At 44.2% G+C, this 144,179-nt stretch overlaps 1 protein-coding gene and 1 non-coding gene across 3 annotated transcripts; both read right to left on the minus strand.

Annotated features, from left to right (window-relative positions):
• Positions 1–2,339: 2,339 nt before the first annotated feature.
• TRNAV-UAC (transfer RNA valine (anticodon UAC)) lies at positions 2,340–2,412 on the minus strand. The gene has a single exon. It is a non-coding gene; the product is annotated as a tRNA-Val (tRNA).
• Positions 2,413–47,612: 45,200 nt separating this feature from the next.
• On the minus strand, positions 47,613–102,637 carry LOC142467253 (endothelin receptor type B-like). Of its 2 annotated transcripts, none has more exons than XM_075572709.1 (8): positions 102,315–102,637; positions 69,470–69,989; positions 66,907–67,019; positions 64,146–64,350; positions 61,820–61,969; positions 51,974–52,107; positions 51,308–51,416; positions 47,613–49,777 (listed from the first exon to the last, which is right to left on the minus strand). In XM_075572709.1, exons 2-8 carry the CDS (start codon positions 69,905–69,907, stop codon positions 49,628–49,630), a joined length of 1,299 nt encoding a protein of 432 aa, XP_075428824.1. In that variant the 5' UTR covers positions 69,908–69,989; positions 102,315–102,637; the 3' UTR covers positions 47,613–49,627. The 2 variants fall into 2 exon arrangements, with proteins under 2 accessions (XP_075428824.1, XP_075428825.1); XM_075572710.1 differs by lacking the exon at positions 102,315–102,637 and adding an exon at positions 87,412–87,516.
• Between the last annotated feature and the right edge of the window lie 41,542 nt (positions 102,638–144,179).

Consider the following 144,179-nt stretch of genomic DNA (forward strand, 5'->3'; position numbering starts at 1 on the left):
TTTCCAGGATTGTATCTTCACTGACGAGTCTAATGTGTCGCTGGAGAGATTTGCAACCTTTGCATTCCACAAAAAAGGTCGCATATCTATGAATCCTCGGCCAAAACACACCGTGAAGCTGCATGTGTGGGGTGCCATCTCTATGCGTGGACCAGGATACATTGTCATCTTTGAAGGTAAAATATATAATGTAGCCTTATGTACTGTACTAGTGTAGCCTTATGCACTGTACTGTACTATTGTGCATTTTTTTGAGCACTTTTCTTTTCTTGTTATAGGAATCATGAATAAAGCTTTCTTCCAAGACAAAATTGTGCCTGAGATAGGGGAATACATGACACGCGAGTTCCTGGATGGTCAGCGTTTCTACCAGGACAATGATCCGAAGCACACCGCGTCAACAGTGCATATCCTTGAGCGCGGTATCAACTGGGTGAAGACGCCAGCGGAGTAAGTGCGGTAACCATGTCTCATTTTTTTCCCACTGTTTTTACTGTGTACTGTATCTCTTAAACTAATTGTCCTTTTTTTCCAATGACAGATCGCCAGACTTCAATCTGATCGAAATGGTCTGGCATCAGCTGAAGGACCATATCCAAAAAGTGGTGAAACCCTCCAAAAAGGATGAGTTGGCAAAAGGCATACTGAGTTTTTTGAACGATGTACTCACCATGGAACGCTGCAATAAATATATAGACCATATTGCGACTGTGTTGCCCATTGTGATCGCGTATAATGGGCAAGCATCAGGAGAGTATTGAAAGTACAGTATGATACAGGTAAGTATGGCACAGGTTTTTACTTTCCTAATAGTCAGAGTATACAGTAGTTCCAGTATAGACTAGTTTTAAAGTACTAATTGCTCAATTTTTTTCTTTCCAGAGAAAGCAGCACCAGCCATCTACAGTAGTACTACACATCACACAATGCCATAATACAGTACGCACTAATTTTTGTTTTCTTGTCTTTTCAGAAAAAAAGGATGGCCTGGGGGGAGGGGGGTGTTTTGTGCAGTCTAATCTGTTTGTACAGTCAAGTGTACAGTATATAAACAGCAGTAATGATGTACACAAAACCTCTCCTCTCTCAATGAACTACTTTACTGTACACAGAAAAGGGAAGAAGATAAAGACGGAAAAAAATATATTACTATATATATTATATATATATTTAATATATATTAAAGCTGTGTTTAAAACAGCATGCATTGGCTTGAGGATTGGCTTGTGTAATACGAGCTTGAGACAAAAGGTGGCACTGAGTGCTCATTTGCATGTCATTTCCCAGAATCCCTTGCTGCAGTGGAAGTGCTGTATGCTGGGTGACAATGGGGAAAGACAGGGTTGCAGACCTGTCTAAGACATGCAAATGAACATACAGTAATATTTACAGTTGATATATATATATATATATATATATATAATTATACATTATTAAATAATATCATTAGAAATGTGCATTATTCATGTTTAACAAATGTTTATCCAATTTCATAGTTACATAGTAGATGAGGTTGAAAAAAGACGTACGTCCATCAAGTTCAACCTATGCTAAATTTAAACAACAGATACTTTATTCTATATCTATACTTACTAATTGATCCAGAGGAAGGCAAACAAAAAACCCCAATAAGGGGGAAAATAAATTCCTTCCTGACTCCAAGAATTGGCAATCGGATTAATCCCTGGATCAACATCCTTCCCATGTATACTTATTTGGTATATCCCTGTATACCTTTCCCATCTAAAAAGATGTCCAACCTTTTTTTTTAACAAATCTATTGTATCTGCCATCACAGTTTCCATGGGTAATGAATTCCACATTTTAACTGCCCTTACTGTAAAGAACCCTTTCCGTTCTTGCTGGTGAAATTTCCTTTCCTCCAACCTTAAGGGATGGCCCCGAGTCCTTTGTACTGCCCGTGGGATGAATAGTTCTTTTGAAAGCTCCTTGTATTGTCCCTGAATATATTTGTATATAGTTATCATATCCCCTCTTAGACGCCTCTTTTCTAATGTAAATAAATCTAATTTAGCTAGCCTCTCCTCATAAGTTCGAATGTCCATCCCCTTTATTAATTTGGTGGCTCTTCTCTGCACTCTCTCTAGTTCCATAATGTCTTTTCTTAGGATTGGTGCCAAAATTGTACTCCATATTCAAGGTGTGGTCTTACTAATGCTTTGTAAAGGGGCATAATTATGTTTACTTCCCTTCCATCCATTGCCCGTTTGATGCAAGATAAGATCTTGTTTGCCTTTGCAGTTACTGCATGACATTGGGCACTATTGCTAAGCCTGCTGTCTACAAGCACTCCTAAATCCTTCTCCATCAAAAAATCATGGTTCCACTGGGGCTCGAAACCAGGACCTTCTGCGTGTAAAGCAGACGTGGTAACCACTACACTATGGAACCATCTATGGGGGTTGGGTGAGGATTACATGCAGGTGCATTGAGGTGATTGACGCTCGGCTAGGGACGGATTAAAAACACAATGACTAACTTCAGAAAATTAATGACTCTGTGGAGGTGTCTGTCGATAAGAGTTTCAAAACCTTGAGCGAGCCTTGTGTGTGTGCGTGGGGGAGGGGGCTGCATGAAGGATTAGCTGTGTATCAGTTCAAAGAAATTACATAGAGTAGAGTACAGTAATTTCAAAAGGCAGTTCATCATAATAATTTGATCCCTACACCCCCAAATACAGTACATAAAAAGCACACAAATCAACCATGTGCAGTCAAACGCACAGGGTCGCAGTCAAAACCTACAGCACAGATTGAATATCGTAATAGCAAGATTGTTTTTGCAGGCTTGTGGATAAAATAACAGTTTAAAAATTATAATAATTTTTTTTTTGGGCACTCACTTAAGCAAGCAGTGGTGGGTGAAGTTACAGGCGCATGCGCAGTAATCAACTAGTTCCCATCCGAAAGAGGATTACACACAGGCGCATAGAGAGGTGATGCTCTGCTTGGGACTGATTAAAAACACAATGGCAAGTGTTTTATATTTATTTTTTTTGTTCCTGGTAAATTAAATATTTATTTACATTCCTGCTAATCATAATCATTGACAACCCCCCCCCCCCCCCAACACCTACAGTACACTAAAGAAAAAGAATGAATGACAAAACATGAATCAGTTAATGGTTTTTTTAACTCTCAATTCTCACAATGCTGTGCAAATCAAATTCGAGAAGGGATTTTCCAAAGCGTTACCGTAAACAAAGCCTTAAAGGGTTGGGGGGGGGGGGGGGGGGGGTTGGATGAGTAATGCGCAGTAATCTCAAAGAGGATTCTACACAGGCGCAGTGAGGTGATGCTCGGCTATGGACGGATTAAGAACACAATGTCAAGCTTCAGAAAATTAATGACTGTGGAGTCATGCGCAGTAATCAGCTAGCTCCCATCTCAAAGAGGATTACACACAGGTGCAGTGAGTCTTTTTAGCTCGGCTATGGACGGATTAAGAACACAATGTCAAGCTTCAGAAAATTAATAACTCTGGAGTTTCAAATCCTTGAGCGAGCCTTGTGTGTGTTCATGGGGGAGGGGGCTACAGGGTACAGCTGCATGAAGTTCAAAGATAATGACATACTGTACTTTAACTTTAAAACCCAATGGTTTTTGCTCTTCTAAAAACCAACCTATACAGATAAATGTAAGGTTATGCATTTGGGATGCAAGAATAAAAAGGCGACTTACAAATTAAATGGAGATATGTTGGGGGAATCCTTAATGGAGAAGGATTTATGAGTGCTTGTAGACTGCAGGCTTAACAATAGTGCCCAATGTCATGCATTAGCTGCAAAGGCAAACAAGATCTTATCTTGCATCAAACGGGCAATGGATGGAAGGGAAGTAAACATAATTATGCCCCTTTACAAAGCACTAGTAAGACCACACCTTGAATATGGAGTACAATTTTGGGCACCAATCCTAAGAAAAGACATTATGGAACTAGAGAGAGTGCAGAGAAGAGCCACCAAATTAATAAAGGGGATGGACATTCTAACTTATAAGGAGAGGCTAGCTAAATTAGATTTATTTACATTAGAAAAGAGGCGTCTAAGACAGCGTTTCCCAAATGGTGGGTCGCGACCCGGCACCGGGTCACGGAAGCAAAATTGCTGGGTCGCAGCGAGGCTGGCTGCACGGCGGCCCCCCTTCCCTCCTTGCGGCGGCCCCACCTACCTCCTTGCGGCGGCCCCCCCTCCCTCCTTGCGGCGGCCCCCCCTCCCTCCTTGCGGCGGCCCCCCCTCCCTCCTTGCGGCGGCCCGCCCTCCCTCCTTGCGGCGGCCCGAGGTGAGGTGCGGGACAGTGCTGAAGTGGTGCAGGCTGCAATCGCTGGGGTGTCAACGGTGATTCGCTGACTCGGGCTCCTACTGCAGCCCCGCATCATGATGTTGCCGCCCATGACATGCTCCACCCCCCCACAGGACACGATGCCCGGCATGAGGTAGGAAGTGGTGCGGGGGCGCACCTGTGCCTCCGTTCCTGGTGCTCCCTTCCCCTCAGTCCCCTTGGTGCGGGAGATAGGCGCAGTGGTGGCTGTGCGGTCGCTGGCAGGCAGAGGGAGGCGTGGAGCCGCCTGCTAGGATTGCTTGGCCTTTCCTCTCTCCCCCTCTCCCTCACCCCCCCCTCTCCAGTCACTCACATCCGTCGCTGCCTCTGTAATAAATTGTGTGTGTGTGTGTGTGTGTGTGTGTGTGTATATATAGGGGAGTGTATCTGGATGTGTATCTGTGTGTGTGTGTGTGTGTATCTGTGTGTGTGTATGTGTGTATCTGTGTGTGTGTATGTGTGTATCTGTGTGTGTGTATGTGTGTATCTGTGTGTATGTATGTATCTGTGTGTGTGTATGTATCTGTGTGTGTGTATGTATCTGTGTGTGTGTATGTATCTGTGTGTGTGTATGGATCTGTGTGTGTATGGATCTGTGTGTGTATGGATCTGTATGTATGTATGTGTATGTGTATGTATCTGTGTATGTATGTATCTGTGTATGTATGTATCTGTGTATGTGTATGTATGTTTCTTTATATGTGTATGTGTATGTATGTATCTGTGTATGTGTATGTATGTATCTGTGTACAGTATGTGTATGTATCTGTGTGTGTATGTATCTGTGTATGTGTATGTATCTGTGTATGTGTATGTATATGTGTATGTATGTATATGTGTATGTATGTATCTGTGTATGTATGTATCTGTGTGTGTGTATGGATCTGTGTGTGTATGGATAAGTGTGTGTATGGATCAGTGTGTGTGTGTATCAGCCACAGACACTGTGTGTATCAGTGGCTGTGTGTGTGTCTGTGCAGGCCAGCAGTGGCTGTGTGTGTTTGGTCTGTCTGTGTGAGTGTCTGTAGGTCAGTGACTGTGTGAGTCTGTGCAGGTCAGAGAGAGGGTGGGGAGGGAGAGAGAGAATAGAGGGGATTGGGAGAATATATGAAATCTGTATGGACATTCATAACGGTTTTATTTTACCTATAGACGATAAAATTTTTAGTGGGTCACGAAGGAGAAGTTCAAAAATAACCGGGTCACGGAAAAAAAAGTTTGGGAAACGCTGGTCTAAGAGGTGATATGATAACTATATACAAACATATTCGGGGACAATACAAGGAGCTTTCAAAAGAACTATTCATCCCATGGGCAGTACAAAGGACTCGGGGCAATCCCTTAAGGTTGGAGGAAAAGAAATTTCCCCAGCAACAAAGGAAAGGGTTCTTTACAGTAAGGGCAGTTAAAATGTGGAATTCATTACCCATGGAGACTGATGGCAGATACAATAGATTTGTTCAAAAAAAGGTTGGACATCTTTTTAGATGGGAAATGTATACAGGGATATACCAAATAAGTATACATGGGAAGAATGTTGATCCAGGGATTAATCCGATTGCCAATTCTTGGAGTCAGGAAGGAATAAATTTTTCCCCTTAATGGGGTTTTTTGTTTGCCTTCCTCTGGATCAATAAGTAAGTATAGATATAGGATAAAGTATCTGCTGTCTAAATTTAGCATAGGTTGAACTTGATGGACGTACGTCTTTTTTCAACCTCATCTACTATGTAACTATGTAGCCTTGGTTTAGATTTAGTATAATTTATAAGGTCTCTATCCAATGCCAAAATTCCCCAATGTTTGTCTATAAGAGATTGGATTTCCTGAGTTTGTTTACTATGAATTGTTATAAATAATGAATTATCCATTGTGTGTTGGGTTTCTCTCTTAGGTCTATTAATCAAATCTGATCTATTCATTGATGCAGCTTTTTCAAAGGCTTGTCTCAAATCCAAGTATTTATAACCTCTTTATTTGAATCTTAGATTTAATTCCTTAGATTGTTTAATAAATGTTTCTTCGTTAGAACATATCCGTCTCAACCTTAAAAATTGAACTCTCGGGATACTTTTAAGTACTGGTCTAGGATGAGCACTATTGGCCCTCAGTAATGAATTGGCGGGAGTTAGGTTTCCTAAAAATGTCGGTCTGGATATTTTGATGAATATCAATATAAAGAGACAAATCCAAAAAGTTAATATGATCATTATGATATTCATGAGTACATTTTAAATTATATGTGTTAAGATAATTGAAGAAAGGTTATAGTAGGTGCGTGTCCCCATCCCAAATAAGAAGCAAATCGTCAATATAACGACGATAGAAGATAATGTTTTTACGAAAAGGATTAGAAGCTCCAAAAATGTGTATAGATTCCCATAAGCCCATGAAAAGGTTAGCATAGGAGGGTGCAAAAGATGTGCCCATAGCAGTGCCTTGTGTTTATAAATAAAACAGATGATCAAACATAAAATAATTATGACCTAAGAGAGAAACCCAACACACAATGGATACTCCATTATTTATAGCAACTCATAGTAAACAAGCTGGGCAAATCCGATCTATTATAGACAAGCATTGGGGAATTTTGACGTTGGAAAAGAAACCTTATGAAAACACATAGTTTTTCAGGAAGTGTTTAAGTTCTCAACCTATGGGACACTGGCACATTGGATGCACGGCGTCCTTGCGAGTGATGCTCTGCCAAGATGGTGAACAGCAGAGGTGGCACCGGAGCGGCGGTATATGCGACGGCAGTTCCAACATTCTGGGGGGACATCTGTATTGAAGTCTGCCATACAGGATAGAGATTATCCACAACGCTGTTTGGAATCCTGCTTGTTGCAAGTAGGATTCCAATTTTTTTCCTTACTGGACAAGATCATCTAAATCACTACTCCCTGTTAATGAGACATATGTCTTTTTTATAGTATTTTTATATTTGCATTAAATTAGTTATTTTAGATATTTATTAGGTGTTGTTCAGTTTTGTGTTTGTACCAAGTCCGTTTGTTTGTCAGTGTATGTATTGTCTTATCAACAGTTTATACAGATATGTACTATGATCATTTTCTGTGTTTATCTCCACATATTGTGAGACAGCCTTCAAGATTCTTCTGAAGGCTCCCAGATCATCCAGACTAAACATTCTATATGGTCAGATTTCACTATCTGCTGTTTGGACTTGTTTTTAGGCGCCAGATTATTATTTTTTTCTTGTGCTGTGTTTGATCTGTATCGGTCATTTTTACCTGGCAGCCTAGCTTATAGTTATAAGATTTTTGGTATTTACTTTAGTGTCACAGTTACATTAATTATAATTCACAGCATTAGTGCTACAGTATATGCACATTTCTTTTTTTCGCCCTGCCCAACATTAGTTGCTAGTATTTTGGCTGCAATGGAGGACGCTGAAGAAAAAGTTAAATGTGCCTGCCAATATTTTGGTTTCTTTAAGTACTGCCCACCCTAGTTTTTTTTTTTTTTTTTTTTTAAATATTTTGTTTGTGGTCTTAATAACTTTCATAGGAGATAAGTGACCCACAGAGAAAAAATGCCTCCATTATACTGCTGCGGCCAAGTTTATTCGAGCATTTGCCCGTTCTTGGCCGCAGCAGTAGCCTGGCGCGCGCCGGAGGGTGACGGGCGCGCGCCGAAGCAGCGGAAGAGCGCCCTCCGATCGGGGCGCTCTCCCTACCGCTGCCGGGTCCGCTGGGTCCCCCGGAACCCCCTGCCGCCGTCCCCCACATCGCAGGACACCAGGGCTCCCTCAGGGAGCCCTGGACGCGCGTGCAGGGGGCGCAGGCTCCCGAAGACGCGTGACCGCGCATCGGTGACGCGCGGCACGCCGAGGGGCGGCCACTAGCAAGCCGGGAAATCTCCCGGCTTGCGGATCTGGCCGCACTGCGATTAAGTGTGTCGCCAGTGTACCAGCCTTAATTCTTGTTCAAAACAAAATTTACTGTAGGAGTTATTCAAGGTGATATTGAATGCTATGAAATATTAGCAGGCAAATTTCCCATAATTTGAGTGTCACGAGAGACTAGCACGTTTAACACCTTAATACCCGGATCCTTTGAGCAAAGCAAGTGATAAAATTAATTGTGATTTATTTACAGAACTGAACACACACAGCTTGGTTTACAATTACAACGAAAATACACTTACTGGAACAGGATAAAACAAAATATCCTGTTTCCAAAACGAGATGTTGCAAAACAAAGTCTCTAGGAGTAATTTTCCAGGAGCGGGAGTTGCTTCAGAAAAGAGCCTGAAACAGTTCTCGGTCAGCAGCGCAACTTGCCACTGCTGTTTTACTCCGCCGGAGCTGCTTCTTTCGTTCTGTTCCCGTAGTATTGGATCTTGGAGGACTGTTTCAGGCTCTTTTCGAGAGCAACTCCCGCTCATATTTCTGCATATAGGCAACCATGAATACATTTGGTTAATAACCCCATTTCCATATATGGAATCCATCTTGCTATGTGTGCTACCTGTTAAAACTATGTATATATTTACCTATGTAGGTACCAGATATTAACTCGTATCATACAAACAGCCTCACCAGGTCTTAAAGGGACAGTGATATACAAGAAAACTGGGGCACTCCTCACAATTATACACACTGATACCCAAAATCTAGTTGGAGTTCAAAGTGGATGTAGATAGGCGGCAATGATGCACATAAATAATAAAATCATGCAATACTAGCCGCTGGTCTTTGCTGCTGCTCAGCCGGTAACGGATCTCCCACGATCCTCACACAGTATGAAGACACAATAAGGCAAGCGCAAGCCAGAAAAAACAGAAACAGCAAAATGTAAGTCACACAATAGTCTAAAATGCTAAAAATTGGATAGGTGATAGGAGGGGAAATAGGATGGAAGGAAGTAATACAAAATCACTCACACGGCCATGTGTGAGTGTATACACATCACAACAAAGGTGGCTTTAGCCTATGGTTTGCTACATTGATCACTGGTCCTGACAGATCTCAGGAGAGGAGGAGGGGAGTACAGCAATACGTGTATGACACTGTCAAGTGACAATAAATGGTGGGGTGGATAAAATAGATATATAAAAACCACTCACATGGCCATATGTGAGTGTAGACACTCAGAGATAATCCCAGCCTTAGAGGTGGAGCACAATCTTCTTTAGTAAATCACAGGCAGGGTAAGCCAAGTAAAAAGAGAAATTTAATGAATAAAAGAAGTAAAAAGTCCAATTGGAAATGTCCCAGAACTCACGGCAGCTCTCCTGTATAGCACGATCGGCGTTGGACCCTGACTTCCGCGTTCGAAAAGTCTGGCGGCGAACGGCGATCCAGGTGGAACTGCGGTGGTATAAAATGTCCAAAAATCCTCCTCATAACAACATGTTTCGCTCGTAAGCTTCGTCAGGTTCTGGAGGAGGGGTCTCTGTGTCTTCCTTATATGATGGATTTGATCACAAATCAATCTGCTGCAGCTGGTATGGCGTGAGGTCCTTGTGCAGTAGCTCCCACTGAAGTAAAGCTGTCCAAATATGTGCCTGTAAAAATCTGCATAACCCGGCTCTTAGGTGACTCAAATATAGTTTAGGGGGGTTCACAAAGGGAAGGAGTATCTTCAGCAAAGTTAGGCTAACATAATCATACAACATGATGATGATAAAGAGTATTAAAACAGTTCCTACGGTGCAGGGTCCTTCGCGCCATAGATAAAGTATTAAAATAATTGCCCTGATGGGGGCCTGTCTCAGTAACCCTAAGGGGAGAATAGTTGTCCAGCTACATGCCTGTTGAAATTTCAATAACTCAGTACCTACATGGTACAAGGTGGCCAGAGAGAGTTCAAAAAGGCATAAAATGCCTCAGTTGAAATTAGGCAAATAAACTTATAAATCTAAGCAGTCTTTAAACAATAGAGCATTAAAATAGCTGCCCTGATGGGTACCTGTCTCAGTAGCCCTAAGGGGAGAATAGTTGTCCAGGTATATGCCTGTTAAACTATCAATAACTCAGTACCTACATGGTACAAGGTGGTCAGGGAGGGTTCATAAAGGCATAGAATGCCTCAGTTGAAATTAGGCAAATAAACTATTAAATCATAGCAGAACTAAGCAGTCTTTAAACAATTACTATAGCACAGGGTCCTTGATGCCACAGATAGAACTGTGAAACGGCTGCCCTAATGAGTGCCAGTCTCAAACGTAGCTAGACATCTGATGTTACACAGAGAAGGTTTTGCATATGCACCATATTACTGGTTAAGATTAGGACAAATACATAAATAAAAACATACAATTATTGACAGATAATCAAACACTCATATGCTTAAAGAAAAACATACCTAACTAAATAATAAATGGCTTAATACCTCAATGTCTGATATATAGTAGCAGGGATGACTGCTAGTGAACAGCCTTATCAGGTGGTCCATGTGACAGGGTGAAGTCAACCCCTATCAGTTATGCCTGGGAAACATATGTCTGGGTGCTTCATCCAGCACTCAGAAGGTTAACTCAGGAGGAAGCTAGGTAATCAGGATGTAAGCTGACACCTGATAACCAGCAAGGTATAAATGGATGTTGTTACTGGAAGTAGCTGGCTGCCTTAGACCAGAGAACACCGCTTTCAAGGCTGAGAGTGTGTTCACAAGTATGGAGGTGCAGTGAGAGGTGTGTGGGGGAGAAGGGTGTCTGAGACCCATCATGGAGGCAGACTCTGATGGAGTGAGAGCATTAAGGCAGCTGAGAAGTTCTGCAAAAGCAAAGAAATGTTTGTCTGAAAAGGCAGAGATGAAAGTGAAAACAGAGTTAAGCAAAATGAAGAAACTAAGGAAAAAGAAAGCAGAGAGCAGAGCTGCAAAAATAGAAGAGACTATGGGCCTTATTCAGAAAGCCTCGATAAGGCCCTTATCGAGCACTTATCGACCAAAATGGGCACTCGTATTCAGATAGCCTCGATAAGTGCTCGATAACGGCCTGTATCAACGCAAAATTTTATCTCCATCCGAAATTCGCTGACTGAGCAGCGATCAGGCCCTTATCGACCATTTTCGGATGGTTGATAAACTCCCGCTATTCAGAGACCCGCGAGTCGGGTGTCGCGGCCCAACGCAGCTCATCGCAGGCCTAAAAAACGATTTTCTCCCCGAATCTAATTCCCCACAAAAATGTTGAACGGTGAATGGTGGTGAGATGCCTCGATGAGCTGCTATGGGTCGGGACTTAGAAAAAATCAGGCCCCTTTCCTGCCTCGGATTGATGCCGGGGGTCTCCGGAGCTGATAGCCATTAATAGCAGCTCCGGACCCCCCCGGCATGCATCCGAGGCAGGAAACATGCATGTACAGCAACTTCATTATCTTAGCGGCTAACCGCTAAGGCAATGAAGGGGTTAAACAACCGTGCCAGGCTTACAGTAAGAAACATACAGTACAATACAATACTGTGGCAAGCGGTGGTGGGTGAAGGGGGAATTTGGCCCTTAGTGGCTGTTTAGGCATTGCGGGGGGGTTGCGGGGGGAGTTAACTCCTTCATTACCTTAGCGGTTAATACCGCTAAGGTAATAAAGGGGTTAACCCAACCGCTACCCACCTGCAAGGTCTAAACACCCATCCTTAGGGCTAATACCCCCTCCACTCACCCGTGAGGCCTAAGCACCCACCCCAGACTGACTATACCCACCCTATATCCATTGAGTAGTATAGTGGTACATCATACCCATATAATAATAATAATATGGCATGATAAGACTCTATAGCACTCAATGGGCACCCTAATAAAAATACAGTAATACACAAGACACACAGAAATAAAACCTAACTATACTCCCAAAAAACACACTTCACTAAATAAAATCAGTAGCCAGCTAATCCAATCAATAGAAGCAATTACAACATCAACAATGAATTAATTAAACCATTATCCTATCAAACTAATTAATCCCTAAACCAACTCAAAATGAATAGTAACACTAACCAATGTAAACAATGAATTAATCCTACATTAATTAATGTAACCATTAAAAGACAAATAAATACATTAAAACTATCTCTGAAGTATCCATAAAACACATTAGCTAACATAATATAACATTAAGTACAAGCGAACACCAATCGCAAACCTTTTCTTACATTAACCATAAACAAACAATCACATCCACATTAATAAATGCAATAACAAGCGAGAAATGCACCCCAAATATTGGCATAATAATGTATTAATCTGTACCCTAAAGTGGTACAGATTAATATATTATCACTCAATGTGCATCACACAAAAAATAAAAAAAGACATCCAAAGAATAAACCTGTAAAAAGAGACATTTACAAACATTGAATATCTTACTTACCATTAGAAGCGGTGGCCCTCCGACTCCCGGGGTAACAGGAAGCTCACGTACCTTGAAGGCCTCCAACAGCATCCGATGCCATCCGCCATCAGGATCCGGCTCAGGTACCCCAATCTTCTTTTTTCTTTCTTTACTCACCGTCTTATATCTTCATCTGTAACCATTTCGTGTTGTTCTTTATCTTCTTTCTTCATCTGTCCATCCATAAAACCCCATGTTAAATCCCAGCCGATGCTGTCTCGTCGGCTTCTTGGGCTCAAATGATGTGTCACGGCCTTAAATATGGCTTGTGACGTCACATTTACCCTCACAATGGTTAATAGCCACCTGATTGGCTGTTAAAACCATGTGCAGACTTAATTTTTTTTTTGCCGTGACGTCACTTAAAGGGAATGATGCCAGCCAATCAGAATAGCTGTGCTTCATTTACCTTTAACATGACGTCGGTAAATCCAAGATGGCCGCTGTGTCACAAGGTATTTCAGCCAATCAGATCGTGGGTACCAATTCCACACACTGATTGGCTGAAATACCTTGTGACACAGCGGCCATCTTGGATTTACTGACGTCATGTTAAAGGTAAATGAAGCACAGCCATTCTGATTGGCTGGTATCATTCCCTTTAAGTGACGTCATGTAAAAATTTTTTTTAAAGTCTGCACATGGTTTTAACAGCCAATCAGGTGGCTGTTAACCATTTTGAGGCTAAATGTGACGTCACAAGCCCTATTTAAGGCCGTGACGCCTCATTTGAGCCCAAGAAGCCGACGAGACAGCATCGGCTGGGATTTAACATGGGGTTTTATGGATTGACAGATGAAGAAAGAAGATAAAGAACAACAAGAAATGGTTACAGATGAAGATACAAGACGGTGAGTAAAGAAAGAAAAAAGAAGATTGGGGTACCTGAGCCGGATCCTGATGGCGGATGGCATCGGATGCTGTTGGAGGCTTTCAAGGTACGTGAGCTTCCTGTTACCCCGGGAGTCGGAGGGCCACCGCTTCTAATGGTAAGTAAGATATTCAATGTTTGTAAATGTATCTTTTTACAGGTTTATTTTTTGGATGTGTTTTTTTATTTTTTGTGTGATGCACATTGACTGATAATATATTAATCTGTACCTCTTTAGGGTACAGATTAATACATTTTTATGCCAATATTTGGGGGGCATTTCTCGCTTGTTAATGATGTGGATGTGATTGTTTGTTTATGGTTAATGTAAGAAAAGGTTTGCGATTGGTGTTCGCTTGTACTTAATGTTATATTAAGTTAGCTAATGTGTTTTATGGATACTTCAGAGATAGTTTTAATGTATTTATTTGTCTTTTAATGGTTACATTAATTCATGTAGGATTAATTAATTGTTTACATTGGTTAGTGTTACTATTCATTTTGAGTTGGTTTAGGGATTAATTGGTTTGATAGGATAAGGGTTTAATTAATTCATTGTTGATGTTGTAATTGCTTCTATTGATTGGATTAGCTGGCTACTGATTTTATTTATTGAAGTGTGTTTTTTGGGAGTATAGTTAGGTTTATTTACTGTGTGTCTTGTGTATTACTGTATTTTTATTAGGGTGCCCATTGAGTGCTATAGAGGCTTATCATGCCCATATTATTATTATATGGGTATGATGTACCACTATACTACTCAATGGGTATAGGGTGGGTATAGTCATTCTGGGGTGGGTGCTTAGGCCTCCAGGGTCAGGGTGGGTTAAGCCCTTAATAACTATAGCGGTTCCTAACCGCTAATGTGATTAAGGAATTAGGGCCCATTAGAATGTATTTTTTTTCTATATATGCTTTCTGGCAACGGAGGACAGAGGGACCTGCTGTTGTGGTAAGTATAACTGTATTTATTTATTTTATTTATGTATGCGACTGCAGTGTTAAATAATGGGCAAATAATATATTATCCATATCTGGATAATAGTTATTTTGCCAATTACAGTACTGTATGGGTTTGGGCAGAGGGGGGGGGGAGCGTGTATTGATGTGTTTTTACATATTTATTTTAATATATATTTCTTTAATAGTGTAGATGTGCAGGGGGTCTCCGGAGCTGAACCACGTTGGTTTTATGTCCGGGGACACCCTGCTTCCCGAGATACAGGCCCCATTATTGGGGTGCCGGTATCCCTCTGCATTGAAATGTCCCACGTCACGTGACCGGGACATTTCCTTGCATAGGAGAAATCAAATCATAGCATAATACTGTAAAACATACACATACATAAACAAACAACACTTAACAAACGCTGAGAACAACAGGTAACTACTCACAATGGCATTTAATATGGCATATCATTAATATCATAAAATACACTTATTACACATAAAATAGTACATAAAAACATATATTAGGTTCAGGCAAGATTCTCCAACTCGGGTGGGGGTACCTGCTTACCGAAAACAGGATGTAATCAGGCAATGGATAATTCAAAGAGTATCCCCTCTTATGATAGCTGCTGCTGCTGCTGTTGTTAACACCTGGGCTCAGACGAGGAGTCTATTATTGGCAGGGACAGGTTTTTCCAGCTAGCTGCGTCTGCCTCAGTCCTCTCCCAGCACTGCAGAAGCTCCAGGACCACACACAGAGATACTTCCTGGTCTGTCCGTGCAGCAAACACAGCAATGCTGAAATGTTGGATATTCCTACGCCAGCATGTGCTTTCCCACAGCTCACAGCTCACAGCTTCGGAAGGGTACAGCACTCACACCCGAGTAGTGGGGACCTCACAGAACCACCCTACGCGTTTCGAAAGTCTTGCTTTCTTCCTCAGGGGTTAAAAGTAATGAAAAGTAGTCCCTGTAAGTCCCGAAATATATAGTCCCGGTTTAAAGAGACAGTGCATCCTTGTGATCTTGATCATGCGCAGATGAAAGGACTGGGACACTCAGCGTGTGGACACTCATGGACATGACATACAACAGAGAAAAAACATATATAAAGGAAATAAAAGAATATAACAATTAGTGCAATACATAAAATACAGATGTGTATCTGATACCTATATATCCTCATGGATAGGAAAAGAAATTTAATAGTATACATATGAATAAAACAAAATGCTTAACATAAAATATGATTAACAAAAAATATATAAAAAATATATATAAAAAAAAAAAAAAAGATTATTAACCCTATTATTCGTATCTCAAATTGCTAAGACCCGGCCAAGCTAGGGATATGTAGAAGTATGCTGAGCAGAACTTGACCTTCTAGGGGATAGTATATACCACAAATATGATCCCTAAAGTGAACTAATACTGTGTATATATCTATACTTTGAAGTTTATAAGTGAGTGTATATTGAAAATAGGAATAATAAATAATTGAAAGTGAAAGTTATTAGTGATGGTGAAAATGTACCTTTCTGATGGAAATAAGAGTGATACGTATTAGAAGTGGAAATTAATAGTGTTAAAGGAAATATAACCATCTAAGAATGGTGTTGGGTGAAAATAAGTAATTAAAATATGTTGTATAGTATTATAATAAAATTATGATAAATATTATAATATAATAATAATAGAAAGGTGATGGTGATTACTACCTACTTATTGAACCATCCTCATCATGAATGCCCGGACCTTACCATAAAATGGAATGAACCACAGGTTACAGTACATTGCAGCGATTACATTGTCAGCCCAGGAGACTGGTTATCTCATCTGTCAAGAAGGAACGGCTTCAGGTCAAATTCTATATTGAGTCCAGACGGTGCTAAAGTTTGTAGTTCGTAAATCCAAAAAGATTCTCTCTTACCTAACATGCTTGTCTTATCCCCTCCACGCCAGTTAGGTATAACAGCCTCTATGGCTACACATATTAGACCTTTAGGATCTTTACCGTGCACATGAAGGAAATGGCTCGACACACTATGGGACTCTAGACCTTTTTTGATATTGTAGATATGTTCATAGAACCGTCGTTTGATAGGTCTGGTGGTCATACCCACATACTGCAGACCACAGGGACATTCAAGGAGGTAAATAATATTAGTGCTATTACATGTGATGTGCTGTTGGATAGTATACTTCTTCCGTGTTTTTGTTGAAGTAAAGCATAATTGTTTGGAGCTGAATTTACATGCTGTGCATGTATTACATGTGTAGTAACCCTTAATGGCATTTTTGTTTTTGATTTTATTTTGCTGACCATTGGATTTAAGTGGACAGCTTGGGGCCAACCTTTGGCCTATGTTGGCTGCCTTTGTGAATATGATTTTTGGTTTTGAAGGCAGTATTTGTGCCAAATCTGTATCTTTTCTCAAGATTGGCCAATATTTCCGAATGGTTTTCTTTATCCCAGGTGCCATCTGATTGAATTGAGTAATGAATGGTATTTGCATTTGTGTATTGGATGGTTTAGGTTTATACTCTAAAAGTGTTGATCTTTCCAAAACCTCAACCTCTGATATAATATTGTCAAGGTGATTAGGTGAATATTTCCTGTCAATGAATCTGTTCCTAAGATCCTGTGCCTGATTTTGGAATGCGTCTAAAGTGGAGCTATTTCGTTTTAGTCTGATGAATTGTCCTTTAGGAATGTTATCGATCCATGCAGGGTTGTGATGGCTATCGGCATGTAGATAATTGTTCGCTTGAACCTTCTTAAAGTGAGTTTTGGTATGTAAAGTGTTGTTAGAGATATATATAACTAAATCCAAAAATTCTATAGAAACATTACTTGAAACAAACGAAAATTTTAAATTATACGAATTGTTGTTCATGTATTCTTGGAATAGGTGTAATTGCTGTAGTGACCCTGACCAAATAAAAATAATATCATCGATGTAGCGCCGCCATACACTGGCGACACACTTTATTCGAGCTCGGCTAGTCCCACGAATTCGGGTATACCCGGGTGTATTGAGGTTTGTGACTGTTTTCTGACCCAGTATATTGGGTTATTTCCAGGCAGGGATTGAAGCATTTTATTCCCGCTGGCTGCAATACTGCACAGTATATCTATATATACTGCATTACAATTCATGAATTTATGCCATCTGGTAGACACGCGAAGCATTGCAGCCTATTAAATCCTAATCATTATCATTTAACAGATCAGCCGCCCGTCAGCCAGGCATGAACCCAGGCTGGGAAGGCAAACGCAACGGGGCTTGTCAGAGGTGAGGAGCGGCGCATTCCAGGTATCTGCCAGGTACATACTGGGTATTTGCTCGAATAAAGTGTGTCGGTGCAGTAGTACCAGGTCTGCTCCGTAAGGGCAGCCGGACCAGATGGATTCGTTCTCCCAGCTGCCCATAAATAAATTAGCATAACTAGGAGCAAACCTGGTACCCATGGCGGTGCCACATACCTGTAAATAATATAAATTATTAAAATTAAAATAATTGTGTGAAAGTATAAATTGAATGCCAGAAATAAGAAGGATCATTATCCAAAAAATGGCCGACAGCCTCACAACCCTGGACATGGTCGATAACAGTATATAGTGATGTGACAAATGATTTGCAACCGTACGTTGTTAAACTTCCCTCATTCCTTAGGGATACCACCCACATGCTGCAGACCCTAAAGGACATTCAATGGAAGCCACATTATTATTTAGTTACAGCTGACGTCACATCACTATATACTGTTATCGACCATGTCCAGGGTTGTGAGGCTGTCGGCCATTTTTTGGATAATGATCCTTCTATGACACCATCACTTAAAACATTTCTTATTTCTGGCATTCAATTTATACTTTCACACAATTATTTTAATTTTAATAATTTATATTATTTACAGGTATGTGGCACCGCCATGGGTACCAGGTTTACTCCTAGTTATGCTAATTTATTTATGGGCAGCTGGGAGGCCACCAGCAGAAGGTGCAGCACAGAGGCCACCAGCAGCCACAGACGGTGCAACACAGAGGCCACCAGCAGCCACAGACGGTGCAGCACAGAGGCCACCAGCAGCCACAGACAGTGCAGCACAGAGGCCACTAGCAGCCACAGACAGTGCAGCACAGCGGAGCATCCCTGGAGAAGCTGGAGAGAGACCAGAGAGAGCAGAAGGGTCCGCATGGAGAGGTGCCGGTCCAGGGTAAAGCAGTTACCCCCAGTTTCCAAGCCCCACTGCCAAGCGGATAAATGTGGTGAGACTGCGATACAAAGGTATTGGGGATATTCCTGATAAATGCTTTATTGGTAAAGTCCTTTTGAAGGAATCTATGGGGTTTGAGGCCTCAGACATTTTTGCTTTCATACACACCCCAGGTAACATGGAATATGACATAAGCTTCAAAAGGGGGGATTTGCTAGAAACTTTCTGGCACAGGTTTGAGGACTTGAAATTCACACTTCTGTGGAAAGACTTTGTTGCCATCCCTGTAAGTCGTCCTACAACCAAACTGGTGAGTGTAATTTTTTAGCAACGAGGCCGGTGCCAAACAAGACATTCTTTATTGGTTGAAGAGACAATGTACTATGCTTTCTGATCTGGAGAAAATAGAGGAGGAGATCTGGGAAGGAGCATGGGTGTGGACTGGGGGTTGGAGGTGTAAGGTTAAGCTGTGGGAAAGATTTGGTGTGTCTCACCACCTCCCAAATTCCCTCTTCATTGGGGGAGACAGAGGAGTCTGTTTTTACAGTGGCCAGCTCAGGCTTTGCTTCAAATGTGGGTCCAACAAGCATTTGAGTGCAAGCTGTGATAAGATCAGGTGCAGCTAGTGTGGGGTTCTGGGGCATAACCGATCTGTATGTCCTAATAATGTGCTGTGTAATTTGTGTGGGGGAGAGGGTCACTCTTTTAGGGAGTGTCCTGAGGCGGCACATAATAATAATGCTCCCCAGGACACTGAGACAGCCCTAGTAGAGGAGACCCAGTCACATGAGTTTGGTGCCATGGAGCTATCCTTTGAGCAGGAGCCAGCAGAGGCAGGAGGGGAGCAGGGGCCAGCAGTGGCAAGCGAGGAGCAGGGGCCAGTAGTGGCGGGCGGGGAGCAGGGGCCAGTAGTGGCTGGCGGGGAGCAGGGGCCAGTAGTGGCGGGTGGGGAGCAGGGGCCAGCAGCGGTGGGCGGGGAGTAGGGGCCAGCAGCGGCAGGCGGGGAGCAGGGGCCAGCAGCGGCAGGTGGGGAGCAGGGGCCAGCAGCAGCAGGCGGGGAGCAGGGGCCAGCAGCGGCAGGCAGGGTGCAGGGGCAAGCAGTGGCGGGAGGGGAGCAGGGGCCAGCAGTGGCGGGAGGGGAGCAGGGGTCAGCAGGAGGGGAGCAGGAGCCAAAAGGGGAGGGATGGGAGCATGTAATTAAAGCAAAGAAAACGGCCAAAGGCAGAGGTCACACTGGGGAGTTACAGTCATCAGGGATACCCACCTCAAATACCTATGATGCATTGTCTTGGGGGGATACTATGGATGCAATGGAGGAAGGTGGAACAGAAGCCCTCAAAAGTGAGGGGGAGGAGGAGGGAATAGCAGATACTGTAAAAAAAAAGATGTGTCCACCCACTGACCCCGCACAGCCTATAAGGTTTTGCACTGTGAATGTTAACAGTGTTAGAACCGCTACCACCCGAGGTATTACTTTTGTGGAATTGAAAAAATGGGATTATGATATTTATTTTTTTACAGAAACTAGATTGATTTCAGCAGCTGGCATCTTTAATTCTAAAAGAGATTGGAAAGAGGGGGCTTCCTTTTGGTCTATTGGGCCTGATTCTTATGATGGTGTTGGGTTTTTATTTAAGATTGCACATTTTCAATGCGTAAAATTAGTTGAAATTTCACCAGGTCGGTGTCTATTAATTGATATTGTTATTGACAAAGTGCAATAAGGGTTAATTAATGTTTATGGACCCCAAAAACTAAGTTTGAGGAAACTCTTATTTGAACAAATAAAGCCATATTTATTTACAATTAAAACAGTGCTATTAGCTGGAGATTTCAATTGTGTAACATGTATTCAGGATAGGTTAGGGGGGAAAGGAATAATAACAAGTGATGGAGTTTGTTTAAATCAAATGTGTAGAGATGCAAACCTTAAGGATGGGTAAAATGTGATGTTTCCAGACAAGCCTGGGTATACCTATAGTTGGGGGGAACACAGCAGTTGTTTGGATAGAATTTATGGTTCAATTGGTTTAAAACCAGCAGCATTTACTGACCACATCTTGTTAGAGGCCACTATTAATCTTAACGAAGCCATATGTATTGGTAGAGGAGCTTGGAAATGAAACTCTAAACTGCTAGAGCAGGAATCCTTAAGGCAGCAATTTGAAACCTTTCTGATAAATAGGATTTCTTCACAGTTTTGTTTTCAGACTATGCAGAATGGTGGGAAAATGTTAAATCAGATATAAAAATGTTCTTCAAAAAAGAAGCTAGGGTTGGGTTATCAAATGCACAACAGAAGTATATTCAGTTGAGAAATAAACTGACAAAACTGAATTCAGAACTACAACTGGGGAGAGAAGGCTTGGGAAAAGAGATAGCAGAAACAAGGAAGAAAATGCTGGAGTTTCAGTATAACAGGTATAAAACCCTACAGGAGGAAAGCAGTTTTGGGAACCAGTTTTCCTCTTCTCCAGACCCCTTTGAGGCATGCAGAGAGATGAGAGAGAGGAAAATAATTCCAGGTCTGCTAAATGAAGAGGGTGTAGTGATGCAGACAAATAGGGAGATATTAGATCTACAGTAGTCTCAAGATTCTACGGTGTCTAAATCAGTAAAGACTACCAGCCCTTGATAAGGAAGAGACAGAGGCCCTTATAAGACACATCAGTATCTCTGAGGTAGCTGATGCCATAGCATCTTTGCAATTGAAGAAAACTCCTTGGTCAGATGGTCTAACTGCTGAGTTTTATAAATGTTTCAAGGATGTTTTAGTGCCGCTCTTAGTTCAGCTTTTCAATTCCATTTTGTTTTCCCAAGAACTATTGTATCAAAGAGAAAAGGAAACCTAGTATATAAGCACTCTGTCACAACTGTGTGTATAGTGGATGTATTAAAATACTTTATTTGTATCAATAATTAAAAAAAGGGGGTTTAAAATAAAATATGTATCAAACAGTACGTGACTGTCAATTTGTAACGTAACTCTGGTATTTTAGGTTGATGTAACGTATGGAGATCCCTGATAGATTTTCAGGATCTGTTGCTATAATATAGATGCCTATAAATATAGGAATGGGGCCGTAATGGGGCCACCGTATAGATACCGTCTTGTCCCCTTAGGGACTGGATCAAAACATGTAGTGATTAGCTGTACAATAATGCGTTAATGATCCGTGGCAAGGGTGCGATGATAGTTCCAGTCAATGTGACCACCTATACACATATATTCAGTACAAAACAGTGGCTACACACTTGCATACACACGCGGGAAGCCCTTTATTTGAATACAGCACTCCGGCAAAAGCCTCACTGCTGCCGCTTATCCAGCTTCCTCCGTGTATTTGACTTTGGTGATTCTGCGGGTTACAATTCCTACCGCAGTAACCACCGACTATATGGGGCTGTTTTCCTAAACCCACTGTTTAGATAGGCATACCCTCGAGCATATCAGCGCTGATATATAAATGATCAGCGCTGATATAGGGGACTATGCGTCTGTGGTTTCACATATGTGATCCACCAAGATTCAGACGCCCTCTATCCACACTCTATCCACACCAATTTATTGTTTATTTGGCACAAATAGATACTCACTTTGGTAGCCTCATTTGACACCTTATATAGCATAAGTGGATACACTATCCACCTGTGCACAGCATACTGTTGTAGGAGAGGCCAGCTCAATCAGCTGTCAGGTACCGGCATTTGAAATTTTCCCTGCTCAGACGTTTTCGCGCTCCCACTGGTATACTCATACTAGCCTGCAAGACTACGCAGTGACCGTATCTTACTAGTCACGGCGTTTCACTTTCAGCTTTACACTGAGGCTAGCATTAGTTTATTTATTATTGCAACTGAGGCGTGGAGTGGGGAGAGCGAGAACCACTGGTTTACATGCACCGCTGTGCACGATACCTACCTCTCCGCATAGAAACTGACTTGTTTCAGCTATTTGACTCTTGAGGCTCCAGGACAGGTACACATCTCACTGCGCAGCATATTCATTAGTTATGTATTAACCATTGCACTACCATATTTATATGCTCTGTGTATGATGCGCTGTGTACCCCCCTCCACATAAAGGGTTTTATTAGTGCTTTATCTATTCCTGGATGTGAATCTTGCTATTTATGTGCTCATCAGTTTGTTGCCCTCTTTGGGCAAATGTTATGAGGGTCCTCCTTACAGAAATATCTCCAACACAGGAGATCATATTTATACCATCTCTGGGGGATAGTGGTGTCCCCCCCACATCAGCCTTAGCCAGTGCATATATCAGCACCTATCTGGCTGCATTTGCGCAATGATTACACTGTGAGGGTTACAAACTCATCTCACAGTGCACATTACATTGCCCTATAGGCTAGTGGGGTTCTGGGGAAGAAAACTCTTACATGGGTCTTTCTCCAACGCTATCAGCGTAATCCTATCATTTGCCATACAGTCAAGGAGGTTACCCACTGTTTTGTACTGAATATATGTGTATAGGTGGTCACATTGACTGGAACTATCATCACACCCTTGCCACGGATCATTAATGCATTATTATACAGCGAATCACTACATGTTTTGATCCAGTCCCTAAGGGGACAAGACGGTATCTATACGGTGGCCCCGTTACGGCCCCATTCCTATATTTATAGGCAGCTATATTATAGCAACAGATCCTGAAAATCTATCAGGGATCTCCATACGTTACATCAACCTAACTTACCAGAGTTAGGTTACAAATTGACAGTCACATACTGTTTGATACATATTTTATTTTAAACCCACTTTTTTTAATTATTGATACAAATAAAGTATTTTAATACATCCACTATACACACAGTTGTGACAGAGTGCTTATATACTAGGTTTCCTTTTCTCTTTGATACAATCAAGTCCCTTCCTAGTTAGCACCTCACATTGGTTCATTGCTAAGTTGTGCGGGTGTTCTTTGTATACATTTCCCAAGAACTAGGAAACTCCCAGCAAGAATCCTTATTAGTATTATTATTTAAAAAGGGTAATAAGTATGATTTAAAAAATTGGAGGCCCATAGCATTATTAAATGTTGATTACAAGATTTTAGCTAAGATTCTGTTTATTAGGTTAAGTAGCGTGTCAGGTACGCTGATTAGTGAACGACAGGGCTGTGCAGTGAAAGGGAGAAAGATAGTGAATAACCTGTTATTGGTAAGAGAAATCTTTGAGTACAGCAGGACAGGCTCTATGAAGGGATATGTACTCAGTATACTGCACCGACACACTTTATTCGAGCAAATACCCAGTATGTACCTGGCAGATACCTGGAATGCGCCGCTCCTCACCTCTGACAAGCCCCGTTGCGTTTGCCTTCCCAGCCTGGGTTCATGCCTGGCTGACGGGCGGCTGATCTGTTAAATGATAATGATTAGGATTTAATAGGCTGCAATGCTTCGCGTGTCTACCAGATGCCATCAATTCATGAATTGTAATGCAGTATATATATATATATATATATATATATATATATACTGTGCAGTATTGCAGCCAGCGGGAATAAAATGCTTCAATCCCTGCCTGGAAAATAACCCAATGCACTCGGGCAGAAAACAGTCACAAACCTCAATACACCCGGGTATACCCGAATTCGTGGGACTAGCCGAGCTCGAATAAAGTGTGTCGCCAGTGTAGATCAAAGCACAGCCTTTGATAGAGTTTACCATACGTTTCTATTTTCTGTCCTAAAAAGGTATGGGATCCCCAATACATTTATAATGTGGCTTAAGACTTTGTGTAATGGAGCATTAGGAATCCCAATAGTGAATGGGTGTCAAGGAGAGCGGTTTTATATCAGATCTGGTGTTAGGCAAGGATGTCCTTTAAGTCCCCTGTTATATGTTTTTGCAATAGATCCTTTTCTTAGACTTTTGGAGGGCAATATGAACATTAAAGGGTTTTTGTTACCAGTCCTGTAACAGGGGAGTAATCCCTGTTCAAGTAATGTGCCTTTAATCTAGCAGTGTGGTGGTTAACTGCTGGTAGTCAATTAATAAACACCACCTGCCTGATTTAGATTGCTTACAAAAGCCTGTCTGTTGAGACAGGAAGTGACTCCTTAGCTCACTTGTGAGATGACCTTTGGAGACAGAGAAGTGGTTCTTGAGTCTCCCAGGAGAGACTGACCAAGAGAGAACACAGATCTCTGGAGCTGACAAATAAGACTTCTAAACCTGGATGCTGACATTTTCTGTGCACACACGGATGCGGTTCCAGGAGAGCAGAGAAGCTTACTCTACAGCAGCTAACAGATAAGACTTTCATTATTAAGAGACTTCTTATATATGCTTATTTCATGCTATGTGTTTGGGTCTGGGAGAAATGCTTGACTAAGGGAGATGTGAATTAATTGCATAGTGTTTTACTAGAAATACTCCCAAGTGAATAGAAGCTTTGTTCCCCCCCCCCCGTGTTTGGATGGATTTCCTGATGAAAAGGAAAAGGCACAATAAAGCCTTATTATAATTTCACATTATAAAAGTCTCCCAATTGTGTACCTCTGTGAACGTCCATCTACATATGGTGTCCGAAGTGAGATGAGAGGTGTCTTTGAAGTTAAAAAGGACCGGAGATTTTTATGTGGAATTTTTTGGTTATGCTTTTTGCCTACAAACAAGTCTGAGCAATTTAAAAAAAAAAAACCTCATGCAGCAGAGATCAGAGCTAAAGGGAAACTTACACTGCATTGAAACTTACAAAACCACAGATGGACTCTTTGCCCCAATCCCAAGAGAATAGAGACTGCTGAAACAGCTAAAACTTTATTTGCCTATCCCAAAGTGTAATATGGTCATTGAAATAGGGGTTTTGCCTTCGAGCCATAGTCAGGGTTCAAGAAGTGAGTCAGCCCTTAAAAAGGGATAGGTGTTTGTTGTTTTCAAAAGTTTCGCTGAAGCAGTGAATACAGATGGTGACCCACGAGTGGTACTGATTTTGCAAATAAAGGTTGCCACACCGCATAGGGCTACCAGCTGTGAATGGAGTATATGCAGAAAGTGTGAAAATTGATACAAGACTGTGCTGAAGCAGGGGAATTTTTAGCAAACAAATGCTGAGTGTAAAATTCCCCTATAGGGGAAAAGGTATTTCAAAGCCAATTGCTGAGTGTTGAGTCACCCTGTCGGGAATGAAAGAAATAGTCCACTGTAAAGAATGGTTTTTTTTCTGCAAGTAAAAATAAAAAAGGATGCCTATATATCTTGGGAGCAAAACAGACACCCAAAGTGTGAAGTGTGAATGCCATAATACCCAAAGATGAGACTGAAAATTACTGAACTCAGGCAGAAAACCAAATTCTGTTGCTGAAGCGGAGGGATTGCACCTAGCAAGTAAATGGTATAAAGCAAACAGAAGTTTTTACCTAGCAACCACACATTCAGCATACCTAATGAGAGATTAAACCTAGCAAGTAAATGGTGTAAAGCAAATAGACTTTTTACCTAGCAACTGCACATCTTGTATACCCGATAAGAGAAAATGCATGCACAGTACTGCTGATATTGTAAAAAAATTACCCAAGAAAGAAAAGTCTACAGAGATGCCTGTGAGAGCTACGACCTCTACAAGCAGGGTATGCACACCTGTAGGACTACCACAATTGGGGGTTTCTTTTTATTCCAGCATGGTTTTATGTTCATGTTAGGTTTAGATTATATGCTAGTGTTTTTTTATATATGTGATTGTTATTTGTTAATAAAGTTGTTGTTTTAAAAGTAGAAATAAATCTTCCCCAATACTTTGACCATAGCTCAGATGATTGGTCTAACTCTAATTGTTTGACCAATGAGACATCTCTGAGAGGTATTTAAGACCTCTGGGTAATGGCCAAATTATTCCCTGAAGAAGTAGTTAGATCTACGAAACATGTTGGATGTATTAATGCCATAATTTTGCCTATATTCATCCTTTGGATCTGTATCACCATCAGCTTATATTGGCTGCCACCGTGCTAACTGAGCGATTTCTGCGCCGGTAAGAGACTGTAAGGGACTCTCCTTCTTCCTCCCTATTGATTCCTCCATTGCCACGAGAACTGTGACGTCACTCCGCTACATCACGTGACGGAGCGGCATCGTGGCACGCTGTGTAAGCCCCTGCAGTTGCGGAAGTGTTTGCAGAGCAATTCCAACAGCTCTGGACTGCCCTAAGATCATAGCAGCTGGGAAAAGCAGCGAATCTACACAGGAGAGACGGGGGACTGTAGGGGAAATCCCCTGGAGGCAGTATATCACCGGTTGAGGAGCGGTCCCACTAAGTGTCTGAATCTGCAGTATTACCAGGCTGCTTGAAAGGAATCCCCTTGTGAGCAGCGTCCTGCTGTGTGAGGAGTGCATGAAGGATCCCATGCCCCAGAACCATCATAGAGGCTCCTGCAGATACAGCTGAGTGCCAGACCGTCCTGTTTTACAGCTACAGAGTGGTAACCAGTGTGATATGCACTAAATGCACATGTTATTTCTATCTGATGTACGCAGATTTATTACCCCTTTAATATTGTAATACATTCTATTACTTACTTCACTATTTGGCGTTGTGCGCTGTTTTCTTTTTGTTTCCATTTCTTAGAGTGTGTGGGGTGCTGAGCCACCCCTAATGTTTATAGCAGCAGACGCCCATATCAACCACACGGTTATGTTATAATTTTATTATTTAATCACTTATTCACTGTGGTATTGTGGTTTACTTTATTTATATATGGTTTAGTCACTGCACTGTATTCAATTATAATAAGGAGATAGATAGTAGCGCACAGTTTATTTCTGTTTTATGACTGTGATATGCTCCGTGAACAATTGAAACAAAAGGAAGATGGTTACACAGAGCTACAGAAAAATAACGTGAGGCTACAAAAAGATGTGCTCACAATTTACTCTTTAGCCATGACAGAATTGGACGATCTCAAGACTGAGCTAGATACTGCAAATGCTACTATTTCCACCATGGATGGAAAGCAGAGCCAATCTGATAAAATGGTGGCTACGCTAAAGTGGAAGTATGAGGAGGCACTGAAGCAGATGACAGTCTTCCAGCAAGAGGTTCACACTCTTCGCATAGAGCTGAATGCCTCACAACAGGAGGTCAACAGTGTCCGGATAGAGGTGGACGTATCTCAGAAAGAGGTTCAGACACTCCGCAGAGCACTGGATGCCTCACATCATGAGACCAACAGCTGCTGCACAGACCTGGAAGTTTCCAGAAAGGAACTACACAGCCTCACTGAGGAGCTGGACATTGCTAAAGAAACTATTGCCAATCTTAATACAAATCTCCAAGTTTCCCAGAAGGAGCTTCAGACCCTCAACCTAGAGAAGGATGTCTCATACCTGGAGACTGTCAGTCTCAAAGCAGATGTGCGTAAATGGAAGGAGGACTGCAAAGAAGCCCTGAATAGTACAGAGACGGAAAAAGGAGAACATTTAAGATTACAAAGAAAAAACTTAAAACTCAAAGAAGAAAATTTTAATTTGACAAACGACGTCAAGGAAAAAAAATAAAAAATGCTGCACGAGCTTAAAGAAATAAATAGACTTTTGGAAGGTGAGAAGTTTGAAGCAGAGCACCGACTGCAAAACCAACTGCAAGGTCTGCGTACGCACCTCAAGAAGGCAGAGGAGAAGCAGCGAATTCTGCAGGATGACAATCTGCAGGCTGTTAAAGAAATTCAAGTGCTGCAGGAACGTCTGATGACCCAGTATGTCCCCACAAAGCAGCATGAGAAACTGAAGGCTACCCTGATCATCACCAAAGCAACTCTAAAGGCCAAGCTTAGAACCCAGGTGACGCGGCACAAAAGGGAGCACAAGAAGGTCCAGAAACTGAAACAAGTAACTGTGGCCCAAGCAAAGAAGTTCATAGTGCTTCACAATGCAATAAAAATGTGGAAGCAAGCTCAGAGAAAGCAAAGCATGCAGATAAATTCCCTGAGATGAGACTTGCAAGACGCACTCAAAAAACAGGGATCTCTCGCGGATGAGATTACAGTCCTACAAGCACAAGTATTGACCCAGACTAAGCGTCAGTATCCCACAGCCTCAAAAGCCATGAAGACAAGGGTACAGTGAGAGCCCGGAATACTGCTCATCTGAAAGACAAGGTTGCAAAATTTGAACCACCTAAACAAGCACTAGCAAAACCTTCAGCCACCCAGCAGGCAACAAAAGAAGGTATACGTGCTGAATCAAAACCAGAAGAATCCTTAGCTGATGAAGCTGAAACGATGGGACATTCTCTGGAAGTGGGTGTGGAATTGCAACTTAATCTCAAAGAGGCTGAACTAGCAACCCCATTGAGTGGGAAAAGGGCAGAGAGACAGCTTCAAGAGCGGAAAACTCAAAGGGCTGTTTTAAAACGCTCTGCAACTGCTGCCAGGCAGTATGCTTACAATAAGACGAGCACCCGACGCAAGGGAAATATCATGACCGCGCACGTACAAAAAAGACTATACTTGGAAAAAGTCCTCCTCGAGCGACTGAGGGGTGCTGATCTCAAACACCTTCAGGAGGAGACACGAATAAACTGGACAAAGGGCTCCAATCCCAGCAGGACTGAGGGTTCTCTTCCTCCATCCAATCTTATTCAAGTCACAGAGATATATAGAATGAGAGTGGAAGGATGGGCTTTGGCCGTGGCAAGCCCGAGCTTCCCACAAACAGGGGAGGTATGTAACAGGGGAGTAATCCCTCTTCAAGTAATGTGCCTTTAATCTAGCAGTGTGGTGGTTAACTGCTGGTAGTCAATTAATAAATACCACCTGCCTGATTTTAGATTGCTTACAAAAGCCTGTCTGTTGAGACAGGAAGTGACTCCTTAGCTTACTTGTGAGCTGACCTTTGGAGACAGAGAAGTGGTTCTTGAGTCTCCCAGGAGAGACTGACCAAGAGAGAACACAGATCTCTGGAGCTGACAAGACTTCTAAACCTGGATGCTGACATTTTCTGTGCGCACACGGGTGCGGTTCCAGGAGAGCAGAGAAGCTTACTCTACAGCAGCTAACAGATAAGACTTTCATTATTAAGAGACTTCTTACAGTATATATGCTTATTTCATGCTATGTGTTTGGGGCTGGGAGAAATGCTTGACTAAGGGAGATGTGAATTAATTGCATAGTGTTTCACTAGAAATACTCCCAAGTGAATAGAAGCTTTGTTCCCCCCCCCCCCCCCTGTGTTTGGATGGATTTCCTGATGAAAAGGAAAAGGCACAATAAAGCCTTATTATAATTTCACATTATAAAAGTCTCCAAATTGTGTACCTCTGTGAACGTTCGTCTACAAGTCCCTTCTCAGGAAAAAATAAAATGTCTTGCCTATGCAGATGATGTTACAATATTTGTAACCAGTTCTGAAGAAGTGGAGGAAGTGAGAACTTAAATTGATAAATATGGAATTGTGTCAAATTCAAGGATAAATCATGAGAAATGTGTCTCCTGTTGGGTAGGGTCTCCTGATCCTGATTTCCAGTTAGCTGGTGGATTTCCTGAGCCGCAAAATGACATTAAGATTTTGGGCATCACATTTGGGAAAGAGGACATGTGTGAGCAAAACTGGCAGCCAAAACTGGATATTTGTAACTGGAAAGTCCAAAGGTGGAAGAAGTGGAAAATGAGCTTTGAAAATAGAGTGCGAGCTTTAAAGACCTATTTATTACCACTTTTTGTTTACGTCAATGTGGTATTCCAACCAACAGATAAAATAATGACACAGGTTAGCAGTATTTTCTTTCAGTTGTTTTGGGGTAATCGCCTTAATCCAATTAAAGGAAACATTGTTTACTTAGGAGTTGAACAAGGGGGTAAAAATATGGTGAATGCAGAATTGTTTTTTGGTCTACATTTTCTATACCAGAATATAGTTCCAGTTGTCGGCAACACAGACACTCTCTTGTGGCCATCAATGCTAAAAACAAGGCTTTGGGCTCTAAGAGACTGGTTTACAGAGGGCCCGGTAAAACAAATAATTACTAAAATATATAATCCTCCAGTTTACATAATGAGAGTTGCTAGACAAATAAGAGGTTGGAATTTAACTGTGAAAGAACTAATGGGCACTCCCAGGAAAGTGTTATACAAACTGGTTTTAGGTAGGTCCTTTTTAGCGCCAGTTGGGTTTTTCCACTGTCCGTCAGTCAGAGCTCAGGAGGCAAGGGGGGTTTTCAGGGAGAAGCGAATCCCTTGGAAAATGAGAGATGTTTTGTGGTTGACAAGTCATGGGAAGACCTATGTCAGGGCAAATCTGAAGCACCAGAAGGATGTGACCAAGGATTGCCCCAGGGAGGGGTGTTTTGGCCATTTGGAGACAGTAGAGAATTTTACAAAGGATTGTAGCTTCTCACAGGCAGTTTGGGAAAAAGCCTTGCACAGACTAGGAATAAAACATTTGCATACACAGACATATGCAGAAATAGTGTTTGGGTTTGCTTCTACATATCTGGGTGTTAACACCAGCACCCTCAGAGTGATCAATGCCACCATTTTGTATCACCTTTGGATATCAAGAGTTCTTGTATCCGTAAATAATAAAGAACTTTCTGAGGAGGAAACATTGCAAGGGATGGTTGCTCAGATTAGAGGGCAGAAACAGAGGGAAGAAAGCAGAATAGAACAGAAACAGTGGGAAAAACTGTGGAGAAATGTAAATATTTAAAATAATTGCACTGAATTTGTGTTCTATTGTTTTATTTGTATTTTTTCCCCCTCCCGATGTAAATATGTAATGTTTTGACAGTCTGTTTCTGTATTGTATATGTTGCATGTTTTTCAACAAATAAAATCAGAGAACTCTGCTATGTGAGCTGCTAGCCAGATGGAATCACCAACTAACTCTTTCAACCAAAGTAAGAATTGTTAATTTGTTTTACTGACTGCTAAATATACACTTACAGTTTGGTTAATGATTTAGCCAGCCAGCCTGCTAGATAGGCCTGGAGTGTTAGTCAGTTCTCCCAATATGGAGCAGGTTTTGTTTGGTTTAAAGGGACAGTGTACCCACATGTTATGTTATGTTGTGGAGAAATAAAGCCACTGAACGTTTTCATTATCCTGAAACTACACATGTGGACTGTTCCCTGACCTCGGCTACAGGCTGTCCTGCCACAGTCCATTAATAAGCTTCTCATCACTTAACCAAACTGGTATTAGTAGACTGCTGATAAACAGTTGATGATTGTGTGGCACAAAATGGAAAGAACGACTAGAACTACATAAAATGCAATGAATAACCAAATTAAACATAAATAGAGAATAGATAATAAAGTAACGTAAACTATTCGAATAGAACAAATGGAAAAAAGGTATAAGCATGATGCCGATTGATGCAGGGTGGAAACTAGGGATTGAATGAGAAGATAAAAATAAAAATAAAGAGCAATGTTAATCAATGATACATTTGGAGACATAAAAACATCATACCCAAAAAAATTTTTTTCTGCGTCTGTCAATATTTTGTCACTCAAGTTAAAAATATTGTCTATTTGCTTTGCTTCTTTTTTTACTGGATTTTCTCCCTCCCCGTTTTCCTCTTACTGTCTTTTTCTGTTTGGCGTTTCTAATTGTGCATGACTTGGATTCTCCCCTATAACACCGAATCGATTCAGGGTGTGACCTGTCCTGTTCTAAAAAAGTATCTGAGGTATAATTCCTGCTGCTTCTACTTCTAGGTAGACTCCTACTTCTATCTCTCCTATCATGGTGTCTTCTTGGAGGTGATTTTCTATCATCTCGTTCCTCTCTATAGTTTCTCTGTGGGGGTGGTGTATGTCTCCTAGCTCTATTCTCTTCATTGTCGTAAGACCTAAAGTTGCCACGAAAGTCTGATGTGGGTTTGTTCGTTCTCCAGTCTCTAGCTTGATGATAGTCATCCTTATGTTGGTGTGAATGGTGGTGCTCTCTCTGTGGACTGGTCTCTTTTCTAGGTACATCATTTTTAAACTGCACTATCCTTGTCTCTTGTGTTGAATCTTTATTCTTTGTGTTGTCATCACGTGTGGAATTGGGTCTATATGTAGGGTTTACATTCCCTGATTGTACTTTATCATAATTCTTGAATTTAAGACTAACACTTTTATAAATTGTAGAACCACTTGCGTAGTTTACTTACTGCAGTGCCCATGTGGCTTGCAGTATGTGGGCCGTACGAGTAGGCCCCTAAGAGTGCGGATACTAGAACATATCGGCAATATATCTAGGGGTTTAGTTACACACAGTGTATCCAAACATTTTTTAATGAAACATAACAGTAACCCTGGTGGCCTGATATACAGAGGTCTTGAACATGTTCCTATTAACTGGTGGGGAGGGGATCATGTGCAAGCATTAGCCCGTAAAGAGACTAAATGGATACACAGGATGAAAACCTTAATACTGCAAGGCCTGAATATCGATATAGACTTAGGAGCTTTTATGTAAAAAAAATTAAAAAAATTGGGTATGATGTTTTTATGTCTCCAAATGTACTGTATCATTGATTAACATTGCTCTTTATTTTTATTTTTATCTTCTCATTCAATCCCTAGTTTCCACCCTGCATCAATCGGCATCATGCATATACCTTTTTTTCCATTTGTTCTATTCGAATAGTTTACGTTACTTTATTATCTATTCTCTATTTATGTTTAATTTGGTTATGCATTGCATTTTATGTAGTTCTAGTCGTTCTTTCCATTTTGTGCCACACAATCACCAACTGTTTATCAGCAGTCTACTAATACCAGTTTGGTTAAGTGATGAGAAGCTTATTTTTCTTTTTTTTTTTTAAACTTAATTTTTATTAAAAAAATTTAGGGAGAGGGGGAATGAAGAAAATAAAAAATGGAAGTAAGGGTACAAAAAATAGAGATGGGAGAAAGTACACATTCATTTACAATTTTACCTAACAAGACTTCTTATTATTTTCATGTCTCGTGAGGAGGTAATATGGTTTGTTTAAAAGAAATAACCAGGGATCCATTGATAGGTCCAAACCGAAAAACCTTTGTGATCACATTTTGATTTCCAGCCAATAAGCTGCTATGAGTGGGCATCCCCACCACATATGTATAAATGTGGCTTGTGCTCCACATCCTTTCGGACATATAGTTGGGTACTCTGGGATGAATTTAGCTAGTCTCATGGGGGTTAAATAGCACCTCATCATAACTTTATAGGCATTTTCTCTGATTGATGATGTGGCAACCTTTTGAAAAATATCATTCCAGTCTTCCATGTCTAATTCCTCCCCCAGGCCATCCTCCCATTGTAGCATATATTTCAGTTTTTGATTCACTTGTGGAGGAGGGCTAACAAAGTATCCATACAATTTAGATATCAGTCCAGATGTGTTACTATCTGCTAGACAAAGTGACTCAAATCTAGTTAGCAATTCGGGGGGTCGGATTTTGTTATTAAAGGCTTTCAATTGAAGGTATTGGAGGAATTGATTGTTTGGGATAGCCTTTTCTTTGTGGAAATATTCAAATGGTCTGGGAAATCCTTCTGAACCTACATCTTTTAATCTTGTGATACCTGCTATTTTCCAGTCTAGAAACCTAGTACGGCCTATTTCTGGACCAAATTTTGGGTTATCATATAGTGGTGTCATAAGTGTATTCCGTGTTGTAAGAAAGTGTCGATTTGCCACTGAGTTCCATAATTTGAGTGAGTGGATTATAATTTGGCTAGATTTCAGTATTTCGGGACTCTTTCTCACTGGGGACCATAGAAGATTACTTAAATCGACTGGGGCAACTAAATCCGTTTCCAATGATACCCAGCGTCTGTGGACTGGATTAGAGTGCCATTGTATTAGTTGGCTTGTTTGGGCTGCTTTGTAATAGGACATAAGGCATGGTAGTCCCAGCCCTCCTGTCTTGTTTGGTATATTTAAGATTTTCTTACCAATTCTTGGTGTTTTATTTTTCCAGATAAACTGTAGAGTTTTAATTTCCTCCAATGCCAATGGAATGGGTAGAGTTTGGAAAAGATACAGAAGACGGGGCAATATGTTCATTTTTATACTGTGTATTCTGCCTATCCATGATATAGCGTGGCCGGAACACTTCCCAATATCAGACTTAAGAGATCTTAAGACCTTTGGATTATTCTCCCTATACAGAGAACTATAGTTTTTTTGTGATAAATATCCCTAGGTATTTGATCGTATTCGGTTGCCATTTAAAATCAAAGTTTAAAGCAATCAATTTAATTTGATCTTTAGGCAGATTTATATTTAGTGCCTCTGATTTGTTACTATTGATTTTGAAACCTGAGATATTCTTAAAAGAAGACAGAGTGGAGTATAAATTTGGAAGTGAAGTTTGAGGTTTGGTTATTGTAAGGATCACATCATCTGCATAAAGTGCGATTTTGTATATCTGACTCTTCACCTGAACTCCTGTTACATTTGGGTTGTTTCTTATGTTTGCAGCTAGTGGCTCCATACAGAGGGCGAATAGCAGTGGAGATAAGGGACATCCCTGTCTGGTTCCATTTTTTATAGGAAAAGTCTCAGAGGAGAAACCTTGGGAGTATATTTTTGCTGATGGTGTAGTGTATAAAGACTCGATGGATCTAAGGAAAGGGCCTTCCACTCCAAATGCCTGCAATGTTTTTGACATGTATTTCCAATCGATTCGGTCAAACGCCTTTTCTGCGTCAAGGCTCAGGACCATCGATGGTATTTTATTTTTGGTAGCTAATGACACCAACTCAATAATGCGTCTGGTATTGTCCGCAGCTTGTCTTCCAGGGATAAAACCCACCTGTTCCGGATGAACCAGAGATGGGAGAACTTTATTTAATCTATTAGCTAATATTTTGGAGAATATTTTTAAGTCAGCGTTTATTAAAGAAATTGGTCTGTAGTTCTTACAGTCTGTAGGTTCTTTTCCATCTTTATGGATTAGTGTTATGGTTGCCTGGAGCATACTGTTGGGAAATTGGGAGTCTATTAGTATAGAGTTGAACATATTTAATAGTACTGGGGCGAGGATATTAGAGAATTTTTTATAGTACTGTATAAGTTCAAGAAGCCATCGGGCCCCGGAGCCTTAGCCGGTTTGAGATCTTTAATAACCCTGAGAACTTCTTTGAGTCTGAAATTTTGGGCCAATTTGTCTTTATCGTCTGGAGCAGGGTTTCCCAAACTTTTTTTTCCGTGACCCGGTTATTTTTTAACTTCTTTTTCGTGACCCACTAAAAATTTTATCGCCTATACTGGCCTATAGGGCCTGCACAGACACACACACAGCCACTGATATATACACAGACATACACACAGCCGCTGATACACACACACACACACACACACACACACACACACACACACACACACACACACACACACACACACACACACACACACACACACACACACACACACACAGCCACTGATACACACACACACAGCCACTGACACACGCAACCACTGACACACACACTGATACACATACAGAGCCACTGATACACACACACGCAGCCACTGACACACACACCCAGCCACTGACACACACGCAGCCACAAAGACACTGCTACACACACACACACACTGATACATACACACACTGATACACACACAGAGACACTGCTACACACACAGAGACACTGCTACACACACACACACACACACACACACACACACACACACACACACACACACACACACACACACACACACACACACACACACGCAGACACTGATACAGACACACACACACACACACACACTGATACAGATACACACACACACAGACACTGATACACACACACACACACACACACACACACACTCGCTCTCTCCTATACGCACACAGACACAAACAGTGAATTACAGGCAACGACGGATGTGAGTGACTGGAGGGGGCCAGGGACACTTGGGTGGGAGAGGGGGGGGCAGGGACACTTGGGTGGGTGGGAGGGGGCCATGGACACTTGGGTGGGTGGGAGGGGGCCAGGGACACATGGGTGGGAGGGGTTTTGGGACACTTGGGTGGGTGGGAGGGAGGGGGCCAGGGATACTTGGGTGGGTGGGAGGGAGGGGGCCAGGGACACTTGGGTGGGTGGGAAGGAGGAGGCCATGGACACTTGGGTGGGTGGTATGTAGGGGGCCAGGGACACTTGGGTGGGAGGGAGGGGGCCAGGGACACTTGGGTGGGTGGGAGGGAGGGGGCCAGGGACACTTGGGTGGGTGGGACCCCTTGCCACAGTAATTGTTTAAAGACTGCTTAGTTCTGCTATGATTTAAATGTTTATTTGCCTAATTTCAACTGAGGCATTCTATGCCTTTATGACCCTCCCTGACCACCTTGTACCATGTAGGTACTGAGTTATTGATAGTTTAACAGGCATATACCTGGACAACTATTCTCCCCTTAGGGCTACTGAGACAGGCACCCATCAGGGCAGCTTTTTTAATGCTCTATCTATTGTTTAAAGATTGCTTAGATTTGTAAGTTTATTTGCCTAATTTCAACTGAGGCATTTTATGCCTTTTTGAACTCTCTCTGGCCACCTTGTACCATGTAGGTACTGAGTTATTGAAATTTCAACAGGCATGTACCTGGACAACTATTCTCCCCTTAGGGTTACTGAGACAGGCACCCATCAGGGCAGCTATTTTAATGCTTTATCTATGGCGCGAAGGACCCTGCACCGTAGGAACTGTTTTAATACTCTTTATCATCATCATGTTGTATGATTATGTTAGCCTAACTTTACTGAAGATACTCCTTCCCTTTGTGAACCCCACTAAACTATATTTGAGTCACCTAAGAGCCGGGTTATGCAGATTTTTACAGGCACATATTGGGACAGCTTTACTTCAGTGGGAGCTACTGCACAAGGACCCCACGCCATACCAGCTGCAGCAGATTGATTTGTGATCAAATCCATCATATAAGTGTAACACCTTTTGCCCCCCCCCCCCTATCGCAGATGGGGACCATGTGGGGAAATACACTTGTGTTACCAGGTGTGATGCGTTACAGAAGGCCTGAACTTCCGCCACTGGGAGCCTGGGGTTACCTGATCATTCGTTGAACACAGCGCCTCCACCTGTAAGGATGGTGGGATGGTCCTCTTACAGGAACCACAATAATAAAACACGCACACAGTGTATGCTAATAACTGTTTACTATTGCTTATACTAATAACTTCGGGACCTGTACCACACAGAATAATGCATATAGCCATACACATAGAAGTGCACCGGGTGCACACATCACCATAAATATTCCCTCCCCCAAAGTACTTGGGTGCTGGGCACCAATCCCCTGATGTCCCTTTATGTCCACACCCACTCAATGTGTTGGAGATAGCGCTATCCCTTGAAGTGTTAGTGCACTACTAAAGGTACCTGCCCGGGACTCCAGCCCACGGGTGCCGCTATTCAACTGGGTTTGGATCCGGCTGATCCGACGTGATGTCCTCCTACACGTGGGGTGAATTCCGGCGTGGATAATATCACTGCGCTCCGCACCGTCTGTACCTTGGTGGGGATCCGTCTGCAGCCGGCAGGCAGCAGTCACTGCTTAGCATGGCCTCCGTGAAGATAGTCTATATATATATATATAAGTCTCTGAGAAGGTAGTCTTTATATATAGAGGGGTCTGAGCCCAGACCCAGGAATCAGGCTGCGCGCCACAGAGTGTATCTTTACTTAACCAAATAGCTAAAGGGGCAGATCTCCTTCTCTAAGGCCTGTCCCTGAAGCAACCAACAAACTGGGGCAAGGGTAAACTTTATCTGGGGCCTTTGGGGGGTTATCTGGCCTAGTGCAAGGGGCTACTGCTCCCCTGCATCCTCACTCACCAGCTCCCTGCTCCAACTGACAACTGCCAAGCCCGCGAAATGTATCTAAAAGCAACTGCCGAGAATCCTTGAGCCCTATTGGCTGTTCTGGGTCACCTGGGGCTTTCCTCCCTAGGCCTCATGGGAGTTGTAGTCCCGTGGAGGCTGCTGTAACATTGGGGCCGCGTGGGTGATTGCACTGCGCATGCGCGACTTTGGAATGTCCGCCGCAACTCCCGCACTTCACTGCGCATGTGCGACTACTGCGCACGCGCGCGCAAACCTTCATGGCGGCCCCCGCTAGCCGGGTGCGCCGCCGAGCCTCCTGAGGCTCAGAACGCTCCCTGCTCCAGCCCCCACCTTTGGAAACAGCCAGCGGGTCCAATGCAAAGGAGGGGGTCTATGGGAGCCGGAGGGGACCGGGTCTACACAAGGAAGACACAGAGACCCCTCCTCCAGAACCTGACGAAGCTTACGAGCGAAACATGTTTTTCTGAGGAGGATTTTTGGACATTTTATACCACCGCAGTTCCACCTGGATCGCCGTTCGCCGCCAGACTTTTCAGACGCGGAAGTCAGGGTACAACGCCGATCGTGCTATACAGGAGAGCTGCCGTGAGTTCTGGGACATTTCCAATTGGACTTTTTACTTCTTTTATTCATTAAAGTTCTGTTTTTTACCTGGCTTACCCTGCCTGTGATTTACTAAAGAAGATTGTGCTCCACCTCTAAGGCTGGGATTATCTCTGAGTGTCTGCACTCACATATGGCCATGTGAGTGGTTTTTATATATCTATTTTATCCACCCCACCATTTATTGTCACTTGACAGTGTCATACACCTATTGCTGTTCTCCCCTCCTTCTCTCCTGAGATCTCAGTCAGGACCAGTGATCAATGTAGCAAGCCATAGGCTAAAGCCACCTTTGTTGTGATGCGTATACACTCACACATGGCCGTGTGAGTGATTTTGTATTACTTCCTTCCATCCTATTTCCCCTCCTATCACCTATCCAATTTTTAGCATTTTAGGCTATTGTGTGACTTACAGTACATTTTGCTGTTTCTGTTTTTGTTTTTTCTGGCTTGCCTTATTATGTCTTCTTAAAGGGACAGTACCTATTTTTTGCGATACTTATATACAGAGCAGATATATATACAGCTGGTCACTAGCCATATACCCATGTATGGTATTCAGCAGACCTACGATCTATCCTGCCCATTGTGCATTATATGACTCCTATATGCACCATGATGCCCTCGGACCACTGGGGATTTTTTTTTACTGTATATAGTATCACTTGTGTCATGTTCTGCATTAATGTAACATAATAAAATTTTATTTTTTCTTATATCGGTCCTTGTGGAGTACACCAGAAAGGTTCTTTGTTCTGTGTATCCTGTGGGCCACTGGTCTCATTGGATGGCCGCCTAGGGATACTAACATCCCCCAGACATACATAGTCTTCCTATTTTCCTCCGCATTGAGTGCAGTTACCAGGGATCTTTTTGTAAACGCTTGTATTCACATATGTACACATTTTTTTTTGGGGGGGGGGGGGGGGGTTCCAACAAAAGTTTTTATTGGGTGGACGGTACAGGCAAACAATATTCTAACAACCCGCTGTCGTACAAATCAGTAACCCCCCCCCCCCCCGTTTTCCAACAATTGCGCCAATCAGGCTCGCGGGGGAAACCAACTAACAAACAAGACACACAACAACAACGCAAGACAACTACAGACGGGAGATGGGGGGAGAAGGGGGGGAAGCCACAGAGCGGGACCCTCATCTCCTTCCTAAAGCGCATACCAATCCGTTTAAGCCCACAGCCTCAGGTCCCTTTTCCTCTACTTCTCTTACCAGCCTACCCCGAGTCAGGACAGGCACATAAGAGGAGAATGCATTTTGTTCTATCAAAGCAGGATGTTGCCGGCACTCACCCCTGGGATATCCGACTGGGCCAGCCACGGTGACCAGACCTTTAGAAAGTTTGCGCCGGTGTCATTGACCAGACTCGTCAACTGTTCCATCCGACATACTGTACATACCAAATTCTATTCCTAATTTTTGGGATCATGAGTAAAACTGGTTGCTTCCATAATGCTGCGAGTTCACACCGCATGGCTGTTGCAAAATGTGCAATTAGTTTATGCTCTGATCTGCTTAGCCCCCGGGTGCGTCTGATGAGCAGGAACAGCCAGGGGTCCAAGGGGATCTCGTGACCAAGAAGTCTCTGTAGCCAATTATTTACGTCTTCCCATAATGGGGCCACTTTGGTGCAACTCCACAGCATATGCAGCAAGTCTGCCTGCTCTCCACATTGTTTAGGGCACAATGGGGAGTAACCTCTGACAAACTTCGCCAATCTCATTGGGGTGAGATACCACCGCATAAGGACCTTATATGCATTCTCCTTCAATGTAGTGCATATAGAGCTTTTAGCCGCTGCCTGTACTATTGTGTCCCAGTCTTCGTCTTCTAATGTCTCCCCTAAGTCCGATTCCCATCTAGCCCTGTAGCTGAGTTTAGTGTCATCGTCTTTTGCAGGACAGACCACCTCTCTATAGATCCTAGACGTGAGTCCCATGGAATCTGTTCCTCTTGAACAGAGCTGTTCAAATTTTGTGCGCCTTGGGCGTTTTGGAATTTTGGTGTAGAACGCTCTAATCTGGAGATATCTATAAAATTCAGAGTTTGGCATCTCTTTTTCTGATTTAATTTGCTCAAAGGGTTTTATTGTAGTCCTTCCCTCCAGATGAAGGAGCCTTGTGAGGCCTTTTAGCTTCCAAATCGCGAGATCTCTGCTCTGCAGACCCGGAGCAAAATCAGGGTTCCCTACAAACGGGGTCATCAAGGTATGCTGCGTCGTGAGGGCATACCTGTATCTGGTAGCCTCCCATACCGCCAACGAACTGCCCAATTCGGATAGCGGTGTCTCTATGGTCTTAAATACCCGGTTTGGGAGCCAGATTAAGTCCTGTAGATTTACAGGGGCACAGCACTGTGTTTCTAATTCAACCCATCTGCGAAGATTTGGGTGCATGTGCCATTGGATTACTTGGGCTAATTGGGCCGCTCTGAAATACTACAACAAACAAGGTACCGCCAATCCTCCTCTTATAGTTGGTCGAATTAGTGAGTTAGATTTAATGCGTGGTTTTTTATTACCCCAGACAAATTTCACCATAGAGGACTGCAGACGGACGATGTCCTCTCTGGCCACCTGTACCGGGAGGGCCTGGAAAAGGTACAGTATTCTTGGCAGAAGGTTCATTTTTAGGCTCTGGATCCTGCCGATCCATGAAATTCCGTAGCCTGACCACCTTCTGAGATCCTCCCTCAGAGTCCTTACCAGTCTGGATAATTCCCCTTGTATAAGGCGCTATATTCTTTTGTAATGTGGATCCCTAGATATCTGATAGAGGAGGCTTGCCATTTGAAATTGAAATTTACTTCTAATAGTTTTTCAGTGACCTTAGGCAGGTTTATGTTTAGGGCTTCTGACTTTGACTGATTCATTTTGAACCCTGAGATCTTGTTAAATTCCCCTAGCAGTCTAAATACATTCGGCAGATAGGTAAGGGGATTTGACAGTGTTAAAATAACATCATCTGCATACAGGGCCACCTTGTGTGACTGCTCCTTAATCTGTATTCCTGATATGTCTGGGCTGAGGCGGATATGTGCCGCCAGGGGCTCAATACATAATGCGAAAAGAAGCGGGGACAGGGGGCATCCCTGCCTGGTGCCACTCTTTATCTGGAATTCCTCCGACAGGAAGCCCTGGTGCCTAACCTTCGCCGTCGGTCCCTGATACAGAGCCAGAATGGCGCCCATCATTCTCCCCCCTATTCCAAACACTCCGAGCGTCTCTCTCAGATAGGGCCAGTCAATCCGGTCAAACGCCTTCTCGGCGTCCAGACTTAGAGCTATAGACGGGATGTTTTTCTTCTGTGCCAAATCAATTAAATCTATTATCCGTCTAGTGTTGTCTGCCGCCTGTCTCCCACAAATAAACCCCACCTGATCGGGGTGGACCAGCTTTGACATAACCTTATTAAGGCGGTTAGCCAGTAATTTGGAGAAAATTTTAGTATCCGAATTTATCAAATATATAGGTCTATAACTTTTGCAGTCTGCTGGGTCCTTCCCTGGTTTATGTATCACTGAGATGGACGCCTGGAGCATCTGGCTAGGGATGGGGGCACCCGCTAAGAAGGAGTTAAATAATTTGAGTAAATGGGGAGATAGAATTTTCTGAAATTTTTTATAGTACAGGTTAGAGAAGCCATCTGGGCCGGGGGCTTTAGATAGCTTCAGTGTCTTCATTACCTCCATCAGCTCCCTTCCTGTGAAGTCTTCCGGTAGCACTCCCTTTCCTCTCTGCTTAATCTAGGCAATTGTGCATTCTACAGGAATGTTTTTAGCTGCGCCCGCGTAGTCTCCCCCTGCAAAACCTTCGCCCCATCATAGAGAGTCTCATAATAATTTTTGAATTCTGCCACAATTTGTTTAGGGTCATAACTGAGGTCACCTTTTTGTGTCCGAATTGTCTGGATGTGGAAATTCTGTACTTTATCGCTACGTTTATTGGCAAGGAGGGTATCTGGTTTGTTAGCTTTTTCATAAAATTTCCGCTTGGACCAGGACATTTCCTTCTCAGCTCGGGAGGCCAACAGTAAATTATTTTCGTTTTTGTATCCAGCCAGGCCTTCAGGGTCTGTGCTTGTTTGTCACCCTTATGTCGGGCGGACAGGTCGGCCAATTCAGATCGTAATTGCGTAATCTTAATTTCTTTTTCTTTTTTCCGCTTGCTCGCAAGCCCTATAAGATCACCTCGCAGTGTCGCCTTATGGGCTCCCATAGGGTGGACTGTGAAGTTACACTGCCAATGTTGTCACTAAAATATTCCCTGATTTTATCCCCTACATTTTGTTCAATTTCAGGGATCTTTATCAATAACTCATTGAGTTTCCAGGTCGCTCCTAGTCTGTCTAGCCTCAGTTCGGTGCACCGCAGCTCTACCGGAGCATGATCTGACCATGAAATATCATGGATTCCCGTATGGGAGATCTGAGAGACCATTCTATTGGATACAAAGAAGTAGTCTATCCTGCTGTATCTGTCGTGTGGGTGTGAGTAGAAGGTACTGTATACTCTTTTTCCCCCTGGTGTTGTTCCCGCCAAATGTCAACTAGATTATTTGCCCTCAGACCCTTGGACCATGCAGAGCGTGCTTTCGATCTGCTGTAGCCACCTGGTGTGCATCTATCCATAGATGGGTCTAGCGTCTGGTTAAGGTCCCCGCCTACTATTACACAGCCTTGCGCCAGCTTATTTAATGTTGAGAAAAATCTCTCTACAAAATCCCCCGTGTGCTCACTGGGAGCATATACGTTTGCTATGGTGACACGTTGGTCACGTATGTCGCCAACTATGATTAGGAATCTACCGTTTTTGTCTTTTTTTACAACATTAACATTCAGTGGTAATCTATTATGAATGAGAAGTTTCCAGGCATGGACTCCCCCAGTTTGTTATTACCCTTCCCGCTAAAAGTATGAAAAGTCAGCCTGCGAAGGCTTGAAAGATCGCCGCAAGCTAAAGAATAAAAAAGCAGAGACCCCGACAGCCCAATATAAAACTCACGGTTGGGTGACGCTGCACTCACTTCCAAATTCGTGGGAGCTGGAACACAGGCAGGCAAGATGGCGCCGATGGAAGACAAGGACATCATGGCGTGAGACGCAGAAGGCAGATCAAGTGGCGGGAAGAACAAGCGGGAACAAGACGGATCGGAGGAGAGAATAAGGAGGTGGAGCAAAGAAGAGTCAAGCACTGCCGGAGGAACAGAGACAAAAAGGAAGGGGAAGGAGCGAGGGGGAGGGGACAGCGGAAGGCAGGGGCAGGGGGAAGGGGAGATGGTAGCAAGGAGGAGGGGGGATGGAGGTAACAGGAGGGGGGATAGCAGGACCGGGAAGAGAGAAAGTGGGTGAAGAGAGGGGAAAGGGGAAGGAGAGGAGTTCGGAGAAGGGGAGAAGAGTGTGCAGAAATAAAGAGGAGGGAAGAGAGATAGCGAGAACAGAAAGCGGCGGGCTCAGACAGAAGCGGTTATTGCCCCCTGAGGTAATAGGTCCAAGTTGTGAGCGGGGAGGGACAGGGAGGTGGGGGAAAGATTAGATCCGGCTGGAAAATCATAAGGTTAAGGCGGCCTAGGGCCCCACAGTTACCGTTATTAGTACAGGTGTTAAGGAAGGAGAACAGGGAAAGAGAGAAGGGAAGTTCAGTTAAGGTACAGGAGTTGTTTAGTTACAAAAGCTGAGAGATAAGGAGGTGGGGGGTGGAGTTTTGGGTGCATTCCCGCCATCGGCATGGGGCTCCGAGTGGGCACCGAGTGGCTTCGGCCCAGGAGGCTCACGCAAGTCCCCACTGGGCTAGCGGACAAGGGCATCGGAAGGCGGAGGATGATCTTCCAAGACAATGCCCAGGCTGGACGCCCAGGAGGGGCAACCGTGGTGTTGGCAGGGGCTCGACCCCGGTCAGGCACCAGGAGTTTATTAAAGTTTTTGATGTGTGTATGCGTGACTGTCTCAATGTTCCTCCTATGTGTTCCCCAGTGTTTCTTTCCCCAGGCAGCCGGAGGGAGGTAGGAATGGAGCAGCACAGCTACAAGGGTCCCGCATGGATTAGTCCCCCAAGGTCAGATAGCTCACCGATAAGAGATTCAACATCAAAAATGGGTAAGGATGTAGTGATATTATCCCACAATGTGAAGGGCTTCAACAGCCCCCAGAAACGCTGGGTAGCTTTCAGGGACTATAAAAGATCAGACCCCGACATTATCTTGATCCAAGAGACTCATTTCTCCAAGGCGAACTCCCCCAAATATATCGACAGTAGATATAAGGTGTGGTTCTCAGCCTCAGCCAATAAGAAGAAGAGAGGGGTAGTGATTCTCATTCACATGTACACATTTTATATATACAGGTGGTCTTCGCTTATCTGATGCAATGCATCCCGCAAACCACCATCCATTAACGGCCTGTCGGATTGCGGGTCCATGTTACGCGGCGGTGACCGTCGGATAAGCCAGTACGGCATTGGACAAAGCGTCTGGTGGACTGCATTGGGCAGCGACGGATTAGGCATCCATAGGTGAGCGAGGACTCGCTGGACCGTCATTGATACAACCAGAGGAGAATGTCAGGCCATCTGTCCGTGAGCTGAAGCGAAAGTGTGTCATGCAGCAAGACATGATCCTAAACATACAAGCAGATTTACAGAAGAATGGCTGCAGAAGAAGAAAATCTGCATTTTAGAATGGTCTAGTCAAAGTAAGGACCTAAACCCCATCAAAATTTAAAAATAAAGGACCTGAAGCGAGCTGTTCATGCAAGGAAGCCCTCAAATGTCACTGAGTTGAAGCAGTTCTGTAATTACGAATGGGCCAAAATGCCTCCAAACCGATGTGAGAAACTGACCAGCTGACAGGAAACGTTTAGTTTTCGTCATTGCTGCTCAAAGGGGCGCCACCAGTTACTGAATCGAAAGGTTCACATAATTTTTCACACATGGATATTGAATGTTGAATCATTTGTGGATATATGCATTTTGAAAAAGTATCATGGTTTTTGTGTCATTTGTTTTCAGGTTAACTTTATCTATTATTAGGACTTAGATTAAGATCTAATAACATTTTAGGTTTAAAATATGTGAAAATTCTAAGGGGTTCACACATTTTTTTCTCTCTCGCATGTATGTGGTTGTGTAGCTGAAGATCCAGTGGCGGATTTTGAAAAATGCCACCCTTGGGTACTTACCTTGTGCCACCCTGTTGTCATGGCAACGTGATGCTGTTACTTGCCGCTAGTGCGCTTGAGCAATCGGCGCTTGCCAGCTGCTCGTGCACCTGCTGCCTCCAAATTTTGTTGCTTGTGGGGCCTAATGGGAAATCCGCCACTACAAAGACCTAAATGCCTACTTTTACATTCCCAGAATGTAATGATAGGTAACGAAAACCCAGAATACATGATATATACAGTATTTGGGCATTTTAAAAGTCTCTTACTTGAAATGTAAAGTTGCAATAAGTTCTGGAGCAGTGTCCATCAATAATCAGTCAAAACACGAAACTACTGGATGATTTGACAATTAGCAGGCTCCCACTTTTTGGAATATGTAAATGTAAAAAAAAAATGTGTAAGATTTTCCCTTTGGAATAAGAAATGGAACCAGATTTATCAATGAAAGAGAAATCCTTTCTTTCTATTTTGTGAACCATTTTTTTTGTACCCTTGGTATTTCAATAGGAAGCTAAAGGTTTTAGACAAGCAATTCCACCACATTAGTACGTTGCAATTGTGCTTTTTGTGAAATAATCAGGACTATCACTTAATGATTATATACAAGTGTAATGTATTTATTACAGATGTTATCAGAAATATACAGTTGCGTTGATATTTCACTTTTCTTATACAAATGTCTGTTGCAAAGGTTTTTTATTCCACAGCTTACAACGTTCATGGATTGTGAGGCAGTTTATTGTACATCATGAACAAGTATACACAAATATAGTTATTTGTGCATAATCAGGATCAGTCAGTATGTGTGTGGTAGAGGAAAGCCAGAAACAAAAGCTGAAATGTTTTATAAAATCATTAAGAAAACACAGTTTGTTCGACCCACCCTCCCCCACCTGTGCCTTCATACTTCTGTTATATTAAAAAATGATGTTTTTCAAATGGTGATGATTGCATATGGTAACATCATAAGACATTAAGCCAAACATAAATTAATGTCCCCCAGTCATTGCAGTCATCTGGATGTAACTGAAATGAAAAAGCTACTGGTCACTTACCAGGTTACATCGTTTTTCCCTCCCACACTTAGCATAATGAAGAAAAGATCTGTTACTCCATAAGTTATACATGACACGGTCTATGTTTCAAGACACTCTTGTAATGTTTTTCTATGTTTATTATGGACAAACTACGTGAAAGAGGTAAGAAAATACAAATACCCCTGTATTTCATTTCCCAAAAGGGAGGAAATGATAAATTATGCTTTCTCAAAGAGGTACAGCCAACAGAGTTTCAGCATAAACATGTTCCACTAGCTGTCTTTTTTTTTTTATTTTACTTTGTGGTTTAACATTACAGTATGTTAATATGTGGAGAACAAAAAATTGATAGATGAAAGCATAACACTGATTTATACAAACACTACACTACAGTATGTGTTTTTAATTAAAACAAGTGATGTATAAAAACGATTACATTTACTTTACAGTGGGAGATAAAAAACTGCATCAATAGCTAACATTTATGATTAAATACATCAAAGCTAATAGGTATTGCACTGTGTATTTTTGTCACAATGGAAGTAGCTTTGTGTGTGTGTGTGTGTGTGTACATACATGTGCTTACAAATAATACACACTGTATTTTTGTAATTGGCATCAAGAAAGATGCACACAGTAAATGGAACTAAACACAAGAAGGCACAATGTTTATCACAGTGTTTTATAGAGCCTCATTTTTTTTGCAGGATCGGGAATCCATCAAGATAACCTAAAACCTTTCAACAGGTATTTCCGCTGTTTAATCCATGCAAACGAGACCTCATGTTCTAGATACTAATGGTAAATGTATCTAAAATCTGAAATAAGCCCCTCCAACAATCTTTTCGCAAAGCACACAAGACATCCATATACACCACAAATTTTCAGCTAGCAAGGCAATACTTTATGATGGGACACACTAGTTAAAACTGGTTAAATGTCTAAAAATACAATCATATCTCTCGTGCGCAACACCATTAAAAAAAAATGTAATGGCCATTGGAGTTATGTAAGAAACGTATATATATATGTATGTTTAATCAACAAAATAGCAATTAAATCAGTTCATGAATGACTGTACAGAAGAGGTACATGCTGCATACTTAGGCTACAATTTTAAGCAGTATAACCAATACTATTTGTATTGCTAATGTAACTCTCTAATCTTTTTTCTTTTTTTTTCTTTATTGTAATCGTGCCCCAAGGATGCTTTTGAAAAGTTTATAAAGAGCACTGCTAATGCATACGCTTGAATTTCTTGGAACATTTCATCTCGGATTATGGATTAAAGAATACACACTTGGCTATGGTGAATCAGCAGATTCTTTTAGTGGGGATAAAGTATTTCCAAAGTCTTTAGAAGTATACCCAGAGAAGCTCAATTAGAATGAGTACCATATAGTTTTATATGCCATTTTCTGTAGTGCGTATCTATAATAATTCAGCCAGAGCCTCAATTTGTACTGTAAACGTTCATTATTTTTAAACAATATAATGGAGAAGGAGTGGCTCAGTGAGTAAAGACACTGACTGGCACTGAGTTTGAAGTAGGGGAACCTGGTTCAATTCCCAATGTCGGCTCCTTGTGCCTTTGGGCAAGTCACTATCTCCCTGTTCCTCAGTGCCTGTGCCTCACCAAAAACATAGATTGTAAGCTCCACGGGACAGGGACTGTGCCAGCAAAATGTCTCTGTAAAGCATTACGTAAAACTAGCAGCGCTATATAAGAACATACTATTATTATTATTACACAAAAAAATGAAATCTAAAATACCATAAACATATTTGTTTTGTTGAATTATGGTATTTATTATGTATTTACCCATCTGTACATGTTTGAAAACCATATCAAATGAAAGTGCTAATATAAATGTTTAGGTCCTATTTCAATGAAATCTACATAAAACACATCTTCAAGAGCTTAATTGGTTTATACTAAACATCATTTTTGTGACCCATGCACCCAGACACAACTTTTCCATTCTGAAAGTCTCTTCTATGTGTAAGGAAAATATCAAATAAATTACACAAGGAGTTTGGATGGCAGTGTTAGGAGTGAGTGTGCTTGATAAATTGTAAAAACCATTGGAGTGATCCTATAGAACTTTTCTTTTTATATAAAATGAGCTCACTGCAAGACCTGCACATCAGAATGACTGGATAGCTCTAAATTAATTAAATCTATGGAACAGTAGCCAGGTATGAAAAAGTGGCTTTGGTTTCCATTATTTTATGGATATCTGCTATTTAGTCCTTTTGTCTTCACGAAGAGCTGTACTTGTTAGTCAACCGGGAACTGCTTCGATCCAGGACTAATTCATGACCATTAGCCTTCCACTTTCCACTAGAACCTTTTTCATCCATTGGTGTGATGGTTAAGGTCGGACTCTGACACCAGCAGCATAGACAGGACTGGGAAAGAAATCATACAATTATTGCACTTTTACTTAGCTTTGACACCTCCAATTTTATTTATTTAGAGTAGAAGCTCTGTTGATATAGTGATATTTATTTGTATGGAAGATATTGGGGCATATTTATGATTTTGGGGGGGAAGAGAGTCAATTTTCTAGATGGAACAGTAAGATTGTAGAAACAAGTGGTCAAAAATAACTCCTCGAATTATGTCGGCTCCAAAATTGTTGGCTAACCATATTTTTTTTTTCCACACTGCATTTTATTGTTCAGCAGAAGTTCATTTTGGATCTCTCATGAGGTTTAACATGTTACAACAAACAAGGCTACTCAGCTGGTAGTATTGTAGTACCAGATAACGAGGCATGTCTGAGCAGCCCTGTGCTAGCTAGAGGACAAAGTAATAATGAATGTGAATATCCACATATCCACTAATTTATATATACCCTCTACAGTTTCTTTCACAGGAATAACCCCAATAAATATAATGTGCCCCTTATTCTTTTAAATCTGGAAAGAAAATGACTGTACTCTTAATTGTCGCAGCGTACATTAATACCACTCAAAATATATATATATATATGGTCGTCGATATGGAAAATGTGAGGTTATTTTACGTTTTGATTTTATAAAGGATATGGAGAAAATATGTATGTATCAGTAGCACAATAACATTTAGCGGGGGAAAACCTACTGTCAAACAAATAATTGCTTCTTTAACAGCTGTGGTGCTCATAGGCCCAGATTAACTAAGCAGCACTCAATTGGTGAAATTAACAATATGTTAACTGAAACAGGAAAAGGTGTTATTTTCTCATCTAATTCAGTAATTAGAATATGGTCAATGTAAGACATCTCTTCCTAGCACACAAGCATAAATAGAATCTGATTTTTACATTAAATTCAGAAAGCATTAGGCGGCGTCCATAGTTAGCGCGACGCTGCCACTATAAACGCAGCCTTAGGATTCATGAATTTCCTGCTTTTCTGCCTTATTATTGATATTTATACTTGTTTGAGATATTACTATTAACCCATTGGATGCCCCATGATGTACAGGGTATTTCATACTAAAAATGCTCTGGTATCTTCCAGCACCTAAAGGGCCAATGCATTATTAATATTGTTATCATGCTATTATTGCTATCATGATTATTTTTAACCTTATTACTATGACTTCAATAATGTTTCCCAGTGTTAATTAACCATAGTGCTTCTTAGCTAATCTTGGCTCAATATTATTTCGTTCCTCAGTAGCTCAATTGCATTCAATTTTACATACTGGGAGTATAACAAATAATTTTTAATGGGAGTAAAACATGATTAGCACAATGTTATTTGCTTACTGAGTAAATATACTGGTACATAATGCAGTGACTAACATGTTAACACCACGGTAACACCTTCCAGTAAATTGGCCCACGTGAAGAAGTATAACAGTTGGTACGTATGGGCCACAAAAGGTGACATTTTGGATGTTCTGTAACATTCAGTTTACTGAAACTATGAGATGTTACCCACTCTTACCTGGAAGCAGTTCTTGAATTTTCTGCTGACAAAGTAAAGAGCCACAGGGTTTATACAGGAGTTCAATGAAGCCATATTTATACCAATGTAATTCATGACCACAAAGAAGCTACAGAAGCAGAAAATGAGAGAGGTGAACAGGTTAGTGTTAGGTTAGTGTTAGAGCATGTTATTTATAAAAGTTGAGAAAGCCCATACTTGGGTGAAACGCGTTAGAGGTGTAGGGGATTGCTCCCCTCCTCTTGGTTTTTTAATCCATGTTCTAATAAAGTATTTTTAGCCCAGTCCAGCTGTCTGCATCTCTTTCCTGCATAGTGGTGCCTGCTGATCCACCCCCCCCCCCCTCCGGCAAGGGTGATTCTTTTGCAAGCATCTTTAAAAGTCTGACACTGTACTATTACACTGAGCCACTCTCACCACTGATTAATGGTAACATCATTACGATGTTTGGCTCTTTCGCCTCACTGATTGCATGCTGGATCTAGCACCAACTTGTTTGGCATGGAAGAACTGAATGATATATATATCTGAAGATCTCCTGCTAGTTCTTCTACAAGCAAGTAAAGGTGCGGTTACATCTAGCAACATACAGTTTATTATACCAGGTAAATGGAACTTCATTTTTGAACATATGAAATGTGACAGTACAAGTCTGTATGCTCTTACCTAAGAAGTTCACATCTGTTTGGATCTCTGCCATCATATACGGTTTTCTTCAGGATGCTGCTCAAATGAAGAGGCAGCCAGCAGAGAGCGAAAATCACCACCAAACAGAACACTGTCTTAGCAACTTCCCTTCGCTGAAAGACAACATGAGTAAGGTATTTGGGCCGAGATCCACAGGGTTAGTCCATTAACCTCAGGTTGACACTAACAGTGTGTCTTCAAAGGACAATACTTCAATGCTAAGTCATGTTTTCTCCTGTAAAGCGAATTGTGTTAAATACAGTATACAAGCCATTAGTGATAATGACATGCAAATTAGGTGTTATCATACTATGTCAAAAGTGCATGATGGTTAAAGTAGGGACTTAACGTTGCGGTAGTTAGGTCACAATCATAACTAAACTTAGATTTACTCACATTTAGACCCTGAAATAGGGCTTTTAAAGGGTCTAGGTGAGTGGAACGCCACAGTTAAGCATGAGCGGTTTTACATTTTTCCCCTTCTCTCAACTTGAGTTAAACACTTATTTCAGAGTAACGCTAAGACGGGCATTACGCCATATTACTGCAGGAACACAATGCTACACTGGCGACACGTTTTATTGAAGTGCGGCCGGTTCCGCAAGCCGGGAGATTTCCCGGCTTGCTAGTGGCATCCCCTCGGCGTGCCGCATGTCACCGATGCGCGGTCACGCATCATCGGGTGCCTGCGCCCCCTGCACGCGCGTCCAGGGCTCCCCGAGGGAGCCCTGGTGTCCCGCAATGTGGGGGACGGCGGCAGGGGGTTCCGGGGGACCCGGCGGACCCGGCAGCGGGAGGAAGAAAGCCCCGATCGGAGGGCGCTCCTCCGCTGCTTCGGCCCGCGCCCGGCACCCTCCGGCGTGCGCCAGGTTACTGCTGCGGCCGAGAACGGGCAAATGCTCGAATAAACTCGGCCGCAGCAGTATGCTGCAATAATGTGATGTTAAGGCTGTGCCAGTGAGATGTAAAACGGCCGTTGCTGCTGCATATAAGCTTGGGGATACACAATAATCCCACGTTCGTTCTTATTTTAGGTAATGAGCCCTGACTTAAGAGAGCTTGGTGGATCTCACAGCGTTTTCATTGTACTCAATGGCAGTGTTTGTGCAGAATATTACAGCATGACACATGAAGCCTACTACCTCTGTATGTACCCGTAAACTAGAAGAAGAGACCTGGAGGTTTTAAAACCTACTGTATGTACTGTGACAGAAACCCGGGTATGGTAATAAATTCCATATATAGGTCTCCCAGGATACTGAACAGTTTATATCCAGTTTAGGCTGAAAAGTGCAGCCTCAGAATGCATGCACTCCATCCCACAGTTTGGCAAGTGCTGAAACTGAGGGATGAGGGATCCAGACCAGAGTTTGTCTGCTGCCTGATTTCTGTCACCTGTCCTGCTAGTTAGAAATCGGGTATTTACCACACACACATTCTCACACACACACACACACACACACACACACACACACACACACACACACACACACACACACACACACACACACACACACACACACACACACATTCTCCCATATATACACACACACATTCTCCCATATATATATATAAACACACACACACACACACACACACACTCACATAGTTAAATAGTTAGATAGTAGATGAGGTTGAAAAAAGACATAGGTCCATAGAGTTCAACCTATGCTAAATTTAGACAACAGATACTTTATCCTATATCTATACTTACTTATTGATCCAGTGGAAGGCAAACAAAAACCCCCATTAAGGGTAAAAAATAATTCCTTCCTGACTCCAAGAATTGGCAATCAGATTAATCCCTGGATCAACATTCTTCCCATGTTTACTTATTTGGTATATCCCTGTATACCTTCCCCATCTAAAACGATGTCCAACCTTTTTTTGAACAAATCTATTGTATCTGCCATCACAGTCTCCATGGGTAATGAATTCCATATTTTAACTGCCCTTACTGTAAAGACCCAATTCCTTTGTTGCTGGTGAAATTTCCTTTCCTCCAATCTTAAGGGATGGCCCAGAGTCCTTTGTACTGCCCATGGGATGAATCGTTCTTTTGAAAGCTCCTTGTATTGTCCCTGAATATATTTGTATATAGTTATCATATCCCCTCTTAGATGCCTCTTTTCTAATGCAAATAAATCTAATTTAGCTAGCCTCTCCTCATAAGTTAGATTGTCCATCCCCTTTATTAATTTGGTGGCTCTTCTCTGCACTCTCTCTAGTTCCATAATGTCTTTTCTTAGGATTGGTGCCCAAAATTGTACGCCATATTCATGGTGTGGTCTTACTAATGCTTTGTAAAGGGGCATAATTATGTTTACTTCCCTTCCATCCATTGCCCGTTTGATGCAAGATAAGATCTTGTTTGCCTTTGCAGCTACTGCATGACTTTGGGCACTAATGCTAAGCCTGCTGTCTACAAGCACTCCTAAATCCTTCTCCATCAAAAGATTCCCCTATTATATGTCAATTTAATTTGTAAGTCACCTTTTTATTCTTGCATCCCAAATGCATAACCTTACATTTATCTGTATTAAACCTCATCTGCCATTTACCTGCCCACATTTCCAGTCTCTCCAAGTCCTTCTGATGAGAAATTACATCCTGCTCTGATTCTATTACCTTACACAATTTAGTATAATTTAGATCCCAACCTCAAGGTCATTAATAAACAAGTTAAAAAGCAGGGGTCCCAGTACCGATCCCTGAGGTACTCCACTCACGACTTTAGCCCAACCTGAAATAGTTCCATTTATGACAACCCTCTGTTGTCTGTCCTTTATCCAGTTTTCAATCCAGGTGCATATATTATTACTGAGTCCAATTTTCTTTTTTTTGTACACCAACCTCTTGTGTGAAACCATATCAAAAGCCTTTGCAAAATCTAAGTAGACCACATCAACTGCATTACCCAGGTCTAAAATCCTACTTACCTCCTCAAAGAAACAAATAAGGTTAGTTTGGCATGATCTATCCTTCATAAATCCATATTGACTATTACTAATAATTTTGTTTTCCATTACGTATTCCTGAATATTATCCCGTATTAAACCTTCAAGTAGTTTCTCTACTATATAAGTCAGGCTTACAGGTCTGTAATTTCCGGTTGTGATCTAGCTCCCTTTTAAAATATAGGCACCACACCTTCTTTACGCCAATCTTGTGGTACTGAGCCTGTGGAAATGGAGTCCTTGAGTATTAAATATAATGGGTTGGCTATTACTGAGCTTAACTCCTTGAGAACTCTTGGATGTATGCCATCTGGGCCAGGTGCCTTATTTACTTTATTTTTTTCAAGTCGCTTATGAACTTCTTCCTCAGTTCTTTTCCTTCTTACCACTGACCCTGGCTAAAGTCCCACACACGCATGATGCGCTCCTGCACCCATTCCTCTGAACGCCTCTAGAGGAAATCTCACACTCTCGCAGACTTACTTCACTACAAATGTATGCTATCCTGTTTCAACTTTGCCTTCTGTCAAGCTAAACAAACATACTTTCCTTCACTAATCAACATGCACAAGACTCTTCTCTGTCTTTGACTCCCTACTCAGACCACCCTCTGCTGCCTTTTCTTCATCCTCAAACTCACCTCAGGACTTTAACGACTATTTCAAGGAAAAGGTGGAATCCATATGTCAGGACTTCCCCTCTCTATCCCCCTCTTATCCTACACCTCTTCCTAACTCTTTTCCTGCCTTCCTTGAATCCTTTTCCGCTGTCACCAAGAAGGATGTGTCATTGCTGATCTCCTCTTCTCCCTCTGCCACCGGTCTTCTTGACCCCATTCCCTCCCATCTCCTAAAACCTCTTGCTCCTACTATAATCCCTATGCTCACACCCATTTTTAACTCCTCCCTCTACTCTGGCACCTTTCCCTTTATCTTCAAACATACAACCGTTATACCATTGCTCAAGAACAGAAAGCTTGAACCTACCTATCTTTTTAACTAGCGGCCTGTCTCCCTCCTGCCCTTGAATGTCTTGTATTCTCTCGCTTGCTCCATTTGCTCAACACCTACTCTCACCTACTTTAGACTATCTACAATCTGGCTTCCACACAGCTCACTCCACTGAAACAGCCCCCACTAAAATAACTAATGACTTCCATGCTGCCAAAGACAGAGGTCATTACACTCTGCTCATATTACTCGACCGCAGCATTTGATACTGTGGACCACCCTCTTCTCCTTCACATTCTCCATACTCTTGGTATTTGTAACAAAGCTCTATACTGGATCTCCTCTTACCTCCCCCATCGTACTTTCAGTGTCTCTTTTGCTAACACCTCCTCCTCTATCAATATCTCTGTTGGGGTACCCCAGGGCTCCATCTGTGGATCTCTTCTCTTTTCTCTTTACACACTCTCTCTAGGTGACTGTAACAGGGGATTAATCCCTGTTCAGGCAATGTGCCTCTAATCCAGCAGTGTGGTGGTTAACTGCTGATAGTCAATTAACCAACACCACCTGACTGATTAGGTTTGTTAGAAAAGCCTCCCTTGAGACAGGAAGTCAGATTTTGTCCTGAGTCTCACAAGTTGTGGGACTGACCATAGGAACAGATGTCTTGAGCCTGCCAGAGACAGCACGCTGCCAGCAAGTCACAGGGAAAAGGACTTCTAAAACCTGGAGAACAAAGAAGCCTTCCCCTACAAGAAACAGATACGACTTTACTTTCTAAGACTTTTTGTACATCTGCACATATAAAGATATATGTTTGGGGCTGGGAGACATGCTAATCTAAAGGGAGTTGTTAGTAGAAAAAATGGAGAGTGAACTCCAATGTTCCAATGCTGCAATCATATAAAACGCAAAAAAGAAAAATGCAATCACTGTCCAGGAGTAACTAGGAATGTCTTTAGGCAGGTGTGAGATAATAAGTATAAAGAAATAAAGTCAAGATGGCTATGAAGGTATGGGCACACCAGTCGGGGGTTAATATGCAAATGTGAACCAAAGATACAAAGCAGTGAGACCGCAGCCACATCAACTATTGATCAATAATAGTCCCAATAATGCTAACCTGACCCGACTGGTAATCCTGCCACCTATTCAGCCGTGTATTGCAATGAAGCAAATAATACCTTCTGCTACTTATTGCTATTTCAGGAAATAATAACAGAACAACTTGAATAAGTTATGAAATGTATTTTATTAAGAATAATACCTATTTGTATTACTGTATTATCTGTACTTACCTGTACAATTGCTTTAATACCTATGGTACCAATTATGCATAGTTGATTTTTATCTCCCATGATTATTTTCTTATTCTTCTTTTCTTCCATGATAGTCTTTTCCTTTTTTCCTTATTTAGAATTTCCAACATTTGGGTATTTGACATTATAATATGTTCGTTGTTTTTAATCTTTATATATAATCTTTATTTTTATTTTTTTTTCCTTCCCCCCTTTTTTGGTTAGTAGATTATATAGTTCATCATATGTTATGAAGTTTCTCGCTGTACCACAGACATGCCAGTGTTAATATGTTTTTCATTTCATGTGTTTATTACTATCTGCTGTGTCCAATTTGGTTTTGACCAATCAGATGTGGCTCACATGTATATAAGTTGTGTCTGTGTACTGAACCATATTCTCTTTGATAAAGTCCCATGCTAGGGATGAAACGCGTTAGAGTGGTTCTACTATGATGTCCTGCCTTTTTTTCTTAATAAAGTAATTTTATTTTACTAGCTTGTAGTGTTACTAGGAGTAGTGACCATCCGCCTTTCCTACCTCGTAAAGGGAGTTGTTGACTGCATAGCTTTAACTAGAAATACTCCCAAGTGGAACAGAAGCTGTGTTTGACCCCTTATTTGCAAAAACCAGGCGCAATAAAAGCCTTATTTAATTTCACCATAAAAAGTCTCCATTGCATAACAGTACCTCTGCACATGTCCTCTTACAGTGACCTAATCACATCTCTTGGGTTCAAATATCACCTCTATGCTGATGACACACAAATTTACTTTTCAACCCCTGACCTTACACCTGCTGTAGAGACTAAAGTTTCTGAATGTCTCTCTGCTATATCATCCTGGATCGCACTCTGTCGACTTAAACTTAACATGGAAAAAATAGAACTCCTCATACTTCCTTCCAAACCTGGCCCTACTACCTCCTTCCACACTTCTGTTGAAAGTACTATCATTAACCCAGTAGCCCAAGCACGCTGCCTAGGGGTCACACTTGACTCCTCTCTCACATTCTCCTTTTACATTCAAAGGTAGCTTAAACCTGTCGTTTTTTTCTTCCACAATATTACCAAATACGCCCTTTCCTCTGTTGCTCGACTGCAAAAACTGTGACACAGAACCTCATTCTCTCCCGTCTCGACAACTGTAACCTCCTTCTGTCCAGCCGCCTTGCCTCTCACCTGTCTCCCCTACAATCTATCCTAAATGCTGCTGCCAGAATCAATTTACTCTTTCCGAAATCTGTCTCAGCGTCTCCCCTGCTGAAATCCCTCTCCTGGCTTCCTATCAAATCCTGTATCACACACTCAATTCTCCTGTTCACTTTTATAGCAAAACCATTACATTTAATATTCAGGGACTCCATTTCCACAGGCTCAGTACCACAAGCTTGGCGTAAAGCAGATGTGGTGCCTATATTTAAAACGGGAGCTAGATCACAACCGGTAAATTACAGACCTGTAAGCCTGACTACAAGTGAGGAAACTACTTGAATGTTTAATACGGGATAATATTCAGGAATACCTAATGGAAAACAAAATTATTAGTAATAGTCAGCATGGATTTATGAAGGATAGATCATGCCAAACTAACCCTTATTTGTTTCTTTGAGGAGGTAAGTAGGAATTTAGACCGGGGTAATGCAGTTGATGTGATAGAGAAAGAAAACTGAGCATTGCTTCAAAAGGCTTTGGTAAGTCAGGCAAAAAGTGCACCCCTGAAGGAAAAAGATACAAAATGCAGTGGATCCTTGGAAAAAGCAGCATATTGAGACACAGCCAAAACCTGCGCATTTCAAGCGAATATACTGCTGCGGCACAGTTTATTCGAGCATTTGCCCGTTCTGTGCCGCAGCAGTAGCCTGGCGCGCGCCCGAGTGTGACGGGCGCGCGCCGAAGCAGCGGAAGAGCGCCCTCCGATCGGGGCGCTCTCCCTCCCGCTGCCGGGTCCGCCGGGTCCCCCGGAACCCCCTGCCGCCGTCCCGCAGATCGCGGGACACCAGGGCTCCCTCGGGGAGCCCTGGACGCGCGTGCAGGGGGCGCAGGCTCCCGAAGACGCGTGACCGCGCGTCTATGACGCGCGGCATGCCGAGGGGCGGCCACTAGCAAGCCGGGAAATCTCCCGGCTTGCGGATCTGGCCGCACTGCGATAAAGTGTGTCGCCAGTGTAATCTGATACCATAGGGGTATTCCATTATAGGCATTTCCTAGACACATTAGGGGCCAATACAGCAACTGGACTGGAGGTTTTGGAGCATCACATAGCTTTTTTTCTATAAGGCAGTTGATGTGGTCTACTTAGAATTTGCAAAGGCTTTTGATACGGTGCCACACAAGAGGTTGGTGAACAAAATAAGGCAAATTGGACTCAGTAAAAACATATGCACCTGGATTGAAAACTGGTTGAAGGTTAGACAACAGAGGGTTGTCATAAATTGAGCTTTTTCAGGCTGGGCTAACGTCGTGAGTGGAGTAACTCCGGGATCGGTACTTGGACACCTGTTTTTTAACTTGTTTATTAATGACCTTGAGGTTGGCATCGAGAGCAATGTTTCCATCTTTGCTGATGATACTAAATAGTGTATGGTAGTAGAATCAGAGCAGGATGTAATTTCTCTCCAGAAGGACTTGGAGAGACTGGAAACTTGGGCAGGTAAATGGCAGATGAGGTTTAATACAGATATGGTAAGGTTGTGCATTTGGGAAACAAGAATAATGTGGCAACTTGGGGATACATTAATAATAGCATGTTTTTGTATAGCGCTGCTAGTTATACGTAGCGCTTTATAGAGACATTTTGCAGGCACAGGTCCCTGCCCCGTGGAGCTCACAAGCTATGTTTTTGGTGCCTGAGGCACAGGGAGATAAAGTGACTTGCCCAAGGTCACAAGGAGCCGACACCGGGAATTGTACCAGGCTCCCCTGCTTCAAACTCTCAGTGCCAGTCAGTGTATTTTACTTACTGAGCTACTCACTCAACCTACATTGGGAGAATCCTTGATGGAGAAGGTTTTATAAGTGCTTGTAGACAGCAGGCTTACACTGGCGACACACTTTATTCGAGCTCGGCTAGTCCCACGAATTCGGGTATACCCGGGTGTATTGAGGTTTGTGACTGTTTTCTGCCCGAGTGCATTGGGTTATTTTCCAAGCAGGGATTGAAGCATTTTATTCCCGCTGGCTGCAATACTGCACAGTATATATATATATACTGCATTACAATTCATGAATTTATGCCATCTGGTAGACACGCGAAGCATTGCAGCCTATTAAATCCTAATCATTATCATTTAACAGATCAGCCGCCCGTCAGCCAGGCATGAACCCAGGCTGGGAAGGCAAACGCAACGGGGCTTGTCAGAGGTGAGGAGCGGCGCATTCCAGGTATCTGCCAGGTACATACTGGGTATTTGCTCGAATAAAGTGTGTCGGTGCAGTAGCAATAGTGCCCAAAGTCATGCAGTAGCTGCAAAGGCATTGCATCTCCATTAGAAAAGGTGTCTAAGAGGGAATATGATAACTATATACAAATATTTTCGGGGAGAGTACGGGGAGCTTTCAAAAAACTATTCATCCCAAGGGCAGTACAAAGGACTCGGGGGCATCCCTTAAGGTTGGAGGAAAGGAGATTTCACCAGCAACAAAGGAAAGGTTACTTTACAGTAAGGGCAGTTAAAATGTGGAATTCATTACCCATGGAGACTGTGATGGCAAATACAATAGATTTGTTCAAACAAAGTTGGACATCTTTTTTAGAAACGAAAAGTATACAGGGATATACCAAAAAAGTAAAACATGAGAAGAATGTTGATCCAGGGAATAATCCGATTGCCAATTCTAGGAGTCGGGAAGGAATTTATTTTCCCCTTATGAGATTTTATTGGATGATATGACACTGGGGTTTTGTGTTTGCCTTCCTCTGGATCAATAAGGAGTATAGATATAGGATAAAGTATCTGTTGTCTAAATTTAGCATAGGTTGAACTTGATGGATGTATGTCTTTTTTTTCCCAACCTCATCTACTACTACTACTACTACTACTACTACTACTACTACTGCTACTGCTACTGCTACTACTACTACTACTACTACTACTTACACTCTTCTGTTCCTCCTTACCTCTCAGCCCTGATTTCTCGCTATACACCATCCAACTCTTGCATTCTGCTCAAGGATGTCTGCTCTCTACCCCTTTTGTATCTAAAGCCCTCTCTCGCCTTAAACCTTTCTCAAGGACTGCCCCACACCTCTGGCATGCCATTCCTCTGAGTATCCGACATTCACCCTCCATATCAACCTTTATGACCCAACCCAAAACACACCTGCTTAACACAGCATATTAGTAGCTCTATGAGTGATAGTTTTACACCTCATACATAAACCTTGGCCCCTTGCAGACGCACTTACCAGAACACCCTCCTACAGTCTCTGTACATCCTTCCTACCAACCAATTAGGAGCTATATATAAAATATATATGTATTTTGAAAAGCTTGGGATGTATTTAACCCTTTTAGTGCTGGAGGTGTCAACAATTGTTTGAAGCTTGCAATTAAATAATTCCAATGCCTATAAATAGGTGAGACCTGTCCATATTCCTTTTTTAATTTTTTATATCCTACCTGCTTTAAGTGATCATTCAGGGCTATCCGCATACCATTCGTCTTGTTCAGCATCTCACAAGACATTAGGGTGTAGAAAACTCCTGTACAGGCCAGGGGCAGGCAGAAGTAGAAACCAAATAGCCACCAAACCTTGACTTCTTTGTAAAACTAAAACCAAGAGAAAGGATGATATCACAATGACATCTACAAACCTGGAAGTTATATAAGTTTCGTTGCAGACTTACACTGCCAAATGTGAGGCTATCCATTGTTTTGTATGTCACGCAATCACGAGGTGTTCACATTGTATATGTTATTTATCACTGTACAGTGTTATACTGTATATAGCCATGTATCCCCTTGGCTACAAATCTGCCCTGCCTAACACATAAGCCCTAGTTCCAGCGCAGGCAACATTAGGGTTAAATCTATGCCCTTGCTGCTGCAGCAGTAAACCTTTAGTGACATGGGGGGGGGGGGGCTAAGTAAAGCCTATTTGCTGCCCTATCAGTGGCTCAGACCTAGGACCCTCCCACTGGGTACAAAAGGGGCTGCAGATCCAAATTTAGAGTTGTTGGAAGTGTGGAGCCAGAGCTCTTTCCACCTTTCTTCCCCTCCCGCAATGGAGTGGGATACTATCTCTTACTCCACCAGGGAGTAGGGGAGCAGAGGATAGACCTTTTGGGGCCTCCAAGCCCTGGGGGTTGAGTCCAGGGAACCTAAGAAAAGTGTACCTGTTGTATGCTGTATACGGATGTACAATAATAAAAACTAGTTGCTGCTTTTATACACCTTAAAAGGTAAAGGAAAGGTTCCTTAGAAACAGTGCTTCAGCAAAATGGGGTACAATGGCAATGGTTGCTCAAAAATGTAGATGAACAGGTTAGGACAAGGTTAATTAAGTAATACAGAGTATTGGACCCAGTGCATCATAAAGCAGGGAGTGATATAAAAGATTAATCTGTCTTTGGTGAGGACACATCTGTAATGCTAGAAAAGCACCTCACCAGACAAAAAATCTCTCTTACCTGCGGCACTGTTACTGGTCAGCAACTCCCCTGAATCCATGAGTGGGGAGAATCAAACTCTTTTGGAAACCTTGATCCATCTTGTGCGTGCATCACGCTGAGTAGGTAAGTATATAGAGAATTATCCAAGGATAGCAGCGGAGCACAGCTGAAGGACGGGATCAACACCAGCAATGAAAGGGTTAAAATTCTTCTTTATTGTAACATGGTGCAGTGGGGGAGACAGCAACAACTCTAACGCATTTCAGGCTATGCAGCCCTTTTTCAAAGAGTGAAATCGCGTCTCCACTACTCGCAGTTTTGAAGGGGAAACCCCGCCCACTTTTCCCAGAGATGCCGTGCGGTTTTCGCGCGAATGCTATTAGCTCTCTGGTTGGTCAGAATAGACCTCCAACTGGGAGCTGGATCGAAGAGGCGTCTCTGGTAGCTGCAGATACCAGCTAGCCTTCTGTTTGGTCAGAGTTAGTCTCCAATCAGATTACTGATTTAGAGATGCATCTTTGGTGGTCAGGGTTACCCGTTCAGCCGCGGGAGTGGGGGAAATAACAAAGGGTAAAACATACAATTGTGAATGACAACACAAATATAAAAATAAAAATCAATGACAACGCAATCAATTTCCTCATATGGATAGATTCAGGATATGGAATAGCCTAAGGTATATTATTGATGTACACTGTATGGTTACAGCTCCCAGTTCGATCCAGCTCCCAGTTGGAGGTCTATTCTGAACAACCAGAGAGCTAATAGCATTCGCGCGAAAACCGCACGGCATCTCTGGGAAAAGTGGGCAGGGTTTCCCCTTCAAAACTGCGAGTAGTGGAGACGCGATTTCACTCTTTGAAAAAGGGCTGCATAGCCTGAAACGCGTTAGAGTTGTTGCTGTCTCCCCCACTGCACCATGTTACAATAAAGAAGAATTTTAACCCTTTCATTGCTGGTGTTGATCCCGTCCTTCAGCTGTGCTCCGCTGCTATCCTTGGATAATTCTCTATATGCTTTTATACACCTGCCTATGACTGCAGTTTATCAGGGAGAGTGAAAGAAGGTTTTCCTGCAGGACCTGCACCAAGCTTTGCTGGGGCCTGCTGGAAATGGAGGCAATGCACCCAGAAAGAGCTGAGAATATCCTGAAAGCCTGTCCTGTCTTCCCCACTACCATCGGCGGACACTCAGCAATCCTCTAAGCCTCACAGGTACAGCACAACGAGAGTACAGGTAATAGTGACATCTCCCAGAGGGCGGGGGAACACCAGTTACATTTATAAGAGTGTATATTGTCATATTTACTAATGGATATGTAAAGGTTACTTTACCGTCATAAAAACTGAAGTTTGCTCTGACGACAACATGCAGACCCACATAGTTTGCTCCCGAAAGTCCAGCTTCACCATGTCAAACGCAATGGCTTCTGGGATAGCCAGAATGATTGCCACAGCCCAGATCAGTGTCAGTTCAACAGCTTTCCAAACAGGGATCCCGATGCCCTGAATTCGACTCCAGGAAGCCACCGCTCTATACCTGCCAGCAAATCAAATACAAGTATATCAAAGTTAGGACTGTGTTTCATTTGATTTCAATGTGTTGATGACATAGATTGGTACAGTGGTGCAGTAATTTGACTGTACCAGAAGAAATCCAGATTCATTACAAGTAGTGATACATTTTACCGGACTAACATTAGAGTGCTTAATACAGTATGTGTAGTTGTACATAATATTCCCAATATATCAATACAACTACTTATGAGGAATAATCCTGGATTATTTGTTGATTCTGATATATATCTTCCGTTGTTCATAAAAATCTTTAACATTTAGTCTCAAATAGAACTGGCTAGAATACATATTGCCTTTTTTTTTTTTTTATCAGGAAATACAATACAATTAACTGTTCATTAAAAGTATTTTAAAGGTAATAATGCCTATACTATTTTTTAGGTATGGATAAAAATGACAGAAACTTGTTTTGACATTTAACTACAGCTGTAGCTGCCATTATTGTATCACCTAACATGCCAAAATATCAGGGATAAAATCAAGGTACGCGTTATATTCGTTTGAGTGGAGCTGTTCCCTAATCTATGTTATGGATTTACTGCCACAGCATGTTAGTGAGAACAATAACAGCCACAACACCAACAGCAATACATTCATGTTTAACTGTCATGTTGTTTTAGTAATATCACAACCTGCAAACAATGTATTTCTTCTGTCATAAACACATACAGTATTTGTACATGAGTATAACATTAATAACACTTGAGAGAGAGTCATTTGTAAATAGTTTATAACTATGCTAATTAGCAAAGGTATTTCTATAGTGGCTGAAATGGTCTAAAAGTCGGGGCCAACCTCTTTCCTAAAAGCAAAATTATCAACATACGGATGCGTTCATTAACCTCCGATATGGGCTATCACATCGCAATCCTGCGTTAAATGCCATTCAAGTCAATTGTGAGAGACTGTACTGTACATATTACCGCGCTCCTCCCTATAGAAATTTGCTTCTGGTTAAAAGATAGGCCTTACATATAGAAAAACAAACACCGACTCCTGCGCTCCTACCAATTAGGTTGAAATAAAATAGTGATCTCATGAATAAGGCTTATTTTGGGAAATCCTTTGGCCAAAGTGTTATAAACCTAATTTGTAGGAACAGAGGAATCGTTCTTTTTGTTATTCAAGTCAATTGCAGTAAATGCAGAATAGTGATGCGAAGACGCGTATTGGAGCTTTGTGAGTTCCGTTGATTATGCTATTTAGAACAGTTGCATTGTGAAACTGTTAGAGCTGTCTGAACAGGGACACAATGCTTGACTCACACTAACAGCATTGCCTCTTTTTACTTAACAGGCCTGAAGTGCTGGATAACTGATATTAACCAAAGTTAAGGTCAGAATTTCTTTTCAAACCATGCTGTAATAATATCTGCCCCATTCCTCATAGCACACCACATTTTTATTCTACGGAAGGCTCCAGATTCATCATCAAGTGCTAGTTTATAGCATTAAACCTTTTTAATTATTCAGAATGTTGTGAGACGATTTCAGTTCAATTAATTTCAATGCATCTGGCCTCTTCTCTGGAAAACTGCTTCACAATATATTAAATGAGGCTGCTTGAAATTAATCTCAACACACTTTAGCCTCTCAAATCTTTCAGCAGCATAAATTCCATCACAAAATGAAAGTGATAATTTATAACCTGGTTTTATAATTTTACTCGAAAGCATTATAATGGTAGCCTTCTGATAAATAAAAATAGTGGATTATTAGAGGTACAGTTACATTAATTGCTAAAAGATGAATTCCCAGTCAATATTAATCAATGACTAAATTATTTTACTATTTTACACAATTTAGAATGAATATGTTAAAATAAATGTTTAAAAAGCATCATATTTATCAAGGAAAATGAGTCCTATTTAAAGCAATTTAAAATGAATCTGGCACAATTCAACACCCACCATTGCAATATTTTAATTGAACTTGGTTGGCTATCCCTTGAATCCAGACGCAACATACATTTTTCTTGTTTTAGCTTCAATTATGTACAGTACTTTGTGATCAAGTTACCCAATTATCTGAGCAGACTTCTCACCCCTACTGTACACTGGGCCGCCGACAGTGGGGGAGAGCCGGGACAAGTTTTCCACGCCCGGTAGCTGCGGGGGGCCCGGCCGGCCGGTGCTGGAAATTAGACCCGGTCGGCTGGTGCTGGAAGTTGGCCCCTGCCAGAGGTCGGGCCCAACTTCTGTGTCCGGCTGCTGGGCCTCTGGTTGCCGGCTCTTCCCAGCTACAAACCTCCCTCACTCCCCCACGCTGAGTCTCATCATATGCTGGTGCGTGCCGGAAGCTGGGCCCAGTTACCAACGTGCACCGGCATATGAGAAGGCCCAGCGAGGGAGGCCCACATCATTATGGGAGAAAGGCAGGCCCATAGCAGCTGGGGAGAGCCGGGGCCTGGTGGCCTGAGATCATCCCCAACGTCTGTATGTATCTTGGGGGGGGGGGGGGAGAGGGGTAAGTATGTTAATGATTTATTTTGAAGAGCAGGTCAAAAGGATAAGACTTACCTGTCTATACTGAGAGCACAAAGGCTCAGGACTGTAATGCCCACCGATGCCTTTTGTATAAATGGAACCAACTTGCATACTTGAACTCCGAATGGCCAGTCTTCAGCCAGTAGCTGCAGAGAAACAGAGGCAAAACATATATTACAAGACACACAGAAATGGTTCACACCTAATAGATGGTATTGATATTTCAGTTAGAACGGTATCATTTAATTGTTACTTGAGAACGAAAATTGTCTTGGGTCTGAGGTTTAAAAAAACAAAAAGCATTTACTGTAGGTTGAACATGATGGACATGTGTCTTTTTTCAACCTCATTTACTAGGTAACTATGTAACATCACACAAAAGAAGTGAAACTCTAGCCAAGTCTCATGTTACCATGTGACTAACATTTAATAATAATTAAAAATGTTTATTGCGATCAGATTTTTAAAGCAGGCATTCACTTTACCTGCCAAAAAAAAAACAACTTTAAGCAAAACAGATACAATAAATAAGATACATATACAACAGAAGTATTTGGCTACAAAGAAACATTAACATTTAAAAAAGAAAAATAAGTATGTTTGTTTTTAAAGACATCAATTACTTAGATTTAACCCATTTAGTATGTCACCACCCCTAATTTACTCTGCTCATAATTGGGACTGACCCCTAAAAGCAGCAGTCCAACCTGCATTAAAAAAAAAATGTTCCCCTTTAATATGTGAATCAATACAATTTACACAATGATAAGTAATTAGCTTATCATTAGCCGATCGAAGATTCGGCTTGGGGGTTCACTAAATTGCTGTCCGTTCAGCAGAAGAGGACCAAAGATGCAAAGTCCTGTGGGGAAGATCATGTGACCAGAAAGTCACTAGATACAATTGGTGCACTGCTAGAGAGAGAGAGAGAGAGCAGCGCTTAAAAAGGGGTGTGCCAGAGCCTGTTTCTGAAGAGGGAGGGGATGTGACTTTGTAAATGGTTGTTATAGAAATAAAAAAATGCTTGTTAAATTAGAATATATTCAAAATGTCATTCAGAGTTGTTGTTTTTTTTAAAAAGTACAAGTATTTTCTCATAGTACAGAACAGATGTATTAAAAAAAACACACATATAGAATATTGGTTGGTCTGCAGCTTTTAGGGTGAACTAATTCCTAGCACAAATTGCACCAAAGGCAGTGATATGATTAAGAGGTTACAGCCTATATTTACTAACTGCTATGCTATGCACCTGCCACAACTGGAAGGTTTCTTCTGAAAGAAACCAGTTAAATTATTTTTTGACACTTCATAAAGATAATGGGATATATTTACTAGTCAGTCTTCTGCCAGAATTCCCCTTCCAGGGCTGGAAATCACATAGCAACCTATTCAGTGGTTTCTGATGTCTTTCAGAATCAGAAGTTGTCTTATGGTAGAAGATTGCCGGCCGGGCCCGGAACACTTGTCCCGGCTCTCCCCCACTGTCGGCGGCCCAGTGTACAGTAGGGGTGAGAAATCTGCTAATATAATTGGGTAACTTGATCACAAAGTACATATTTGAAGCTAAAACAGGAACAATGTACATTATGTTGCATCTGGACTCAAGGGATAGCTAACCTAGTCCAATTAAAATATTGCAATGGTGGGTGTTGAATTGTGCCAGGTTCATTTTAAATTGCTTTAAATAGGACTCATTTTCCTTGATAAATATGATGCAGTTTAAACATTTATTTGAACAAATTCATTCTAAATTGTGTAAAATAGTAAAAAAATTTAGTCATTGATTAATATTGACTGGGATGAACAGGATGCCATAGGTAAAATTGTTACTTTCATTGTGTTTTAATCTAACTAAAGAAGCCTATTACACTGATCAGTTGTTAATATCTGTTTTTTTTTTATCTACTACGGTATGTGGGACTGCCATTTTAAGCAAACTCCGAACTCCATATACTAAATTTAGACGACAGATATTTATCCTATATTTGTACTAACAGTATTTTACAGAGGAAGGCAAACAAAAAACCCCAGTGAAATACCATCCAATTATATCTCATAAGGGAAAAAATAAATTCCTTCCTGACTCCAAATATTGACAATCAGATTTCTCCCTCGGTCAACATCCTTCCCATGTAACTCTGTTATTGAGTATAATCTGGCATCTAGTTCCATATACAAAAGCTTTCTCTTTTCTTACGCAATCTCCTCTTTGATGCCCTGGGAGTATAGGATAAATTGCTAATTCCAATAATATTGTCATGTTTAAATGAGCCATTGATATAGTTGAGTGACCAGCAGTTAGCAGTTAAAATTCCCACTAAAAAGAAACATACTTTAGTTGTAAAGACACTAAAGACATGGAATCTTGGCTTTAACAATTATCACATTTATTTAAAGAAGTCAATTACATGGGAAAGATATTCTTAATTAGTGTGAATTAAGTCAAGTTTACATTTAGCAAACAGTACTTATTCAGAACTTATTAAAGTAACTTATATACCATGTTACCATATTTGAATTGCATTTTTGGGACAACTAAACATACTTGACCACTGAAGTAAAGAATGACAAGATTGAATGCATTCAGACAAACCTTATAAATATTGATGGGAATGGCAATTAGGATGTAGAATAGGTCACCCAGAGCGAGGCTGGCGATCAGAACATTGGGTCCATTTCTCATGCATTTATTCTTATATATGATTCTCAGTAGTGTGCAATTCCCTACAATTCCCACAATGAAGATGACACAAGACAAAATGGTGGTGACATATTTGAAGGCATGTCTAATTTGTGCACGTGACACACAGGGAGGACTTGGTGGTGGAGGTGGCATATTTCCAACATCGCCATTTGATAAGTTGGCAGCTTCAGCATTTTGTTTAGTATCCAGTTGTATAAGATGGTAAGCTTGGTCTTGGATATGTGTCTGTGATGGATCTTCAAAACTCTGTGGTGTTTGAGAATTCTGGCAACAGACACTGAGAAACAGGCATGTCATCCAAAAAATAAATAATGTACACTGAGCCATTATGTCCTTGTTTGATTACAGGTTTGAAACAAAGGTGATCTCCAGATTTATATTGCACCTTTCTCAAATAAATGAATTTACCCTGTGGAAAAAAAAAACAGAAATATGCGTAAGAATATTTCTAGCCATCTAAAACTACACAATGACAGATTTTCATGATTGCAATATTGGCAACTGTATGATGATGATGCAATAATGGGAACTATAAATGACTGAGAAATCCATTTTTAAGATGCACTAGAAGTGCAGAAGAAACACATTTATGGACAGCATTTCCTGGATTGAACCAGCACAACATTCGCTTGGTACGTATAGGATATGTGTATTGGCAGTATTTTCCTAATCCACTAAAGGTACACGAGTAAAGAGTCGACCAGGCAGGAACTATAAGGGGAAACACAAACCAGGAGATCACAGAATCTCCCAAAAGAACCCTATTAATTGCACTACAGGGCTGCTAAAGTAAAGGGGGTTAAATACTCTGTGACAGTGTGAATAAACGTCACCAGCCATATACCTGACAAACTTATGTTTAGGTTTGCAGTGCAGCAGTGACGAGGTTAAGTTTCAGTTGAGTTGAGCAAAGGACTTACAAACAATGTTTTACAAAAGCATATGACTTACACAATAAAAATCAAACACAATATACACAGCAAAATATAAATTACTGTTATGCATGTTTCTAGCCATATTACAGACACCAGGACCTTATTTTATTATGACCCTAAAAGGGGGGAGATGATGCACCATAACTAGATGATGTATTAATATTAATCACCTTGAATAGGTGTTTCGAAACGCGTAGGAAGGTTTGTGGTCATCCAGGGACACCGTAGCTGTACACACTAGGCGGTGACGTCAGCGGAGGAGACGTTTGGAAATCATTTTGCTGGTATTGAGACCACGAGGACATCAAGAATTCTCCCCGCATCTAACGAACGGACGTCCGGCACCCCCCCAGCAAGCGGCTATCCCTGGCAAAATACCCCGTACCACTGCACATGTCCTACTCAAGGACGGTGAGTAGGATTTCAGTTTTTACCATCGGCGGAGCAGCACGGCTTCATTCAGCACAAGCGCTTGGAAGCCATTATTTATTTATATAACAGGAGTTTACCTACTGTTTATTAATCCATTATACTTTTTACAGCAATTGTTTTAATCATTAAATGCTCTTTATACTTTAACATCCAAGTCTTATATTGTCCAAAGGGTAATACACTATTGTGGTGTTTTTTGCATTTCTCTTGTCTCCCTCTCTGAGGTATTCACCTAAGAAGAAAATATTGCACAAGACTCTGTTCCATCCACTATCCCTCAGCGCCACAAGAGGTTAATCCACACGCATCTTCTAATCTGGTTGGAAGATCCCAGATCAACCTCTCAGGCAGCTCAAGGACTACCTTCGTCATAGACTGTATCACAGGTTTTGTTCTTTTGTTTGCATTATCATTTTTGTATAACATTGTTTACACTAGCGCTCATTTACACTTATCATTTTACCCCCTAGTGACAAGGTTAAGTTTCAGTTGAGAGGGCAGCTTAATTAGTAATAAAACCAGTTAAAGGATGGTGACCAATCTCAGAGTGGATGCTGCATGTGGGACCAATCACAGCCGGGTGCTATGTGGGCCAACCTGGCTCATCAGACGGGTAGAAAGGCCTCCTGCTTGAACTGCATGATATCTCTTGAGTACAGAGGGACTGTGTTGCCGGAAAGAGACTCAGAAATATTGTCTTGAGCGCAGAAAGACTGTGCTTCCCGCAAGACACCAGGAACTAGCCCTCTATTTCAGGGTATAGCGGACCCTGGAACCCGCCAGAGGATGGCCACCCAACACAGACCCAGAGACTGACATAAAGGGCCCCCTTATTACAGGTACCTCTTTGGACTTTGGGGTTATAGATTGGAAAGAGGCATATTCTCCCAGCCCTGCAGAAAGGGACTGGGAAAGTGAGTAAGCCCGTACAAAAGGATAGGATGTTTATTTATTTGTGTGCTTCCTTAAAATGTATTGATTTAGTGATTTTTTTTTCAATATAATGCAGTCTCGGTCTTCATTGAACCCGGGGAACACATTCATATAGACAATGTTGCAATCTGGTTTTGCTTGAAATGCAAGGAAATATTTTAGAGACAATCAACAGGTTGAGAGGGCCACAGCATGTTTCCTCAGTAGCCTATGAAAAAGAAAAGAAGGCGCAAAACACCATAGTATATCATTTGTACAGCACCTTCTATTGATTGGGCACCACGGGAAAATAAATAATTACAGTATCTCCGCAATAGGGGAGTCCCGGGTGCTTTGAGTGTCGCTGTTCTAGAGAACCATCTGGTTCATATCAGATACATTTTTATTTTTATGTTGCTGCTTTAAGGGTGTAGTCCATTTAAGTTAGAGGAGGCTTTTCCTGTGATCTCTGTGTGGCTCAGTCACTACAATAATTTTTTGTTATATGTTTTAAAGTCTAAATTTGTTTTCATACTCATTGCTCAAACATCAGATTTGCAAAACTAGACAACCCCCCATACATTAAAATTCCCACAAACCTTATATTTCCTGATCTGGGTGCTATCACTACCATTTTGACTTTTATAATACAGATAAAGTATTGTTATAGTACATTGTTTCATTTTTTAAAGTCAGGAGTGTCCTATTTTCCCTGGAGCTTTTTTTCAAATAGTGAATTAAAGCTTTGATGATCTTTAGTAAGCAACAAGGCAAAAGATGTGAACAGGGTCAGGACAGGAGAACAATAGTAGCATTGATGGTCAGTAAGATGACAAGACATCTGCAAAATATGCCCTCAGTTACCCACATGATTCACCCACTTTTATATTAAATTAGTGAGCAATTAAACTGTAGTTTATCTTTTTGGGAACTATGAACATCATTGTTGGGGTACACTTTTGAATTATATTGATATATTTAATAGGCATTACATTCTGAGACAACTGGTAACTGGTAGAGAATACAATATGGTACAAGTCTGAGTACTTTCTTTATTAGGCTCCAGAAGATTTAGCTACAGTAAGAGCAATGTACTTTTAACCAAATTTTGATTATACAAGTATTCAAAGAGGCAGTCCTTCTTAAGACAAAGGTAACTAATAGTAGTGGTATGTTTAAAATACTGTATCAGCATAGAGTTGAGTGCTGGTATACAGTAAGTTATATCCTAAATAGAGTGTGTCAATCATAAAAGTATTGGGGCCACACTATAAGGAATCAGGTGTCACGTCCGCCATGACGTGACACACCCCTGTATCCCCGCCGTGGTGCCGCTCACCCGCCTCCGGCACACACGCAGCTAGTCGCCATCTTGCCGGGACGCACGCAACTTGTTCTTACAGAGCACACGTCTCCGGCTATAATTTATTAATTGCACTCTGCTTTTGGCCACGCCCCTGACATCCGCACTGTCCTCACTCCCGCCCCCCGGCACAGCTGTTCTCGAAAACCAAATACAACGCCGTCCAACCACAGAGTGCTCCACAGCACACCCCTGCTCTGCCCCCTGCCTCTATTGGACCACCTACCTTTATAACCCCAGTCCTTCCTATGGCTCACTGCTCTGCATAGTCTCTTTCCTATCAGTTGTGGATCCTGTGCCATGCTCTTGCTTTATATTCCCTTCAGGTTCTGACACAGCTTGGCTGACTACTCTCTCTGGCTCTCGACCCCAGCTTCCTCCTGACCACGTTGACCTCTAAGACTCTTGGACTCAGTTTTAGTACCACGACCTTCCGGACTTCTCCTATCCTCGACCCTCGGCTACGGAACTCATTATGGCACTCTTCTACCCAGGACCCGGCAAGTACATACTTTACTACAGCGTTCGCTATCTGGCCGGTTACGCTACTACCACATTTCGGACGTGCTCTCTATGCTGCGGGTGTGTGTTTCTGTACGTCCCACCTCAGTACAGGGGACGGGTCTGGTCTGCGGGCAGCACAAGCATAACATTATGCAGAGCCCAACAGACGCAGACCAGACTGAATTAAGCCAAATACTGATGGCCCTTATTCAGCAGAACCAAACCATGTCAAATCAAATAGCTGTCTTATCCCAACAGTTGACGCACCTTTCGCCAGGAACACCCTCCGCAACCGCCTGTCCCAGAAGGCGCTGCAGCACCAGAGCCCAAGTTTCCCGCTCCCAAGCATTATGCTGGCGACCCACAGGCTTGCCGAGGATTCCTAAACCAGTGCGAGATGGCCCCCAGTCAACACTCCACTGGACGCAAAAAGGTAGCCTATGTGTATGCACTGTTGACTGGGGATGCTTTGGCCTGGGCCTCCCCAATCTGGGAGCTACGTCCAGGATTGACTCAGGATTACCCCCGCTTTAGGCAGGAGTTCCAGCAAGTATTTGACACTCCCGCTCGCCCCGACACTGCGGCTTCTTCTCTTCTTCATATGTCACAGGGTCGCAGGTCCGTAGCCAAATATGCACTGGAGTTTCGTACCATAGCGGCGGAGATGCGCTGGAACCAGGAAGCACACGTTGCCGTCTCCTGGCAAGGACTGGCAGATCCTGTGAAGGATGAACTCGTCGTTGAACCCAGGCCTGGAGTATTGGAGGAACTAATCACACAAGCCATTCATGTGGATCAGCGTCTCCAGGAAAGACGCTCTAAACGTCAACGGCCACGGTTCATGACACTTGTCTCCCCTTTTCCTCGACCCCCTCCGGTTCCAAGACGTCTTCCGGTTCCATTGCCAGCTCTGGAACCTTCCGTACCAAGACAGAGTGGTACTCAACAGACCCGTACCACCATAAGGGACCATCGCCGGAACAAGGGTTTGTGTTATTATTGCGGATCCCCGAAACATCTGGTATGTTTCTGCTCTCTGTGTCTGGGAAATGAACATACCCAGTGAAGAATGGGGGCTCTACCTGGGTTCTATCTCTCCATGCCTCCTCCCCAAAGAAGAGCTCCCCAAGAAGCTCATGATTCCCATTTCACTAAAAGATCCCACCTTCCTTGTATCTACAGCTGCCTTCATCGATTGTGGGGTGGGCGGAAACTTCGTGGATAAAGACTTTGCCACCCGTAATAACATTGCGCTCACCAGTAAGAAGGTCCCTATCGGATGAGAAGGTATCGATGGCCGCCCCTTGCACCCCGCTTTCATTTCACTAGAGTTCCTTCCTCTCACCTTATCCTCTACGGACGCTCATACTGAGACCCTCACCTTCAACGTCATCCACTTCCCCGGAACCCAGGTCACCCTAGGCCTGCCTTGGCTGCAGCAGCACAATCCCCACATTGACTGGAGGTCTCGCACGCCGATTCAGTGGAGGTCGAGAGTGGACACACTTCCTACACCTGTTACCGTCCCCTCCACACTGCTCGCAGGAATTGAGGTCTCTTCTTCCACTAATTTCGCCTTGCCGGAGGTTTACTCTGATTTTTTGGACTTTTTTAGCAAGAAGCAGTCCGAAGTCCTACCCCCTCATAGACCTTACGACTGTCCGATTGATCTTGTTCCAGGCGCTACTCTTCCCAAATCTAAATCCTACCAGAGACCGAAGCTATGGATGAATATATTCAAGAAAACCTTAAGAGAGGGTTCATCCGCAACTCTTCCTCACCCGCCGGAGCCGGATTTTTCTTTAAGAAGAAAGATGGGACACTCAGGCCCCGGTAGTCAATGCAGGGTCTCAATCGTATCACGATCAAGAATCAGTACCCTCTTCCCCTCATCTCCGAACTGTTCGATAGGCTCCAAGGGGCTAAGTTATTCACCAAACTAGATCTCCGAGGGGCATACAATCTGATTCGCATCCGGGAGGACGACGAATGGAAGACCGCTTTCAACACTCGGAATGGCCACTACGAGTATCTAGTAATGCCTTTTGGCCTCTGTAATGCCCCAGGAGTGTTTCAGGCATTCATAAATTAAATATTTAGTGATATCCTCAATTATTTTGTTGTTATTTATGTTGACGACATCCTTATCTTCACTAAGAATCTACAAGACCATATTCTGCACACCAGGTTTGTTCTTTCTCGTCTTCGGGTCAATCACCTTTATGTTAAACTGGAAAAGTGCCTTTTTCATCAATCCTCCACCACCTTCTTACATCATCTCTGACAGGGGTTTCTCTATGGACCCCGAGAAGCTCAAAGCCGTACTAGACTGGCCTCAACCTAATTCTCTCAAAGCTATCCAACGGTTCCTGGTATTCTCTAATTATTACCGGAAATTTATCTGTGACTTTTCCACCACGATAGCTCCGATCACCGCCCTTACCAAGAAAGGGTTCGACCCCTCAGCATGGCCTCTCGAGGCAGTCTCTGCCTTTGAAATTTTAAAGCGAGCATTTGTCTCCGCTCCCATCCTCTGTCATCCAGACACCAGTCTGCCATTCATGTTGGAAGTTGATGCCTCGGATTGTGGGGCAGGTGCGGTGCTCTCTCAGAGGTGTTACCTACGAGACAAACTACACCCATGCCTTTTTTTCTCAAAAATGTTTTTGTCAGTGGAGAGGAACTATGACGTGGGCAATAGAGAACTGCTGGCTATCAAGTTGGCCTTACAGGAATGGAGGCATCTCCTGGAGGGATCTCGAGAGCCAGTATTGATCCTGACCGACCATAAAAATCTTCTTTACATTGAAAGTGCACATCACCTGGGGTCTCGCCAAGCTTGTTGGCCACTCTTTTTCTCATGGTTTAACTACACCCTATCCTACATCCCTGGTACTAAAAATGTGAAGGCTGACACCCTGTCCAGACAATTCTCCCGGGAGGAGAGGTCCGAAGAGTTCCAGAAACCATCTTACTATTCTGAAACACATAATCTCCGCTGCCTGATTCAACATCCTGTACAAGATCGTAGGGGCTCAAAGACATATCCTGAGAAGTCTAGAGGTACAGGAAGGAAGACTCTACGCTGCTCCTAAATTTCAATCCAAGATCTTGGAATGGGGTCACTCCTCTCGCTCAGCAGAGCATCCTGGTTTCAAGAGAACTCTAGATCTTATTCGTACACTTTCTGGTGGCCCAACATGGCAAGAATCATTCAAGAATTCCCTAGTACCTGTCCGATATGTGCGCAACGCAAGGCTCTTTGTCAAAAACCTTCAGGCTTGCTCATGTTCTGCAGCGCCCCTGGTCCCATATCTCTATGGATTTCATTGTAGAATTGCCAGCTTCCGGAGGTATGAACACTATTTTAGTAATAGTAAATCGGTTCTCTAAGCAGGCCCACTTCATCCCCATCAAGGGCCTCCCCACCTCCCCCACCCTGGCGGACATTTTTCCAGGGAGATCTTTCGTATCCACGGAATTCCCACGTCTCAGATCGTGGCTCGCAGTTTGTATCAAAGTTCTGGCGGGCATTCGCCAAAAGACTCAGCATTTCTTTATCATTGTCCTCGGGGAATGATACCACCACTCATACCACCCACAGACTAATGGCCAGACCGAGAGAGTCAACCAGACACTAGAACAGTACTTGCGCTGTTTTGTTTCAGAGACTCAGGGCAACTGGGTCAATTTACTGCCCTGGGCAGAATTTGCCATTAACTCTCTGGGGAACAAATCCACACGAGAGTCTCCGTTTTTTTATAAACTATGGATTCCACCCAGCTCGATTACCCATCTCCAATATCTCCACTGGAGTACCGGCAGCCGACAAACGGATCACGGACTCCAGAACTCCTGGACTAAGATCCAGTCTGCTCTTCTGAAAGCCGCAGAGAAATTTAAGTTCCAGGCGGACCGACATTGTCAAATTTCTCCTAGATACAAGCCAGGAGACAGAGTCTGGCTTTCGGCCAAGAATATCCGGCTGAAGACTCCCACCCTAAAATTGGTACCCAAATTCCTGGGACCCTTCATAATCCTAGAACAAATTAATCTGGTGGTTTTTCGCCTTCAGCTCCCCGCCGCTATGAAGATACCCAATGTCTTTCATGTGTCCCTGTTGAAACCTTTTGTGCAGAGTTCTCACTTCTCGGACTACACCCGTAAACCATATCCCGTTACGGTCCAAGGACATGCGGAATTCGAAATTCAATCGATAGTGGACTCGTCTCTTGAGGGGAAAGGTTCAGTTCCTTGTGCACTGGAAGGGCTACGGGCCAGAGGAACACTCCTGGCTATCTCGTGAGGACATCCACGCTCCGGTACTTTTTAATCGATTCCAGAAGAAGTTTCCACTGAAGCCTTGGGAGGATCGTCCTAAGGCCAATCCTCAAGGGGGGGGTACTGTAAGGATTCAGGGGTCACCTCCGCCACGATGTGACCCCCCCCTGCCTCCCGCTGGATCCGCAGCCGCATCTCCCCTTCGGCGGTATCCCCGCCGTGGTGCCGCTCACCTGCCTCCAGCACACATGCAGGCTGCCGCCATCTTGCCAGGACGCGCGCAACTTGTTCTTACAGAGCGCGCGTCTCCGGCTATAATTTATTCACTGCACTCTGCTTTTCGCCACACCCCCTGGCATCCGCACTGTCCTCACTCACACCCCCCGGCACAGCTGCTCTCGAAAACCAAATACAACGCCGTCCACCACAGAGTGCTCCACAGCACACCCCTGCTCTGCCCCCTGCCTCTGCTGGACCACCTACCTTTATAACCCCAGTCTTTCCTTTGGCTCATTGCTCTGCATAGTCTCTTTCCTATCAGTTGTGGATCCTGTGCCATGCTCTTGCTTAATATTCCCTTCAGGTTCTGACCCAGCTTGGCTGACTACTCTCTCTGGCTCTCGACCCCGGCTTCCTCCTGACCACGTTGACCTATAAGACCCTTGGACTCCACTTTAGTACCACGACCTTCCAGACCTCTCCTATCCTTGACACTCGGCTACGGAACTCACTACGGCACTCTTCTACCCCGGGCCCGGCTACTACAGCTTTCGCTATCTGGCTGACTATGCTACTACCATAGTTCAGACGCACTCTCTCTGCTGCGGGTGCGTGTTTCTGTACGTTCGACCTCAGTACAGGGGACGGGTCTGGTCTGCGGGCAGCACAAGCATAACACACACAAATCTAACTGATACATCATTGTTCTCTTTTGTAAATGCCTTAGCTACCAGGACCTGCAGTGCAATGAAAGGGTTAACTCCCAACGTTTTGGGGCCAGAATCTTTGCAGTTTTATAGTCATGGGTGTAGCACCCATGTAAGCAAAAAAGCATTGGGTTACGTCAGGAGAATCATGCTGCATGTTCAATTGCATAAGTGTGTCTGTAAGTGTACCATTGTTTGATAGTGAATTTGTGCAGTAGGGTTAAAGAGCATCAGATGCTGGAATTACAGTAGCATGGTAATCAACTATGGGGCTTATCCTAGAGGCACCTAAGTGACTGATTGGACTGTTTTCGGCTTTTGACAATACTGAGGAATTTCGTCAGAAAACAGCCCAATCAGCTGCTTCAGCGAACATAGAATAAGCACCTATAAATGGCAGAAGCCACTATTAAAAAGTGTGCTGACATTATATTTGCCCTGTCTGACTCACCTGATTTCTCTCCACCAGACCAATTTGCATAAACATAATACTGCCTAATTCTGAAAATTGCAATAGTTTAAAATCCAATGTATTTATGAACACCACATTTTTTTAATGATGTAAGGGTCTGACTGAAATACATGCATGTCAAATATATTTGTATTCATGTATAATTATAAATGTTTGGATGAACATAAAGTCGAAGGGAGTAATGTATCAAGGTAAATTTGGTGAAAACGTTAGGAAAAATGTGTAATTTTCATCTTGCGTCACTTTGCGTCAACGTATCAAGGTATTTGTTCCAAATTTTGCGCTGTTTGTGATTTGGGTGACAATGGAAGGAGTTAGGGAGGAGTTACATGTGCACAGATTATAATGAGATCTATCAAACTCTGCATCTATGTGTGTCACTTTTGTGGTTTGTATTTGCGTCAAACGAATCCACTAGGTGAGAGGTGCCGAAACCGATTCAATCAGAGGTAATTGTTATAATTACTATAGTATTAATTTATTTATCAAATGTTTAACCAGGAAGTAATACATTGAGAGTTACATTTCGTTTCCAAGTATGTCCTGGGTATAGAGTTAAGATGACAAATAATACATGGTGTGAGAGTCACTGTCCTTATGGAATAGAGAGCTAGCAGAGTGGATAGGTTCAAGTGTACAGGATGTTACATTTCTCTCTGTGAGCTTGCTGCACCTGAACCAATTAAGACAGCACTCCTAAGTGAATGTTTAAAAAGTCAGGACGTAGTACCCTGCACAAGTGAGAGTCTGGCTGTTTTCCCTCGGAGAAGGGGACAGAGAGGAGTTCTCCCCAGCTGCGGAAGCTGGCATAGACCCCCAGGCCGCTGGACGGTGGTTGCGGAGCCTGCTGGAACTGCCTGGGTTGCTAATCCCAGGAAGAAGGAAGGACGAGTGACCATGCCGAAGCGGGGATGTCATGTTCTTGGCATTTACAGAGGAGAGTTTCTCTGAGCTCACATGGGTCCGAGTTCCCCTAGGAAGGAAGGACGCAAGGCTGCGCTGAAGCGGGGACATCTGCTCCAATGGACCAACAGTTAAGAGAGACTCTATATTGATGTGCTTAAAACTGTTCATGTGGGGTGCATATGCCAGGGCATGTTTTAAGCTGGGAACCAGTATAGTTGGCCAGTTGTCGTTAGAAACGGCTGAAGCAAAGTTGAGTTATTTTCTCTAACGGGAATAAGTATTTATTTTCTTTTTCTTTTTTTACTTAAAGGGACAGTGAGCCTGTTGGTGTATGATTTATCCGTGGAAATAAACCCACTGTATAGAGAAATACAATGTTTCCGACCTTACTCTAAGACTAAAAGAGGCCGCGACGTGGTATGGGTATCACAATGGTTACAATACATAGTTACATAAGTGAACAGGACATTGCATGCACAGTTAGAGATTATATATATATATATTTATTAAAGGCGTATGTAACAGTTACACCCCAGATTAAAAAATGAGAAAGCTTTAGTTTTGAAAGAACTTAGACGGGTGGTGGCTGTGGGAGTCTCCGATAGATTGTTCCAGTTTTGGGGTGCATGGTAAGAGAAGGAGGAGCGGCTAGATACTTTTCTGAACCTTTTGACCATGAACAGTCTTTTGAAGTCAGATCTCAGATGATAAGTGCTGCATATGGTAGGGGTGAGGAGCTTGTTCAGGTAGACGGGTACTGTAGTTCCGACGAGTATTCTAAAACAAATCTGGGGCAATTACCAAGACCCAGGTACATGCTGGGTACATGCTGCAACATTTCAGTGACAATTATGCAGACAGACTAATGGCCCATCGAATTAACAAACTGAATGGGACTGCCAGGGACCCCTGCTATGTTAATTCGATGGGCCATTAGTCTCTGCAGAAATGTCACTGTAATGTTGCAGCATGTACCCAGCATGCACCTGGATCTTGTTGGTGATAGCCCCAGATTTTCCCAGGCAAGTTTTAGAATACTCGTCGACGCACCTGTAGCTTGCCCAGAAAGTATTTGAAGGCAAGACGGGAGAGATGAACATTGTGCTTTGACTCAAGTGATGACCAATCTAGTTCTTTGAGCATTTCGCAGTGATGTGTGTTGTAGTTTCATTGGAGAACAAAATGGCATATTGAATTGTGGGGTATCAAGTTTGCTAAAGTGGGTTTGGGGTGCCAAGTCGTATACTACTATATGTCCCCATAGTCGATAATTGGCATTAGATTCTGCTGTGCGATACGCTTTCTGACCAGCAGATTTAGGCTGCACTTATGGCGACAGTGACGTGACGTCGCTTCAAAACAAATGCATTGAATCTGTAGCATGCGCATAGTAGGCGCGACGGAGCGACGTGAATCTCTGTAGTCAGTAGAATTTGATTTTTACAGCGACGGTTTCACCATGTAACAGGCTGTAAACCAATCAGATAGCTTCTGATGCAGGGAGAGGGGGGATGTGTGTGTGGGAGTGTGTGTGTGGGAGTGTGTGTGAGGGACGCCAAAAGAAATCATGAGGCCCAGGACAAATGAAAGAAGCAGCCCCCCTCCCCCCCCAACCCATAGCACACCTACCACAGAAATATTTGTTTAGCGCGTAACTATTACTTAACTCCCCAATACATATAAAAATACACCACCACCCCATCTACCCCACTCCCCCCCCAATACATCTACAAATATACCCCAACCCCCTAATACATCTACAAATATACCCCATCCCCCCAATACATCTAAACAATACCCCAAACCCCCCCATACATATATAAAATACACCCCCAATACATTAAAAATCAGGCTTACCTTGGGGATGATTTCAGGTCGGGCCGGTGGCTGCAGGGGGGGGGGGGGTGGTGTGCCGGTGGCTGCAGGGGAGACCCATGTGGCAGTGGGGGGGGGGGTGGTAGAAGGGGCCCCTGCGGCTTGTGGGACTGCAGGGGGGTCAGGCGGTGGCTGGTGGTGGCCCGGCCGCAGCCTGTGGGGGGCCAGTGGCTGGCGGAACTGCGGGGGGCGGTGGGTGGTGGGACTGCGGCGGGCCGGTTGGTGTTGGTACTGCGGGGGCCCGGTGGCTGGTGGGAATGTGGGGGCCAGCAGCTGACGGGACTGCGGGGGCCTGGCGGCTGGCGGGACTGCTGGAGGCTGGTGGGTGGCGGGACTGTGGGGGCCTGGTGGGTCACGGGGGCCCAGTGGCTGGCGGGACTGCGTGTGGCTGGCAGTGGCGGGGGCCAAGCAGCAGGTCACAGCAGTTGTCGCCGGCCCAGCCCCGCTTCAGGCAGCTGTCTGTCCCACGCTGACTAGTCACGCGCGTGCTGGATCTCACTCTCATGCCGGCACGCCGGAAGCTTAGCACAGCTGACTTCCGGTACTGCCAAGAGACCCGGCACCGGGTGCAGTGTTTTTAAAATTTATTTTTAACTGGACCGGCAGACACCCATGTTGGCAGCCCTGTGTGGGATTGTGATTGTGTGTATGATTTGTGTGCAGTGCCGCCAACAGGAGGGGAACTGCCGGTGTTGACGTCATGGGCTCCGTGAATCAGGGGGACCGATCGGGCCAGTTCATTTAAAAAAAAAAAAAAAACGCTCTCTGACAGCAGCGCCGGAAGTAAGATGGGCTAAGCTTTCGGCGCGCTGGTGTGAGAGGGAGGCCCGGTGCGCGCGAGCATGAGTAGCCAGCATCGGACAGACATGTGCCTGCAGCGAGGCAGGGCTGGCGACAACTGCTGTGACCTGCCACCGGGCCCTCCGCAGTCCCGCCAGCCACCGGGACACCACCAGAAACCACCCCCCCCCACTGTTAGCCACAGCCCCCCTGCAGCACTGTCAGACCCCCACCACTACCCGCCAGCCACCGACACCACCAGCCGCCGGGCCCCTGCCACCGCCAGCCACCGCCAGCTGCCAGGCCACCGCCACCCCCCCACGCAGAACCGCCACCCCCCACGCAGCACCACCAGCCCACCACCACCATCCCCCCCACTGCCACCCACCTCTTACCTGCAGCAAAGCCAGCCGCCGGGCTCCCGCCAGAGCCCCTCCCTCCCAGGACCGCCAGCCCCCACAGTCATAGCCCCCCGCAGCACTGCCCCCCCCTGCAGCCACCGGCCTGACCTGAGATCATCCCCAAGGTATGTCTGATTTTTATATGTTACATAGTTACATAGTGGATGAGGTTGAAAAAAGACGTACGTCCATCAAGTTCAACCTATGCTAAATTTAGACAACAGATACTTTATCCTATATCTATACTTACTTATTGATCCAGAGGAAGGCAAACAAAAAAACCCAGAGTCATATACATCATAAGGGGAAAAATAAATTCCTTCCTGACTCCAAGAATTGGCAATCGGATTAATCACTGGATCAACATCCTTCCCATGTATACTTATTTGGTATATCCCTGTATACCTTTCCTATCTTAAAAGATGTCCAACCTTTTTTTGAACAAATCTATTGTATCTGCCATCAGTCTCCATGGGTAATGAATTCCACATTTTAACTGCCCTTACTGTAAAGAACCCATTCCTTTGTTGCTGGTGAAATCTCCTTTCCTCCAACCTTAAGGGATGCCCCGAGTCCTTTGTACTGCCCGTGGGATGAATAGTTCTTTTGAAAGCTCCTTGTATTGTCCCAGAATATATTTGTATATAGTTATCATATCCACTCTTAGTCGCCTCTTTTCTAATGTAAATAAATATAATTTAGCTAGTCTCTCCTCATAAGTTAGATTGTCCATCCCCTTTATTAATTTGGTGGCTCTTCTCTCCACTCTCTCTAGTTCCATAATGTCTTTTCTTAGGATTGGTGCCCAAAATTGTACTCCATATTCAAGGTGTCTTACTAGGCATAATTATGTTTACTTCCCTTCCATTCATTGCCCGTTTGATGCAAAATAAGATCTTGTGTGCCTTTGCAGCTGCTGCATGACTTTGGGCACTAATGCTAAGCCTGCTGTCTACAAGCACTCCTAAATCCTTCTCCATCAAGGATTCTCCCAATTTATCCCCATTTAATTTGTAAGTTGCCTATATAGTCTTGCATCCCAAATGCATAACATTACAGTACATTTATCTGTATTAAACCTCATCTGCCATTTACTGCACCGACACACTTTATTCGAGCAAATACCCGGTATGTACCTGGCAGATACCTGGAATGCGCCACTCCTCACCTCTGACAAGCCCCGTTGCATTTGCCTTCCCAGCCTGGGTTCATGCCTGGCTGATGGGCGGCTGATCTGTTAAATGATAATGATTAGGATTTAATAGGCTGCAATGCTTCGCGTGTCTACCAGATGGCATAAATTCATGAATTGTAATGCAGTATATATATATATACTGTGCAGTATTGCAGCCAGCGGGAATAAAATGCTTCAATCCCTGCTTGGAAAATAACTCAATGCACTCGGGCAGAAAACAGTCACAAACCTCAATACACCCGGGTATACCCGAATTCGTGGGACTAGCCAAGCTCGAATAAAGTGTGTCGCCAGTGTACCTGCCCATGTTTCCAGTCTCTCCAAGTCCTTCTGAAGAGAAATTACATCCTGCTCTGATTCTATTACCTTACACAATTTAGTATCATCAGCAAAGATGGAGACTTTGCTCTCGATGCCAACCTCAGGGTCATTAATAAACAAGTTAGGCTTTGCCTATAGTGACGACGACGGCGACACGATGGGTGACGTCACCCGTCGCCACCAGCGAAAGTTATGTTTAACCTGTCGGTGGCATCGCAGGATTCCCGCAATTTGTTTTGTTAAAGGGCTGTCACGTGATGCGATGGCCCTTGAAAAATCAAATTTTGCCGGTGGCAGGTTTTCGCGACAGCTACGTCGCTCTGTCGTTTGTCACCATCGTGTGCACTATAAGCGCATGAGGCGGTGGCAATGCTTTTATTTTTGGGCAAATTCGCATCGCCGGCACTATAAGCATGGCCTTAAAATGCAGGAGTCCCAGTATTGATCCCTGAGGTACTCCACTCACGACTTTAGCCCAACCTGAAAAAGTTCCATTTATGACAACCCTCTGATGTCTGTCCTTTAACCAGTTTTCAATCCAGGTGCATATATTATTACTGAGTTCAATTTTCTTTATTTTGTACACCAACCTCTTGTGTGAAACCGTATCAAAAACCTTTGCAAAATCTGAATAGACCACATCAACTGCATCACCCTGGTCTAAATTCCTACTTGCCTCCTCAAAGAAATAAATAAGGTTAGTTTGACATGATCTATCCTTCATAAATCCATGCTGACTATTACTAATAATTTTGTTTTCCATTAGGTATTCCTGAATATTATCGCGTATTAAACCTTGAAGTAGTTTCCCAGTTGTGATCTAGCTCCCTTTTTAAATATAGGCACCACATCTGCTTTACGCCAATCTTGTGGTACTGAGCCTGTGGAAATGGATTCCTTGAATATTAAATATAATGGTTTGGCTATTACTGAGCTTAACTCTATGAGAACTCTTGGATGTATGCTATCGGGGCCAGGTGCCTTATTTACTTAAATTTTTTCAAGTCGCTTATGAACTTCTTCCTCAATTAACCAATTAGTCATTAATATGGAGGTTGTGGCTTCCTCCTGTATTGGAGGTGTATTTTATATATGTATTGGAGGTCCCGCAGGGTGCCCTGTCTGCTGCCTGTGGGCCCTGCCTGCAGAACCTCGGCTCTGCGCATGCGCAATCGCCGCCATTTTTTTAAATTAAATATAACGGTCAGGGCCGCGCTGGCCACCCTGATTCATGGTGCCTGGGATGCCAGTGCCTTTTTTCCCCCCTGTTGGTGGCCCTGTCCGTAGCCATAGCCGGCACTATAAGCGCAGCCTTAAGGGGGATTTTTCCTGTAGAGTACACCAAGTTTGGCATAGGTTTTGGATGTCAGGGTATAAATGTTAAATGGGATTCAAACCATATACCCAAGTATTTAAAACTAGTAACAGGAGTTATGGTGGTATTAGTGTTGGTTCTGATCTGGAGCTCAGTCATTGGAAGGTTTAAAAATGTAGCCTTGTTCCCAAATAACATAGTTACAGTCTTGTCAGTATTTGTTTTGGGAAATGTAATTTTCAAGTCTCCAAAAGTCAGACTGAAGTATGTGTTCAAAGTCGGAGAGGCTAGGGCTGTGTGCAAATAAGATTGTGTCATCTGCATACATGTGTATTGAAGCTTCCTTACAAGCTGTAAGAAGATCATTGATGAACACTGAGACGAGTAGGAGCCCCCGAACAGAGCCTTGTGGGACACCACATGTGATATCCATGGGGTTGGAGTTATAGCCTGAGGATAGACACATGTTGGGATCTACCTGATAGGTAGGAATGAAACCTGAGTGGTAGGAATGAAGCATGCTTACCTATTCCAGAGCACTGGAGTTTGTTAAGCAAGATAACATGATCAACAGTATCAAAAGCCTTTGCAAAATCTAGGAATATTGCACCAGTGAGTTGTCCCAGTTCCATTCCACACTGGATTTCATTGCACACTTTTAGCATGGTAGTTACCATGGAGTGTTTGAAGTGAAAGCCAGATTGCAATTGGCTAGGGAAATTTGTCTTGGTATAATAGTCGCTTAATTGGGAGTGAACACATTTTTCCATGACTTTGGATAGTATTGGGAGAAGAGAGATTGACCTGTAGTTTGAAACAATGTTTTTGTCCCCATTTTTGAAGATTGGGACAACTCTGGCAGTTTTCCAGGTTTTAGGGATATGGCCGGCAATGGCTGGGGCACCAAGTCTTAGGAACATAGATTGCAGTAAGTCAGGTCTACTGCGTAGCTTTTCCACAAGGCATCCCTGAAATGGTAGAGTGCTTAAGGTCAATTTAACCCACAGAAGGTGGGCCCTGTAAGGATGTGCTCACCACAAACGAGACGGGACCGCGGTGCTGAGGTGGGATAGGAAATAACACCACCCACAGCCACGAGGGCACGTCTTGATTGAAGAGTGGTCTGGGATTCCGGATCGGGGTAGGAGAGGTACGGTAGGTAGAGAGGCCGTTAGCCAAGTCCGGGGTTAGAGAGAGGGACGTTGTCGTTTACCGTAAGCCAGGATCGGGATGCCAGAGGTGCGGAGAGTCGTGTAGCCGTATGCCGAGTTCGGGATGCCAGAGGTACAGGAAGACGTAGCGGAAGCCGGTTCAGTTCACGAGGAAGTCTGCGAATTAGAATAAGGAGGCAGAGAGAGGTGAGAACAACTGGTTCTATGCTCAGCCAACGAGTCAGTGACTCTGCAAGGTATATATAAGAGAGAGGATCCAATAGCAGCGCAGCAAGGTGGAGGTGTGTGGAAAGGCCAGGTTACAGCAGGTATAGGTCCAGAAGGAGTCCCAGGGGAGGAGCCATAAAGCCCAGCAGCCTGACTGTATTTGGTGATGGCCATCAAAAGAGGTGTTGTGCCTTTAAGAGGCGGGAGCGCCTCCGTGTGGCCGCGCCTCCGTGCATCAGTGCCATCGGCTGCGTGCGCGGACCCACGCCCTGCTCCGAGAGCAGAAGAGAGAGGAAGACGTGCGCGCGCGCGCATAGGAGGAACAGCTGTCGGCGGCTTGCCTCCGGAGTCCATGTGCGCCGCGGGAGACCCAGACGGAGCTGCAGGTAAGTGAGGAGCACGCCGTGCGCGGCGTGACTCCAGAATCCTCACAGTACCCCCCCCTTCAGGGGCGACCTCCGGGCGACCATGATAAGGCTTGGAGGGATTCTTGTGATGAAAAGCCTGTAGAAGACGAGGTGCGTGAAGATCCCGGTGAGGAATCCATGAACGTTCCTCTGGTCCGAACCCCTTCCAGTGAACCAAGTATTGTACTCCTCCTCTGGAAATTCTAGAATCCAGGACAAACTGCACCTCGTATTCCTGTTGACCTTGAATCATAATCGGACGTGGAGAAGAAGTATTTTTGGAAAAGCGAGGACTCCGAAACACTGGTTTAAGTAAGGACACATGGAAGACCGAAGGTATCTTCATAGAAGGTGGAAGACGTAGCTCGTAAGCCACAGGATTAATCCTCCTAACTATGGTAAAGGGACCGAGGAACTTGGGAGCGAGCTTCATGGTAGGAACCTTCAAACGGATATTCCTGGACGAGAGCCATACCCTGTCTCCTGGGGCGAACTCCGGCACTTGGCGTCGAAGTCGATCAGCCTGGAGTTTCTGTCTCCCTGTAGCCACCCTTAAGTTCTCCTGAATCTTGGACCATAAGACCTTCAGGCGAGCGACGTGCTTGTCCACTGCTGGCACCCCTGAGGAGAGAGAAGAGAAAGGTGACCGAGACGGATGAAATCCAAAATTTATAAAAAATGGAGATTCTTGGGTAGAATCATTGCGAAGAGAGTTCAGAGCAAACTCGGCCCATGGAAGCAGATCCACCCAGTCCTCCTGTGTATCAGTTATAAAACATCGAAGGTATTGTTCCAGGTTTTGGTTGGCCCTCTCCGTCTGCCCATTGGTCTGTGGATGGTACCCAGAAGAGAACTGAAGCGAAATCCCCAACTTCTGGGAAAAGGCACGCCAAAACCTCGACACGAATTGAGACCCACGATCCGAGACAATGGTAGAAGGTACTCCGTGAAGACGAAAAATCTCCTGAATGAAGACATCTGCCAGCCTGAAGGAATTCGGTAGACCCCTCAAAGGAACAAGGTGCGACTGTTTGGAAAAACGATCGATGACCACCAGAATCGTATTTTTTCCTTTGGATTCTGGAAGCTCTACAATAAAGTCCATAGAAATATGGTTCCAGGGACGGTCTGGAATGGGTAAAGGTAGCAGAAGCCCAGCAGGTCTGACCCGAGGTACCTTGTTGCGAGCGCAAATACTACACGCTTTTACAAACTCCTCCACATCTTTAGCCCTCTCTGGCCACCAGAAGGTACGTTGAACCAGGTCGTTGGTCTTCCGTATCCCTGGGTGTCCTGCTGATTTAGAGGAATGACACCACTCGAGAACCTTCTTGCGGTGTTGAGGTGCCGTGTAGAGTCTTCCCTCCGGAACCTTGAGTCCCTCAGGAGTCCGTGACTGTTCGGATTGAATCTTGCCCATGATATCAAACGAATTAGCGGACAGGATACAACTAGAAGGAATAATAGACTCAAGTTGCTCTTCAGACCTGTCCTCCGCCAGGAACTGTCGCGATAGGGCGTCCGCCTTTAGATTCTTGGAGCCAGGAATGAAGGAGATGAGAAAATTAAATCGTGAAAAAAACAAAGCCCAGCGGGCTTGTCGAGCGTTCAAACGCCGTGCCCCTTCTAGGTAGAGGAGATTCTTATGATCCGTCAGAATGGTAATGGGTGTCTCCGTACCCTCTAAGAAATGTCTCCACTCCTCTAAAGCCAACTTGATCGCCAAAAGCTCTCTATTCCCGACATCGTAATTCCGTTCAGCGGACGAAAATCTCTTCGAGAAAAACGCACATGGGTGCAGTCTGGCTAAGGGAGATGTTCTCTGGGACAGAACAGCCCCAGCCCCAATGTCCGATGCATCCACCTCCAAGGTAAATGGGAGTTTAGGATCTGGGTGGGTGAGGATGGGAGCAGACACAAAAGCCCTTTTAGCAGATCAAACGCCCTAATGGCGGTCTCCGACCAAGATGAAGGATCTGCACCCTTCTTGGTGAGGGCAGTTATGGGAGATACGGTGGACGAAAAATTGCGGATGAAACGTCGATAATAGTTTGCAAAACCTAAAAAGCGTTGCACGGCTCTAAGAGTAGTCGGACGAGGCCAGTCCAGAATAGCCTTAAGTTTTTCTGGATCCATATTGAAACCGGAGTCCGAGATGACGTAACCCAAAAATGCCACTGATTTGAGGTGGAACTGACATTTCTCCAGCTTCGCAAAAAGATGGTTCTCCCGAAGACGTAACAGTACTTGTTGAACATGTTTGATGTGTTCTTGAGTGGATTTAGAAAAAATGAGGATGTCATCCAAGTAAACAATAAGAAATGAGTTCAGAATGTCCCGAAAAATCTCGTTGACAAAATCCTGGAAAACTGCTGGTGCGTTGCACAAACCGAACGGCATAACCAGATATTCGTAGTGGCCGTCATGGGTGTTAAAAGCAGTCTTCCACTCGTCCCCCTCTCGTATCCTTACTAAATTGTAGGCACCTCTTAGATCCAGCTTAGAAAAGATAGTTGCTCCCTGGAGACGGTCGAAGAGTTCCGGAATCAAAGGCAGAGGGTAGCGATTTTTACGAGTGATATTATTCAAACCCCGGTAGTCTATGCATGGACGGAGAGAACCGTCCTTTTTCTTGACAAAGAAGAAGCCTGCTCCGACCGGGGAAGACGATTTCCTGATGAAACCCCTCTCTAAGTTCTCAGCAATGTAAGTGTTCATGGCCCTTGTCTCTGGGAGAGAGAGAGGATAGGATCTTGCCCTGGGAAGAGGTGCGCCCGGAAGTAGGTCAATAGGACAATCAAAAGAACGGTGCGGAGGTAGAACCTCGGAACGTGCCTTGTCGAATACATCACGGAATTCCCAGTACACAGAGGGTAAGGAGTTAATCTTCTCAGATAGGGTAGACAATCCACCAATCCTCTGGAAAATCTGGGTACATGTCTTGGCACAAGAAGGAGCCCACTGGATGGGTTCCTGATCCGTCCAGTCGATGCGAGGATTATGAAGTTGAAGCCAAGGAAGACCCAAAATCAGCTCAGCAGAAGGAGTGTGGATTACATCGAGGGTAATGATCTCCGTATGGACGTTGACGAACTGCAGTAGAAGAGGCACCGTCTGTAGCGTGATAAATGCTGGTTTAAGCGGTCGACCGTCAATGGCCTCCAGTCCTACCGGCGTCCTCCTGTTGATCAAAGGGATATTGTTCAGTCTAGCAAAAGTCTCATCAATGAAATTACCTGCAGAACCGGAGTCAATGAACGCTCGTGCCTGAGTGTGAAACCCCTCTCCAGAAAGTGTAATGGGCAAGATTATCCTGGTGGGAAGGATGCTCTGGACAATGGGAGAAAGTGTCAATATTCCCAACGAAACTCTCCGGGATCTCATTGGGAGCTGGCGTTTCCCGGTTTGTGAGGACACTGGGGTACAGCGTGACCGGAATTGCCACAGTACATGCAAAGACCGGCCTTGCGCCGACGCTGTTTCTCAGCAGGAGACAGCCTGTTGCCTCCCAACTGCATGGGTTCTGGAATGTCCCCGGAAGGAGGTAACGGAGCCACGAAGGAGGGAGCAAGAGTTCTTGAAACCCGTTGACGGTAATGAGAACGCTCGTATCTCCGCTCCAGCAGACGCTGATCCACACGAATGGACAGAGCGATCAACTCCTCCAGGTTAGTGGGACGATCTCGCGCGGCAAGCTCATCCTTTAGGGTTTCAGACAGACCTTGCCAGAATGCAGAAGATAGGGCCTCATTATTCCAACCTGTCTCAGCAGCAAGAGTGCGAAACTCCACTGCATACACGGCAACCGAACGATCTCCCTGGGTTATGTGGTGAAGAGCAGAAGCTGCCGTTAACCTCCGTGCGGGAGTATCGAAGACTCTTCGGAATTCCTCGACGAAGAGATCGATGTCCTGTGTGATAGCACCCTGTTGTTCCCAAATGGGGGAGGCCCACGCCAGTGCCTGGTCGGTGAGAAGGGAGTAGATGTAGCCAACCCTGGAGACAGAAGACACAAAGCGAGAGGGAGAGAGACGAAATTGGACGAGACATTGGTTAATGAAACCCCGGCATCCTTGGGGATCCCCCGCATAGTGTCTGGGAGGTGGAATTCGTGGTTCCGGGGCAGACGGAGGTGTCGGAGCAGGACTAGCCGGTACAGGAGCTGCCACGGGTGAAGGTTGCTGAGTGAGGGCTCGAACCTGAAGAGTAAGGGCATGGACGCTTTGCTGCAACGTATCCGTCCGTTTATCTGCTTGGTCTAAATAAGTCTCTAGTCTGGAGAACAGAGCAGTATGGGCGTTTAAAGTGCGCTCCACCTCAGCGGGGTCCATGTTTGTTGGGCTGAGCATAATGTAAGGATGTGCTCATCACAAACGAGACGGGACCGCGGTGCTGAGGTGGGATAGGAAATAACACCACCCACAGCCACGAGGGCACGTCTTGATTGAAGAGTGGTCTGGGATTCCGGATCGGGGTAGGAGAGGTACGGTAGGTAGAGAGGCCGTTAGCCAAGTCCGGGGTTAGAGAGAGGGACGTTGTCGTTTACCGTAAGCCAGGATCGGGATGCCAGAGGTGCGGAGAGTCGTGTAGCCGTATGCCGAGTTCGGGATGCCAGAGGTACAGGAAGACGTAGCGGAAGCCGGTTCAGTTCACGAGGAAGTCTGCGAATTAGAATAAGGAGGCAGAGAGAGGTGAGAACAACTGGTTCTATGCTCAGCCAACGAGTCAGTGACTCTGCAAGGTATATATAAGAGAGAGGATCCAATAGCAGCGCAGCAAGGTGGAGGTGTGTGGAAAGGCCAGGTTACAGCAGGTATAGGTCCAGAAGGAGTCCCAGGGGAGGAGCCATAAAGCCCAGCAGCCTGACTGTATTTGGTGATGGCCATCAAAAGAGGTGTTGTGCCTTTAAGAGGCGGGAGCGCCTCCGTGTGGCCGCGCCTCCGTGCATCAGTGCCATCGGATGCGTGCGCGGACCCACGCCCTGCTCCGAGAGCAGAAGAGAGAGGAAGACGTGCGCGCGCGCGCATAGGAGGAACAGCTGTCGGCGGCTTGCCTCCGGAGTCCATGTGCGCCGCGGGAGACCCAGACGGAGCTGCAGGTAAGTGAGGAGCACGCCGTGCGCGGCGTGACTCCAGAATCCTCACAGGCCCCCGTACTCGTATTCTGCATAGCAGAGCATTGGTATCAGAGTTTTAAGAACTCTGATTGGAAATAGTTGAGAGCAGAATTAGGGTCATGAATTAAGTCGATTCTATAACAAGGGCAGTTGGTAAGGTCAGCCTGAAACTGTTGTGGGTTAAAGTTTCTAAATGTTCTAGTGAGGAGAACGTTAGGGCTTGATTGGGGTAGTTTCATTTTCCTTACACAGTACAGTATTGCATGGTCACTGAAAATGTCAGGAAGGATGCCAGAGGATTGGATTCTGCTGGGATTTGAGGAGAGAATCCAGTCTAGCAAGGAATTGTTGTGAGATTTCAGGTTTGTCCGTGTGGGTTGGGAAATGAGTTGTGTTAGGTTAAGTGACTTGAGTTGTACCTGGATTTTGTGATTTTTAGGGTCGAACCAATGTTAGTTAAAATCCCCAAGAACTAGCAGCTCACTCTTCTCATTCAGAGAGGAAATGGAGCCAAGAAACAAAAGAGGGTGGGCTTGGGGGGCAATTTAACAGTGTAAATTGTAAGGTGTCTGCAATATAAAATAACACCCCTCCTCCTCTCTTGGACCTATCTTTCCTAGAAATGGAGTATCCCTGAATGGCGATATTTGCATTGGGAATTTTAGGGGTCAGCCATGTTTCTGTGAGAAGGATGGCTTTGGGTTTATGCATAAGGCACCATGCCCTTAGTTCATCCAGTTTGGACAGCAGGCTCCGGATATTTATATGGGCGACAGATAGACCTGTTTGGAATTTCAGGGGGGGTATTCTCAGGGGTATGGGACAGAGTTGAAAAAGGAGGGCCTGGGTTAAGTTATTATCTGCTAAAGAGAGTAATAGAGAAAATGGGAGTGAAACTCCCAAGTGATGCTTCACTAATACAAAGTCCATATAAATTTATGAAATACTCTCAACATATAAACAAATCCCAGACAGTATAATCAAGTATTAGAGGGGATGTCCAACGATGTCAGCTAAAGTTGCTGCTGAATTCACTTTAAAAGATTGTATATATTCAATTGAAAACTCCCACTAGCCTGCAGGTTAACTAGCCCAATCACTAAGGCATACAATTATTAACTTTGTAACATAATGGCATAGTGGCACATATTTATAGTGAAACAAGAGTGATACTTGATATTGAAGATTTTTACTCACTCGTGGTTGCGTGGATGCTTTTGAACTGTCAGCGTGCTCCAACTGTGGTCAATGTGGAGCTGTGAGGCGGTGTATCTGCTATGCAGGAGAAAATTAACCGGAATGCAGACTAAAGGCACAAAACACTATTTATTGGCACATTGTATTGTATTGTATTGTATGTCTTTATTTATATAGCGCCATTAATGTACATAGCGCTTCACAGTAATACATGGGGTAATCAAATAAATAACAGATAATATAAATAACAGATCATGGGAATAAGTGCTTTAGACATAAAAGTAACATTTCGGTAGAGGAGTCCCTGCCCCGAGGAGCTTACAGTCTAATTGGTAGGTAGGGAGAACGTACAGAGACAGTAGGAGGGAGTTCTGGTAAGTGCGTCTGCAGGGGGCCAAGCTTTATGTATCGTGTTCAGAATATCCACAGTGCTATTCATATGCTTCTTTAAGCAAGTGTGTCTTAAGGTGGGTCTTAAAGGTGGATAGAGAGGGTGCTAGTCGGGTACTGAGGGGAAGGGCATTCCAGAGGTGTGGGGCAGATAAAAAAGAAAGGGGTAAAAAAGCCCTCTTACGCGTTTCACGCAGACACCTGCACTTTGTCAAAGCGCAGGTGTCAGAGTGAAACTCGTTAGAGGGTATTTTTACCCTCTTTTACGTTTTGTGCCTTTAGTCTGCAGTCTGGTTCATTTTCTCCCGCATAGCAGATGCACCGCCTCACAACTTCATCGTCATAAAGAGAGTAATAGTATGAGTAGAAATTTGAGTAGTTGTTTGCAAGTTGTAAATTTGTGATGTTTGCCATTAGAGTGAACGGTGGTGTCACGATGACATCAACTTTTATCAACACATTTATATTTTTGGGTACTTGATTGAACAGAACAAGTTGCAAAATAAATTGTGATTTATTTCCTTAATAGACAAACACACGACATCTGCAGAATACACTTAAAACAACACTCACTAGGATCAGGAAACGAAATAAATTGTCCTTGGAACGAAAGAAATGGTCCTTTGCTTGCCAGTGCAAGAAATGCAGCCTTGGTTTTAAAAGTCCTGTGGTTATGTGGTTGTTAACCCCTACACTCCTGGACTGGTTGCTGCTGTACTGGAACAAAGTCTTGCATCTTTACATCATGGATTAAAATTCAGGAATCACACTGGGAAATACCTGGGAGGCCACAGTTATAGACTGACCAAAGCTATCTTTAACATGTGGATCCAATCCCCTCGTGGGAACAAAAAAATCCACGAATAGCCAAGTGACCCACAGTTCATAAGACCGGTCAAAAGGGCTGGGCAGGGCGCATGGGTCAGGTTGACACCCATGCCATTTAGCATACCTGGGCTACACCCATTTCTTGGGGCCACTAAGTCTGATCTCTGACTTACTGTAGAGGTGTCACTAGCCTGACATCTGCTGTGCATCAGTATGCCAGTTTTGTATACATTATGGGCCTATGGGTCTTGTCATAATTGACACTCTTTTAGACAGGGGGACTCTAAATCTGTGGGAGCCTTTTGAGGCTCCATCATAAAAATAATTACAACCCTTTCAGGCTTGGTCATAAAAATACCGAAGCTCATTCACCCATATCACAGCTGGATGTCTAAGTAATTCCTGCTTAGACTTACAAAAAAATACCTCCTGCCTTACATTTAAGATTTTCTATCATGTGTTGGTTAGAGGGTTTGGCAAGCAATGCATCTTGTCTTTTACCCTCGCACACAGGGAATGGCCTGCACATGGGGAATAAAAATGGCGGGGACAGGGCAACAACAGTAATGCATGGCAAATCAGGTATTAACCCTTTCCTCCCCGTCACAGGTGTGCTGGTTTTCAGAGTTCTTCCCCAACATTCACTAGATAGTGCAAGGCTTTTCAGTAATCCAGGGTGTATGCTGATGTTGGGTGTGGGCCAGGAGGTAGGAGTTTGTAGTGGATTGAGAGATTAAAATTTCCATGAGGCCACAAGAAAGAACAAAGTTGAGATACATAGCAGGTTCATTATCATAGAGGTAGGTAATGTTGCATGAAGCTGTTGTGAGCCAAGTGAGTGTGTGCAGACTAAATAGTACTACTAAATAGTAGTCATTCAATACAGATGCAGTGGTCGTTATTCAAACAAATCACGGCGCCGTTTTCGTGTGCGCTGCTGTACTCCACGCGGCATTAACGCTGCCAATCGCCCCAGGAACATGTGTTTATCGTGGTTGCTTTGTTTGAATTTCATGGATTGTGTGCAATTAAATTTAGTTAAATGAATGAATTGTAATGTGTACAGTACTGTGCTACTGTGTCAATTCCATGTGTTTAAAAGCCAGAACACTAAAATGCCATTTTATGCACTCGCGTCTTAAGGCGGTACGGTACGCGTCTTAAGGCGGTACGTTTTGAAGAAATCCCGCGACATGACATGGGTATTCCAAGGTATACACCACGTGAAGTGTTTGAATAACGGCCGCTGCATCTGTACATTGTTGTTCAAATTCCCTTATCTTCAATTTTCCTTGTCAATTACATACTTTATTGTGAAAGCTCCTGAAAGTTTCCTATTCCATAGAAATATTGATGTTTAAGAATAGTTTTGCTAGAATCGCTTGTCACTCTTATTTAAAATATATAAATATATATATTTTTAAAAGGATAGTTCCACTAGGGGGCATAAAGATATGTCACATATCAATGGAATTGGCTTCCTTCGAAAGATTAATCATTCCTTATACTAAAACATAACCTTTTTATTTGTACTTGATTCAGTCAAATTCATACCTACCAGAAACTTAATGTCCTGCACTTTTAAATACTGGGCTAATGAAGGCATCATAACTTCTTGACAAAGAGAATAAATGGGGACTAACAATTTATCTGTAGACTAGAAGCCTGAATGTTATCACAAAACAGATTAATAAACATTGCATTTGTTTACCGCAGAAAGCTTAAAAGTGATTTAAATATGCAACTGCTTATCAGAAATATTCCAAAGACACCAATAACATAACAAACAATCCACTGTCGTTAGTTTACTTTGGTCATACCTGTCGTATGACTGCACTTTAATAGCTAGAGATGTGTGAATGCCTTGCAGCTTGCTTTGAAAACATTTTTGCACTTTTGCCAAGAAATTCACAAAAGGTTTCCAAAAGGTTTTTTACACATATATTTTTCACTATTTCACTGGAAAAGTTCTCCAGAATTTAGGATTTTTGCCTAACATATGCGAATATGAAACCACTTCAACATCCATTCCCTGTTTGCAGTCCTGCTGGTTCTCTCACAGGCACTAGAGCAGGTGGTGCTGGGGATACCCTGACCTTGTGCCCTTGCACACCCTACGGGCCGGTTGGAGGAATGTTGTGTTTAGCATCCTCCATTGATCTTAATAGGGGTGATCAGGGCATAGGGAGTCTAGGGACAGGTGAATATAGGAGCAGTAGCAGCCCTGCTAGTTCTTCACACACTCCATGTACCTGGACAAGTAGGATTACACCTGTCAGCCAGTTGGATCTTCAACCTCACCCTATGGCTGTTTAATGACAATCATAAGTATAAGCATCACTTGAGCTCTGTCAGTATCATTCAACTACCAAGTTTCAACTCAAACTTCAATAGGCTAACCATGCATTTCTTTTTGTCTTGGTTGTATTTATGGTATTTTCATTAAGGAATTCCAAGCAGATTTGCTAAAAAAAAATGTAATGCTCGGTGAATATGAATGTTGATGACTGTTTACCGGTTTTGCGAACTTCAGCGAATGTTGTATACATCTCTGCTAAAAACTACAATTTTCAAATAGCTGCTTCATTCATTCCTCAGTTTGCTACTATATGTGACACTAATTATGCCCAAGTTTACGAAATTTGTTCTATTTTTCCATCAAAATAAAATGTACACAATTTTAAACGTTCACAAGCAGTTCGCTTAGTAAGAGACACTCAATATGAGAGAGAGAGACAGAGAGAGAGAGAGACAAAGAGAGAGACACACACACACACACACACACACACACACACACACACACACACACACACACACACACACACACACAGAGAGACAGAGAGAGAGACACAGAGAGAGAGAGAGAGACACAGAGAGAGACACACACACAGAGAGAGACACACAGAGAGAGAGAGAGAGAGACACACACACAGAGAGAGAGAGACACACAGAGAGAGAGACACGCACACACACAGATACACAGAGAGAGAGAGAGAGGAGAGAGAGAGAGACACACACACAGAGAGAGAGACACAGAGAGAGAGAGAGAGACACAGAGAGAGACACACACACACACACAGAGACACAGAGAGAGAGACACACACACAGAGAGAGCAAGACACACAGAGAGAGAGAGAGAGACAGAGAGAGAGAGAGAGAGACACAGAGAGAGAGAGAGACACACACAGAGAGAGAGAGAGACACACACACACACAGAGAGAGAGAGAGACACAGAGAGAGACACAGAGAGAGACACAGAGAGAGACACAGAGAGAGACACAGAGAGAGACACAGAGAGAGACACAGAGAGAGACAGAGAGAGAGACAGAGAGAGAGATAGAGAGCGAGAGAGAGAAAGAGAGAGAGAGAGAGACACACACAGGGAGAGTGAGACACAGAGAGAGAGAGAGACAGACAGACACAGGCGTATTTCAGTGTCTGGGTGTTATTTGAATATAGATTTGCTGGTGTAATTTGTGAATTTTAGTAGAATGTAGATACATTTCAGTAACATTTTTAGAACTTTTTGGCCAAAAAAGTTAAAGGAAGTTTTCAAGAATTGTAGAACGTTTTGAAAAGTTTGAATGAAACAGTGTCAGAGAAAATCTCTGCATCTCTAATAAGGACATCTACAGCAAAACTATGGTACATTAAAACATTTACTTATCTCTCTTGCTACTCCTACAGTAACTGAATATGAATGAGATTATTAAAAAGCCATTTGGGTCTATTTTGGTTACTCTAGACAATGACAGAATACTTCTGCAGAGTCATTTTTTACTATTTTAAAGTATGTGTTCTATAATTCAAATGTGTTACCCTCATATAAACCCTTGATTGCCAAAGGCAGATGAAAACTTGCTGCTTCTCCATCACTAAAGGGGCCATTAGCAGCAGTGCTGTTCTTCTTTGCCAAACTACAATGCAGTATTTGTTTTAATTGCATTGAATATCCATTAAGACTATTCTATGGCCCTTTGTAATAAGGCTGCTGCTTTCCACTGGGGCAGATCGCTCAGGACACATTCATCTGAAATTTCACTGGTCACTGAATATACATTAGGTTATAGTGGACACAAAAGGGACAAAAACAACCCACCACAACTTATTCATGTCTGCTTTGCAATCATTATAGTGCCAGATTCTCAATGCAGAATCTGTGACAAAGCAAACTGATGAGTCCTAAAGGATGAAACGGCTGACGCTGTCTTTGAGTGGGTCCACTGCTTCTGCACTTAATTATTTCAGGCTTAGCTGAAGTTCAAAGTTGATCCTGAAGAAATGCAGATTTGTTGTAGGATGTCATATCTTTTAGTGGACCAACATTAGATTAAATTGTAGTGTACAGAGCTAAGGATATCCACAGTATACTTGGAGAAGAAACCTATGAATCTTATCTATATAAACTGCATAATTCAGCAGGCACAATCTCAAAGGAATTTCTAGGGAATACATGAAACCTACATTGGTGCTCATTTGTATTTTATTAAATGAAAAAGGTTTGGGAACCTGCCTAAGATATGCAAATATACAAATGGAGAGCTGCTGCTTTAAAGAACTTCCAATATCTGTTGCTCCTACTTTGCATGTAGTGTACTGTAGTTCAGAACAAGATCAATGTAAACATAACATGTAATGACTGATTGCATATTGTATGATGCACACACTTGTATTGACATGGTAGAACGTACTTGGTTTGTTTTAGATTGTTTGAAGAAATACATTTTTCTAAACACATGTACAAGAAGATGTATGAATGGACCATACAACTGATATGGGTGCAAATGAAAGTATTGCAAAAAATATTCAGGGGGCCCAAAGGGACCTGCGTCAGATAAGATTTTGCAACAAAATATTTATGGGGCTGCTGTTTCCAGGCTGCAATCTCATTAAGCAACATATGGTGGAGTTGCAATTAACATTACTTTTTAGTTTTACTTATTATTTAGGGAGAAGGAGTGGCTCCGTGAGCAAAGATACTTACTGACACTGAGATTGCTGCAGGGGAGCCTGGTTCAATTCCAGGCTCCTTGTGACCTTGGGCAAGTCACTTTATCTCCCTGTGTCTCAGGCACCAAAAACATAGATTGTAAGCTCTACGGGACAGGGACCTGTGCCTGCAAACTGTCTCTGTAAAGTGCTACGTACAATTAGCAGCGCTATATAAGAACATGCTATTATTATTATTATTATTATTATTTTTATGTGGGTGAAATTAAGGTATACAGTATGCTATCTTTTGAATACCTAGACAAAAATAACTTATGTGAAATAGAACACAGTTGTGTTACACTTTTGCCTCCAAAGTTATTGGTTGTTGCATAATTTAAATATACAATCAAATTGACAAATATTGCAGAATACATATTACATGAAGCTTTTATAGGGCTTGTTAAGGCCTCGTCTGAGGGCAGTTTTCAATTTAAAATCAGTATTTCTTCAATAGAAATAAAACCCTGCAATTTAGGTTTCACAATGGTTATCAGAATGGAAAATGGAAAGGCAACATATTCAAAAGGTGAATCGACTGGGTGCGACTATAACAGATCATGTCCTTAAAAAAAAGACCAGCATTCACTGAAAAGCAGAAAGGGTTAGTGTATACTACAGCCACTCTGTTCAATTGCATTTATGAATTAAAATATAAGCTGCCATAAATCATGGTGTGGTTTACACAGGGCAGTCTAGGTTAACAGCAGGCCTATAGAAAACCCACAAATAAGTAAAAAAAAATAGCTGTAAAAGCATAAAAGTTAAAATAATGCAAATTATAAACCAAGTATGAACTACGACATTCTGAAACATGCCCCAATACTATTTCAGCGCATTGCTAGCAGATGTAAATTTGCCTTCCAGAAATGTGGTAAATTTGACTAAGCTGTAAGCATTCATTAGTGATAATGGGTTAAAAAAGAGATGTTTAAAATAATTGAATAACATTTTGCTGATTACCATGATCGTTCTTATTTAAAGGATTGTTCATTTCAAAACATACTCTTTTTTTTGATGCCTACAGTACGTCTCCATGTAATTCTTCTCCACATATTTTAAGTTCTTACCCTCTACCCGCAGGTTGAGGGTAAGAGCTTTAAATACTGTTTGTACAAAATAATATGCTGGCCCCTCTGGCAGTAAAAGGGTCAGACATTTTTTTTTCTATTAATAAGAATGAATGGTTTTGCGGACTATTAATTAAATGTTAAAGGTAAATTTATCTAAATTGTTATTGTATTTAATAATTCCTTGCTATATTATGTTGATAATGCTAAATAAAAACATACATAATATGAATAAATTACTAATTCATTATTTAATAAAAGTATTCTTATATATATTTTTTAAAGTATAGTAAATCAGAAAATTATGTTATTATTATTTATGGTGCAGATGCAAAATAGAATAAAAAATCCGTTTTAAGAGGTACAAAACACAATAGAAAATCAGTTTTAAGAGATACAATTTGACTTTTCCAAGGCATTCAATATATCCTCAGTAAGAAGACATTGTTAAGCATTATGTGTATGTGTTATACTCCAATATATTCTTAAGGATTGCAAAGAAACTTGATACATACAGTAGGATTACAGTAAGTCTTAATTTCAATTTTACCACAACAGACTGGTTTATTGCAGTGAAGATGTTAAAATGTTGTGTCTTCACTCCACATTATGGAAATTATTTTGTTTTCCTATTGTGAAAGCAGGAACTTAAAGAAAAAAAACTGAGAATGTATTGCATTCACAAATCAACTTTAAATAACAGTACAATGTTGACCCAGTGCAATGCAGTTTTTAATTACCTTACTGTTTGGAAGAGTCTTCAAAGTGACTTTCATTCACTAAACTGCTTTCCCCTTCTTCAGCAGCTGAAATTCCCCTGTAAGTGATAACAGGAGATCCACGCTTTGTCATGCAAATTTCCCCTATTCTGGTATGTATTTAGGGTCATGAGTGACTCCCAATAATTGAATTGGATGAAGCTGTCAGTATAGCTGGTGACTATATACTGAGCTTCAGGCTGCCCATTATATGCCTGTGGCAGCAGCCAATGGTGTATGACAAGAGGGGCAGGACAATATAAACAGCATGACCAGCACAGGGTGTCTGTCTCTCATAAAATAAATTGTGTCTTTCATAAGGGGGGAAAAGGGCTAAAACAGCTCATCAGGTAGAAGCATGTGTGGAGAGGAGAGGGGTGGTGAGGGGTGGTTGGATGGTGAAGTAATTGTTTGGGGGGGGAGGGGGGTACTTTATTCCCATTAGGAAAGCAACTAATTGAGACTGCAACATATTTGTGTTTTTTTAGATGTAGTTATAGGAACTGATTTATAGAAACACCATATGACAAACAGTTTAGTATGCCAAAAATACCATACGCCTCCTTACAATCTTTGTATGCTTGTATTCTTAACCATGAGACACCTCATGGATTTGTATTACAACCAAATAATCTATGGTTCTATATACTTTCAATGCACTTTCCCCACAAATAACATTTTCACGTGAAGAATTTACAGTGATTTCTGGTATCTTAGTTTTAAAAGATTATTTATAACCCATTACCAACAACTCAAATGCTCTCTTCATTTATCTAGTTCACACAACTACAGCGTAATCACACAGTCAATTTGAGGAAACAAATATATGTTATTAACCTTCCATATTATTAATAGTCGTATGAGGTTTAGAAAAGTTTTATGTCAGTTGTCACTGGTTTAACAATGTAAGCTTCTGGCTATTGACCAAGCTGATGCCTCCCTACAATGTGATATTCTGTGGATCTGTTTTATAGTGTTTCTGAATAATAGTCATTTTTCAGTTTCAATTACAAATGCTAAATCTGATATCTTATAAAATATATATATATATATTTTTAATGAACATTATTTGAAAAGCAATAGACCTTCCCGGACAATATAATTAATATAAAAAATCCATAAAAGACAGAATTAAGATTTATATTGCACAGAAACAACTGGGAAGGATCAGCATGGTCATGTAATCTTAACTTTAAAAAAAAAAACGATCAATTGCCATACAGACAGATTTCCTGGAGCCCAGAACAAGAGCTTCGCCCAGACCCCAATCCTGGTGACAAACAAATTTCCCCTCAATAATCATAACATTCCCCCTCCCACACTGCCCCCACAACCCCCCCTAATACACACTCAGTGGCCACTTCAAGATCAAGAAATACATTACACCGGGTTAATTGCCCCATTTAATCCTTTATAATTTTAGTTTATTTTGATTGGCAGCAGTGAGGTACAGCATAAGCCTAGTAAAACAAATATGAACTACCCAAAAACGCAGACAACTTTCCTTTATAATAGCAGGATCACTTATTTTATTATATTTTCCATGACAATGTATATAAGAAACAGTTCCTTCCTTTAACTTCATCATCAGGCTGGGGCTAGCAGGTAAGCATACACTTTCCACTATTGTTGGTGTATCCTCTTTCTCCCAATACGTATTAGTCTACTGAAAAGCAGCATCTATTTACTAATGTAAGGATGTGCATATATATATCTAAAGGTTCCGCGCTGTCAATCACAAAGGCAGCGCCATATTATTCCTTCTGTCCGCAAGGTCACTGTGTACAAGTTGGGCTGCGCATGCGCGAGAGAAGCGCGCGAAGGGCAACCAATCTGTGGAGACTTTGGGGGTTTGAACTCTGAACTCCGAACTGCGAGAGAGTCAGCTGGGGCTGAGGACCAATCGAGTGCGAGACTCTGTATAGAGGAACCGGATGCGTGTGGGCGGTGGGTCAGAGCAGAGAGGGAGGTGAAGGAGGAGGTTGGCGGAACCTCGTGTGCGCGAGCGGAGGGTCAGTGACCCGTCCGCTTAGGTGAAAGGTATTCCCCCGGCCCGAGGAGTATTCCCCTGTCATCGTAGGGTGCTGTTTTGTAAGGACGGCCCTAGTTGGTAGGGACATTTCCCATTAGTGTGGTTTAGCTGCGGAGCTGCGGCCGCCATCTTGGATTGGATACAGACGGCGCTGCAGCAAGGAGTGACGGCAAAAGGCTGGAGCAACGCTAGGATCCTGCGTGGAGTGTGACGGTCATCGCAGTGACCGGAAGGTATCATTGTCTACAAGTGCACCTACACCGGTCACCAGGCGCTGATCCCGCCTCCTACTAACTAATTGGGCCACCCTTGAAAATCCTATGGTGCCATACCTATACTGGTTATAAGACATACTCCTAGGGAGAGTGGCAGAGCCACCTGTGTACAGGACATTATCCCTAATAAGGTGTGGCCGAGCCACGGTGTATGTGTGCGATGTTGATATATATATATACTCTGTGATTCTGTTGTTCTCTATGCTTAATACATAAAAGGTTGCTGTTGCACAATGCTATGGTTATGTTCTTGCTCAGGGTATAATCTCTATCATGGGGATCCTGGGCGAGTGGAGGCGCTGCACCGCGATAAGTAATGGTATGACCCCAGGCTCCCAAATAGCGGAGGCTCAGAGCTCCTGAAGCCACAGGTAATTGCATCACCGTAGTTCCTTAGTGTAGGCATTCACAAAAAGGGCTACATTTGGAGGCGCTGCTGAGAGTCTTAGACCTGGATTGCCCCACATTTTTTTTTGTCTCTATTGTGCAACCAACCCACATCATGTCGGTGCCCTCGGCGCTCGAGGTGCGCAAGTGGGCCCAGCAGCGCGGGATTCCCTTGAACCGTGTTTTCGCGCTGGGCCATGTCCCCGCCACGATCTCGTTAGGCACAGTGACCGAGCAGGTCCGAAAGCTTCCGCTCCTGGACAATGCCCAAGTACAAGACCATTTCTATGACCGCGACCAGACATGGCGCCGGGTCTTGTATGCCACTGAACAAGATATATGCCCCGAGGCTTTGCCCCGCATATTGCTGCTGCCCGAGGCCCCGGGGGTGCGCTGCCCCATAATCCAGGCGGACACCCCTGCGCCCCTGGCCACCTCCACCCCACAGAGAGAGTATACACCCGGCGTAGGTGCCGCGACCGGAGGCCCCGACCACTCCCCTGACCGTGGCCTGCACCCCCGCTGGCCGGCGGCCCTGAACCTAGGCTCCTCACCCACCCCGTCCGGCCTGCGGTCTGGCCTTAACCGACTTAGCTTATCAAGATTGGACACTTACCCCGCAGTCGGGGATAGTTTACCGGGAGACACCTCTTTCCCCGCCATAGCCGCCGCTATCCACAATACCACCCAGTCACTCCAGAACAGGAAGTTAAAGGCCTTCTCCGGCGAGAAACCCACGCCCCAAGGGGAAGTAGGGATAGAGGACTGGTTGGATCATACCGAACAGGTACTGCCTGAATGGACCTGCACGGACGCGGTCCGCAGACAGCGCATCGTCGAGTGCTTACGGCCCCCCGCGTCCCACATGGTGCACTACTACCGCGATGACAACCCGGAAGCTGATGCAGCAGATCTCATCTACTGCCTAACCAAGGCGTATGGAGCTCCGGTGGACATGTACACTTTGATGTCAAAATTTCATGCGCTAGCCCAGAAGGAAGGGGAAATGGTATCCGATTTTCTCAGGCGACTACACCTGGATCTCTGGAATATGGTGAGGAAAGGCGTGTTGCCAAGGAAAGAAGCCAACGGAATACGTACCACTCAGTTGCTGAGGGGCCTCCTACCCCTACACCCCGTGTCGGTGCGGGTCAGTAGCTGCATAACGCCCGGACAAGCCCTGTCGTTTCACGACTTAATGGATCGGGTCCAAGCGCACGAGATGGTGTTGTTGGGGCGTGACTTAGCCACCGGGAAGAAGCCACCGCCCGGGGGTAAAGAAGCCAAGAAAGTGGACCCAAAGCCTGACGTGCCCGAACCTGGGGATCCCGATCCTGAGGATGTCCCTACCCCAGTGACACCCAGACCTCGTCCCCCGACTGGGCGAAGTCCCCCAACCAGGAGAGACGAGGCTTACCTCAGCCAAATGCAGTGTTATGCATGTGGAAAGATGGGACATTTACGGGCCCACTGCCCCACCTCGCGTAGGACGTCGTCCCGACCGGCGCAATCCATGCCGTGCCAACCCCTGGAGGATGAAAAGGCGTTACCGCCCTCTCAGAGCTCCCGAATTGGCCCCGCCTCCATTATTCGCGTAGTTATCGAAGGCATCTACGCCGCCGCATTGTTGGATACGGGTTCTCAAGTAACCATCGTATACCGGCCCTTCTACGACCAACATCTCCACCAACTACCGTTGTTATCTGCGAATGCCCTGCGACTACGGGGATTGAGTCATGAAGATTACCCCATAGACGGAGTAGTAAAGGTGCAGTTAGATATTCTCCAGCTGAATACTGGTAAACATCACCCCATGGAAGTGGAGGCCTTAGTGTGCCCCGAACCTCAGGACCACCCCAGCGCCCCAATCATCTTGGGGACCAACGCTGACATTGTGCGCGCGGTGTTCCGCCAGTTTTTGCAAGAAGCGGGAGAAGCCCCACTGCTGGCCTTAGCGGCCTGTCCCGCCCTCCAAGAGGTCTGCGGTAGAATTGCGACTGAAGAAGAGTATGGCGTCCTTTACAGTCACGAATGGGGACTGACTCAAATTCCCCCGGGGGAAGGACGAATGATGGTCGCCGCTTGCCACTACCCCCGACGACGGTTGGAGGATCAACTCTTCACCGTGGAAAGTGTGGCCCAGGACGAACAACGTTTGGGCTACAAAGTACTAGCCGCTGTCAAGGAATGGCCCGGGAAGATTCCGAGGCGTACCTGGGTGTACGTGCAGAATATATCCCCGTACCCCATGACTATCGACAGGCGGCAAACGCTGGGAAGAATATACCCTGTAACTCCCGAGGAGAAGGTTTCGACGGGACCATCTAGGTGCCCACCTACTACCGTCGAGTCAGTGTTGGAATTTGACTTCGGCGACTCGCCACTCCCGGATGTATGGAGGAAGAGGCTGCAGAACGAGCTACACGACCGAAGGAGTGTGTTCTTCACTGGTGATATGGACGTGGGTTGCAGTCGCAGCGCCCACCATACCATCCGAATGAGCGACGCTACCCCCTTCCGGGAGCGCTCCCGCCGGCTTGCCCCCAGGGATGTTGACGAAGTGAGGAGATTACTCGACGAGATGGAAACGGCTGGCATCGTGCAGGAATCTCGGAGCCCTTACGCCTCGCCCATTGTGGTAGTCCGCAAGAAGAACGGGGCGGTCCGTCTATGTGTGGATTACAGAACTCTGAATACCCGCACTATTCCCGATCAGTACACACTGCCCCGAATCGAGGACCTCCTGAACGCTCTGACGGGAAGCAAATGGTTCAGTGTGCTCGACCTCAGGTCCGGATATTATCAAGTGCCCATGGGCCAGGGAGACCAAGAAAAAACGGCCTTCATCTGTCCATTAGGGTTTTACCAATTTACCCGCATGCCGCAAGGGATCTGCGGTGCCCCGGCCACGTTCCAGAGACTAATGGAAAAAACCCTCGGAGACCTTAACCCGCGAGAGTGCTTAGTGTACCTGGACGACATTATCGTGTTCGGGCGGACTCTAGAGGAGCACTCCGAGAGACTGATGAAGGTGCTCGATAGACTTCAGGGGGAGGGTCTAAAACTGTCGCTGGACAAATGCAAATTCTGTCGGTCCTCTGTGACGTATGTGGGTCATATTGTATTGGCTGATGGGGTATCCACCGACCCAGGGAAGATAGAGGCGGTGGTGAATTGGCCTAGACCTCAAAATGTGCAAGAGTTGCGGTCCTTCTTGGGGTTTTGTGGCTATTATCGGCGGTTCGTAGAGAGCTATTCCAGCAAGGCCAAGCGACTGAATGATCTTCTAAAGGTGTATCCGGGAGAAACCGGGAGAAAAGGAACCTCGGCACAGACACCCTTTGGGAAGACATGGACTCCAGAATGTGAACAGGCCTTCAAGAACTTAAAGGCCAGCCTCACTCAGGCTCCCGTCTTGGCCTACGCGGACCCCGACAGAGACTATGTCCTACATGTCGATGCTAGCCTTAGCGGATTAGGAGCGGTTTTGCATCAGAAGTATGAGACCGGGCTGCGTCCGGTGGCCTATGCGAGCCGAAGCTTAACCCCTAGCGAGCAGAATTACCCGGTCCATAAACTGGAATTCTTGGCGCTAAAATGGGCTGTGGTAGATAAGCTGCATGACTACCTATATGGGGTACAGTTCGAAGTACGCACGGACAACAATCCCATGACCTATATCAATACGTCTGCCAAATTGGACGCCACAGGACATCGTTGGCTAGCTGCTCTAGCCAATTACAGGTTCAACCTTAAATACAAACCCGGACCCACCAACATAGGTGCCGACGCCCTGTCTCGTCGACCTGGCCTTCAATCCACCCCTGATGAGGAAGTTTGGGAAGAGATACCGGGTCCCGGGATTCGTGCCCTCTGCTCCGTGGCATGCGGTAGTCGACGACCACGTGGCATTCTCGGAATTACGGGTTGTTGACTCGTTGGGATGTCATTCGCGGGCTATTCCTCGGGCCTATCAGGGTCGAGAAGGGATGAAAATCACTGACGATAATATCATCTCGTGGAGGGATCTAGTGCATTATCAAACACAAGACCCCATAGTGGAGCTAGCCCGTCAAGCGGTACAACAAGATAACCCTTCTATACTGAAGCGAGCCCCCAAAGACTTGGTGAAACTCCTGTCAAATGAGTTCGGGAAGTTCGAAATGGACAATTGTTTGTTATATCGGGTGATACCTTATCATAACCATCCCGATCGGCGTCAGCTGTTTTTGCCGGAACGTTTGAGAACCCTAGTCCTCCGGGCCCTTCACGATGACCATGGTCACCTGGGCATTGACAAGACATTTGGGCTACTACAGGATAGGTTCTATTGGCCGAGAATGAGGGAGTCCGTGGAGCAACATTGTCGGAGGTGTAATCGCTGTTTACAACGAAAGACACTGCCCACCAGGGCGGCTCCTATGGCACACTTGAAAAGCTCGGGTCCAATGGATTTGGTGTGTATGGATTTTCTCTGTATCGAGCCCGACAATCGGGGAGTTAGTAATGTTCTTGTGATCACTGACCACTACACTAGGTACGCCCAAGTGTTCCCTACGAAAGACCAGAAGGCCGTAACGGTGGCCCGAGTACTATGGGAGAAATATTTCATTCACTATTGGTTACCAAATCGTTTTCACTCTGATCAGGGCAGAGACTTTGAGAGTACACTGATACGGGAGTTGCTCACACTACTGAACATTGCCAAGTCGCGTACTACCCCGTACCACCCCGAAGGGGATGCTTTGCCTGAACGGTTCAATCGCACTTTGTTAGATATGTTAGGAACTTTGACGAGCCCGCAAAAGACGGAGTGGAGTAAACACGTCGAGGCATTGGTACATGCGTATAATTGTACCCGACATGAGTCCACCGGGTATACCCCGTATTTTTTGATGTTCGGAAGAGAAGCCCGGTTACCGGTGGATGTGCGCCTGCGGATATCTACCGATGGGGTATCCAATAGAACGCATTTTCGATATGTACAGCGGCTAAGGGACAGTTTACAGTTGGCCTATAAATTGGCTGAACGGACGACTGCGCAACTGTATGCGGGAAATAAAAGGCGCTACGATCACAAAGTACGTCATAAGGAAATTCACCCCGGAGATGCGGTCCTCTTACGCAACTTAGGTGTCCCTGGGAAGCATAAATTGGCAGACCGGTGGCGGGAGGGTGTGTATGAGGTGGAGTCACAGATGCCTGGTCTTCCTGTGTACCGGATCAAGGATTCTGAAGGCCGCGTAAAAGTGTGGCATAGAAATCATCTGCTTCCCATACCTCAAGTAGGGACGGACGAATTGGAAGTCCCAGCCACGGCCCTAGATGGAGAAGTTGAACACACAGAGGATGGCTTAGAGACTGTAAAAATTGCCACCTCTGAGGATCCAATGGAAGGAACCTCTCAAAGGGGCCTTCCGGCCGTGGAGGCATCTCCCGAAGGAGCCACGGGTAAAGAGCCTCTTGGCCCGAACATTGATTATTTGACTCCAGCGAGTCAGTTCCTAGACCCACAAAGTCCATGTTTCACACCTCAAAGAGACTGTACTAATGTTGACAACCCCTCAAGGGTAGAGAGGGAAGCACCAGTTGAGACTGGATACTCTGCAGAGGAAACAGAGGGGAATCAACCCCGGCAAAGTCAAAGAACCAGTCAGCCTCCCATGCGAATGGCATATGATCAATTTGGGGCACCCCATTATGAGGCTCAGCAGTGGGCTCGGCATAGGATGCAAGCTGTGATGGTACTGTTTAACGAAATGTGTAACCTAATCTAGGAATGAGAGGGTTGTGTACATAGTTAGATATATATGTGGGTTATGTAGTCCAGCGGGGACGTTGGATTCTGGAGAGGGGAGAATGTAAGGATGTGCATATATATATCTAAAGGTTCCGCGCTGTCAATCACAAAGGCAGCGCCATATTATTCCTTCTGTCCGCAAGGTCACTGTGTACAAGTTGGGCTGCGCATGCGCGAGAGAAGCGCGCGAAGGGCAACCAATCTGTGGAGACTTTGGGGGTTTGAACTCTGAACTCCGAACTGCGAGAGAGTCAGCTGGGGCTGAGGACCAATCGGGTGCGAGACTCTGTATAGAGGAACCGGATGCGTGTGGGCGGTGGGTCAGAGCAGAGAGGGAGGTGAAGGAGGAGGTTGGCGGAACCTCGTGTGCGCGAGCGGAGGGTCAGTGACCCGTCCGCTTAGGTGAAAGGTATTCCCCCGGCCCGAGGAGTATTCCCCTGTCATCGTAGGGTGCTGTTTTGTAAGGACGGCCCTAGTTGGTAGGGACATTTCCCATTAGTGTGGTTTAGCTGCGGAGCTGCGGCCGCCATCTTGGATTGGATACAGACGGCGCTGCAGCAAGGAGTGACGGCGAAAGGCTGGAGCAACGCTAGGATCTTGCGTGGAGTGTGACGGTCATCGCAGTGACCGGAAGGTATCATTGTCTACAAGTGCACCTACACCGGTCACCAGGCGCTGATCCCGCCTCCTACTAACTAATTGGGCCACCCGTGAAAATCCTATGGTGCCATACCTATACTGGTTATAAGACATACTCCTAGGGAGAGTGGCAGAGCCACCTGTGTACAGGACATTATTCCTAATAAGGTGTGGCCGAGCCACGGTGTATGTGTGCGATGTTGATATATATATATACTCTGTGATTCTGTTGTTCTCTATGCTTAATACATAAAAGGTTGCTGTTGCACAATGCTATGGTTATGTTCTTGCTCAGGGTATAATCTCTATCATGGGGATCCTGGGCGAGTGGAGGCGCTGCACCGCGATAAGTAATGGTATGACCCCAGGCTCCCAAATAGCGGAGGCTCAGAGCTCCTGAAGCCACAGGTAATTGTATCACCGTAGTTCCTTAGTGTAGGCATTCACAAAAAGGGCTACACTAGTATTAATGGTAGTGAAATGAAAAACAAAAAATACCGACAAAGACTGGGCCCTCCAAGACGTCAAAAAAATCCCATTCAATCTTTGAGAGACAAAGTGGCATTGTTATGAAGAAATCCACCATATAATACTCCATATAAAGTGGCAGGGAATTTAATTGTATATACAGTACATCTTGGGCTTAACGTGGATATGTGTAGTGCTAAAAATGTCTATGCATTGTGCCTTTATTAAATTGTAAACAGTCCTCTATGATGGGAAACTCTTCATTCAGGTACTTGTTATATGAATATGCTCTGTATGCTCATAGTCATAGATAACCATTAAACTACTCTTTATCCATGTAAAATTAGATTAATTTTAGTTTTCTACCATGTCTGAAGAAATGTTTGTACGTCCTTAGAGTTTGTCATTGTTAAACACTTATATCCAACTGAAAATGTCCCACACCAGATTTAATGCTTTTTATACTAATTGACATCAAAGACAGTGATCGTGTGAACTCTTTTTCGGTACTAATTTGTTTCTCTCTTATATTTCTTTTTTTTCTCTGGTATAAAGCTTGGTTTTAACCAGTTTACACATTTGTTGCAGATTATTTGGGAAAAGAACTGAGTAATTTGATTTTTCATGGTATCTAAACTAAGAGTGTTACATGACTGTCTCCGTATGCATCGATTAGGCCCAGATCCACAAAGCTCTGTTATATCCCTTAATGTATGAAATGTGGCAAAACAATTCTTCAGAGTCTTGGCTCATATAGAGAGCCTACTTACAGACTAGCAGATATAAAACAAAAGTGGGTATAGGTAGTGTCTGAAGATCTGGAATCCAGTCTTGTCTTGTATGTCTCAGAGAAAGACAAAAGAGAGCCAAAAGTGCAGACCAGTTTAAACATGTATCGACATAAAATCAAGGAACAGTAATGTACTCACATTCTGTACAAAAAATACAGACACATCAGGTAAAGGTGAATGCAACTTTGATACTGCCGAGAAGATGGGTAGTCGAAGCCGTTTCTGTCAGTGGAATCCTCCCGCAGCACGATCGCTTCGGATGGCGTCTGATGTCACTTCCGCCGGAATCACTGTGTCTTACGGATTTACGGAGGAAATGACAAATGTGGCGACGGATGATCCTCTCGGCGTCAGGTTACACTCCACTAGCTCAACGCGTTTTGCTGACTAAGGTCAGCTTCATCAGGAGCACAATATTACCCATAATAGGTGTTCTATTTATATAACAATATGCAAATTAGCAATCAATTGAATATGCAAATATGCATAGTTAAGTTAACCGCAAGTTATCTCATATAAGTACATAATCCTGTGTCCAAATACTAAAAATGAATTTATTTATTTAGTAGTCAATGGTCACTCTAATAAAAAGCATAGAGGCCAAAAATACTTAATAATAAAAGATATACATGTAAGGATGTGGTAGGAACCTCATATGTGTGTTCAGTGTGTGTTCAGTTGGTGTTTGATGCTGTTCAGTGAGAGGCATGTGGAGTGTCTGCAACAGTGTTGCAGTGTGCCAGAGCAGAGTGAGACAGGCAGTGGCTGATGCAATAGCTGAGCTTTGTGTCTGTGCAGATTAAGACAGAGAGGCTCCGTGGAGAAACTACAACTCCCATGAGCTCCTGGGCAGTCACCTGATGTGAAGAACCAATGAGAGGCCAGGATTCTCAGGCAGGGAGAAAGAGATACAATTTGCGGGCTTAGGAACGGCAGTTGGAGCTGGGAGCAGGAAGGGGAAGGAAGGGTGTAGGGAGCAAGTGGCTCCTACACCAGATAAGGTTCCCCAGATCCCAGGCAGGCCGCAATCCCCTCCAGGGTAGGGGGTAAGTACTGAGGGACGGCCCATAGGTTAGGGACCCTGCCTTTAGGTGTGAGTGTGCAGTCTTGTTAGTGTCACGGCTGCCAGTGCTGTGGGCGCTATCAAGTAGGCACAGGGAATGTGTGCAATGTAGCTGCAGGTACCAGGTTGAGTGCAGTGCGGTTGCTGCCGGTACGGAATGTGTGCAGTGTAGCTGCAGGTACCAGGTTGAGTGCAGTGCGGTTGCTGCCGGTATGGAGTGAGTGCAGTGGGTTGCTGCAGGTTTCGTGTGAGTGCAGTGGGATGCTGCAGGTACGGAGTGAGTGCAGTTGGTTGCTGCAGGTACCGAGTGAGTGCAGTGGGTTGCTGCAGGTTCAGTGTGAGTGCAGTGTGTTTGCTGCAGAGGTTAGGGAGAAGTTAGTCAGAGGGGACCCGGGTGGTGAAGGGAGAGGTAGAGTGGGTGAAGGGGGTCATTGACCCACCTGCATAGGACAGGCTACCCCGTAGGCCCCTAGGAGTGTTCCCTGAAGTCACCGAAGGTTGCTGTGCTGCAGGGACGGCCTATAGTAGTAGCGAGCATCACCCTTACTGAGTACCAGCTAGGGATAAAGCGACAAGCATGCGGAGCAGGTTTGCTGGCGAGTCGTCTGGGACCAGACGGCTGGACATTGAGACCCAGGAGGCAGACCGCTGATTCGTCTGACCCTTTTCGTAGAGGTACCGGTCACCGCCGTGACCGGAAGGTACTATAACATCAAGTGCACCAACACCGGTCAACAGGCGCTGATCCCGCCTTAGGCTAAACTCTTTAGGAACACTAAGCGAGTGGTTAAAGAACTGAGCCTATACCATCACTTAATATATATGGACATGGTGTGTGGGGCACGTGGTGAGGGGACGGAGATGTTACTCCTGATGAGTGGGCAGCCACTAAGGTTATACCGTTTAAGTATATGTTATGTGTTATTGCTACGTTGCATTATTACAGTAAAACCAGTTACAATCATAAGGTGTTGTATGTTTCTTGCCCAGGGGAATCTTACATCACAGGGATACTGGGTATGTGGAGGCGCTGCGCTAAGAAAATGTATAAGTGTTACCTCAGGCTCCCAGCTAGCGGAGGCTCAGATCTCCTGAGCCGCAGGTTGTGTACAGTGATCAGTAGTCTCTTTGAGAAGCGTCAGAAAAAGGGCTACATACACAAGCACCTAAACACCCAATTCAAGGGAGGGGGTGTATTCCACATTTTATTTCTGCCACAGGATTGGTACCGCAGGCCAGCGGGGTCCACCCGAGGGCCCCAAGACACCAGCAGGGACAACCCGAGGGTCCAAGATGCCCGTGGGCACCACTCGAGTGCTCCTAGACACCCATGAGGGCCCCCAGACACATGTGGACCACCTGAGGATCCCCAGACACCGTGGGGACCACCCAAGGACCCAAGACACCCACGGGGACCACCTGAGGACCCTTGGACACTTGCAGCCTCTGGTATCAATCTTGGGTGTAGAGGAGGGGGTTATTAATGTTCCTGTGCTTTTAATGTTTATTGTGGGTAGCGGGGGTGGGTGAAGGGGGTATTTGGCCCTTGGTGGGTGGATACCAGGTTGGGTTAACCCCTTCATTACCTTAGCGGTTAGCAGCTAAGGTAATGAAGTTAGAAGATCACCCTGGATATGGGGAAAGATGGCAGTGCACAGCGTGCCAACAGGTGCCTCATGCGTTCCGGAAGCAGGAAGTAAAGCGGAAGCTGGATGGCGATTTCCAGTGCAAAAATTTGACTCTTTGACTCTGACAAAGTGCAGTGGATGCACGAAATGCGTCCTCAAGGTGATTTTTTCTTTTTAAAACTATGTCATTGTTGTTCATTGCTGTTTAATACATTTTTGCACTGGAAATCGCCATCCAGCTTCCGCTTTACTTCCTGCTTCCGGAACGCATGAGGCACCTGTTGGCACGCTGTGCACCGCCATCTTTCCCCCTATCCAGGGTGATCTTCTACTTTCACGCATGTCGGGCTGAGAGCACACCAGAACCAGAAGGGCCGCATGTACAAGGGTCGTGAGTAACCTGTCTTTGACACTGTATCTTATTCTTATGGTCTAGCTCTAAGGGTTGTTGGAGTTATTATTTAGATAGGGGTCTGGGTCCCTAGTTTATTTAGGTTCCCATGACATCCCTTTTCTATGTGTTACCCACACCCCCAATTATGAGCACAGTTGACCTTAATACAGTTTGACTCTCTATATATTTTCCTGGATCCTCCAACAACAAATGGTGCAATTGAAATTGATGATTAAGCTACATAGCAATTAAACATTTCTAAGAAGAAGCAATGTATTCCACTTTGAGCACTGGCAGAGAAGACTCTTCTCTATCCATTCCTAAGGTAATGAAGTTGCCTGTAAATGCATTTTAACTGCATGGGATTCATGCCTGGGGTCTCCGGTGCTGACATTAATGGGTATCAGCTCCGGAGACCCCCGGCATCAATCTAATGCAGAAAAAAAGCATTTTTTTTTTATAGGTCCCATATCACCGCTGCTCAGCAGCTTCTCACCAGCCTCACTTTTCTTGGTGTGAGGATCTTGGGAGAAACTCGCCATTCTAGAGCTGCGATTCACCTCGATAAGTAAATCATGGCTACTAGAATTGCACGAGTTTCAGAACCTGCTTATATGGGGCATATCACTGGTCACCAGGCGATTTTTTTAAATGATGGCTGAAAAATGTGGCGAATAATGCCTTTATTGCCCACTTATTGAGGCTTACTGAATAGCAGTAGGCATTCTGGACGATAAGTGGCTTATCAAGGCTTTTAGCATAGGCCCTTTAATGTCATGTTAACACTAACAGTGTACCCAAGTCATGTTTCTCCCGTAAAAGAGCATTACAGTAACTGTAACGGCAATTAGTGATATTGACATTAAAATAATATGCAAATGAGGTAATAACACGGAGACTTAGTTAATTCATACCTAAACTTTTTTTACTCACTCAATGAACTGAGCTTTTACAGGGTCTGGACGGATGTAACACCATAGTTAGGTATGATTTAACAGACATACTGTAGAGTTATTGCCCAGCATTATTTTCCTCTCCTCTTTGGCGATTTGAGTTTAAGACCTATTTCAGGTTCTGGGTCACAATACATACTTATCATCACATTAATGGAACCTAACTTAAGGTTATGTTACAATAAGATGATATTAAGCCTATGCTAATGACATGTACGTGTACTGTAGAATGGCTGTTGTTTTTGCATTAGCTTTGAGGATACTCGTTAACCTCAGTGAACATAGTGTCCATTTCTTAAAATCATGTTATGAACCCTGATTAAACAGAACTTTTTGGATCTAGCCCTTAGGCATCACCTACAGTATTATAAGTTTTCCTCTATCTGGACAATACACTGGAACAAGAGTCTTGTAAAGGCAGATAACCATCCCAAAATTTATGTCGGGAATAAAAGCCCATAAAGATTATAATGTATTAAGCTACATCTAATATCCACTTGCCTATTACAAAAGCTTGTAAAGCTTAACTAGAATTTAGTGTATTGTGAAGTTCAAATCCAGGTACCCACAACCTCCTGTGGACATTACAGCTTATCTGGACCTTTTCATATGAGCAGTACCTCTTTCCTGAGTAAAATATCATCTTGCATTCTTAAACACAAAGGGAAATAGGGATATATGTAATAATATTCAGCAGTGAATAGGGGAGGAGGATCTTTTGGCTAAGAATTCAGAGATTCATCTGATGAAATACAGTTTTCATAATTATATTGTAGAATGTTCTTTTTATATACTAGCATTTCTGGAGTAGGATAGTAAATCAAGGTAAGTAAATGTTCCTTACAATGAAGCATATATATTTAGAGGACTTCAATTAAAGTTGCAATTCCACATTACATAACCTTTTGTAAAGAATTTGCAGTTTAATTTGTTTTTTTTTTAACAAATCTAACTGTGCCAAGAGCAAAGATTTGGCTGCTTTAATTTTTCTGGAAATGAATTACAAAAATTAATTTCATTTCTTAAGGGCCTCTGAACTGTGTTATCATTGACTGACAGCCCCTCCAAAAAGAAGCATAAGACCCCAAGCTCCTTCTTGGGCACTTCCCCAGTTGGGGCACACCTACTGGGATATGTCATCCTACTCGGCTCAACCTCCTTAGTCATCTTAGTCCTAGCAATCCCTGCTATATATACTCAATGAAGTGTTTTGTCTACCCTTATCCCAACTGGTTCTTATAAGAAAGCCAACATAGATAAGGGAAGGGGTAAGGAGTTAGGCCTTGGTTCCACTGCGGCCGGCGGTGCGCACGGCCGCGGGCCACCAGCACCTTACTCGAATGGTCCTTGTCCCCGCTGCCTCCTTCTGGCAGGGCTGACTGCGTACTGTGACGTGTCAGCCTACTGGAGCTACCACCTCCTTGTGCTTTGCAGCGCTGATGCGTCACATAGTGCACGCGTCAGCCAATGAGGGGAGTAGGAAGGAGCTACGGCGGGAGGGAGGTGGCTTGTGAGGGAGGTCTGAGGCAGCCATGCATGGTTCTCCCTCCCTCTCCCCCGCTCCCTCCAAAAGGTAGGAAGGGGGGGAAGTGTATGTGTGTTGTGTGTGTGTGTGTGGGGGGGGGGGGAGGGATGGGGGGGATGCAAGAGGTCCGGAACCATTAGCAGGATGGGGAACAAACTTCTGCTTTATTATTTATTTCCTAATTTGCTGGGAGCTGTATGTATTGCGGGTGGAATGAGTCCCTGTTTAGAACGGATTCCCCTCCTCCCTGACACACAACATGGCCGCGCCTCCCTCGTCATTGCCCCTGCCCACCAGAACCGTTTGGCAACGCCCCCCCAGCGCGCAACACAGTTCACTGCAGACCGCAAATCGCGGTGCAGTGACTTGCACGCGTCCGCCGGCAAGCAAGCTTGCAGTGCGGGCGCGTGCAGCGGGGCCTTAGCCTTAGAGAGGATTTTTTCTGTGCAATCTCTTACGACATCAGACAAAAGGGAGTAGTCAGAAGCTATCAAACCAAATCAAAATATTGACCGCAGGGCGTATTACTGTAAACAGTAACTATGGTATGGATTGGTGGCTTTTGCACTTTATTCAGTTTTGGGTAAATAACATAATTAAAATGTTCTTTGCAATATGTGCAGTGGGAAGCCAGTGGGAAGTTTGAAGGGATAAATGAATTGCAGTTATTGTGTCGTTACAGAAATCAATTTTTGAACCTACTGTTAAAAAAACATTTGTTCACAGTAATTTCTGGAACATACACATAATGATTAATAATATTTATTTTGTTTTTAGTGCAGTGAAAAAATGACTAACATTTCCTTTCATACAAGGCAATGTTTTTTTCTTCTAAGCGAGTAATTTTTTTATATGATTTCTAATGCACATTTTAATTCAGTTTACTGTTATGGGTTTTGTAAGAGATGTGAGCAGAGGTATGCAAATGGAGACCGTTCTAGGGTGAAATTAACATAAGGCTTTATTTCCTGTTCTTTTACACACTGTAAACAGAAAACATAAAAGTAAAACCTGCTCCACTTTGGAGAATAACTAAACCTTTAATCCAGCCGCATCTAACTGGGTGGGTAGCTAGGCTGATTACCACCCAAAACAAACAAACAAACACACACACACACACACACACACACACACACACACACACACACACACACACACACACACACACACACACACACACACACACACACACACACACACACACACACACACGTCCAACAAGAAAGTCTCATATCTGTTGTTGTTGCTTTAGGGAAGGCTTCTCTATTCTTCTGGGTCAGCATCCTTATGTGCTATGGCACACTCTGGTTCCAGGTATAGAGGTCTTGTCCCCTTTTCTTGCTGTCAGGCTGCAGTCCTTCTCTCTGCATCAAGACATCATATTTTCCTCAGATCAGCCCAGTTGTGGGCTAAAGAAATCTCTGGTCTGTCCTTCTCCTTGTGTCAGCCCAATTGTGAGCTAAGGAATCTCTCTCTTGTTTCTCAAATCTGGCTTTTTCTCAGAGTCCTAATCAGCCAGGTGGAGTCTGGTTGATTGCCTGTGTGCACTTAACCAGCACACTGCTGGATTTAGAGGCAGTTTCTCTCAACAGTGATAAGTCCCTGTTACAGGTTTCTTTTAAACTTTTTTAGAAAATGTTGATCCTTTAATGAGTCTGTGCTATTCTATCATTTAATGTGTTGTGTATGTAGCCCTTGTTCCCCTGTACTTGGGAGGGAACTACCGGTATGGCTATTACCTGTCTTGCAACCAGGAGGCCTGAGCCTCTGCCACTGGGGGCCTTGGGTGATATCTGGTTCATCTTGGTGCAGCGCCTCCACCTGTAAGGGATCCCAACCTGGTGGAATAAGCCCTTTACAGTAACAATACCAATAATACACACACTCAGGTATATAATAACAACCTTTACTGAACACAAGAAACAGTACCCTGTACCACACAGTATAATATGCCCCAACCTGATACCACCAGTGAGTGTCCCCAAAGTACATACAGTAAGGTGCTGGGCACCAATACACTGATGCCCTTTCCCCCCAAAGTCAGGGTCCACCCAAAAGTGTAGGAGATAGCGCTATACCGTGAATGTTGGTGCACTTGTTGAGGGACCTGCCCAGGGCTCCAGCACTCGGGTACTGCAGATTTACAAAAGGGATCCAGCTCATCCAATGTTGTCGTCCTCAGCGATGGCATCCACTTCCACATGGGGTGAATTCCCACGTGGATAGTATCACCATACAGAGTTTCTTACAATGGAGGTAGTCTGGTCCCAGACCACAGGCTGCAATCACCGCGTGGTGTCTCACGGTGCTGTACACTGACTATAAGCAGCAACTGGGAAAATGTCCCTAGCTATGGGCTTTCCCTGTAGTAGCCACAGTATATTGTGAGTCAGAGCCTAGCTGGGGCCTAAGGGAGGAGATCTGGCCTAGTGTAAGTATTCGCCATTCTGGCGGTTCTGTCCCCTTAACCGTCACCTATCCATCAGGATCTAGAGGTACTCAAAGAGGGCATCTCAGCGGTGGTTCAAGCAGGCAGTGTGGGGGCTCCGTCGGTCTCCATGGTTCCTGTGTCCAGGGTACGTTCTACTCCCAGCAGCAATGACGCGAAACGCATGAGCGGTACGCACTCTCCCCGGATCCTGTGATCTCCACCCCCCTACTCCGCCTCCACTCTGATGACGGCACGCCAACGGGTTGCCAGCAAGATGCGAGGGGCGCGCACTCTCTAGAGGTCCCACCGCCACTCCTAATCGGCTGCACAATAGGACGCACCTGCACGATCCAGCAGCCTATCAGTGAGGGTTCCTCCACTTCTTGGTTGCCTCCCATTGGAGGGAGATCCTATTTATACCCTGTCGGAGCTCTCCTTCATTGCCGAGCATAACCTCTGTTTTGTGACGCTGCATCTCACTGCTTCCAGTACCCTGCCTTGTCTGCCTCTTACCCTTGCTGCCTGACCCTGCCTTAGACCTTGGACTTTGTGATACTCTCCTGCACTGACCCTGGCTTTGGAATAAGACGATCCTGCTCTCTCCTGTGCTGACTCTGTTGTTGACTTTACGACGACTCTACTCTCTCCAATCCTGACCCTGGTTACGTACCCCAATGATCCGCTACTCTCCGTTCCTAGACCCGGCAAGTACCATGTTTACGCTGTCCTCTATAACCCTGACCCGGATTGCAAGACTACCCTACACTGGCGACACACTTTATTGAAGTGTGGCCAGTTCCGCAAGCCGGGAGATTTCCCGGCTTGCAAGTGGCATCCCCTCGGCGTGCCGCGCGTCACCGATGCGCGGTCACGCGTCATCGGGTGCCTGCGCCCCCTGCACGCGCGTCCAGGGCTCCCCGAGGGAGCCCTGGTGTCCCGCGATGTGGGGGACGGCGGCCCCGGAGAGGAGAGGGGGAAGCCGCGATCGGCGGGCCTCTCCTCCGCTGCTTCGGCGCGCGCCCGGCACCCTCCGGCGCGCGCCAGGTAACTGCTGCGGCCGAGAACGGGCAAATGCTCGAATAAACTCGGCCGCAGCAGTACATTCTAGATGCTCCCTCGCGGTTGTGGTCGGCGTTCTATACAAATCCCTACCTCAGCCTTTTTTGTGGTGAGTTACGCGTTAAACTTAGTCCAGGGAAGCACTGCTCCCTGGACCCTACCTGCTCCGTTGAGGTCCCTTTTCCAACTGACTAGTGTGTTCCAGTGCGCCAAATGTATCCACTTGCCTATGCCGACAATCTAGGGACCCTATTGGCCATAACAGCCCATGCGTTCTGTGCAGCCCCTGGGGCTGCTGGGTCTTGTAGTTCCCCTGCGGAGCTGTGGGTGTAATGGCCACCGCTATATTGACACATGTGCATGCGCGGGGATGAAGCAGATGGAGGCACCCTCACCGGAACGTTGGTGGCCCGCTCCCTGCAACACAACACCCCCACCAGATCCATCCCTGCAGTCGTCCCCTTTGCGCAGCCCAGAGGTAAGAGGGGGACCTGGCTACATGTACATTAAAAGAACTATAAAATAGTTTAAAAATCACTTAATAACAAGGTCAAATACAAATTTACAATTCTATGTACGAGTCAAATTAGGCTACATTTAAAATTACTGTAGCTGGTAGTTCTAGTATTGATCCCCATGGTCACTCTTCATAGTAATCTTATCAACCATGAGCACTGCTTCTATTGATTTTTGCAGCATACACCCAATACAGTAGTTGCACTATCCTATTAAATTCTAATGTTTCACCCTCGAGTTATACAGTATGAGTAGACAGTGTTGGGCACTATTCTTGGACAATACATGTTTTCATCAAGGTTCCTATATATTTGAGAATTAACAGAAGAATCCATTCAGTAAGGACTATAAACCCGCCTTTCTAGTCTTTTTATTTTCAAGAAAACCTAATTGCCAGTGAACAAAAAAATAAAGAATGTTTTGTTTTGCACCCTTCTTTCTGCAGCTCCTGTATTATGTAGTCTGCCTGGTGCTCGGCTTAAGGAAATAATTTATACTGTTGAAAAGGTTTCTGTATTGTGTCGCATTTTTAGAAGGACATTGATACAAATGTAGCACTAGTAAACGAGTACAAATTACTGTACAGAGCAAGTAAAATTTTGGATGTGTAATCATTTTGGCAGCAGCAGAACAACTATTATGAGGAATATACTGTTTCAGTATCTGGAACAAATGCAATTAGAATAGTTATATAATGGGAAAAAAACATTGAACCATTGAGCCATAATATATCTTCCAGTGTCCATTGACTTACAGATGTAGCAAGACATACAGTCTTCGGTACTATGACAAGGCGTGAGCTTCCATCCGCAGGAAAACTTTGAGGCACTGTGGTCTGCCTTCAGGAAGCCAACGGAATCACATCCCACGGTTTGGTGGGATATATTTATTTTAATTGCAATTCAGTATGTGTCAGGCGAATGGCACAGTGAATATCTTTGTCCATGGCCACGGTGGGGCTATTGAATGGCACAAAAACGTAACAGTACAAATAATATTTTTACATACACTTTTGTTGTCATTTTATTTGTCTGTTATAGGGTAAACTGTTAGATATTGTAACTTTTCTTAAGGGAAATTACAATTCTGTCACTACCTTCGTGATAATCAAATTCACTACAATGTTGCAAAAGTGTGAGTGTGCTGTCTACTATGGCTGTCTACTATGCGTCAGCACACATTTATAAGAATAAACCCCAACTCCTCACCCACCATCATGTACAATATATTCTCAATTAAAAGACATTTGCTTGACTGTTGTTATTGGGGAGGGGAGACAGCTCCAGTTTATTTAACTGCAAGGTAAATATCGTTCAAAAGTGATTGTAGCTTTCCTTGGGAACATTACAGAGTTTAACACTATTGGGTTAATACTAGTTATCAATTATAATGTTACCCCTCTCCCCAAATATTTGCTTTTAATCTCTACCTACTCAACATCACCCACCGTCCCCTTAAAATACTCATATACCTTACATGATAATAAACACACAGCAAACAAGTGCTGAAAAATAAAGTTTTGATTTTTATTGACAAAGCATAAGGAAAACACCCCACGCACTGACAAACCACCCCTCCCCCTTATTACCCTCCAACTCACTCACACCCTCCGACACTACCTCCCAACAACCATAACCAACCACCCAACATCCCCTCCCACCCACATTACTCCCCAACAATCGCCAACAGCCCCTCCAACATCCCTCTCCCCAATATTACCCCTCAATAACCCTCAGCACCCCTCTAAACCTACCTCCCCCCACTTCCACAGAAAACAAACAAACAAAAAACAGGAAGGTTTTGACTGTCTGGCCTTGGAGGTGTTTTTCTGTCACTGTCTGCCCTGCTTCATGTACAGTTAACCTGTTGGGGGATGGAACAAATCAGTGTGTTACTTACAGTACAATCAGTATGGACACAACATGTGCGGAATGTATTTTTATGCTTTATACTACGTTGCTATAAATACTGTATACATGTTTTACACCCTGCTAATGAACCAAAGGACTACTGTAACGCTTTATATATCACTTGTAATGTAGGGAAAACACTGTCATCAGCCCCATTCAAGACCCAAGCAAAACTCTTGTTAAAACTACTGTGACACACACCTCTATTGCTCACATGTTGCGGTTGGAGTGATGTTGGCCCCCTGCTCCAAACAATGACAGGGGTCAATACAAACACCCTTTGACGGGCTGTAATAAATTGCTGGTAATGGACCAAATGGGCGCCCCCATCACATGGCACTCGCCTAAAAGTGCAGTGCACAATTTCTGTTTCATGCTAAACAAGAAAAATTGTTTAATACAGGAATTAAATTAGAGATGCACACGCAAGGGCAATTACGGTATGGGTTATGGTATAAAAAAAAACTAGTAAAAGACAGTTACCAGACAGAGGTGGACCACATGAATCAGCAGTTCCAGCTGATGCAACCTCCTGATGATCAAATATCTGGGGAGGGAGGTGTGGTGCAGCGACAGCATCTCAGGGATCGTCACTGGTGCTGATTCTGCCTCTGCCACCTCTGCTCTTCTCTTACTTTCCATTTCTACATTTCACTACTATTTGGACACCTACAAGGAAACATGGAACGCATGTATGCGTGTCACGTCTGGGTGACCAGATGTCTGTGCATGTGAGTCACCAGAAATTTTCAAGATTTTCTTTTTTACTTATATTTGTATTAGTGCAGTACATAGCAAAACCCTCTGCAACTAAACCTCTCAACCTCCATGATGCATATTGTGTTTGTTTGTGGGCTGTAGTGCTTATCAACAATTTTTCAGCATTGCATACAGAACTAATCCTTGTAGTGACACAGCAAGTGAGTTTGCCTTATAATTTTGATTCAGCCACTATGGTGCTTGTGCAAAACAAGGAAAAAAGCATTATATTTACATTATAAATAACTTCACACCTTCCAAATAAACACTTTTCACCCCTGCTCTGGTCTTTTCTTTGTCCCAATACTCCAAAAAGGCATGCAGTTGTACACTGCAGTTGAATTAGAAATATCTATTCAGATACAGATGTAACATGATTCAAGTTTCACTCTGCGGCACTTGGAGTGTGTGGAATGTGCCCTATGCTGCCGTGATCGCAATCAAGTGTCATGATGGCCCAGAGCAGTGTGAATTTTCCAGAAGGATTAACGGAGCAGGGGTTCCTGCTTCTGAATGGAACTCCTACAGCGGTAATCTTACCGGGTTGCCACTAGTGTATAAGAGACATGCAGAGAGACACAGTTCCTCTCTTTGTTTCCCGGCACAGCTATTACAGCAGATCACACTATGTTTATTATTATATTTACTTCTTAGGATTGAAGCAGAGGTTTATTGTATTGTATTGTATTGTATGTCTTTATTTATATAGCGCCATTAATGTACATAGCGCTTCACAGTAGTAATACATGTGGTAATCGAATAAATAACAGATAATATAAATAACAGATCATGGGAATACTGTAAGTGCTTTAGACAAACATAACATTAAGGAAGAGGAGTCCCTGCCCCGAGGAGCTTACAATCTAATTGGTAGGTAGGGAGAACGTACAGAGACAGTAGGAGGGAGTTCTGGTAAGTGCGTCTGCAGGGGGCCAAGCTTTATGTATCATGTGTTCAGAATGTTCACAGTGCTATTCGTATGCTTCTTTAAGCAAGTGTGTCTTAAGGTGGGTCTTAAAGGTGGATAGAGAGGGTGCTAGTCGGGTACTGAGGGGAAGGGCACTCCAGAGGTGTGGAGCTGAACCGCATTCATTTCAGGTCTGGGGACCCAAAGCTTCCCGAGATACTGGCCTGTGTATATTGTGCTGGTATCTCCTGCAAGTTTAAATCTCCTGTGTCACGGCTGACATGACTGGGACATTTAAACAGCCCCAAGATACTGGCATCCCACACAGAGATGGCAGAAAGATTCCGGGCGCAAAATACATCCATGAACATAGAAATAAATAAATGATAATAGTGCAATACAGAATACACAATGAAATGTGAATTGGAAATTCTGTGACTATTCCACTCATGTTCCACATGAAAATCAGGCAGTAGGGTTATACACACTCTAGTGTGTGTGTGTGTGTGTATGTGTGTGTGTGTGTGTGTGTATGTATATATATATATATATTTTTTTTTTTTAACACACATTCCCAGATAGCTCAAACTCCTACATCCACCACATCATGAATATATATTTATGCCAAAATGAGTGCTACTGAGCGTGGCAAATGTATACGTACAACAGAAGACACGGGTGCCCAATGCTACATCAAATTGACAAAACATATATGGTAATGAGTATAAAGTTTAAATACTTGAATAATAATAGTAATAACTTATTTTTTTAGTTAAACCCTATATATGAAAATCTGCAACAGTTCCTAGATCAGAATAACAAACGTATGGATCAGATTCAGGTTGCTGTACAATCCGCAGACCAGGTACAGCGTGCAGCGATTAATCCTGCTCCCCCAGTAGTGGCTGTCCCGGATTCTACCCATGCAGTCTCAGACCATGACTCCCTACGATGAATCGCTTTGGTGGAGACTTCCTCGACTGTTGTGGGTTTCTAAACCAATATTTTATTTATAAGGTACCAGGGAACACGTCCTCTGCAGCGTGTTCCCTCCTTACATGCTGCAGCGCGCTCCCCCGCTCTTTTTACAGAGCATGCGCGCAACCGCAGCTCTTCACTCCATGCCACGGAGCTTGGCTCCGCCCCCGATTGCATCGCGCGTCTGTCACGCGCAGTGTGCGCATGTTATGTCGTGCACCACTCTCCAGCTGCGTGGCAAGTTCCTAATGCCCACTTGTCTCCTGCAGCCTACCCCTGCCTCCGCAGTGGCCTCATTGGTTCCTGTTTACATAAAAGACTTTCACTTTCACCTTGCTGAGCATAAACCTATGTAGCCTTGAGTTTCTGCATTTGCTGTGCCTTGCCTTGTGCCTTGTTGCTGTCTCTCTGTTGCTTTCTTGTGTACCGACCCGGCTTGATTATAGGACCCCTCTGGATAAAGACCCCGGCTTGACTATTGGACCTGCTTTGGATAACGCCCCCGGCTTGCCTCTTAATACCCGCACCTCTCCATCCCTGATCACAGCTTAAGATACCCTACCAATCTCCTGACTCCAACCCCAACCGTGCCACAATGGACTCTGACCATTCCACTGGCTCCGCACCCGGACTCCGGCAAGTATCTGAACTACCCGATCTCTCCAATCCAGACCCGGCTACACTGACAACCCACTCTGCAGGCATGCCCCCGCTGCTGTGGGTGCGCAGTTTCATACTTTCCCATCTCAGTACCGGGGTCCCGCCCTGTTCGTGGTGAGAGCAAGCGTTACATTTTTCAATTCAAACTTACCCCTTCTCATTTTGTCTCAGCGTTCAAAAGTAGCATATATCATGTCCTTGTTAACTGATGAAGCCTTGGCATGGGCATCACTTATCTCTCTTCAAATGGGAGCCCCTAAGGGTCTTCGACACTCCAGTGCACAAGGTAACGTCTGCCTCTTCTCTCTTGCATATATCTCAAGGTAGTCGATCGGTGGCCCGCTACGCAGGTGAGTTCCGGATTCTCCCTGCAGAGACCGGATCAAACAATGAAGCACTGGAAGTGGTATTCTGGCAAGGCCTTGTTTAGAATCTCAAGGACAAACTCACTGCGTTGGAACATTCTGAATATTTAGAGAATCTCATCGCTCAATGCATTCGTATGAATCAGCGGCTACAGGAGATGAAAGCCAAGAAAGATCAGCGCAAAGGAGGTACTCGTTCTTTTCATGCTCACTCTGCAGCTCCCATTACTGACAATTCTCCGGAATCTGAAGAAGCTATACAGCTCAGTGGTAACAAGCTGCCATCCAATGAGGAGCAGCGCAGACGTAGTTCCGGTCTCATTATGTATTGCTGTATCGCCGGACATCAGGCTCTCAAATGTCCCAATAAATTTTGAATTGCCAAATCCCAGTGAGAGATGGGAGAATCACACTGGGAACATTACATTCTTCTTCCTCTAGTCTACCTACTAGGTTTCTACTGTCCATCTCATTGACCGGCAAATCCTTTTGCGGTCAAGACATGGGCCTTTCTGGACCTGGGTCAGGTGGTAACTTCATCAACCAGGGTTTCGTGGAGAAACATAACATCCCATTGGTAGAGAAAGAATCTCCAATAGGATTGGAGGCGATCGACGGCAGATCTCTACAGCCAGCGTTAATTTCTTTACTGATGGCTCGGCGATGGTTGAAGATGTGTGCGGACCATACTGAAGCGATTTGACTGGACGTAATCCACTCCCCAACTGTTGACATCATTCTGGGGTTGCCGTGGCTCCACTTTAATAATCCTCTGGGGGATTGGGCGTAGTCTCGACTAGTCCATTGAAGTCCATGATGTCTAAGGAACTGTTCCGTAACATCACAAAGTCTGGCTTTAGTTTCTGAACTGTCCGAGGTGAATCCCGATCTACCTAGTATCTACTCCACTTTTGGGATGTATTCGACAAGGTCCAGTCAGAGGTGTTGCCCCCTCATCGGTCTTTTGACTATCCCATTGATCTTTTGCCCGGTTGGTGCCTCCCACAGGAGGCTCATATCCACTATCGCTTCCGGAGAACCGAGCCATGAAAGAGTACATTCAGCAAATCTTCAGAGGGGATTCATCCGGAAGTCATCTTCTCCTGATGGCACAGGGTTTTTCTTCGTTAAGAAGAAAGATGGAATACTATGGCCCTACATTGACTACCGAGGACTCAACAAAATCATGGTACAAAATGGGTATCCTTTACCACTCCTTTCTGAACTTTTTGACATATTGCGTGGAGCCTCTATTTTAACCAAATTGAATTCACGAGGGGCTTATAATTTGGTGAGAATTTGTTAGGGTGATAAGTGCAAGACTGTGAGGATTCGCTGTTCTGGTGCTTCTGACCCTTTAACCCTCACTTGCCCATCTGATCCCCATGGCACTCAACAATGGCAACCAGGCGGTGGTACTTACACGTGGAGCGTGGGTCCTTCGCGGCCCCTGTCGGCCCCTTCTGTCTCTGAGCGTGTGGCGCATTCTCATTCCTCTGGTCTTGGTGCGCAGCGTGCGGTCTCCCAATCGGTCTGCGGTCTCCGCCCCTCGGTCCCGGACCCTGTCCTGACGTCGGTGCTATGCGGCACGGTTGTGCTCCTCGCTCTGCCTCTGTTTCCGTGGGTCCCACCTCTGGTCTCTGCCCCCGTGTTGGTGCGGGTGTTGTGGTGGTCGATGATGGCGCGCGACCAGGTTGCCTATGTGTTGCACGGGTTGCGCGCACCCTCTAATGCGTTCTCTATTGGCTGTGTAATAGGACGCACCTGCATGATCCAGCAACCTATCCGGAACCGTGCTCCTACTTCCTGATTGCTTCCCATTGGTGGGAGGTCCCATAAATATGCTCTCAGAACTCTCAGTCATTGCCGAGCATAACTCCAGTTTGGGTGACACTGAACTCACTACCTTGTGCCTGTCTGCCTGAACCTTGCTGCCTGACCCTGCCTGGAACTTACCTTGTGATACTTGTGCTGACCTTGGCTTTGGATACGACTACTCTACTTTCTCCTGCACTGACCCTGGCTTTGGCTCTATGACTACTCTACGCTCTCCAATCCTGACTCTGGCTACTTACCCCAATGATCCGCTACTCTGTACTCCAAGACCTGGCAAGTACCTCATTTATGCTGTCTTCTATTACCCTGATCCGTTAATTTGAAAAGGTACCCGGGCGCTATCTCTGTAAGGCTTGTTACAAATGTAGAGATGTAAAAAAAGGGGGGGTATGATACTGCCTGAAAATAGTATTCGTTTGATGTCCTCCTGTGACTCGGAACCCCAGCAGGATCTATCCAGGACCCTTGTTGGCAATGAATACAAAAAAGAATGGGGGAGCACAGTTATAGGAAACGGGCAGTGTAAAATCTCTAGTGATCGAAACGGATAGAGTAGTTAACACATCTATTAAAGTGATGGTTCACGGGGTGGATACCAAATTCAAAAGGTATACATACATTAATGTGTATGTGTGGGTGGAAGGATAAAAGAATATATAACTTACACGGCCTTGTGTAAGTTCAGTCACATCAAAGTTTCTTTGGGTTTCCCGTCGCCTTGGAGTGATATGTTCTTCTGCGATTTAGACTCCTCTTCTTGGTGTATATTCAGCTTTCTTCGTTCATTTGGTGTACCACTCCAGGGGGATTTCCTCTCATGTAAACATAAAGAGGGTAAGGTTAAGTAACATGCATATAGAGGCGACAATATGGGGAAGGATGGTATAGTATTAGACCATTAAAATGTAATGGTATGATCAAGCACTCACACGGGCTAATGTGAGTCTTTTCCTATCTTGGTATCTTATTGTTGCCCGTTAGGGATAACTTTCAAATGGTTGTGGGTGGTGATGAGGGGGGGAAATAATAAGATATAACACAATACTCACACGGGCCAGTGTGAGTCCACACTCCTAGTGGTTTCTTTACACTTTTGTTCCTGGTCTTTATGTGCCCCTAAAGCTGATGATGGGGTGAACACAGATTAAATGACACTATGGTAAACAGGGTAAAAACTTTATTTTAAATAAAAACATGAATATAAAAACAGAAACCAAAGGCTTCTAAGGGAAATAAAAAGCAAGGGGAGTAGTGTGGTGTATAGTGGTAGGAGATCTCTCCTTCCGCGTCCGGATGGGGAGCTACGACTACACCTCTGCCTCCTCTGAGATATGCTAAAAAATGTCCCAATTGAAGAAAAGAGCAACGCGTTTCGTCCGGAACTGGACTTCCTCACTTTTGTTTACAATGCGCGCGCAACCCTCAACATAATCCCCCTTCAAAATCGGAAAATAAGGAAAAAAAAACTTTATTTCTAAACAAAATGGACATCAACAGAGGCCTCCACGAGGCTATGCGGCCGCGCTGTCAGCACAAGGATGCGCACGCAACCCTCAATACAATCGCCCTTCAATTTTTAAAAACTTTATCCTAAAAGGAAATTCACAAATGCGCAACCTAATACAACACGCGATGCGCGCACAACTCACAAGATGGCGACGTCCCGTCGCAGATGGAAAGCTGGAAGCTATCACAACGCGATTTGGATTGGCTAATCCCTGCATAAAAAAGAAAAAGGCACAGCCGGTCCACATCTATTGAGCCTGAGGAATTCCAGTTCCGGACGAAACGCGTTGCTCTTTTCTTCAATTGGGACATTTTTTAGCATATCTCAGAGGAGGCAGAGGTGTAGTCGTAGCTCCCCATCCGGACGCGGAAGGAGAGACCTCCTACCACTATACACCACACTACTCCCTTGCTTTTTATTTCCCTTAGAAGCCTTTGGTTTCTGTTTTTATATTCATGTTTTATTTAAAATAAAGTTTTTACCCTGTTTACCATAGTGTCATTTAATCTGTGTTCACCCCATCATCAGCTTTAGGGGCACATAAAGACCAGGAACAAAAGTGTAAAGAAACCACTAGGAGTGTGGACTCACACTGGCCCGTGTGAGTATTGTGTTATATCTTATTATTTCCCCCCTTCATCACCACCCACAACCATTTGAAAGTTATCCCTAACGGGCAACAATAAGATACCAAGATAGGAGAAGACTCACATTAGCCCGTGTGAGTGCTTGATCATACCATTACATTTTAATGGTCTAATACTATACCATCCTTCCCCATATTGTCGCCTCTATATGCATGTTACTTAACCTTACCCTCTTTTTGTTTACATGAGAGGAAATCCCCCTGGAGGGGTACACCAAATGAACGAAGAAAGCTGAATATACACCAAGAAGAGGAGTCTAAATCGCAGAAGAACATATCACTCCAAGGCGACGGGAAACCCAAAGAAACCTTGATGTGACTGAACTTACACAAGGCCGTGTAAGTTATATATTCTTTTATCCTTCCACCCACACATACACATTAATGTATGTATACCTTTTGAATTTGGTATCCACCCCGTGAACCCTCACTTTAATAGATGTGTTAACTACTCTATCCGTTTCGATCACTAGAGATTTTACACTGCCCGTTTCCTATAACTGTGCTCCCCCATTCTTTTTTGTATTCATTACCCTGATCCGGCCTGCAAGACTATCCTACACTCGAGACGTGCCCTTGCGGTTGTGGTCAGCGTTTTGTACCAATCCCTACCTAAGCCCCGCGGTCGCGCCTCGTTTGTGGTGAGCTACACTTTACAGTATGCTCAGCCAAACAAACTTCGACCCCGCTGAGGTAGAAAGAGTCCTGAGCACGCACGCCAACAGTCTGTCAAGTCTTGAAAATAAATAGGAGTCTATTCACCAAAACTTGAGAACTTTACGAGAGGACTTTAGGACCTTATCCCTCCCACCTCCAAGGCCCTTGTAGGGATTCCATGCAATAGGTCACTAGTACTCCCCCCATGCCTGCTTATCTGTCCTAACCCCGACTTCCCACGCCCAATCGGTATGGGGGAAATCCTCATGAGTGTCGGGACTTCTTCCCGCTTTTCTTCTTCCCGTTCTAAGGTAGCCTACATAATTTCTCTCCTCATTGATGATGCTCTTGCCTGGGCCTCTCCCATCTGGGAGTGAAGATCCGACTTCACCCAAAGCATTGGAGCTTTAACCAAGGAATTCTGCAGGGTGTTCGATACACCAGGTAGAAAGGTGTCTGCAGCTTCTGCTCTATTCTTTATTTCTCAGGGTAACCGCTCTGTTGCTCTTTATGCACTTGAGTTAAGGACTATTGCCGCAGAGACAGATTGGAACAGAGAATCTTTGTCTGCTGCCTTCTGGCAGGGATTGATACAGGAAGGTTTTAAAGCGCAAACCCAAATAACAAGTGACAAGGTGATTAGTGAAAAAAAGTTTAAATGAATATCACCATGAGGAGATGCTGCTGAGAGGGATTACACCAGTGGTTCCCAGTGGTTCCAAACTGTACGCCGCGGTGCCCTGGTGCGCCGTGGCTTGGCTAGAGGGGCACCGCGATTTCAAACGGAGAGGCCAATAATTCTGATGCCAGTCCGGTTGAAAATTACCATGTTTGCGGGCTGCCATCTGCAAGCCAAGCGGCGGATGTGGTGTGCAGGGTTTTGTTTTCTTTGGTGGCGGGGGGAGGTTTGTGCATGGGGGCCAGTCTGCAAGTCTAGGGAGATAAAAATGATGGGGGGGATAAGAAGGGGAATGGGGGCCAGCCTGCCAGCCTGGGGAGATATTGTAAAATAAATATAATCACTGCGCTTCTCCGTATAAGGAGCATGCAGCTAGTGAAGGAATTAGCCATACAAATGTGCAAAACAAAAAGTGAATCCCTGCGCTTCTCCCTTAGGGATAGCAATCAATTGGGAATATATATATATATGTATGGTGTAAATACCTATATGAAAAAAGAAGACTTTTGGTATACATCCTTTGATCAAATAATGCCAAGCCTGCTAACCACGTCAAGGTAAGTCTCAATAGCAGGTCCCTACACTAAATGCATACTAGTGTTGTGAAATAAGCCCAGAATGGGTTAAAATATCAAAGCATATGCTTATATAACCTAGGGCCTCATGCAGTAAGCCCCGATAAGGCGTTTTTCGCCATTTTTTGCCTTCCAGATTCAGTAAGCGCCGATAAGTGGGAATTATCGGCAACTTTTCCTCCGAAAAAAGCCACTTATCGGCACTTTTTTAACCCAGCTGAATTCAGGAAGCCCCGATCAGCTTTTTCGGTGCTGATCGGCACCCCAGATTGGAGATTTTATCGGGAATCCAGCCCGCCAACTAAAATTGGCAACTTGGTGGAGGAGAAGCATCGGCAAGGGCGACACTTAGAAAAAATCAGCCCTTTTTCCTGCCTGTGATTGATGCCGGGGGTCTCCGGAGCTGATACCCGTACCGGAGCCCCCCGGGCATGCATCCGAGGCAGGAAAAAGGCATTTAAAGGCCACTTCATTACCTTAGCGGCTAACCGCTAAGGCAATGAAGGGGTTAACCCACCGTGCCATCTTTATTGTGGGTAGCGGGGGTGGGTGAAGGGGGTATGTGGCCCTGGGTGTGAGTTTAGGACTTGCGGGGGGGTTGCGGGTGCACTTAACCCCTTCACGACCGTATCAGTTAATACCGCTATGGTCATGAAGGGGTTAACCCCTCCCGCTACCCCCCGCAATGCCAAAACAACCACCGTTGGGGCTAATACCCCCTTCACCCACCCCGCTACCCACAATAAAAAATAATCTTACACAGCAGCCCCACACTAAATAAATAAATAAATCTAAATAAATAAATATCTCTATATAAATAAATAAATATATAAATATATATATATATCATTTGCATGTCATTTCCCAAAATCCCTTGCTGCAGTGGAAGTGCTGTATGCTGGGTGATAATGGGGAAAGGCGGGGTTGCAGACCTGCCTAAGACATGCAGATGAGCATACAGTTATATTTGCATATTTGCTTTCCTGTGGAGGGTTTTTGTCACTTTTTTTACTCACCATAACTTAACTCAGTATTATGGTTTAGCCTATCCCATAGCCTCTCTTGCATTCCCAGTAAAATCAACCCCACACTGATGAGACCCATCAAGGTCGAAACAGCTGTCTGTGGGTGGTTTTCTGAGTATGCATCTTAACCTTGGCTGTGCTCAAAGCTGTGACCATGCAGCAAGCTTAAGCCTATAGGGAACCATGTTAAAAATGGTTATTGAGGCAAAAAGTGACACTGTGTGCTCATTTGCATGTCATTTCCCAGAATCCCTTGCTGCAGTGGAAGTGCTGTATGCTGGGTGATAATGGGGAAAGGCGGGGTTGCAGACCTGCCTAAGACATGCAGATGAGCATACAGTTATATTTGTATATATATATATATATATATATATATATATATATATATATATATATATATATATATATATATATATATATATATAACCCAACAACCCCTAACATACACATATATGCACATCAATGATACTATAGGCCGGCGGGGGCCCTCGGGTGCTACCCGCAGGCCTACAGTACCAATTATGTGCCCTCCCAAATTAATGTCTAAACACATACATACTTCTAAAGAAATAACCCCCCCCCCCCTTAACACATACAGTATAGTAATGGCCACAATATATACAAACAAAAATACATAAACAACAATAAATACATTAAATACCTATAGCACTTACCACCCATGTCCGGCTGTCACGATGAAGGCCATCCTCCTCTTCATCCTGCCCATGATCCCCTCCGCTGCTGCAAAACAGACACAAGAATGAAAACATCCAAAGTAATGTCCCCTAACCCCTTAATCACCATAGCGGTTATTAACCGGTACAGTCATTAAGAGGTTAACCCACCCTCACCCACCACTCGGGACGCCTACATACCCTCCCACACTAACCCCCCTTCCCCGTGAGACCTAACCCCCCTCACCCACTACCCACAAGGGAGGCCTACCCACATACCGTTGGGGAACCCCCCCCCACCCCCAGTACCCACAATAAAAACAATACAGTGACCCAGAATAAACATCATAATATTTAATAAATACATTACCCACCCCCTGTGCCCCCCCATAAATACAAGATTTATTCTTTTACATTCAGGGTTCATAACGCAGCCCCACGCGAGTCCCCGGTGGGCTGGCGGGGCACCTGGACAGACCTACAGGGTACCAGCAGCCCTTTTCAAACAGGTTCTGGAGGCCTGCTGGTGGGTCCCGCCAGCACCATGGCCCCCAGGTGGTCTCCTTGGTTAACCATGGGCCACAATTGGGTCCCCACGGTAGGCCCAAGGATGTCTGGGAGCCCCGGGTCAGACCCACAGGTGTCTGCGGGGCCTCGGGTGGTTCCCACGGGGGTCTGGGGAACTCACGGGTGCTCACTATGGGTCCGCGGTGCCCCCACAGATGTGAGGCCACCGCTTCATCCCTGCATGTGTCACCCGTGGAACCACCAGCCTGGTACCCGTGAGATACCAGAGGAAACCACAGGTGGTCTCCAGAGGTCCCACTCGGAACCACGGAACAAACCCTGAATGTAAATAAAATGAACCTGGCCTATACATTCAATACATTCCCTCCCCCTCCCCCCCCCCAACACCTACAGTACAATAATGTGCAAAATAACTATTATCCAGATAGGGATAATAGATTATTTGGCCATTATTAAAAACATTAACTAGCATATTCAAATAAATAAAGTACTACTGACCTCATCAATAAGAAGTCTCCGTCGCCAGCAACATCCTTGTCTTGCCCATAAAATACATAGCCAAAACAAAGCCAATACATTGCAATTGCATTCAGATATCAATTAACCCCTTAAACACCTTATCGGATAATAACCGCAAAGGTAATTAAGGGGTTAAGCCACACTGGCCCGATACCCACCCTTCACCCATGAATTGGTACAGTGGCTTCATCATGCAAATATATATAAATATATATATATATATATATATATATATATATATATATATATATATATATATATATATATATATATATATATATATATATATATATATATATATATATATACACACATGATGAACCAATATACAAATAAATGTAGAAGGGTTATCAAAACCATATTGTACTACAAATAACAATTCTCCATAAAGACACACTACGATAAAATTAATTTCCTTTCATAATCCTAACTGATCTTACAATTACAATCATCAAATGCTAATCAAATACCTCTAATGGCAATCAATACATTGCATTTACATTGCATATATGATGCATCCAATCTATGCATCATATACATTCTGCAATTGAATGTTAACAATAAAATGGCAATCAAAATAGAAATACATCCAAACAAGTTATCTATTTTATCCAATCCAGTAAACATAAATCAATTACCATTCATTAATGACATCCCTAAACAATTTACATTCCATCCCTAACAATTAAACAATTATCAATTTCAAGCCTTTAACATAACAATTGAGCCAGAGAAAAAATATATGTACCAACAAGAATACCAAATACAAAACGAAGCCTAAACCTGACCTCAAGAACACAATACAATATCAACAATTACATCTATCTAATTGTAAAATACTTTAAACACACAATAAAGCATAGAAGCATAGACAAATAATTTAAAAACACATCAAATCAAGCTTTTAAAACAACATAATTTCTTACCCTGTATGTATATATCTCTCTAGACATATATACATACATACATACAGTGGCAAGAAATTATATACCACCAAAAAAAAAAACACATGTTAAAAAAGGTTTTTAAAAAATTAACAAGTTAAATAAAATACATTTCTTTAGTTCACTTACCATTACTTGCCCCCACCGACTCCCGTTGCGCTGCTTACTCACGTACAAAACCACCAGGCACAGGAACCCATAAAATAAAAACCATAAAATAATAAACATTACACTAAAAATCCAAATCAATCCACGGGTCTTCTACTTGTAATCGATCTTCATCTGTATTCTTCTTTCTTCTACCTTCTTCCGGGGTCTTCTTCCCGTCTGGTGCCACGCCCTTGTCTTCTTCTTCTGTAGGAGGTCCTTCCTCCTCGGCGTCTGGGTTCAAAATGAGACGACATAGGCTTTTAAAGGCCTATGACGTCACATTTTCGTCATGGTTCCCACGGTCCTGATTGGGCCGTGAAAACCATGTGTTTTGGCCGATAAAAAAAAAATGATGACGTCACTTAAAGGCAATGAAAGCACAGCCAATCAGAATGGCTTTGCTTCAATTGCCTTTAAGATGACGTCATGAAAAGACATATGGCTGCCCTCACATGGTACGGTAGCCAATCAGAGCGTGGGAACTCCATCCCTACTCTGATTGGCTCTACTATACCATGTGACAGAGGCTTGGGGGAGAAAGGATGTGACGTCATTGAAAGCCTGTTAGTGTGGGAGGGTATGTAGGCGTCCCGAGTGGTGGGTGAGGGTGGGTTAACCTCTTAATGACTGTAGCGGTTAATAACCGCTATGGTGATTAAGGGGTTAGGGGACATTACTTTGGATGTTTTCATTCTTGTGTCTGTTTTGCAGCAGCGGAGGGGACCATGGGCAGGATAAAGAGGAGGATGGCCTTCATCGTGACAGCCGGACATGGGTGGTGAGTACTATATGTATTTAATGTATTTATTGTTGTTTATGTATTTTACATACACAGGGAGTGTATGTTGTTTATTGCAATGTTTATTGGGGGCATTTGTCCCCAATAAACATGCTATTCTGCCTTAACCCCTTCATTGCCTTAGCGGCTATCCGCTATGGTAATGAAGCAGCATTTATATATTTTTAATACTATTGTGCGGGAGCAGGGGGCCCCCTTAGCTGAACCGCATTGATTTGTGGCTCAGAGACCCCCTGCTTCCCGAGTTACAGGCCCCGGTTTGGGGCATCGGTTAAAGTGTCGCCGCCATATTTATAGCGGGCACGTCGCGAATGGGACGCTATAAAGATGGCGGCGACACTGCCCACCGATTACACATACCGGGGCCTGTAACTCGGGAAGCAGTGGGTCCCTGGTCCACAAAGTGATGCGGTTCAGCTCGCGGGACCCCCTGCAAACTGTACAGTATTATTAAATAAATATTCATGCTGCTTCGTTACCGTAGCAGATACCCTCTAAGGTAAGGAACGAGTCTTTATTGATATGTGTGTTTTATTCATAGTGTAGATGTGCAGAGGGTCTCCGAAGTTGAACCGCTTTGGTTTTAGGTCTGGGGACCCCCTGCTTCCCGAGATACAGGCCCCTTTAGGGGGTGCCGGTATCCCTCTGCTTGGTTTAAATGCCGCGGTCACGTGATCGGGACCTTTAAATGCAGAGGGATACCGGCACCTCATAAAGGGGTCTGTATCTCGGGAAGCAGGGGGTCCCCAGACCTAAAACCAATGCGGTTCAGCTCCGGAGACCCCCTGCACATGTACACTAGGAGTAAAAGTTGTTTATAAATACTTTATTTGTTGCCGATGTTTGTGCTGAGAGAGCGGCTTGTCTCTCTCTGCTGCAAACATCTATCGCCACCAAAGGCTTATCGGAAGGCTTATCGGGAGCCAGGCTGTATCGGCACAGGCTCATCGGCAGCTTTGCTTTGCTTTCGCAGTGCTTCGGCAGGGATCGGAAGGATTCGGCCCTTACTGAATACTGCGAGGGTAAATCGCCAAAAAAAGGCCTATCGCCCACCTATCCGCCACACTTGGCGAAAAGATTTTATCGGGCCTTACTGCATGAGGCCCCTAGTGCAGTTAAAAACTGACATATACCAGAACAGAAACTCACATGTCTGCAAGTGAAGTGAAATAATGGGACCTTGCTTTGGGATTATATACCTAGATGGGGAGCCTGGGGAGATAAAAATGATGGGGGGGAATAAGATAGGCATGGGGGCTAGCCTGCCTGCCTGGGGAGATAACAATGATGGGGGGGATAAGAAGGGGCATGGGGGCCAGCCTGCCAGCCTGGGGAGATAAAAATGAATGGGGGGGGGGGAGATAAGATAGGCCACACAAAATTTTAGTTGGCTGACGTTTGTCAGCCTTTCTAGAATGGCGCCGTGCGCGCATGGCAGGGAGCGGGAAGCCGACAGACAGCAGCAAAGACAGGGAAAAGATGATTTTGCGCCGCTACCGGTGCTCAAATGTATGTATGTGTGTGTATGTATATGCATGTATGTATGTATGGAGGGGTGCGTGTATGTGTCAACGATTTCAGAAATAAAATAAAAAAATATTTATTAAACTTTTTTTTTCTTTAAAAAAATCTTATTTAGGACTTTCTTCACACACACACACACACACACACACACACACACACACACACACACACACACACACACACACACACACACACACACACACACACACACACACACACACACACACACACACACACACACACACAGAGTACCTGCAGCTCCCGGCTCTATATCAGGGAAAAGCATGCGGCACGTGCTTGTGCATTCGCATAGGCACGCGCGGCCATATGCAGTATAGAACAGGCCCTAAATGCAGTGCGTGCTCCTCGGGAAACCAAAATAGCGAAGGGCAGCAACCGGACCGTTTGCGCATTCCATGTAAGGTTTTGGAGCCACCTCTCGCCCTCTCACCGGCTGCTGGCAGCGACAGCAAGAGGAGTTTCCGGCGCTGTCTCCTGGGGGGGCGGTTAATTTGTTTTATGAGGCGTTCCGCACCACTGCAGTGACTGAATGAGGTGAGCGCGATGCTGCTGGTGTCAGGGAGCTATTGCCGGGGGCTTACCTCACCAGCAGCTCGTGTTTCATATCTCTACCACCCGTCACTTGTCTGCCTTTGTGTACATAGGGGGGAGGGGTGCGGGCTGTGTGAGAGAGAGAGAGTGTATGAGAGAGAGAGTGTGTGAGAGAGTATGAGAGAGAGAGAGTGTGTGAGAGAGAGAGAGTGTGAGAGAGAGAGTGTGAGAGAGAGAGTGTGTGAGAGAGAGTGTGTGAGAGAGAGAGTGTGAGAGAGAGAGAGTCAGAGTGTGAGATTCTGTGTGAGGGAGTGGGAGTCTGTGTGAGAGAGTGAGAGTCTGTGTGAGTGTGTCTAAGAGAGTGAGAGTCTGTGTGAGCGTGTCTGAGAGAGTGAGAGTCTGTGTGAGCATGTGTGAGAGTCTGTGTGAGTGTGTCTGAGAGAGTGAGAGTCTGTGTGAGCGTGTCTGAGAGAGTGAGAGTCTGTGTGAGTGTGAAAGAGTGAGAGATAGATGAGCGGGCTCAGCGGGGGACACAAACACCAAACAGAGGGATGGGGGGGTGTGGGGGGGAGGGTAGGGGGGGGATGGGAAGGGGGTACATAGTAAAAAATCCTTTGCACATTCGCTTATAACTCTGGGTTCTGAAACAACATGCATTTTTGATTGTGGTTAAGGGCTTGACATGAAGGGTTTCAGAGTCCGTTTAACCTTTGCATTCAGCTTCATTTTTAAAACAATACACAACAGTTAACATTTCTATTCCTGCAGCGGGACACAGTAAATCAATTTGTTTTGTTCCCTGTTTCCCATGGGATGGGTTTTTTACCAAGCAGATCCATTTACTATTGCCTATTTGGGTTGATCCCCTCGGATCTTCATATCCCCATTTCCTTTCCCCGCTGCTGATCCCCATGGGTCCAGATCCAGACCTGCATTGTACCCCTGAAGGTTGTTTGTCGTTGGGGAAGAGAGGGGGGGGAGCGGGGGGTAAGGAGGGAGGGGGGCAGGGGGGGGAGGTGGTGTGGGGGGTAATTGGGAGGAGACTTAGTGGTCCTTATTTTGTTTTTGAGAGTTATATGGGATAAGCGGTCTGCTGCAGCCTTTATAACGGACACTTCAGGTAAAATACAACAGTATCATCAGCATTGTTCATTATGTGATCCCTTTAACGGACATAGTTTCCTATGAAGAGGGGGGGGGGGAAAGGGGGGGGTATGTGGGAAACGTGAGTACCCAAAGGGGGTCAGCTTTGTTCATATTTGTTATGCGTGTTACTGCAGATATGAAATCTGGGGCCCCTTTGGGTCTGGTCCGACCATAGGTGGACAGGCATGTAGTAGACTCGGCCCGGGACCCCACAGTACTGATAAAAGGGTGGTACGGAGTGCTTTGTCATTTTGCAGGCCCACAGTCTCGCGCTGAGCGCGTTTCTCCTATAGTGTCTGGGGACTAGTCTTACTCACGGTTAAGATGAGGAGATTGTCCGCGATCTCCGCCTTTTGGTCACGTACCTCGGGAAGTGTTTACACTGCGGCTTTTGCTCCTATTCCTCCCCGGGAGTTTTTCCCCTGCGGATGGCGGAGGAAGGAGACAGGGAGGGTGAGGAAAGATAACACGAGGGGGCAGGCCACGGCTCTCCTTCAGCCGCTCTCCTCTCTCGCATGACAGAGGGATTGCTTCCTCCTCCTTCCGATCCCCTCCACGGACCGGCTTCAGGTAGCTGTTTCTGGGCCTCGGGGTAATCCTGGGTGTGATGGCGGCCAACTTTGTTCCGCGTTCCTTCGGGTGCCGATCTAGGAATGGTGGGGGCCGTCTGCAGTCGACTGTGGGGCTTGCCTCTGGGGTTCTTGCTTCCGTGGGTTCACTGTAGTCCTGGTTTCCGCTGGATTTTTCTGGATTCATGGGGCGTCCGCTGTCAACATAGCAGGGTAGAGCCTTGCTGGGAAGAAACTGTCAACTGGGATCGAAGTAATGTAGGTAAGTTTTGGCATCTTTATCTTTGTGCTTGTTGTTGCTTTTGTCCAGCTAGCTGTTGTGATGCCCTGACCGTTGGTTCTTCAGCGTCCCGGTTGTGGGCCCCAGATGTGTCCAAATCCCATGCTGGAGGGGGGTCAAGGCCTATAGCTTTGGCCAGGCGGGTCATCTCTGTGGGGTGCCTTAATGTGTGGAATGTTCCGTTTTGGTTTACAATTAATTTGAAAGAGAAGCCCCATTTATATTTTTTGCCTTGTTCCCTCATCAGTTTAGTTAATGGCTGTAGTTCCCGCCGTTTGTCGACAGTAAGCTTTGATAGGTCATTGTAGACCTGGAGATGGTCGTCTCGGAATGTGATGGGTTCCTTCGCCCTGCTGGCCCTCATGATTTTGTCTTTGACCGTATATCGGTGGAGGCGCGCTATGACGTCCCTCGTTTAATTCGGGTCATCTGAGCGCGGTCCCAGGGTGCGGTGGGCCCTGTCCATCTCCAGGTCTTTTACCTCGAGGTCGTCGCACAGTGATATGAAGAGATCAGTGAGCTATGTCTGCAGCTGGCCGGGGAGAACAGATTTAGGGATGCCTCTTAACCTGATATTCTGTCTTCTATCACGATTTTCGTGATCTTCTAGTGTATCCTTCAGGTTACTAACCTCCAGTCCCAACCTGAATATCTCCTCCACTGCGACTGTTTGTGCCTGGTGTGTTTCCCCTATCTTGACTTCCAGGGCGGTCGTGCGTTCCGTTAGGCCATTAATATCCTGGCGTAGCTCCACTACTACTGCTCACAGGTCACTCTGGATAAGGACGTGCAGGTCATCCAGCATACCCTTCATCATTTCCTGCATATATGCTCGGGTGAGAGGGTCGTCTCTGGGTTATGGGTGTCCTCTCCCCGGTCATGCTCCGGGACCTGCGGCCTTGCACCTCGTGCGCTCGTGGAGCCGACGCCATCTTGAGATTTGCCGGCCGCCTCAGCGTTTTTTTGTGAGGGGGAGAAGAATTTCGTCACCCCTTGTGCAGGTTGTGATTTTTGTTTAGCTGCCATGCCTGCTTGTTCGGGCAGCTGTAGTTAGTATTTTGGGGTCTGGGGGTTGGGGGGAAAGGCGCTTTTAGTCTTGTTTAGCTAGTAGGGTCTGCGGAGCTCCTGTCTCACACAGCCATTCCTGTTGGCGTCCTGGACACGCCCCCCTCTTTTTTTCTCTTTTAATGATCTGAGACTCCAGCATCATCCATCCATTCATACCACCATTTACACCTTAGTGGAGTTCTTGCGCTTATTGTGTCCTTTCTATTTTGGCAGGGATTGTTTGAGACTGTGAAAGATGAACTTGCGACTCATGATCGGCCTACCGACCTGGAGGATCTCATTGCGGTCTGCATCAAGGTGGACCATCACCTCCAGGAGAGAAGGACTGAGAGACAACTTCATCGCATAGTTACCTCCAGGATTAACCCCAATCAGGTCGGTCAGTTTGAATTTCATGTCCCAGATTCTTCTGAACCTATGCAATTGGGAGTCACTTCGCTCTCACGCACTGAGAAGCAGCGCCACATAGATGCTGGATTTTGTCTGTATTGTGGGGGTCCTGGACATTTCGCTTTCTCTTGTCCCAACAAGGCGGGAAAAGCAAGGTTCCCATGAGGCCCAGGGGAGTCTCATTGGGAACGATCTCTCTTTCCCCTATAGCTACTTCTAATCCAACAAAGATCCTTGTA

Source organism: Ascaphus truei, chromosome 16, assembly GCF_040206685.1.
Source record: "Ascaphus truei isolate aAscTru1 chromosome 16, aAscTru1.hap1, whole genome shotgun sequence".
Taxonomy (NCBI): domain Eukaryota; kingdom Metazoa; phylum Chordata; class Amphibia; order Anura; family Ascaphidae; genus Ascaphus; species Ascaphus truei.

Bases quoted from the DNA above. Each gene is read 5' to 3' on its own strand.
- LOC142467253 (XM_075572709.1), bottom strand. From the start codon at position 69,907: ATGGCTCAGTGTACATTATTTATTTTTTGGATGACATGCCTGTTTCTC. The intron at 64,351-66,906 runs GTAAGTCTTATC...ATTTGCTGGCAG, and splicing joins TGTGCTCTCAGTATAGACAG to GTATAGAGCGGTGGCTTCCT. The intron at 61,970-64,145 runs GTAAAGTAACCT...TCTTGGTTTTAG, and splicing joins AAACTTCAGTTTTTATGACG to TTTTACAAAGAAGTCAAGGT.